Source organism: Mirounga angustirostris, unplaced genomic scaffold (assembly GCF_029215605.1).
Source record: "Mirounga angustirostris isolate CCGP_5_RB_7025 unplaced genomic scaffold, mMirAng1.0.hap1 SCAF_7, whole genome shotgun sequence".
In the NCBI taxonomy this organism is placed as follows: Eukaryota; Metazoa; Chordata; class Mammalia; order Carnivora; family Phocidae; genus Mirounga; species Mirounga angustirostris.
In genome coordinates this window covers 85,918,861-86,041,046 of record NW_026991715.1, presented here as the reverse complement: position 1 = coordinate 86,041,046, position 122,186 = coordinate 85,918,861, and the positions used below count along the sequence as shown (strand labels likewise).

Sequence of the window (122,186 nt, the reverse complement as noted above, 5' to 3'; positions counted from 1 at the left end):
TTGACTGGATAGTGTATTATAATTACCTTTTATAACCTATGAATTGTACAAATAATGAATCAGATCGATATTGGTCTTGAATGCTTCTGAGGAAGCAAATTATCTTAAAATTCATGAAATAGCAACGTGCAAAATTTTTTAACTTTCTCTTTGTCTCTGACAGGTTTGAGGGGGCTTTCAGATTTTGTATACCTAATTAATGTCCTGATGATTATATATTGATATATTGTCTGTAAATAAGTAACATATCCAAAAAGTTTTGGCTGGAATTATGTCTCTAGGTGGGTTGCATTTAAATGCTCTCTTGTTCATACACTATAGCCATATGAAAATTGTAAGCCTCTGAGGTGCTTGGGTGGTTCAATCAGTTAAGCATCTGACTCTTGATTTCAGCTCAAGTCATGATCTCAGGGTCATGAGATCGAGCCCCATATTGGGCTCCATGCTGGGTGAGGAGCCTGCTTAAGATTCTCTCTCCCTTTCCCATTGCCCCTCCCCCTGCCCTGCTCACACGTGCATATGCTCTCCCTCTCTAAAAATAAAATAAAATAAAATTATAGGCCTCTTTTTTCTCTAAAAGTAGGTAAACTTCTAAGTAATTTATCACCATAATCAGTAACTTTAGAGATAAACTATTGCTAGAATAACACGAAACTAAATAGTTGGGTAGAACTACAACTTTCACCCTTGCTTATAGCTCATATTATCAAATAATTTCCAAGAAATACCTTTCATCAACCCATACAGTATGGAAGACTTGCATTCTGTACTCCATCTATTTTGTTAAGGAAGATTATGGCAACTATATTTTTTAAAAGACTTCAGCAAATTGACTGTAAGGTTGAAACTGGAATTATTTCTATTTAATCTTTTCATGTGTCAGAAAATTTTAAGGACATAACTCACAGCATGACTAGTGAACTAAGAGTCAATGTATTTTTACAGCACTTAACTTTACGTGGAATGGCTTTCACCTTTTCCAGAACAGGTCAAAATAAAAAACATATTGGAATCCCTTTCATCTCCTATCTCATCCACTGTAAATATTTTTTATATGCACAGTGCCTGGCACACCTTCAGAAAGGAAGGAGAAATAAAGGGAGGGAGGCTGAGAGGGCTCCCTTAGAAACCTGCTTTGGCATCACATTAAGAATTAACCTGCGACATTTGTGCTAAGTCTCGGCGATTTACAAAATGCAAATATATACTTGAGTCTGTAGAATAATATGTCATAGATTGGGAAGGTATAATTTCAACAGGGGAAACCTGGTTTGAAATACTAAACGTGTCTCTTACCTCATTACCATTAATACTATGTGGGTCTGTCTTATAGAACTCATGGCATGACTTTTATTAGAGCTGTCTCCTCATAGCCATGGCAAAAATTGAGATGCTGAAGATATGACAGAAAAAGGAACACCATTTACCATTCTGCTAGATGACTAACATAGCATTGGGTAGAGTTTGGCTTTAGCTTATAAAGCTTGAAAGTGTTTGGGTTATATGTAACTGAGTCTGTTCTCTGTATTATATAATATCAGAACAGTTATAACAAGGATCATAGTAACTATCACTTAGTGAAGGACCGCAAGGAACAGGCACTTTGCTAAGCTTTTATTTATTTATTTATTTATTTATTTATTTATTTATTTAACCATTGTACTCAATTTGTTACAACAGGCCTACATGCTAGTATTGTTATGCCTATTTGGAAGACAAGGAAGTAAAGGTTAAATAACTTTGCAAGGAGTGGATCCAAGATTTCAACTCTAGATCATTAGCTTCCAAAGTTCCTTCTCTTTCCACTACCCCTACATTTATATTCAAAACCACTATATTCACTGAAAAGTTATTAAGTGGCCATTACCATAAATAGTATCTGGTATCATGTGAGTTCCCACATTTATTTAGAGAGAACTACCATTAAAGTTCTCCTACGAAAGTCCAATCCTGAGAACTCATTTCTTCTTTCTTTATCGAAGTCAATTTGATGTTTTTATAATTTATGTAAGACTATCTAAGATACCCAAATTTGAGGACTCCAAGAGCAAATGTCGGATCTCAGAATTTCAGGACAGGATTGGTTCATTTATTCCACACTTAGTATGTGTCAAGCACAGGCTTTGACATAGAGGACACAGCAACAATAACATACAGATAGCCTTGACCTTAATGAACCCACAGTGATGTCTCTCCTTTAAAATCCAATGAAAGAAGATGCAATGATGTTACTGGACTGGGGAGAATGAAGGGAACAAATGACACTAATCATTGGGAGGCCCTGAATTGCTAGGTCTTAAAATTGTTGAACTACTAAATTCAGCACCAGGTTCTCTTAGGGCAGGTAAAAATATTGATCTCTCCTAGGACCAACATTTCGGCTACCTCTTTCAAAATAAATGTCAAAATATCATTCTGTTATGAATTTCTAGACAGAAACTGAAGCTCATGAAGCACTTTAAACTCCATCAAAGGATTAAAAAAGAGAAGAGATGTAAAAGAAGCTTTAGACGTAGTTGGGGACTCTTAGATATGGCTAATGAATCTTAATTCTGTTTGCAAACACTCTTAATATTGAAGAACAAGGAGAAACTAGCATGTGGTATCGTGCAGCATGCTTTCCCCCAGAAGAAGCAGTTGAGTCTGTGATCTAGGACATAGGATTTCTTATCTAATACTTTTTGGGGGGACTTTCCTCTGCTATACTTCCACATAACTGTAAAGACATCATCCTATTTATTCCTCCTGCTCTGTGCCTCTAATTCACGTGTCTCCTTCAAGTTAGGGAAATCGGCTACCCCTAGAGTAAAAATATTACTGACAACCCCAAAGTGAAGACAGTCCTAATGGGAAATACCTTGGCATGTTGCAGACACGGCTGTTTCTGGCTATCAGTTAGGAGCTGGCAGATGTTCAATTGACATATGTTAGGAAATAGCTTTCGGAGGCTCATGTTTTAAAACGTATAAAAGAAAAACAGATGATACCACTTTTTGTGTGTGTGTGTGGCTTAAACTGGATAACTAGAAAATCACACCAGATGTGTGAAGATGTTTCTCTTTAAAAACATTTTGTTTCCTGAGAAAGAAGGAGCTAAAGCAGAAGTGGGAGACATGCTCCTCAGAGTATACATTAGTCTTCTTTCATAGATTTTGAGTTTCTATTGTGATTAAAATATTTGGCCAAAATCGATGGGGCAAAGAAACAATGAGTTCAATATTTCTATCATTGGTATAGATTTTAGAAATTGACGAATTACTCCGTTTCCTGTAAGAATTGGTTCATGGGAAATCGAAATAGAATCCTGAGGGAAAACACATCATGGAGAGGCCCGAAATATGTGAAACAATTGAATAAGATAGCTTACTCAATAAGAATTGACAAGTTAATCTGACTTGCTTTACATTTTTATCACAAGTGATTCATTGTCACATTGGTGAGGTAGTCCCACAAGAAAACATACTAGGTCATTGGCATTTTCACTGTACAGATTGCAATTTGACAAGGACATTTGCTGTTTTTGTCTATTTTGTCATTCCCCTCTTTCAGGTGACAGCACTTTTAATATACATTTGAGGAACCGTCCCTTTCTATACTCCATGTAGCTATTCTCCACAAGTGGGCTGGCCAGTCTCCAGGGGTGAATATGTGATCTGAGATTGACCAATGAGTGAATTCTAACCTCACGACCACAATGATTGATTCAGTGCTGAACACATAAGCCAAGTTAGGCAGTGGGACCCATTCTTGGAACTTTTGGTAGGGTCCTGAGAAAAACAAGGCTTTTATTCCTGTTGGAATTCAGCTTGTTTGACATAATCATTGAGCTTCCAGAAGACATTTTGCCTCTGTGAAAGAAGTGTCTTTTTAAAAATTAAGCCAACATAGAGGAAAGCAAGGGAATGGGGGGTGAGGAGAAAGAAAGAGAGAGACTGAAACTGATGGTGGCTTTAGCTTGTGGATCCAAACCATTCTTGAACTTTTAATTATTTGAGCTGCTTGAGCCCAGTTTGAACGAAGTTTGATTCAGTTGCCATCAAGAGAGCATGGCAACTACATGAGAAATCACTTTAGGCTGAGGAAATGAGGGAAGGTTCCATGGAGGAAATAGCACTGGACAGGATCTTGAAGGAAACTAGAAGGAAGTAAGCAGAGATGGAGAGAAGGGCATTGCAGATGGTGCAGCTGCATGGTCCAAGGCATCGGGGTCAATCTGAGAAGGGAAGGTGCTACAGGGTCACTGAAGCTCAGGATCCACAAAGGACTGCAAGTTGGATCTTGGTCCCCATCACCCCAACTAGACTCCAAACAGCCCTGTTGACTATTGGGGTGGAATGCACTCTCTTAAAAAATGGATGTGCTGTCATGTGAGGAGACACACAGGCTAGAGACTCTGTACAGTAGTAACAGAGACATAAGCAGAGGGACGAGCCTGCAAAGGTGGGAACCCCATATTCACGGTCTGGAAATCCTGGCCCCACCATGATGGGAACTTCCCTATTATATATTGGTTGCTCAAGAGGAACTGTGGAAGTCTAGATAGGCTGAGAAAGGTCACCACTGTGGATGGTGGCTTTCTAACATTTTTGAGCACAGTAAGAGAGATAGGTTATATCGGGACACATATGTATATAAAAAGATCAAACAAAAGTTCACACAGCAGGATTTACCTTTACTACTGGTTATGTACTCTGAAATTTTCGGTTCTATGCGATTTTCTCTCTTTCTCTCGAATGCTAGTTGGACTCACTAACTTGACTGCACGGCCCACTTTCAAAATAGCAGTTTGAAAATCACGGACCTAAAATAGCTGTCGGGAAGCACCAGCAGATGTCACTGTAGGTGACCACACCAGTGTGACAGCTGCGGCAGGTGACCATGGCAACAGCTGCTCCCTGCCGGGAACCACCGCATCTGCTGTCCTCTGTTTATTTTTATTTAATTTTTGTATAGGCCATATAGTCCTAAGGTTTTACATTTCAAAAATAGAAAGGGCGCACAGTGAAAACTCTGCTTCCCATTCCTGCCTCTCAGCTACCCAGTTCCCCTCCTCAAGGGCAAATCAATGTTACTAGTTTTCTTCTGTTGTCTTCCAGAGGTACCTCCTGCATGTCTAGTAAACACACACACGCTTTCTTTCTTCCCTTCTTTTACACAAAGAATAGCATAATTATAACAAACTATTCTGTACCTTTCCTGTCTTTCCTTAGCATATCGTAGTGATTCTTCCTCCACCAATACAAAAAAGAAAACTGCATCCTGTTTACAACTGCACAGTATTCCACTGTACCAAGTACCATTATTGAACCAGACACGTTTGATATGTTTCTCTCACAAACAATGCTGCACTGAATAACATCCCCAACTCATCATTTCCCACATATGAGAATACTGATCTTAACATCCTTGGAAGTGGAATTCCTGAGTCAAAGAGTAGATACATTTGTAACTCTGATACACATTGTCAGATTGCTTTCCAGAAACTACTATTTTAGTTTGCGCAAGTTTTTCACTTGAATGTTCTTAAAAAATACTATTAAGTTTCCTGATCTTTGTCAATGGATAGGTGAATGATATCTCGATGTGGTTTTAATTTACATTTCTTTGATGGTGAAATAAGTTGAGCATTTTTCTAAGAGCCAACATTGTATTTCCTGTTACTCTTTTTTTTCACATTCTTTACATCTGTTTTTTTTTTAAAGATTTTATTTATTTATTTGAGAGAGCGAGAGAGAGCATGAGCAGGGGGAGAGGCAGATGGAGAGAGAGAGTAGACTCCACGCTGAGCAGGGAGCCCGATGTGGGGCTTGATCCCAGAACCCTGGGATCATGACCTGAGCCAAAGGCAGATTTGTAACCGACTGAGTCACCCAGGCGCCCCTCACATTCTTTATATCTGCTTTAAAGAACAACCATGAGATAATGTCAAGTAAAGCAAGCACTAGCACTTGGCTTAGCTTGTCTAAATAGCAAGTAATTGTGTATTTATTGAGCAAAAACTATATCCTTGCAAAAAACTGAGGAAAGTACTATGAAGTAGATGAAAAATGTACCCTAGTAATCATTAATGTGTGTGGAGCCAACGTAATTATTCCAGCTGCTTTCATAGCCAACACACTCTCAAAGTGCAGATAACCACTAGTCCAATATCAACCACTGTGACCGATAAAGCTATCCATCATCTAAATCCCTATTAGGAACAGATACTACACTAGGGGATGGTAATACAGAGATGAACAAGACAGAATTTTGAGGGAAAACATAAACAAAATTAAGCAACAAAATTAAAGGTAATTGTACTGAAAGCTGTTGGTGGGACAACAGGGGAAAAAGTCAGGAGTGGTCAGTTTTGCTGGGGTGGGAAAGTTCAGTAATCGTGGTAGATAAGCAAAGCTCTTTCTTGAGAGGGCTCTTTGATTTCACAGCCCTTCCCACCTCTCCATCCTTGCTTGAATTCTCAAAACATAGGTGATTTTCTCCAAAATTGAATCTTAACTTTGCTCATTCCTTCAAATTAATTGCACATTTGCCTCACATTGATCATTTATCTTCCTTCTAAGTTGTCACCGTCTGAGAGGCAAGGAGTAAATCTTACTCATGCAAATGACTGCACAATGTAGGCAGTCAGTAGATATTCTTGAATGGGTAATAGGATGGGTAGATGGGTGAATACATTCCTTCCAAAAGGCCTTCTCTAGTGATGGTTACCCACTTATCACATTACTGGTCAGTCAAAACCACTTTTTGCAGGTGCAACACCCTGCAGATGTCAAAGCCAGGCCTGACCTCTACTCAGAAGACACTGAGGAACCTCTCTCTCTGAGCGTGTCAATTATGGAACAATCGCTGACTATGGAAAATTATGAGGACACTAGATTATCAAATGGCTACATCTGTGTCAGGAAGGTATTAAGGTTTTTATAATACCTCAAGGGTTTTTTAATTCATAATTTTGGAAAACAGACAGGCAAACAGTAAAATGTATACTGAACTGTCAATTTAGGTAGAGGTTCTCTCTCTCTATGTATATAAACTATATAGGATGGTTTAATGGTTTATGAAAATAACAAATATGTCTACTGTAGATACAGTCTTATTAACTATTAACTTCACTTTACCTGGAAGTTATGCGACTATAATATACATGCACATACATACATTTTTTTTTAACAATAAATGACTGGTGTGTCTTCTACTGATCTTCAAAAGGGTTACAACCTTGGACCACCAGCTAGAAGATCCATGACTTAATTCTTCAGGCCTTAAGTTTAAGGACACTTCCAGACTTTTCCCAATCTCTCTTATCACTCTCATATCTCTTATCATCTTCTCTTATCCCATCTTGACTCCAATGACTATGTTGACCACTGGAAGACTTCATCCAATTTGGTCACATGGCTGGCTCTCTCTTGGCTCCTCTGATCATTGGGCTTAATGATTTCTGTGGTTCATTTTTTAGAACATTGCAAAGATAGGTGTTTTCTGTTCCTTGTTTTGAGGCTAGGAAGAATAGCTTACAGAAGACAGCTACTTTTTCTGAGTTCTTTTCCTCTTTCATGCAATAATTTCCCTAGCATCCTGGTCCACAGTTATGACTTTGCAACTAAAGGCTGCAGGAATTAAACAACAATCTTTATCTTTTTGTCTCCCTGTTTCTCAGTCAATAGGAGGTAAGAGTTCAAAATGTGCTTTTTCCCATATTTCTCCTTTCTTAGTTAACTTTTGTTATCGATGTTGTTAATAGCAATGTGAGATAAGAAATCTCTTTTGTGGAATTTTCAAAAAGCTTTATTTTCTTGCTTCTTTCTCTGTGTATTTGTTATTTTGGCTAAAGTAAAATGTTGCATTACTTCCAACAATAAAGTTACTTTTTGGGATTTCACCTGTTACTTATTTGAGACTATAAAGAGTCTAGGAGCAAAGCTGGAACTCATAAATATTGTACCAATGCTCAGACCTGCCAGGCCAGCTGCCATATATAACCCTTATGTTGTACCCAGTAGGTCAACCCACAGACCTCAGATGACAGCTATATGGTCTGTTCCAAGTGCCCTGTGTGCCAAGGAAAAGTCTAGGTATGTTAGATATATAGCATTTGATTCTCTTTCGTGCCCAGGATGTCTTCGCATTAATAAAGCAAACCAACAGTAAATATTTCAACCTTCTCAGACTACACTTTAAAGTTTGTAAAGGAAACTTTTGTTTAAAAAAAAATTCATTCTGGTAGAGTTCAAAGTGGCCAGAAACTGTAAAATTTGGGGACAATTTTGATTCTTATTTTACATTTAAAATGCTCCCAGAAGAGAGAGAATTTTAAGTTATGAAAATACCTCATTTATCTCTGTGACATTTATAGAGTATTTTTATTAGATATAATTTCATTTTGTTAATGTAGGCTCTCAACTCCATCAAATGCTTAATGCAGTAAAAGTTTTAAGACCATATTTATTATCAGAGGCATGCACCAGTTTTGATGGTAATATTTTCAAAAGGGAAGCTAAAGTCATGATGAGAGACTCTCTGCTTGGCAATACTATAAACTGCTACATTCTTATATCTCTGGTCCCTCCTTATTTGCAATAGCCAATCAAAATAAAACAAAAGGTGACATTAAATCTTGAAGGCAATAATAAGCCAGGGATGTTCACAAATCCCATGACTGGATGGTCAACTATATGTAAGTACATGGTTATTGTAACCTTTTTTTTTCCATCATGAAGAGAAGGAATCAGAGATGAGTAACAGCTCCAATTTGGTTTCAGTCATGGAGGTTGTTCTGCTTTTCCAAGGATATTTGGTACTAGAAAAAGTACTCTCAAAGGACTTACACTTAAAACCTCAGCAAAGGCAATGCTGTGTGTTCATTTTCTCTTCCTGAGCACCAGAAAAATAGCATTTTACAACTTTCCTGATAGTTAGATGTGGCCATGCGACTGATTCTGGCCAATGATCTGTAAGTGGAGTTGAAGGTGCCTCCTTCACAGCAATCAAGGCCACATGTTGAGATGGCAAAACCACAGGATGGAAGCTGCCTGAATCCCCGAGTCACTACATAGCTGACAGTATCGCTCCTACATTAGAATTTTTATAAACAGGAAATAAACCTTTGTTGTGTTAAGTTACAGCAATTCCAGGATTAGTTCATTAATGCAGGATAGCATAGCCTGTCCTAACTCAATTGGAGAAACAAATCTTCAATATAAACTGTATAAAAAATGATTTGACTGGGACTTCATCTTAAAGAGAAAAACAAAATTTGAAAACCAGTTTATTTTCTCTTATAGTTAATAAAATGTAGATTATGCTGTTATTATAATTTTGTTTGAAATAGGGAATGAATCGAATGTTGGGTTTTTGACATATTTTTTTCTTAAGGGCTCATATATGCCCACTAGGCTTCACAAAACTATTTGAAGATGGATTATCACCATTTGGAATTACTAAATTGAAATCTAATACACATCCATTTATACACCCAAAGGATTTCTCTTAAGTAAAAATATGAAATTTAACCATCTGAAGAAAATCTTACTTTTAAAAAGTTAACTAACTGTTAGGTTCTTAGAAAATCCTTTTGGAAGCCTTAGAAAAGTTAGTATAAAAAAAGAATATTTTATATACTTCTTAAAAAGAAGAGGTACTATGATTTTTACTGAACTTCAGGGAATTTCCTAATTTTGGATTTTTATTAAAAAAAATTTTTTTTAGGGCGCCTGGGTGGCTCAGTTGGTTAAGTGACTGCCTTCGGCTCAGGTCATGATCCTGGAGACCCGGGATCGAGTTCTGCATCGGGCTCCCTGCTGAGCAGGGAGTCTGCTTCTCCCTCTGACCTCCCCCCTCTCATATGCTCTTTCTCTCTCTCAAATAAATAAATAAAATCTTTAAAAAAAAATTTTTTTTTTATTAGAATTTATTTCAGGCTGCTCAACTAAGATCAGTGAAAAACAATCTTCTATTCGGTACAAATAAGCCCAGAAAGGAGGATCTGACGGGTTGGGTGTCATCCTAAGACCCCACAAGGGGGTTTTGATACAGAAAACAATATCAACTACAACAAATTGAAGAGAAACATGGTAAAAGCTTTAATACAGAAATTACCACATGTAACCAGTACATTGAAAGAAGTTTTTCAATAGGCAGTACTAAGAATCCATAATGATAGAATACAGCACATATAAACAAGAAAAAATCCTTAGCCTATCTGATGGGATCTTTTGAATACAAACACTTTGACAAATATTCCTTGGAAAGCAAAAAATTCTATATTTACATTACTTCATGTCCCCAAACAGAAAGTTGTCTTTTTAAAACATTCTTAATTCTTAGACAAACTCCATGAAGAACATAAAGCCTTGATCTCTCACTAGATATATGTAAATCTGGTATTTCTGGTACACTTAAACAATTTTTACAAAGGTTTCATTGCACAAATTTCATATAAGTGTTGATTAGATCATTTGACCCATTAAACCCAATTTTAATTTCATATGAAAATTTTGGAAGTTTGTATATTCTGCTATTTGCTATGAACATTAATAAGAGAGTTACAGTTAGTCATTGATTAACATTAATCAATGTTAACATTGATGTTAACAATGTTAACAGCAGTTAACATTGATTAATGTTAATTTAATTTATTAAATATGTAATACATTCACATAATTCAAAACTCAAAAACCTTAGAAGGTATGCAAAATATCAAAGTCAATCTTCTGGGGCACCTGGGTAGCTCAGTAGGTTAAGTGTCTGACTCTTGGTTTCAGTTCAGGTGGTGGTCTCAGGGTCATGAGATCAAACCCCCGTGTTGGGCTCCATGCTCAGCAGGGAGTCTGTTTGTGATTCTCTCTTTCCCTCTCACTCTGCCTCTTCTCCTGCCTGTGCTGTCTCTCTCTCAAAAATAAGTAGATAAGTCTTAAAAAAAAAAAAAAGGCCAGTCTTCCACCCACATCCCTCATCTGCCCAGGGCCTACTCTCCTCTGCAGATAACTACTGTTCTTAGATTTTTATAAATCATTCCAATGTTACTCTACATGCATACAAGCAGATACACATACAAACCAATGACGTTTTTCACTTCTTAGCTTACTTGTCTTCTCTGCAGCAGTGAACAGGGCTTACTATGCTCTGCACCTGGAAACAGTCCTTCCTTGGCTTTTCTCCTGGTTTCTTTCCTACATCACTAGCCACCCCTGCTCCATCTCTTCTGCAAGCATTGCTTCTTCCATGTATCCCTTACAAACCAGTTCTTCTGTTTTCACATGACATGTTCTTCCCAAATGATCTCATCTATTGCCATTGGAGAGTAAATAAAAGTATTTGCATCAAAGTACTTTTGTGTGCTAAAAATATCTTTTCAGAAGAGAAGAGTATGCAGGATAAGGAGGAGTTAGGTAGGAACGAAGGAGGGTGGGGATACATCTAGATGGAGGGAAGTGTACATAGAAAGACACAAATAGATAAAAGAGGACCACGATTTGCAAACAGTGATCAGCTCAAAGTGTAACTTAATAAGTATTTGTTGTGAATACGGAATGAAAGAATGAATGATATCCAAGGAATTTTTTTTATCAGAATAAAAGTAATTATTTTGCTAAATCAGCCATGGAAATTATAGAAAATGAATGAGATTGAACTAAACCTAAAAGAACTGGATCTATGAGTAATTTGAAGTATAAATAGAAGTGAAACCTATCACATGCTCTAACCAGTACACTTGCATCTAAGTCTGCTGGTTATTACCAACATAGCACTCTGCTTTTCATCGCTTCGATGTGGCAAGGTCATCCAGACAGCTTTGCAGGTTGACAATCTGTGAACCGGTCTCCAGATGCTTTAAAAGATTTTGCAGCAGAACTTGAAAGTACACTTCCCCGCGGGGCAGAAGACCTTCATTTCCAGTTGTACTGCTTTTTACGTCTATCAGCCATAATGAGGGCATGTCAAAACCCAGTTGCCTTCTAATCTAACACCCCAACAACACGTTAAACAGTATGAAAAGCATTTGTTCCCTTTTTGGAAACAGTTTTAAAAAATAAACATTTTCATTTTCTTACACCAGCTGAGAGAATAGACTAGTCTCCCAAAGTTACAAAGTTGTGTCCAAAAGCCAGAATGAAAAGAAGCCACTCAGTAAATTTAGCTGAAGAACATCTCTGGCCCTGTGAGGACAGAGTTTTGACTGTCTAGGTGATGGGATTTTTGCCCTTAACTGAACACTTTCTGTAGCTTAATCTTTATGTTCTTCTGAACTGATCGTTTTTATGTCTGTAAAATCCCTACAGCTGCATCAACAACGGACTAAGGGCCTGAGGAGTGGTTCCTCATGCAGAGCCAGAACTGTGATCAAGCCCTGTCACTTCATTTCTTGGACCTCATTGTCCTCATCTTGTTAACATCACAGAACCAGTATGAGAATCATATGAAATAAAATTGCTTTTTACTTTTTAATTTTTTTTAAAGATGTAGTTATTTATTTAAGAGAGAGAGAGAATCTCAAGCAGACTCCCCACTGAGCACAGAGCCCGACATGGGGCTCGATCCCAGTACCCTGAGATCATGACCTGAGCCGAAATCAAGAGTCGGCCACTCAATCGACTGGGCCGCCCAGGTGCCCCTAAAATTGCTTTTTAAGTCATATAATTTTATCATACAGTTGTTGTGAGGATCTCCTAAACTTGGAGTTACCTCCCATTTGAGTTAAATATCTTTTTATTGCATTGAGAAGGAATCGGCATGATACTGTAGACCATTTCATACTGCCTTCAAACCTTATGAATTCCCAGTCAATAGCCATATTGCCTCCATTCCTCTGCCTGAAGGTGAGAATCTTCATCTTCTGGCTGTCCTGAGCCCTGGATTGAAGTCTCTTAGCTGGTAATCGGGGAGTATATGACAGACAATTTTCTCCTTGGTTTCTAAAACCAGTCTCTGTGGGACCTCCGCATAAAGAAGGGTGTATCCTGACCCTTTGTATTATTTTCCACTAGGCAAAACTGTGACCTCAATGAGATATTCAATTACAGCTTCATTGCCGGAGATGCACAGATATTATTCATGTACCCTCACTGCGGACATACAGCCTTCCTTTCAGACAAGGGCCCAGTGACCCTGGCATACTTTGCCAAAGAACAATGGTCACGAGCTAATAATTCTATGTTCCTATAAGAAAAAAATATCATTACATGGAAATGCCAGAGGTCTCGAGCCCATTTGGAAGTTTTCAGGAAGCTCTCTCATAACAAGTAGTGTGGCATGATTGAACAAAAGAGCCCCAAAGTGAGAAGAGCTGGAGGCTAGGAATCCCATTTTTGCACTGTATAACCCTGACAAGCACAGTCTTTGTAGCACCTGTTTCTTTACCAGCAAAGCAAGTCTATATGATTCCCAACTCCAACGTGCCAGGAGTTTTCTCATTACAGCTTTCTTTAAATATACACATCCTGATGTAACGTGTTGAAGGGGAGAACGGAATGGAGTTTGAACCTCTCCTTCCATGTCGATGAGTTTTAAAAACTACAATTTTTAATCAGAGAGGCAAAATCTTTAGTGGTGCTAATAAAGGCCTGATAACGATTTTCTCTTCTTCATGCAAATATGGAAGGATGCTATCTGCATATAGGCTAATTTTGTCCACCACTGAACCAGAACAGATCCAATGACTATCTGAACGTCTATCTCAGTGAGACTGCGAAGAGCACTGATGAGAGAGATGAGGGGAGATGAGGCCTCTGTATTGAATAAATTAAAAGCCATGGCATCCATTCAAAAGCCGTGTTTCTGAAAGGGGCAACTATTCCTTGGCTAGTTCAAGAACTATGAAGCAAATTTGGGGTTTCTATTCAAGAGAAAAAAAAGGCAAGAACCAAGAATTCTAAGTTTGGATCAGAATTGGAATACCCTTGAGTGTCAGCATGCTGCTAATATTGCTAAATGCATGACTATGTCTCTCAGTTTGCTCATAACTTTGAAAAATTAATTTGCTTTAGCATCAAAGATTTACTTTAAGGTAATGAGATTGGGGTTGAAGTATAGAGAAAGTCATCTCATAGAAAGGTTACATTTCACAACAACAACAAAAAAACCTTGATTTTCTCTACACAAAGGTAATCTTGGTAAATTCAGATAAATAAGAAATAAGAATTTAAAAAAATTAATACCACCTGCAAGCCCACTAGTCCATTAATATTTTTATGAGTCTTCTTAAATTCTTTCTTCATATATAAACGGGGATGCTTGTTTTTTAACAAAGATGGGACCACAGTGCATCTACTGCTTTTTAACTTGCTTTTCTTACCAGCACTATATATTGAACATTTTTACCTATCTCTGGATTTTCATGTATAAAGAGACAGTTTCAGATGAGCACACTAAGGAGACCTAGAGCTTCCTGTGAGATGCAGGAGGGGTTTTTAGGGTTAGGAGTGTGGTTGAGTGGGCCGGGTTCCATCCGTACCTCTCCAATCCAGATCCCACCTTCATCAATGGGAGTTTTTTTGAAAAATGTGCTTTACTTATATAGTAAAGCACATTTTTTTTTAATTCATTTGTTTAAAGGTTTCTGATGCTAAAGAGAAAACTTGAAAAGTACTGCGCTATATGATGTTTAATGTCTGTAATTTTTGGCACACATACACATATTATAGTCTGATTCATAGTTCCCTTTTGGCATAGTAGGTAAGATTCAGACTCCCCGAGTTTGAATCCCAACTCTGTCACCCACCAGCCATGTCACTGTCGTGGTTTTAAAACACCCACAAATGCTTTGACACTCCATAAATATACAGGCATAGATATTAACCAAGAACCTACATTAATCAGAATGCCTTCAATTGCAATGACAGATAATCCAACCCAAAATGATGTGTGTAAAAAAAAGAAAAAAAGATTGTATTTATTGGCTTACATATCTATTCATAGTAGCTTCAGAAAAAGTCTGGATCCAGGCACTCATCAAGCCTCAGCCTGTCTCTAACTCTTGATCTCTTAGCCATTCTTTCTTCTATGCTAACTTCATTTTCAAAAAACCTATCTTCATGTCAGAACTCCTGAAATTCCAGGTCTATATCTACCAGTTGTACATTATAGTCAGAGTTCTTACTTGTAACTACAGACTCTGACTCTGAGGATTAAACAGAAAGGAAGTTTATTAAAAGACTGCTTTGTGGGCTGCAGAATTGTTGTAAAGGCTGGAGAACTAGACTCGCTGCCAAACTTGCAAGAAGAATGGTATAAAGAAACTAACACCAGTTCTCCCACCACCACCGCCAACACTGGTGGGCTTTGTTTTCACTGGTGTCAAAAGTTCACATGCTGCTGGTACCAAGGCCACTCCAGGTCCAGAAACTCAACTATGCAACTACTGCCACCCCAAAAGCCATACATCCTAGTCACTATCCTCACCAGCTGAATCGGGTCCCAGACCTTCCTTCCTTGAGCCATTGACTTCCCCAAGTTTCACATGACCCAGTGATTGGTGAACACATCTAGGTCACATGCCTGTTTCCTCCCTGGACTGAATTTCCATGTAAAAGTTTTAGATATTTTGTTGTATCAATTAAATCAATCCATCTTCCCTACCCAGGACCCCCCAGAGGGACTGTCCAGGAGTTATTGGCTTAAATACAGAGCCAATTATCCTGTGTGGACCCAGAGCATAGTTTTGGCCAGCCTGCAGAGTCAGAATTTTGGTCTGTATGAACCAAGAAGCAAGATAGAAGGATGTCTTCCTTTCCAGAACCCTTCCAGCAGACAACCTATTTTGTACAATTAACATATTGTAAGTTTCTAGAGACATGTTCTAAAATAAAAGCCATGTGAAAATGAAGTTAATGTGGCTAATAGTCAAAATATAAATTGCAAACGAGTTTATGACATTTCATAATTTTACGCTTTTCCTAACTGAAAAGTAATTGAAATTTATCACTATCTCTTACATGAGACTTTAAGAAAAATAACATGCAGACAACAATGTCCAAAATTTTTTAGTTGATAATAAAGTTTCTTTGATATTTTTAATGTGTTTGGGTCTTTCACTCAAATACAGGCTATGGTTTTCACAAAAGGATTTTAAGACATTGCTCACTCATTCTAGAAACAAATTTAACTTTATCTAATACACTTATTAAGATAAAAATGCTTCTAATATTAAAAATCAGTTAAGCCACAGAAAACATTAGGAATGATCCAAAGGGATTGCATGCCATCTAGGCTAAGAATAAATGTCTGCTTTGGTTACTTAACACACTTATCTTTTGTAATTAATTTAACTTGGCAACTCAACATTTTTGCACCTGTCTAATGCATTTCTTGATATAAAGATTAAATTTTAAGGCTATTATCCATCAGTTTCTTACAAGTTTTTCTCCATATGGCAACAAATTGAAAGTGCTGTGCTTGTCAGAAGCTGTATGTGGTGTGTATTGAGAGCTATATATAGAAGTGGCCCTCAAGAACTTAGAAATGAAGGAAATAGATTGCTTCATGAAGAAAACTGTAAAATGAGCATAATTACCCTATCTTTGATCGCAGATCCTCCTGCAAAAGAGATAATTTTCTGAGCCTTCAGAGCTATAATGTAAAGGTGATATTTACATACATACTTGTCAGATCAGCCAAGGAAACCTAGACAAAGAGAATCTGAGAGGGTAGTTTGGGGTCCCTCACAGCACACACAAAGGAGAGTTATAGGGAATAATATTGGCGGTATCCATCCCAACAGGTTCTTGATGAGAGGGAGTTTTAGGCATCATATTTTGAGTACCTTGGTCCCTATGGCAAAACTATGTCCACGGAGACATGGACACATCAGCCCTGATAGTAACAAACATTTGACTGATCTAATGACTCTTGTTTAAATTTCTGTGTTCACCTGGCAACCTTTTAATCCATGTAGCTTGACTACAGAGGGAGAATAAGCTCTTCATTCTGACTGTGGGTCTTCTATTTCCTATGACAATGACTCTCATTTGAAGTTAATAAATTCACATTCTGATATCTCCTTCAGTCTCCTGGGCAGCTTAGGTTTAATCAGTGTCACAGGACTTCTAGAAATTAACTGTTATTAGTGGCCTTTCCTTGAGCCCACTTGCAAATGCTGATCTAGCCAGAGATTTCTATGCTGGAATCTAAAACTAAGCCACCATAGCTACAATATTAGAAATCAAAAAAAAGGTCTATAAGCAAAGTGAGAAACCGTAATTTACTAAGAAGAAAAGAACCAGGGATGGCTGATATTGCGAGCTGGACTTCAGCATCCACCACCGGGTAGATGGCCCAATTATGTGAAACCTGCGAATGAGCATCTTCTCAGAGCCTAGAACAGAGATGAATGTGGCCCAAGCAGCCTTTGAGGTGAAATATTCTTCCCCACATGTCTCTTAAGTTTATGGTGAACAAACTGTGTGTGTGAGAGAGACAGAGAGACAGAGACAGAGGTAGAGAGGAAGGGGGGTGGGAGGAAGTCCCTCAGTAGATTTTCCAGATGGCTGGCCTATAAATCAAACTAATACCAGTCTGAACTTTTCACTGTGGTGGCCAATGTGATAGATATCAATCACGCGAGTAGGAAAAGGAGAGCAGAGTCAGGGTGCCTCCCCATACAGCTACATATCATATATCCTGAGCTTGACCCAATAGCATCCCAACATATGTATAATAGAGTATGTCCTGAGATTTGTCTAACTCCTCTGCCAGCATTGTTGCCTCCATTATGACCGCTATAGTGACTATTAACCTCTTTCCAATCTCCCAGACCTAGGAGGAGGACCGTGTTTCAATTTCAAGCCATCCATGAATAGAAATGCTCTCAAGGGCGCCAGGGTGGCTCAGATGGTTAAGCATCTGCCTTCGGCTCGGGTCATGATCCCAGGATCCTGGGATCGAGCCCCACATTGGGCTCCTGGCTCAGCGGGGAGCCTGCTTCTCCCTCTGCCTCTCTCCCTGCTCATGCTCTCTCTCTCTCTATCTCTGTGTCTCAAATGAATAAATAAAAATCTTTAAAATATAAAAAAAAAAAAAGAAATGCTCTCAAGTGTGGATTCTGCTACAAGTCAGATAACAATTTTTAGCTAACAATGACTGAGTGCTTAGTATGTTTCAGTGGTTATGATAGTTTTAACTAGAACCACAGGGATGCAGCTGGGTAGAAGAGCACTTTTTTTAACAAGAGGGAACATAGTCTCCAGAAGAGAAAAAATGTTCTGGAAAGATAAAATAAGAAATGTTTTAATTTGCATTTCTCTAAATGTGAATGGAATTGAACAGCTTTTTGTGTAATTAAAAGAAATTTTTATATCCTCTTTGTGAGTTGTCTGTTTCTATCTTTCCCACATTTTCTAGTGATTTTGATCTTCTTCCCCTCTATTTTTTATCTTTCTCTTTAAATAGGCTTCATGTTTTAGAACAATTTTAGATTTGCAGAAAACTTGAGAAGATAGCACAGAGTGTTCCATACACCCCATACCAAGTTTTCCCTATTATTAACATCTTATATTAGTATGGTACATTTCTGACAATCAGTGAGCCAATATTGATACATTATTAATAACTGAAGCCCATTGTTTATTCAGATGGTTTTAGTTTTTACCTAATGTCCTTTTTCTGTTCTAGGATCACATCCAGGGTACAACATAACATTTAGTTGTATATTTTCTTAGGCTCCTCTGAGCTGTGCAGTTTGTCAGATTTTACTTGTTTTGGACGACCTTGGCAATTTTGAAGAGTACTGGTCAGATATTTTATAGGTTGCCCCACTATTATAATTTGTCTTCTACTTGTTTGTTTGTTTTTCTTTTCTTTTCTTTTCTTTTTTTTTTGTCTTCTATTTTACTCATAGGACTAGGGTTACAGCCCTTCTGGAGGAAGACCACACAGATAAAGTGTCATTCTCATAACATTGTATCAAGAGTGCATATTATCAGCAAATGATCTATGAATATTGACCTTGATTATCTGGCTGAGTTAGCCTTTGTCAGGTTTCTCCATTGTAAAGTTACACTTTATTGCGCACTTTCTGTGGAGTACTCTTTAAGAGGAAGTCACTGTTCATAGCCTACACCTAAAGAGTGGGGAGTTATGCTACCCATCCTTGAGGGTGGAGTATCTACATAAATTGATGAGAACAAAGGTAAAAAAAAAAAAAGTAGTTTAAATTAAATCTCCTTATGACTTACAGCCCACTGATAGATACCTGAGACATGCAGAACATGACATTCCTCAAGGAGTTCATGGCTGCCTTAATACCTTAATATTTCTATTTCATTAAAGACTAAAAGCCACTTTATCCTGACAATAGCTAAATCTTCAAGGTCCTGTAAGACCCTGCTTTCAGCATACAAAAATTCCTTAGAAAGTTACACTATCTCTACCACTCCTCACCAAACTGAAAATATATAATGAGCCTCCCTTCAGCCTGCAGGGGCAGCTCTTTCTGCCCACGGGTACTATCCCCGTAATATAATAAAAACACCTTTTTTGCACCAAAAACGTCTCAAGAATTCTTTCATAGCCATTCCATTCACAAACCCAAAACTTCCAAATTTCATCATAAATTATTTGGAATTCTTCTGCACAGATTTGTCTATTCTCTCCCATTTATTACTTTATTTAATCATTTGCTTATTTCAGTATGGACTCAGATATTTATTTTATATTCTGAACTATAAACAATACTACTTTATTTTGTTGTTTATATTATTCCAGCTTTGGCCATTAAAACCATCTGGGAATGGAGTGTGTTTTGGGTTTTTTTTGGAAGATTATTTAAACTACTAATTCAATATTTTTAGTAGTTATAGGACTGTTCATTATATATTTCATCTTTTAGTTTAAGGAACTTGTCCATTTTATCAAGTTATTGAATATATGTGTGTAGAGGTTTTTTGTAGTGATCCTCTATTATCTTTTCATTTCAGCAAGGTCTGTAAGTATCTCTTCTCTTGAATTCCTGATATTGGTTATTGGTGTCTTCTATTTTTCTTTGTCAGTCTTAGTACAGATTTATTAATTTTACTAATCTTTTTAAAGAAATAGCTTTTATTTTCATTGATTTTTCTCTATTGTCTTGTGTTTTCAATCTCACTCATTTCTTGTCTTAATGTTATTGTCTTATGTTATTATTTATTTCCTCATACTTGCTTTGAGTTATTTTGTTCTTTTTCTAGTTTCTTGAGAAGGAGACTTTATTTATTTGAAGCTTTTTCCTATATAAATATTTAATACTATAAATTTCCCTCTAAGTACTGCTTTAGTGGTATCCCACAGATTTTGCTACATTGTATTTTCATTCAGTTCAACATTTTTTTATTCCCCTTGAGAATTATTCTTTGATGAATTTAGAAGTGTATTTTAAATTCCAAATGTTTAAAGATCTTCCTGTCATTTTTTCTTTTACAGATTTCTAGTTTAATTCCATTATGGCTAGAGGATGTATTTTGCATGACTTCCACTCTTTTACAGTTGTTCATATTGTTTTATGAGCCAGGATATGATTTTCTTGGCAAATGTTTGTGCACTTCAAAACAATGTGTATTCTGCCGTTGTCGGGTAGAGTGCTTTATCAATGGCAACTGGATTCTGTCAATTGATAGGATTCAGGTTCCCTCTCTCCTTGATGATTTCCTTTCTACTAGGTATATTTTAATGATAAGAGAATGTTGAAATTTCTCCTTTTTTAGAAACAAAACTTCCAAATTATAGTTGGGCATTTTTCCGCCAAGCTTGAGGTCACATTATCTAGCTTCTTTGCAGTTGAGTGTGAACTCGTGATTAAGTTCTGGCAATGGGATATGAGCTGAAGTAATGTATGTCAAATGTATGTCAAAACGATGGAACTACCTTACTCTTATCCTTACCCTCTTAGTTGTCTGGAAAGAGGGGAAGAGCTAGAATAGAGCTATCTTCATCCCATAGAGGGAAACCACATGTTGAAGAGGGGAGAATAGCCTTGTACTACCCACCTCTGGATTATTATGTGAGAAAGAATTATACTTTTATTAGTTTTTTTATTTAGCTTTAAGCCACTTTTTAAAATTTAATTTAATTTTATTATCTTATGTTAGTCCCCATACAGTACATCATTAGTTTTTGATGTAGTGTTCCATGATTCATTGTCTTTCTTTCTTTCTTTCTTTTTTAAGATTTTGTTTATTTGAGAGAGAGATCATGAGAGCATGAGCAGAGGGGAGTGGCAGAGGGAGAAGCAGACTCCCTGCTGAGCAGGGAGCCCCAATGCAGGGCTAATTCCCAGGACCCTGAGATCATGACCTGAGGCAAAGGCAGATGCTTAACCGACTGAGCCACCCAGGTGCCGAAACCACTTTATTTTGAGGGGGTTTGTTACTGCTTATGAACTATCAGATACTAAAAAAAAAATTTTAAAGATGTATTTATTTATTTTACTTGAGAGACAGTGAGAGGGAGAAGCAGACGCCCCGCCAAGCAGGGAGCCCAATGTGGGGCTCAACACCGGACCTGGGATCATGACCTGAGCTGAAGGCAGATGCTTAACTGACTGAGCTACCCAGGCACCCCCAGATACCAAAATTTTAACAAATAAATTAGATTTATATATTTCATCATGAATAAAAGTCAAAAATACAATTTCCAGTGAAAAGAAATAAGTTGCTGAATGGTTGATTAACAGGTTTATAGACGTGAAAATGTGAAAGAGAAAGTTGCATTGTTTATATATAAGTAAAATTAAGAAAAGTATACACAGGAATGTTACATTCAGTTTAAGAGATATATTTAGGGAAGAGGGCACTCAAGGGACTTTCTTATATTTTATTTGTTTCCAAAAATACCAAGCAAATATTACAAATTTTATAATTTGGCAAAACTGAGTGGTAAACATGTATATTCATGATAAATTTCTCTCGATTCATACAAATGTTTGAGACATTTCACAACTAAAAAATAATTTAAAATAAAAGACTTCATGGAGAAAGTATTATTTGCTTTGAAAGATATATAGGATTTATTTACAGTCATATTTTATCAGTCTGTATTAGTTTCCTACTGTTACTGTAATAAATTAACACAAAATTAGTGCCTTAAAACCACGCAAATTTGTTATCTTACAATTTTGAAGGTCAGAAGCCCAATATAGGTCTGGACTAAAGTGGAGATGTCAGCAGGGCTGTGTTTTTCTGAAGGCTCTAGGGGAAAATCCATTTTATTACCTTTTCCAACTTTTTTAGAGGCTGCCTGCATTCATTGGCTCATAGTCCCCTTCCATCATTAAAGCCAGCAATAGTGGGTCATGTTTTTCTCTCTTTTGGACTCTTCGGCTTCTTTCGTCCCTGTTTAAGTACTGTGTTATTACATTAGTCTCACCTGGGATAATCTCTTCATCTTAAAGTCAGCTGAATCTTAATTTCGTCTGCAACCTTAATTCTCCCTTGCCATGTAGAATAACATATTCACAGGTTCTGGAGACTAGGACATGGACACCTTTGAGGAGCCATTATTCTGCCTACCACGGGGTCCATCATGTATTCTTTGTTTACAAGCAATAGAAATTATCTCTAACTTAAGCAGGTAGGGAATTTATTAGGTGGATAAATGTTTAGCTAATAGAATTACAGAGAAGCTGAATAAGTTTGTGTTGGAAACGATGTGAAATAGCAGCTTTAGATATCTAGAAAGTAGGAGATAATAGATAATCTTTAATAGACACTATTATCTTAATGAATCAGCTCCAACTATGTCTTATTCTTATGCTGCTCGAGATTCAAATTCCAAGGAAAGATAGAATCTGACTGGTTTACCTTGAGTAGTGTGTCCATTCCTTAGCCAGGGTTGGGATGAACATCTTGATCGAGGAACCCACCAAGATTGTATACAGTGAGAGGAGGTTCTTCCCCAATAAAAAAAATCTAGATATTATTATCAGAAGAAGGAGAAATAAATATTAGGCAGACAAAACAGGAGATGCTCACTGTAGCAGGGAAAGGTAATAATTGCAGTGTCAGCTATGTTATTATAAAATCATGAAAAATTGTATGTTTTATGAAAAAATTTAGTTTGGAAGCTCCTGGGTCACGTTCGGTCAGTTGGGCGTCCCACTCTTGATTTTGGCTCAGGTGATGATCTCAGGGATTGAGCCCTGAGTCGGGCTCCACACTCATCGGGGAGTCTGCTTGAAATTCTCTCCCCCTATCAAATAAATAAATAGAAAAAGTTTAGTTTATCTAGCATAGAACATGAAATTGCACTCACAAAATAACAACAGGACAGTAGGCTCAGCTGTGTAGCACTGCCCCTGAGTACACAAGTGAAAGATTTTACCTGGTGTCACAGGGAATATATAGCTATGGAATGTTTTAGGATTGAGGAATAATATGATTGAAACTAGTTAAGGAGGCTCAGGTTAATGGCTTTGGGAGCAAATGGAATAGGGAGTCAGACTCAGAGATACAGTTACGCCATTAACACTAAAGAACAAATCCTACCTAGTTATTTTTACTCTCTCTTGCATTAGAGGCCGAATTTCTAGTGAAAGACCACTCTGATTTCCTAGAAATCAATTTTTTTTTTCAGATCTTTGGAGAAGGATGCAAGATTCAAGATTTTCTGTGATGATACATCTAAAAACCCCTACACACAGATTCAGCATAGTCTCCTATAATAGCAACCAAAAAAGCAAGCATACACAACACCTTCTTTATCATTCTCTCCTCATTTTTGTCTATCAGATCCCATAATATTCTACCTATCCAGTAACCATTTTCCCCAGTTATTTCGTAAAAGAATTACACATTCATCCTAACCACATCTTTAACTAGAATATGTTCCACATAAAATTAAAAATTATTTTCAAGGAAAGTAATGAAGTCACACATTTGAAGGTTGACGGTTAGGCTTTAAAAAGAGAAGTTAGGGGCGCCTGGGTGGCTGAGATTGTTAAGCATCTGCCTTCGGCTCAGGTCATGATCCCAGAGTACTGGGATCGAGCCCTGCATCAGGCTCCCTGCTTGGCGGGGGGGCTGCTTCTCCCTCTCCCTCTACTGTTCCCCCTACTTGTGCTCTCGCGCTCTCTCTGTCAAATAAATAAATAAAATCTTAAAAAAAAACTATTAAAAAGAGAAATTAGTAAAGTAAGTTGTTTGAAGGTCAAAAATGTTTGCAACTTACATACATGATGAAGAGAAAAAGAATTCCTGGTCAGAACTACTCAGGAATCCTAGAAGCAATGTGAAACTCATGCTGTGAATTTGAAAAGATATGTAAAGTATTAACAAGTACTATCAATGTACCATCATCATTGCCTAGAAATATTTTCCTCTTGCTTCTGAAACATCATCCATTTTTATCTGGATTATAACAGCTCCTCTTCTATCTCCCTTGTTTTTCTAGCCAGTGGAATCGATGAGTCATTTCACCATCTGGGCTAGAGGAAAGGGAGATGTATGGCTGAATAAAGCTGAATATTATCTGCGTAATGAAGGCCCTGCAGTCCAAAATATCTCTCTTTCTCAGTGTCCTCATCCACACTTAGTCTCTCTCCAAAACAAAATTAGGGGGTATTCTACAAGAGCAATTTCTGGATACTTACTCCCAGCTCTAAGTCAACATTTCCAAACTCTTGGTAATAGAAAGTCTATGCAACATTGACTTTTCAAAGGTTTGGTAATGGCTGAAAAGGTTGGATTAAATTAATTTAGCAAAATATATAGCACCATATTTTTTTGAACTGCCATTCGAAATTCTAAATAACACCACTCCCCCAAAGCAAGGTCAGCACTTGAAGAGGAAAATGCCAGTCTTTGCTTAGACGTAGAGGGTTGCTCAAATGCTGCATGTTTTCAATTCATCCTGTGTGTGTGTGGGTGTGTGTGTGTGTGTGTATACTCTGCTAAATAGCAGGGTATAGTGGTGAACAAAGTAGACATTTATCTTGTCTTCATGGAGCTTATAGATGAGTGGGATCAAACATATAGACTATATAAAATATATATGTATATATATCAAGGAATCCAAGACTTCTATTTAAAACATAATGGGGGCACCTGAGTGGCTCAGTCGGTTAAGCCTCCCACTCTCGGTTTTGGCTTGGGTCATGATCTCACAGTTGTGAGATGGAGTCCCAAGTCAGGGTCTGCACTCAGTGTGTGCAGATTTCTTCTCCCCCACTCTCTCTCCCTCTCCCTCTGCTCCTACCCCCTTGCACTCTCTCCCCCTCTGAAATGAATACATAAAATCTTTCTAAAAATTAAAACATTACATGTCAATTATCAAATTTTGCTTCTGTAAGAATACTTTCTTTCCATAAAGAGTTAATGCAGGCCATATGGTTCATAGCTTTATACTGTTGTATTTTGTATGTATAGCCTTATGCTCTGTTTTCAATTTTTTAAAATATGGATAAGAATTTTGTAGAAGAAACAAACCTGCTAATAAAATAAGAGCCTGAACACTGACAAGCATTGCTGAGGAAATGTGACAGAGGTTATGGTAAATCTGTTGATCAAGATATATGAGGTACGTTGATGAAACTGGTAATGTTCAGTAATAAAAACAGATGATATAAGTGCATATAGAGTTTCAGAAATTTAGAGCTGAAAGGGATCTTATTAAGATAACTTAATCCAAATATTTCATTTTATAAAAAGAATGATATGTTAACCTCTTTTAGGTTAAGGAATTAGTCAGTGGTGGAATCAGAATTACAACTGTTTTTCCTCCAATATCATTCCAAATTTCCTTGGCAGCTGATTTTCAATTTTGGTTTGAAATCAGCTGGTTACTGATTTAAGCACTAAATTATCTTCTTACACTTTACAATAACTCTTTAAGGTAGATGCTGTTATAACCCTCATTTTTCAGATGTAGAAAACAAGAATTAAAGAGGTCACTCAGCTATTAGGAAGCAAGGCCAGAATCAAATATTGGTCTGACCCCAGGAGTTAAAATAAAACTTCTAACTACTCTGCTCTGTTCTGAGTAACTAGAGTCATCAGATCTAGGTCTCATGGGTGGATGCTACAAGAAGGAAATTTTCATCTTATATAAGGAGGAAATTTCTAATATTCCACCTCTAAAAATTTAGAATTGAAATGAAATCCTATTTCAATGAGGTCCCCCCAATACTATAAATGTTGAAATGGATCTTAGGGAAGGACTTCCACGTCAGGTAAGAAGCTGAGCCAATTGGTGTCAACTCTTCCTTCTAAAGCTTCAGATTTTTTATCTTTTCACTAGTTGTGTGATAGTGTTGTAGATCTCAAAACCTATTTGTTCATTTTGCAACAACTAAACTTAGAATATATTTTCTAAAGGTATCTAAACATTCACATTTCTAAAAGTTATACTGAATGTTGGTTCTGTACTCTGAAATATCATTTCTTCTGAAGTACCTGTGTCAGTTCCCTTGGCTGACTCCAATCTCAACCTCTTTCCTGTTTGAGGAATTCCCTACTATACAAATCTTTTTTTTTTTCTTAATTTTATTTATTTGACAGAGAGACAGTGAAAGAGGGAACACAAGCAGGGGGAATGGGAGAGGGAGAAGCAGGCTTCCCGCGGAGCAGGAAGCCCGACGCGGGGCTCGATCCCAGGACCCTGGGATCATGACCTGAGCCGAAGGCAGATGCTTAACGACTGAGCCACCAGGCGCCCCCCTACTATAAAAATCTTAAGGGGAGGCAGAGCTTCCCATTATAGTCACAGAAAATGCCAGATACTTGCTTTCCTACTCTCTACTGACACACATGACTTGGGCTCAGTAGTCAGGTGCCCTCTCCGGCAACTTTGACTGAGAGGCTAGTGGTTGTATAGAAGCAGTCAGGGAAGAATTAGTCTGGCAACAACAGCCAATTCTGAGTGGCAGAAGTGCCACAGGCTCCATTCTGTGCGGCTGTAGACTGTACCATCCAGTGCTCAGGGGGTCATAGCAGTGTCCTCACCAGGCTGGTTATGTAGCAGGCCTCAGGCTATGATTCTGCATGCCCAGCCTCTATTTGTTCCCACCAGTTTCCCAAGCTTGTTTCTCCAGTCTTCTCTACAGGTCTCTAGAGCTACCCAATATTTTTTCCATAATTTTCATTTTTTCTTTAACCAGTTTTGGCCAATTACAATCTTAACTGATATAGACTCCATCATAAGGAAATAGGATTCATCACTTCCCCTTTAACTGTATAGTTTCTTTCTTTTACAAATGTGAGACTCATTGGAAGCTGAATCTCTACTGTTTTTAGTCCTCTGTGCCAGGCAATACTAAGGGCATACCCAGGGTTATGATCCAGAGAACGTCCTCTAGGCTGGAATAATCTATTGTGTCAAAGAGTATGTTCAAACCAGCATGTTATCTCCTCTTCCTCCTGAATCTACATGAAAGTAATATTAAAGAGATTTAAAAGTGTAAACCATAATTTATAAAGATAATGGGAGGAAGGGCATCGGCACATGTGAGATCTCAAAAATTTTTATAAAACAAAGATCAGATGGAGGAATTAACTGGAGCCAGGCAGAAAAAAAAGCTAAATACTCAAGAATACTTGGAAGAAGTTATTATAGCTGACCTGGGAAATGAGCACATTTAAAGAACCTCAGAGATACTTGATATTTCAGAAAGCTAGGAATGAGTACTATGAAGAGCAGAAGATACAGAACTGAAGAAAGATCATTGAAAACTCTATGTAAGTGCTGAGCAATAGAAATATACTTTGAGCCACACTCATAATTTTAATATTATCGAAGCCAAATTAAAAAAATAAAAAGAAACTGTGAAATTAATGTTGATATGTTTTGATTAACCCAACATATCTAAAATATTATTTCAACATGTTATCAATATAAAAAATCTAACAATTTTTGAGATATTTTCCTTTTTATTGAACTATATCTTTACAAGCTGATGTGTATTTTACACTTCTGTGCATCTTAATTCAGAAGAGCTTCAATGCAGGTGCTCAGTAGCCACATGTATAATCCACAATGTAGTTCTATATGAAAGCTACAGAATGAAGAAAAATAAAATTGTCAAGTGTCTCTTCAAGACAAAAATTTAAATATGTTTTCATTCCCCTGAAGAAACTGGATGGGCCTGGATCAAAATTTTGGCATCTTAGTATTTATGATTCTCTCAGCAAAAGAGCTAGTGGCCCTTAAGGTGAGGTCTTCCCCTCAACAAGCCCCACTCCCTTTCACTGAACTTATAATTTACTTATTACTTTCAAATCAGAACACAAATCAAGGGTTATCATATATGTGAAGAAAGCTTGTGTTAAGAAAAGAATACTGATTTTAAAATACTGTAAATAACACTGAAGGAAACAGATACTTCAAAGAAAGGAGGGGAACTTTAAAAACAATAAAATAAACCTCTAATTAGAATCTTTAGGATCAGTAAGATGGCAGAATAGGAGTTTTCTATTATCATTCCCCCACAGAATGCTGATTTTTGACAACCGCACACAGATCAGAGTACCTTGGTGGGAGTCCAGGAGTCCAATGGAGACGCTGGAGCAAAAAATCCAAGAATGTGATGTGTGTGTTCAAGAGGGTAAGAAGAACAGCTTCACTTTACCTGTGACATCCCTCCCCCAAGGTAGCACAGCTCAGGGCTAAGAGAGACCTGTTTAATCCACATTTTCTCCCACTGGGGAAAGTGAGACATAGTGAATGAGTACCTCTGAAAATGGAATATTATTTTGCATCAAAAAATATAGAAATCCTGCCATTTGTACAACATGGATGATCCCGGAGGACATTATTCTAAGTGAAATAAGCTAGATAAAGAAAGACAAATACTGCATGATCTCACTTATATGTGGAAACTCAAAAAGTCAACTCATAGTAATAGAGAACAGGATGGTGGTTATTGGGGTGAAAGAATCAGGGTAAAAGTGTCATAAAGTACAAATTTTTAATTATATAAACAAGTTCTGGAGACCTAATGTACAGCATGGTGACTATAGTTGATAATAATTTATTATATACTTGAAATTTGCTGAGAGGGTATCAAAAAAAAAGGAAGAAAGAAAAGGTAACTATATGATGTGGTGTATATGTTAATAAGCTTAACTGTGGTAATCATTTTACAATGTGTATGTATAGCAAAATATCACATTGTATACCTTAAATATATATAATTTTATTTGTCAGTCATACTTCAATAAAACTGAGGAGGGGGAGAAACTTTGGAAAGATTCAAGAAAAGATGATTATATCCAAAAAAGTAAAAGCAGTATGGGGCCTAAGAAGGGAGAAAACTTAGAAATTAAAAATATGATAGCTGAAAAAATAATTCAATGGAAGGAATTAAGGATAAAGTTTAAGAACTCTAAGAAAGCTAGAGAAAAATAGTATGAAAGGGTCAGAGAAAAGAATTGGAAGATATCTAAAAAGAGAAAAGAGAGGGGAGGAAATTAGTAATCTAATAATATAGAAAAATTTTCCAGGACTCAAAGATTTAGTTCTTTATACAGAAAAAATTTACTTAATGCCTAAACAGATGAATCAGAATAGACCCACTTTTAGAACAAATCGTTACAAAATTTTAGAACAAAAAAGATACAGAAAATGTGCTAAAATCTTTCACAGAGAAAAAAGAGGTCACCTACTGTTATCATTCAAAATCAGTTTCAGAAAACTTAACACACTCTTGCAAGGTTAAGCAGCAAAAAAGATTTATTATATTCTACAAAATGGCTGGTAGAGCTGCTGAAATAGGCTCTAATTTGAGCATCCAAGAACGATCCCCCAAATCACACTGAAAAACTGGACCCCACCAAGAGAACTTCTGCCCTTGCCATCAGCCGAAAAACAGAGCATCAAGAGCTGTTCCGTGATTCAGGGAAACCATCACTGTAGTTCCCACATCTGTAAGCCCAGCAGCAACAGGATCTAAGAAGTGAAGTTCTTAACTTTCCTGTTTCTCCAACGTGCAAAGCTATGTTGGAAGGTTGGAATGAAGGCTGAAGAAGCCAGTCTTTATTGTCCATCATAGTACAGCCCCACACTCTTTTCACGATTAAACTTTCACACAAAAACAGTTACTGTATAACTGTATTTAGTCTCTCTGGGGAAAGATAGAACCAAAATCTGTATCAATCACCACACCCACTTCTCAGTCCTATGTTGATGCCCTGAAACCCAGTGGTTCTTAAATCCTAGCCCACGTGAGAATCACCCAGAGGGTTCACTAAGTACAGTGCTGGGCCCCACTCCCAATATTTCTGACTCAGTAAGATTAGGATATAGCATGAAAATTTCCATTTAGTTCCCAGGGAATGCTGACTGATGCTGCTTGTGAGGGTTCAGTAGTATGAGAACCACAGGTGTAACCCATAGAATAAATTATGTCACAGGCTGTAATTGGTTGAGTATAATTTCTTTTTTCAACTATCTATTTCATGTTCTTTTTTCCCTCTTTTTTTTAAAATTTAAATTCAATTAATTGGGGCACCTGGATGGCTCAGTCATTAAGCGACTGTCTTTGGCTCAGGTCATGATCCTAAGGTCCTGGAATGGAACCCCGCATTGGGCTCCCTACTTCCCCCTCTGCCTGCCACTCCCTCTGCCTATGCTCTCTCTCTCTCTATGTCAAATAAATAAATAAAATCTTTAAAATAAATAAATAAATAAATAGATTCATAATGTATTATTTGTTTCAGGGGTACAGGTCTGTGAGTCATCAGTCTTATATAATACCCAGCGCTCATTACAACATATACCCTCCCCAGTGTCCAACACCCAGTTACCCCGGTCCCTCCACCCCCTTCCCCTCCAGCAACCTTCAGTTTGTTTCCTATGATTGAGGGTCTCTTATGGTTTGTCTCCCTCTCTGGTTTTGACTTGTTTCATTTTCTTCCTCTTTTGTTCTCTTGCCTTCAACCAGGATGCAGCTGGTCAAAGTTCTTTATTTGGTGGGGTTTCTCAGCATAAACTTGGAACACATGATTGAAGACGGCTCCTCCTCTGCCAGCACAGGTCATTGAATCCCACTGTAAAGAAGGACCCCTCCCCCATCACCTCTCTCTATCTCACCACTAGGTGGACCTTATGTCTTCAGGAAATAGACTTCCAGTGAGTGTTTCATAACAGTTTAGACTTTATCTGTTACATTATCTAGGGTTGCTTAATTAATACATGATTTTTTGTAACAAAATATTGTAAATATATGGCACTGACTTAGCAGCTGGTCAGTGAGTGGTGAAGCAACTGATTTCAGATGCTTGAAAGATGGAGATCCATGCTACTCAATGTCGAAGCATTTAGTTAAAAAACAGCTATTCCTGTGGTAATGTGGGAGGCAGATAAAGTGTCTTCAGTCTGTAACTCCAGGGGAAAAGTTTTGAAAACAGAATGTTAGAGGTGTATATTGTTGCTAGTGACTGTTTAGCAAAGTATGAGATCAAAGAGATGAGCTCAGACAAGAAATGGGTGTATGCAAATAGAAATAAAATAGAGAAATTCCAGAAACTTTGGGGCTGCAAATGACTGGAAAAGTGGACTTCCACCAGACCCTAACCTGTAGATAAAAGACTAAGAAAAGTTTTGATCAACACAGGACAATAAAGACTAATCTTTAGGAAAAAAAATCCAGTTTAAGAGTATGGCTTTCTCACCCAAACCTGACAGTAGTCACCATTAAATTAAAAGAGAGGCATGGAGGTTAAGATGCAAAGAATTAACCCAGACTTGAGAATTAAATCTGGCACAGAACTTTGGATATGGATAATAAATCATAAAATTGCATGGAAGAAAAATATCAGAACTTTTATTAAGATTTGGAAGGAATTCTACTGATAAAAAACTGTAAGTCTAGACTAGAAAAGCATTTCCCTATTCAAACTTTAAAACAACCATTTGGTGGACTTCTGGTTGCAACCGCAATGAATTAACTTCCATCCGACTAACCTTCCCACTGAAAGCAATTGTAAAAACTGGGGAAACATGTAAAACAATTGTTTGAAGACATTGAAGAGTTACAAAGCAGGTAGGACTTGATAGCCTATGATTCTTGAGAGAAGTTAAACACAAGGTGAGCTTTACATTATTCTGGCTTTTTCCCTGAGAGTATACACCAAATTGTGGTACCAAGGACTAGAGTTCAAGCAGAATGTGGTATTCTTAGTACACGGAGAAGACAAGAGGTCAGAGTACAAAGTTGCCAAAATGGCTGAAAATCCCTAAGAGGAAGGAACTGCAAATAAGGAACCTCAAAACCTTCATATAAATGCCCTTTAAGTTGTTGGCTGATTCTTAAATGATGCAGGCAAAGAGCAAGAATCCAAAGAGCAAGAATCCAAGAAACCAGCAGAAAAGTGACTGAGATTATAAAGAATGAAGCAGAGGTTTCAGTAGCCATACAATTTGGGAGTCAAAAATAAGAATTTAAGTCCTGCCAAGAGATAGGGATCTTAATAAATATCACAGGTTTCCACTTGAGACCCCAACAAAGGCCACAGCCTAAGAGTCAGAACCACATCCTAGGCATAAGGTCTACATCCTAATAGTAAGGACAAAACCAGAGTAGTCTAACAGAGCCTAAAACCAAGCCTCCATAGGTTCAAGGTGACCTGCTGGTAGACCATGATCACTAATAACTAAACTATGTCCATGCTAGGCTAATAAAAAACCTTGGAAATCATTCACATTCTTTTCCTCCATGCTTCCTTTATTCTATTGGCTAGACGTTGCTACTCAAACTTTGAATGAAAGCTGTGTATTGAAGATGATAGAGCTCAGGTCCCTAAATGTAAAGCAGAGCTTCCCACCCATCCTACTGAATGGGCGTTTAATAATAAGTAATCTTGTGTAGGTGCTATGGAGTCTTAAGGATTTTAGTAGTTTCAGTGGCTAGAGTATCTTAATATACCTAATATATATCTAATATAACCTCTCTATCCCCTCATTTAAATGTATGACATAGTTTTTATTATATCTGTTTTTTAGTTGAAGAAAATAAGGCTCAAGATAATTAAATGACCAACCTAAATAAAGGTCATTCAGTTCATAAATGACAAAGCTAAGATTAGATTTTCTATTTCTTCTTGAGTCAGTTTTTGTGGTTTGTGTCTTTCTAGACATTTGTCCATTTTTGTCAAGGTTTTCTAACTTGTTAGCATACAAATGTTCTTAGTTTTCCCTTATAATTTTTTTTTTAAATTTCTGTAAGGCTGGTTTTAGTAATTTGAGTATTCTCTCTTTTTTTCTTGTTCAATCTAGCTAAAGGTTTGTCAATTTTGTTGATCTTTTTGAAGAAACAACTTTTGATTGATTTTGATTTTGTTGAAAACCAGACATTTAAAAAAACATAATGTAGAAACTCTGGAAATCAGATTCTTCTTCCTCCCTGTGGTTTTTGTTCTTGCTGTTTGTTATAGTTACTTTTTATTTGTTCAGTGACTGAACTACCTGCATGAAGTCTGTATTCTTTGTTGTGTGTGGCCATGAAAGATTCTGCTTGGTTAGCTTAGTGCTCAGCTTATGATTAGACAGATTTCCTTAAATGTCTGGAACCATTATGTCTTCCAGTGTTTATTGAAGGTCTGTGTGTTGGGCCATGGCATCAACACTAAGCCAGGCATTGCCGACTGTCTCTTAGCCTTCATTTCTGGCTTTTACAGAGCCTCAAGGTCAGCCTATGGTGAATGCTTCTGGCCTCCTTGGGTTTTTCCTGATCTTATGTACAGTTTAACATACTGGGTATGTGTGTGTGTGGGGGGGGGTTTCTAATATGTGTGGGTTTCTAGATTCCTGTGAATATGTTGGAGTTTTTCAAAGCTCCTACAGACATTCTCCAACTTTTCAAGCTTTTTGGTTAATCTATTGTTTGTCCCGACTGTTCCCACTGCCTAAAGTGACTGGAAAGTTAATCGATTCCCTCTCATTCATTGTTTTTGACAAATGCTTCTGGGGTAAAGGCTTTTTGCACTGGTTTGGCTCTGAATCAAATCAAGTAAAGACAGTCTTGCAAGTGAGATCTTCTAGGGAACCACCAGTTAGGTGAAATTATTCTCTTAGAGTTAGGTTTTGAAGGCACTCCAATCTCATTCGGCCTCATTAGATGGCTGCCAGGCTGCTGGTTTTCACCATGATTGTGGGCTACTGTTTTTCAAAGCAACAGCCAAGCTGGAGCTGAAGGGATTGGGTTAAAACAAGTCAAAACATCACAAAAGCTTGCTGTTCTTTCTGAGAGATTCAGCTGTTTTCTTGAATAAATGCTTTCTGGATTACTGCAAGCCTTTGGTTAATATCCAGAATTCAGAACAAGTTTATTCTGACAGTTTTGCCAGTTTTCTCACTGCTTTAGTGGAGAAAAGAATATTCAGAGGTCCTTATGCCTCCATTCAGCTGATGTCACTTTAAGACTATATAATTACAACTCAGGCCCTCTCACTCCTTGATCAGTCAATCCTCTTTCTATGATATCTGTGGTCATCAAATTTTACATGCATCAAAATCACCTGGAAGGCTCACTAAGCTACAGATTGCTGGGCTCCACACTTACAGTTTCCAATTCAGGACCTAACTGAGAATATGCATTTTTAAAAAGTTCCCGGGGTAAAACTGATGCTGTTGGTCTGGGGATCACTCTTTAAGAACCACTCTTTTACACCATACCTTCAACCCATTGCCTTAGGGAGTGCTAAGATTCTTAACTCTGGAATCAATAGTAATTATATGTATAAGCCAATAATACATATTATCATCTCTATATACACATGACAAAATAATACATAAGTTAATATGTATTTAGTACTTACAACATGGTAGGTATGATATGCTTTAGCTTTATTAGGTTTTTTAATCTACTCAATGACTCATGAATAGACATTATTACTTTTCCCATATTTAAATTGGAAATTGAGGTCAGAGAGGTAAATAGATTGCCCAGAGGCATACAGCTATAAATGCAGGAATTATTATAAGAATATGGTCTGTTTGATTCTAGAATACAGGCTTTAGGTCTCCACAGTGTTTCCCAAAGAGTAACACGGTCACTTCTGATGCTTTGGATGACTTCAGTTGGGGCATGCATGCATGATTAAAAACAGTGACTCACATAGTGAGAAAGTGATTCCTATTTTAGCTCTATTTTTCTATCCTTTGATTACATCATGATAAAAATGCCATTTGCATGCTTGATCTTTAATGTGTTTGATGCTTGGTAACCTCCCCTTTTAACAGGCTCAGAGTTTAGGCTCAAAGACGTTAGTAGGCAATAGTTTGTAGCTATTATTTTTAAAATTGTATTGTCTACTTTTCTTACCGTTACTTTCAACCTAGGATAGATGATGGAGATTTTCCATCATAGTCTTTTTATAAAGTTTCCGTCTTAAAGAAATTGAAGAAAAAATACATTTATTTAAAGAAAATAATAAATAATACTGTCAGTATTATACACACACGGGTATGGTATGAAAAGATTGAAATTTGAGAAACCCTGCCCTAACAAACATGTTAGTATATCCAATTGGATCAATACGCAACGTCCCAAAGGGAGATTAGGGAAGTCTGATTAAAGTACGAATTATCTTTTAAAGAGGGAGAGACTTGGATGGAAAAGAGCCACATCTTCTAGAGCAACATGTGTAAAGTAGAGAAACATCAAGTGAGAAACGGTTTCTTGGTAAGAAATGTACTACAAGGGTGGGCTGAAACTTAGATTTGATTTCACAAAATGTCTATAGCAAATTCTCGTAACTGAAGTTCCCATAGTAAATTTTGGATAATTTGCTTTAATCAAAAGGAAAAAAAAAAAGGTCTCGGTTCACTAGCAGATTTTGCAGTTGCCAGGGACAGCACAATAAGTGGGGCGCTTAATTCTTGGGGGTGGGACGCGATAAATATATCCTGGGCACTGGGCGTGTACGTGGAAGGAGTTGAGGGGGTTGGGGAATAAGGTGGGAGGAGAGCAGGACTGTAATCAGAGAAGCAGACATGTTCAGGATGGGGGGGGGAAGGACATGTGGGGGACGAAGAAACAATTTAGCATCACTGACATGATTAGTAAACTGTTACCCGTGTTTAAATTAAGCAAGATGTCCAGGGACTACAGCTGTTGTATTTATTTTGGTTGCATGTGATGGGAGCTGTTACTTCTTGGCTTGACAGCCGATTAGCCTCTAGATGCACACTGGAAGGTTCTGGTCAGCCCAGGGCTATAGAGAGGAGAAGCAGGCATCCCCTATCCCCCGCCCCAAGAGAATATGAAACGAGGATGCAAGGGTCTCACTGCAGGGAGGGAGGGGAAAAGGCACTAGATAGTGCACAGAGTCAGGGTGGGCAAACGTGCCCTTCTATTTTTTTCTTGTCCCACCCATATCTGAACTGCAACGGATTGAGCTTTATGACAGGAGACCTTAACCTTAGTCAGGTTTCCAGTCGAGTTAGGATTGATTTTAATGGCTCCATTTTGGTTGTTGCTTTGGGATTTCTGAAAAAGTCTAGCTGCGCCAGCCCTTCTCTTAGTTCTCCACACCCCCTTCCCTTTCCCTGAGACCCCGCCTTTTCTCCCAGCCCAAACCACAAAAGGCCGTGCTGTTCCAGCCCCAGCGCGGTGCCCCGCCCCCTGCCCGAACGTCGCAGTGCTGCAGGGAAAGGAGGTGGGCCCAGACGGGCCGGGGTTGGGGGGAGTGTAGCTTCATCCTTCCGCTCTCCGGCCAATGGGTGAAGTCCTTCGGAGCCAGAAGGGGGTCCGGGGAGTAGACACAGTCCGAGTATATTTCCCTTTTTCTGCCACGTCCCAACCATTGACGTGAGCCCACTCCTCGGGTTCCGATTGGATAGGTGGATTTTTCCCGCAGAGGCCCTTTGAGTCTATTGGTCGGTGTTGCTCGGGGGCGGGGCTTGCGTGTCCTCCTCCTTCGCCTCTACCGCGGCGCTAGGGGCGGGACGCACCGCCGCCGCCGCCTCTGCTTCCGCCGCCGCCGCCGCCGCCGCCGCCGCCTGCCGCTGCGCGTTCCGCGGGGGAGGAGTCGGAGGCGGAGAAGAAGGCGGTGGTGGCGGGTGGAGGATCGAGCGCTGTTCTCGCTCCGGAGCCGCTGCACAGTTCGGTGAGGGGATTTTTTTTTTTTTTTTTTTTTTTTTTTAAATCTAGCTTGTTCTGATGTCAGGAATGTGAGGGTCGGGGCGAGGAGATTGCTGCCTTCACCCCCTCCATTTCTTAATTTCTGTCCTCGAGGAGGAGCAGGGCCTGTCCCTGCCCACTGCGCCGGCCATGGTGGGTGGGGTTGATGGCTGTGAGAGGCCTTCTTCGCCTCTTGGGCCCGGTCCAACCCGGACCTGAGGCCGCGCTCGAGTCCGTGGCCGCCGCGCCCGCTCCCCCCAGCGAATGGCATCGATAGATCTGGGGGTCTCCACCGGCCGCTCTTCCCTGCTGCCTCTTCTGCTGTCCTTGGTGCCTTGGCCAAGGACCCCGCTGTCTTTCTCCCGACACTGGCGGCTGTATGAGTGTGACCCTCCCAAAACCTCACAGCCGCCTTCTCTGCCCATTTCCAGTCATCCCGCATAGAGCTGATCCATCTTACGCCACAGGCCTGCAGCCCCCCTCCCTCTCGAAACCTTCCGTTGCGGTCGCTCTCCCGGCTGTATTTGCATTTTTCCCGATTGTCACCGAGCCTTGGGCACGCAGACACCCTGTACAAACCATAGCAATCGCTCCTCTCCCGGTATTAGCGCCCTTCCATCAATGCTGCTGCCGGTTAGCGATGTCAGGTCAGAGCACTCCTCTGACAGAGCCACCTTCAGTTTGGGCCTCCCTGAGATTACTGCTTGTTAATCATTTTGCGCACATTCAAAATGGTGAGTTTTAAAGTCGCCCCGACCAAGTTGAAGAAAAACGGAGGAGGTAAAATACTCTTTTTGCAAGGAGCAAGAATCTGTTTAGGAGACTCCTCTCTCCAGGCGTAAAAATTTTTTGCGTATGCATGGACGCTGCTTTGAGTCTGCTGGTTCTGTGAAGTTCACGTTTTTTTTTTTTTTTTTAAAAAGGCTTACTGTATTGTTATTTTTATCATGACCTATTTGGTCAGTTAAATTTCCTTAAAATGGCAGCCACCTCTGCTGAAGACTACACATCATTTGAAGAGTATGTAAATAAATATGAAGATAATAAACGTTTTAACTATTTTTTTAGTTTTTTGTCTCCTAGAATTCATGTCATTTTTATATGAAATAAGTTTAAGTTTTGAAAATTAACCACAGACATTGCAAGCTTGATGTAAAACTTAACAATATAGAAAAAGGACTATTAGGTAAAATGTGAACATTTCTCATCCTCCAGTCCTACTCCAGTGTCTAAAGTTAACCATTTACTGTGCATCTTTATAAATGTGTTTTTAAACACACATACATACATGCGAAGTTGGGTTTTGGGGGGGCGGAGAGGAATACCAAACACACTGGTATATCACTTGTTTTTTTCTCTTGTTTATATGTCTTGCACATCTTTGTTACATATAGATCTCTCTGATACTTTATAAAGGTTAAGTGGGATTTCATGAGTTTGAATGAGCTATAATTATTTAACCTAATGAAAGACATTTAGGTTTTTTTTGCTATCACAGATAATGCTTTATTTGAAGCCAACTTTTTAATTTGATTAGTTTTTAATTACAAACCTTAAATCTTAAAAAATTTTTAAAAAATTAAACATTTGGAGGAATGTTAAGGGAGAAAGTGAAGCTCCCACTTCCCCTTCTAATTCTACCTTTATTTTTAAAGTGAATTGTTAGGGAAACTTCCTCTTTTGATTATTTTTGGCGCATGGATTCCTACAAATGGAATTGCTGGGTTAAATGGTATGCATATTTTAAATTTTGATAACCATTTCTTCCTCTTTTCAGAATTATTCTTGACTGTTTCTTATGCATTTCTTCTCCAGATAAACTTTAGACTCAGCTTAAAAGTTAAATAAAAAATCCTTAGGTTTTGGGGCACCTGCGTGGCTCAGTTGGTTAAGGGGCTTCCTTCAGCTCAGGTCATGGTTCCAGGATCCTGGGATCCAGCCCCTCATTGGGCTCCCTGCTCTGTGGGGAGCCTGCTTCTCCCTCTCCCACTCCCCCTGCTTGTGTTCCCTCTCTCACTGTGTCTCTCTCTGTCAAATAAATAAATAAATAGAATCTTAAAAAAAAAAATCCTTAGGTTTTTTTGAATGATGTTATATTGAAATTTTAGATTAATTGGGGCAAACTGACCTTTATGATGCTGAGTCTTTCCCCTCATTTCTGTATGCATATATGGTATGTCTTTCCCTTTTATTCACGTCTTGCTTTATATTCTTAGGCAAAGTTTTATAGTTGTTTTTTTTTCCTCCCCCATATGTATGGCATTCCTTCCTAGTATTTCTAGCTATCTTATGATTGGATTTGCTCTGGTGGATGGAAACTTTCAGTAACATTTTCTCTCTCTCTCTTTCTGGTTATAGGAAAACTTTTGTGTTTTTTCTGTTTATCATGTATCTAATCACTTGAGCTGGTGATTATCTGAAAGTATTCAAGCTTTCTGGCCTTCTTTTCATTTTTTATAACTTCTGCGTTTTTCTCATTGCTTTGGCTAGTATACTAACTATATAATTTGGAATAATAGCAGTGATAGCTAAAAATGTGTTGTTTCTGACTTTGAAGAATGCTTCTGATGTTTTAGCATCAGTTATGATGTTCACTGAAACTTTCTGATAAATGGAGAATATTAAGTTAAAATATTTTCTGTTCTTGGCTTTCTAAGATGAGTATTTGTTCTCTTTTATTTCTGATGACACTTTTAAAAACCATAAGTGGGTATTGAATTTTATTGATGTTTTTGACTTTTTAGTGGTTATAAGGCCATCACCAATATTCCCTGGTTAAAATTTTCCCGAGAGCTCCATTTTAAAGAATCAACTTTATTGAGGATAATTTACATACAATAAAATGTGTGTATTTAAAATACACAAGTATGTTTTGACAAATATGTACATCCCTGTCACCACCACCACATTCAAGAGTAGAATGTTTTCATTATTACAGTCAAGATATAGAATATATCTGTCATTCCCAAAAGTTCCCTTTTGCCCTGTACAGTGACATTTATACCCTTCAGCCCCATGAAACCATTGTCCTCTCCTTCTCACTATAAATTGGTTTCATTTGTTCTAGATATAAATGTGATTACATAATAAGTACTCTTTTACACTTAGCTTTTTTCTCTCAGCATGATGTCTCTGACAATCGTACATGCTTTTGTGTGTTTAACTGATCGTAACTTTTTGTTGTTGAGTAGTAGTCCATGGTATTGATTTACCACTATTTGCTGACCATTTCACCTATTTATAGATATATGGATTGTTTCCAGTTTGGGGCTGTTATTGATAAAGCTGCTATGAACATTCATTCATGAAGTTTTGTAAATACCTAGAAATGGATTTGTTGCATTGTATGGTAAATGAATGTTTAAATATAAAAACCTGCCACACTGTTTCCTGTTTTACAGTTCCAGTTGCTCTATACCCTCATCAACACTTGGTTATTTCAGCCTTTTTAATTTTTAATTTTTAGCCTTTCTAGTGAGTATGTAGTATTATCATACTTTAATTTTAATTTGCATTTATCTGATGATTAAGGACACTGAAAATTTTCTGTTGGTCATTTGTGCGTATTCCTTTGTGAAGTATCTGTTCAAATCTTTTTTTTTTTTTTAAAGATTTTATTTATTTATCTGAAAGAGAGAATGGGAGACAGAGCATGAGAGGGGAAGGGTCAGAGGGAGAAGCAGACCCCCCGCTGAGCAGGGAGCCCGATGTGGGACTTGATCCCGGGACTCCAGAATCATGACCTGAACCGAAGGCAGTTGCTTAACCAACTGAGCCACCCAGGCGCCCCGTATCTCTTCAAATCTTTTGCTCACTTTTAAACACTAGGTTGTTTGTCTCATTGAGCTGTAAGAATACTTTATTTTTGTGTAAGTCCTTTGACCCACACAGACACATACGTACACAGTGCAGTCTGAGGCTTACCTTTTTATTTTTCCAAACTTTTCAAAATAGAGGAGCTTTTCATTTTGATTAAATTCAGGGGCACCTGGGTGGCACAGTCCCTTAAGCGTCTAGCTCTTGGTTTCAGCTCAGGTTGAGATCTCATGGTCAGGCGATCCAGCCCCTCATTGGGCTCTGCGCTCAGCCAGGAGTCTTGCTGGAGATTCTCTCTCTCCCTATTCCTCTCCCGCTCCAATTTGTACTCCTCTTTCTTTCTCTCTCTCAAATAAATAAATAAATCTTTAAAAAAATAAATCCAGGGGCGCCTGGGTGGCTCAGTCGCTGGGTGTCTGCCTTCGGCCCAGGTCATGATGTCAGGGTCCTGGGATCAAGTCCCACATCAGGCTCCCTTCCCAGCGGGGAGCCTGCTTCTTTCTCGCCCACTCCCCCTGCTTGTGTTCCCTCTCTCGCTGTCTCTCTGTCAAACAAATACATTTTAAAAAATAAAATAATATAAAAAATTAAATAAATTCAGTTCATCAGTTTTCCTTTTATGATTTGTGTTTGTGTTCTAAGTTTGCTCAATGCAAAGTTGTGGAGATCCTCTCTTATCTATTCTTTCACAGGTTTTATAGTTTCGGCTTTTATGACAAGGTGTATCATGCATTTTGAGTTAATTTTTGTATGTGGTGTGAGAAGAACTAAGGCTCATTTTCTCAATTCTAGCACCATTTGTTAGGAACATTTTCCTTTCCTTATTGAATTAACTTAGGGTAAAAAATCAGTTGACCATATACATCTGAGTCTATTTCTGGACTAACCCCTTGATCTTTGTACATATCATTTTGCCAATACCACATTGTCATGATTAGTTTGTTGCTTTATAGTAAGTCTTGAAATCAGGTAGTGCAGGTACTCTAGCTTTACTCTTTTTTTTTTTTCTTTAGAGTATTTACTTTTTTGTTGTTGTTTTGAAGTTTTTATTTGAATTCCAGTTAGTTAACATACAGTATAATAATTAGTTCCAGGTATACAATGTAGTGATTCAACAGTTACATACATGACCTGGTGCTCATCACAAGTGTACTCCTTAATCCCCATCACCTGTTTAACCCATCCCCTCCCCCCCCTCCTTTCTGATAACCATCAGTTTGTTGTCTATATTTAATGATCTGTTTCTTGGTTTGCTTCTCTCCTTTTTTTGGTCCCTTTACTTGTTTGTTTTGTTTCTTAAATTCTACATATGAGTGAAATTATGTGGTATTTGTCTTTCTCTGACTATTTTTCAAAGTCACTCTGGCTATTCTAGTTTCTTTGCTTTATATAAGATTTTTTAGAAGTGACTTATTGGTTTCAGTCTTTCAGTATTGTATAATAGGGCCTTTTATCAAGTTATTATATATTAAGTATCATTTTGTATATATTATATATTACCATATTAAGTATACGAGGTCTTTTATCAAGTTAAAGATGTTCCCATTCTGTTCCTTGATGGGAATTTTTATCAAATGGACATTAAGTTTTACTGTATTTATTGAGATGATCGTATGGTTTATCTTCTTTGGTCTGTTAATAAGATGAATTACATTGCTTTATTTTCAGATGTTGCAGCAACTTTGCATTCTCTAGATAAACCTCATTTGGTCACGATGTATTATCATTTTTATAAATTTGTAGATTGGATTTAACTCATAGTTTGTTGAGTACTTTTTTTTATTTATGCTCACGAAGGATGCTTTTTCATGTAATTTTTTGTATTAGGATCATGCTGGTCTCATAGAGTTTGAAAGTGTTTCTTCCTCTTATATTTTCTGAAAAATTTCAGATGAGTGGTATTTGTTTCATAAATTTTTGTTAGAGTTTGCAAGCTAACACATCTTGGCCCAGAGTTTTCTTTTTGAAGGGTTTTAAAGGATAAATTCAGTTACTTTTAGGTATAAGATGATCAGGGTTATCTACTTCTTGAAAGCTTTTGGTTTTTTGACTGCATGAATCACTTAATATGTGAGTGTTAGTGGTTTGTGTTTTTGAAGGAGTTTGTTTCATCTATTCATCATCATAGAGTTGTTTATTATCCTTTTAGTGTCTGTAGCTACTGTAGTGATGTCTTTTCATTTATTCTGCATGTTGGCAATGTGTCCTCTCTTGTCTTTATTAGTTTGTGTCCAGGTTTATCAATTTTATTAATTTTTCCAAAGATCCAGTTTTTTTGTTTTATTGCATTAAAAAAAAACGCCTTTTCAGTTTCATTGATTTTTGGTCTTTACTATTTCTTTTTGTATGCTTTGGGTTTAAATCCATTCTGTTAGGAATTCTTAAGGTATAAGCTTGGGCCATTGCTTTGAGACCCATCTTTTCCTTCTAAACACTACTTTAGATGTCTCCCCAAATTTTGTTATGTTGATATTTTCTAAATTCTTTTTTTTTTTTTAAGATTTTGTTTATTTATTTGACAGAAAGACACAGTGAGAGGGAACACAAGCAGGGGGAGTGGGAGAGGGAGAAGCAGGCTTCCTGCTGAGCAGAGAGCCCAATGTGTGACTCGATCCCAGGACCCTGGGATCATGACCTGAGCTGAAGGCAGATGCTTAACAACTAGCCGAGTCATCCAGGTGCCCCGATATTTTCTAAATTCTTATGTGACTTTCACTTTGACCCATGACTGGAAGTATATTGTTTAATTTCCAAATATTTGGTGATTTTGCCTATGTCTTTTTGTAACTGATTTCTCTGTTTAATTTTTTTTTTGTAGGCAGATAACATACTTTGTATAATTTTCTTTAAGTTCTTTGAAGTTTGTTTTATGGCCCAGAATATGGTCATTCTTGGTAAATGTTCCATATGTACTTCAAAATAATGTGTATTTTGCTGCTTTTGGGTGGAGCATTCTGATGTGTATTTCATAGTAAATTTTATATTTTACATTAAGTATTCTGTAGTTGTCAGGTCAAGTTGCCTGATGGAGCTTATTAGGTTGTCTGTTTCCTTACTAAGGGTTTCTCTACTTGTTTTGTTGATCATTGCAAGAAGAGTTGAACTCTCCAAGTATAATTGTGGATTTGTCTATTTTTTCTTTCCTAACAATTTTTGCTTCATGAATTTTGAACCTCTGTTGTTAGGTGCATATATATTTAGGACTGTTTGGTCTTCTTAGTAAATTGACTCCTTTATCATTATATAATATGCCTCCTTATTTCTGACAGTATTCCTTCTTCTGCAGTCTGCTTTATCTGATGTTCATATCTCCACTCTCTCTTTCTTTTTGGTTATGTTTGCATGATAAATCCTTTTACTTTACATCTGTGCCTTTATATTTAAAGTAGTTTTGGTATAGACAACCCACTTTTGTTTTTTTTAATCCATCCTGACAGCCTGGCTTTTTAATTAGGTTGTTTAGATTGTTTATGTTTAATGTAATTATTAATGTGATTGGATTTAAATTTACCATCTTAGTAGTTGTTTTTTATTTAACCTATCTACTGAATGTTCTATATATTTTTTTTTAAAGATTTTATTTATTTATTCATGAGAGACAGAGAGAGAGAGAGAGAGGCAGAGGGAGAAGCAGGCTCCCAAGGGGCAGAGAGCCCGATGCGGGACTCGATCCCAGGACCCTGGGATCATGACCTGAGCTGAAGGCAGACGCTTAACCATCTGAGCCACCCAGGCGCCCTGAGTGTTCTATATTTTTATTTTCATTATTAGCTCACTACTTATACTTATTTTGCCTCTTTAAAATTCTTAATACTGGTTCCTCTGTGATTTGTATTACACATCTTTAATTCCAGTCTATATTCAGGCAGTGTTGTACAACTTTTTATATAGTGTCAGAGCTCCTCAACAGTATATTACCAATTTCTTCTTAACTATTTTTTGCACTATTTGTGTCACATGTATTATTTTTACATATGCCATAAGCTCGTAATACATTGCTACTATGTTTGCTTTAGACCTGCATTGTCCATCATGTCACTAGCCAGTGTGACTATTTAATTTGAATTTAGAGTAGTTAGTATTAAGTTTAAATTAATTTCCTCTGTACTAGCCATTTTTAAAGCGCCTAGTAGCCACGTGTAGCTTTTAGCTTTCAGATAGAACTGTGTGAGATAGAACGTTTCCATCATCTCAGAAAGTTTGGACAGTGAATGCTACTTCACACACATCTGTTTTGAAGTAATTAAAAATAAGGAAAAATATATTTTACATTTTCTATATATTCTACATTCACTTAAAGTGAAGATAATTTAAAGTTCCACATTTCTTTGTAGAATCAAATGTCTGTTTTGTACTCTTTCTGTAGTTCAGGTCTACTGGTAACATCTCTTGGGTTGGCTATAATGTACTCTTGTTTTTTTGGTTTTTGTTTGCAAAGTACTTTGCAGGTACAGAATTCTTTGTTCACAGTGTTTTTCTTACATTAAAGATGCCATATATATTGTTTTCTTGCATGGTTTCTGATGAGAAGTCAGTTGTAATTCATTCCTCTGTCTGCATTAAAAATGTTTCCTTAATGTTCAGTTTTCATAGCAGGTTGAAAAGGATTTGTCTCGTGGTGTGCATGTATTCTATTTATAGGGCTTTTTGTGATTGGTTGTTGAGCTTTTCTTAGATTTAAGGTTTGATCTCTTAAATCATATTTGGAAATTTCTCTTCTAATAGTTCTTCTGCACCACTTTCTCTTCTTGTGAGAATCCCATTACATAGATGGTAGTTCATTTGATATAGTCCTACAATTCTTGGAGGCTCTTTTTTGTGTCCTCCACACACTTTTTTTTTTTTTTAATTGTATTTCAGTTTGGGTAATTTTTCATGACCTGTCTTGAAGTTCATTTGTACTTTCCCTCCCTCGTCCTTTGATGAGCCCATAAAATGCTTTTTTTTTTTTTTGGTCGCTGTTAATGTGTCTTTTATTTCTTGCATTTGCATTTCCAGCTCTTGAAATCCTTGATCTATTTTCTAATTCTATTCCAGAAGTAAATTCTTTCTTCTTTACTCCTCCCCTAGCCACAGTGGAGGACAGTGATTGGTGTCCTTCTGTCAGTAGTGTAAGGGTTTTTTTCCCCCCATATGGGTGAAGGGCCCAGGTAGGATTTTACTCTTTTCCTTTGTTGGCAGACAGTACCTTCCTTCCACTCTGGAAGATGCCTCTTTAGTCTTCATTCAGCCTGGTTCCCAGTTTTTTCAGCACGCATGGATAAGAGCCTGTGAGTGGATGCCAACTTTCTGTGTTTCTGCAATTCTCAGAGATTTTGTACTCTAATCCAACCCACACTTTGTCTTTACCTGTAATATAATTACCTGAGATGAGAAAACTTAAAACACTCTTTAGGAAAGATAAAGTATCGTGAGCTTCTAGCAAATAACATTCAGAATATAGGAAGGGTGCATTTTGTAATTTCAAGGGGAACCATTGAAAGATTGGTACTAAAAGTTGTATCAAACAAACTAGTAGGTGAAATAAAATGGAATAGTAAAAAAAAAAAAAAATTTTTTTTGACCAGTACTAAAGTCAAGAAAGGAAGGATAAAGGAACAAAGAACAAATGAGAAAGATGATACTTAAACTCATCTATATTAGTAATTATGTTAAATGTAAATGGATTAAGCACTTCAATGGAAATACAAATATTGTTAGGCCTTATAAGTAAGACCCACCTATATTCTGCTTATAAAAAACACTTTAAATGCAAAAATACAAATAAGATGAAAGTAAAAAGAATTGAGTATTGTCTGCAAACACCAAAGGAAAGCTGATGTGGCTATATTAATATATTATAAGATATATATATAAGAAGTAAAGAGGAATATGTTATAATAAGGGGTCAATTCATCAAGAAGACATAATAGTTTTAAATGTGTGTACCTAATAATACAGCTTTTGAATGTAGAAGTTAACTAACAGGAAAGATGTATATGTATTCATAGCTGAGATTTTAAATATACATTTAAAGTAACTGATAGAACAGTTATATAAAAAAATCAGTAAAGGAATGTAATTGAATGACATGATTAATCAACTTGACATAATTGACATTTATACAACATCATATCTAACAATTGAAGACTACACCTTTAAGTGCACTTGGGACAGTTGACAAAATAATTCTTAAAGAAGTATCACATTTGAGATGGACATTATGTAGTGCATGTTTTCTGATCATTATGGAATTAATTACAGTTCAGTAACAGAAAAATAACTAGAAGGGCCCCATATGTTTGGAAGTTAAGCAAGACATTTCTAAATACTGCATTAATCAAAACGAAGTCACAATAGAAATTAGAAAACATTTCAATCTGAAAAACAACAAAAATGTTGTACCAGAACTTACAGAATGGAACTGATGCAGTACTTTGAGAGAACTTTGTAGTTTTTTATGCATATATTGGTAAAGAAAAAAGATGAAAAATTATTAGTCTAAGCTTGTAACTGAAGGGAACAACAAATCAAACCCAAAGAAACTAGAAAGAAGGAATTAGTATATATAAAAGTAGAAATTAAGGAACTACAAATGTTTTACAGTTTGTTGAGAAGACTTTTTAAAAATAATAAATCTGTAATGAACTGATGAAGAAAAAATGGGAAAAGACACAAGTTACCAATACCAGGAATGTAAAAGGAGGCATTAATACAGATCTTATGGATATTAAATTGTTAATAAGGGGAAATTATGAACTTTATATTAATGTTTGATAAGTGAATGAAAGATCATAAGCCTTGAAAAACACAACTTACCAAAACTGACATGGGAAATGGAAAATGAATTGCCTAATGTCTATTAAACAAGTTGACTTTGTAAAAACTTTTCTACAAAACCCCAGGTCCAGATGGCTTCACTGGTAAATTCTAAACAATTAGGTAAGATAAACTGCCACTTTTACACAAATTCTTCTGAAGAAAAAAATAAGCATCACTCCCAACATTTTATGATTTTAGCATAATCTTGATAGGAAAAACTGACAAGAGCATGACAAAAAGGGGGAAATTATAGGCCAGTATTTATCATGAACGTAGATACTGAAAGAATCCAGTGATACATAGAAAGGATAATATAGATCACAAATTTGTTCCAGGAATGAAAGGTTGGTTTAATGTTTTTAAAATTAATCAGTGTAGTTCATCTCTTTAGTAGAACAATATAGAGAAACAATAGGATCATTTCTGTAGATATGGAGAAATCATTTGACAAAGTTCAACATCCATTCATGGTAAAAATCCTTATCAACCTAGCAGTAGAAGGATATATCCTTAACTTCCTAAAGAATATCAGAAATGGGGGTGCCTGGGTGGCTCAGTTAAACATCTGCCTTTGGCTCAAGTCATGATCTCAGGGGCCTGAGATGGAGCTCTGTGTCAGGCTCCTTGCTCAGCAGGGAGTTGGCTTCTCCCTCTGCCCCTCCTCTCCCTGTTTGTGCGTGCTCTCTCTCTCTCAAATAAATAAAATCTTTAAGAAAAAGTATCAGAAAATGTACAGTTAACATCATACTCAATGAAAAGCCTTGTTTCATCTCTAGTATCTTTCCTTCTATTTAGTTATATCATTATACATGTTATACAAGGCCAGTATACACGTTATACAGGCCAGTATACAAAAATTGTAAGTTGTATACTAGCAGCCAAAAATGTGTAGATTAAAATTAGAAAAGTATCTTTAGAATAGCATCAAGGAGCGCCTGGGTGGCTCAGTTGGTTAAGCATCTGCCTTTGGCTCAGGTCATGATCCCAGGACATCGGGCTCCTTGCTCAGCAGGGGTCTGCTTCTCCCTCTTCCTCTGTGCTCGTTCTCTCTCAAGTAAATACATATTTATTTATTTTATTTTTTATTTTAATTGTTTTTAAAGATTTTATTTATTTATTTGACAGAGAGACAGCGAGAGAGGGAACACAAGCAGGGGGAGTAGGAGGGGGAGAAGCAGGTTTCCTGCCGAGCAGGGAGCCCGATGCGGGGCTCAATCCCAGGATCCTGGGATCATGACCTGAGCAGAAGGCAGATGCTCAATGACCGAGCCACCCAGGCGCCCCACGTAAATAGATACTTAAAAAAAAAAAAAAAAAAAAAAGAATAACATCAAAATATAATCTAAGAATAAATATAATAAAAATTAGGGAAAACTTCTATACTAAAAATGATAAAACAGTGCTCAAACATTTTATTTTTAAAGATTTATTTATTTTAGAGAAAGGTAGAGTGTGGGGGTGGAGGGGCAGAGGTAGAGGGAGAAAGAATCTCAAGCAGTCTCCCTATGCTGAGCACAGAGCCTGACTCGGCTCGATTGCTCTCAACCCTTAGGTCTTGACGTGAGCCGTAGTCAAGGGTCAGATGCTTAACTGACTGAGCCACCCAGGTGCTCCCAGAGACATTTTAAAATACTTAAATAGAGAAATATTCCATCTTTATGTAGTAGGAAACTCAATATTGTTACCATGTCAGTTTCCTTCAAGTTGAGCTATGGGTTCAAAACAGTCTGAAAATCCCAGAATTTTTTTTTTCTTTGGTCAAATGGATTCCAGGATTTATACCAAAATGTAAATGTCTCAGAAGTCAAGACTTACTATGAATTTACAGTCATTAAAACAGTGTGTATTAGAACAAGGTAGATCGAAAGATCAATGTAAGAATATGAGTGTCTAGAAATAGCCCTTCATATAAACCATTCTTGGTTTATGACAAAAGCTCCACTGAAATTAAAGAAGAGAATGCGTTTACTTTTAATAAATTGTGTTAGATAAACTGGATATCCACATGGTAATAAAGCTTGATTTATACCTGGTGCTATCTTCAAAAGTTTGAGTTTGATCATAGATCTAAATGTAAAAGCTAAAATTACGAAGCGTGTAGAGGGAAAACCTAGATGAATATCCTTATAACCTTTGCAAAAATTTCTTAAATAGAACATAAAATCGGTAAATTAGACTGCATAAAATTAAGAATTTCTGTTTTTCAATATATCATTAAGAAAGGAAAAGGTAAGCCACAGACTGTAAGAATATTTGCAATAAGTAAATCCAGCAAAGGACTTGTATCCAGAAAATATACGTAAATTACAAATCAAAAAGAAAAAGGCAAAAAACTCAGTTTTTAAAAACATGCAAAAAAGTGATCATATTCTTTATAAAAGATATACGAAAGGCCGGTGTGCACAGGTAAAGTTGCTCCACATTACTATTCATCAAGGAAATGTCACCATCATACTCCTACCAGAATGGCCAGACTTGTTGCTGAAGATACGAAACAACTGATAACTATTACATATTGCTAATGAGAATGAAAATTGTTTCAGCCACTTTGGAAAACTGGTAGCAACTGTTAGAGGTAAACATAGCCCTGTACTGTGACCCAGTAATTCCAGGTCATACTACCCAAGAAAGGTAAAAAATATGTATAAGAATATTTATAACAACATGAATGAATCCCAGAAACATTGTGTTCAGCGAAAGTAGACAGACACAAAAAGTTCGTATGTATGATTCCACTTGTGTAGTTTAAAACAGGAAAAACTAATATGGGGTAGAAGTCCAGAAAGTGGTTGCCTATGGATTGAGAGAAGTTTAATGAGTTGGAAGGGGTAAGAGAGAACCTTCTGAAATGATGGTAATGTTTTATATCTTGATCTAGGTAGTAGTTATGCAGATGGATAACATAAGAAAACATTCATTGAACTATAATGTATGTTCAAGAGTTTTGTACTTTCTTTAAATAGTTCTTCAACAAATGATTGCAGAGAAAAGGAAAATACTTGCAAAGTTTTTATTATGAAAATTTCCAAGTGAGTTTCTATGGAGTACAAGGAAACCACATTTATACTTGCATCAACATTTTGCCATGCTTGTTTCTTTGTTTCTCCAAACCCACTCATATAAGCTCTTTTTTTTATAGTTAACACATATACAAGTGTCTAAATATCACAGGTATATTAATTTGTTCTGAACACATTTTGTGAATTTTTATCATCAAACGAAATTTGCTACACTTGGTATGCATAACATTGAATTTTCTATTTTCCTTTTTTCCTGTACTTTTCTTTTCTTCGCTCATTGACATGGAAATAAACCTATATTGTTTCTTTATTTGTAACTGATTTGACTTGGCATCCCAGAGGAGGGTGGGTTGAGCAGGGCCCTTCTTAGTTGTTCCACATCTGAATCAGATCTTCCTATCTAAATGAGAGGTAAATTTGAGGAATATTCTTCTATTTTTTAATGGATTGGTATTTTATTCTTCCATCTCAATTTGTCTTTGACTTTAATCTTTTAATTCCCCCTTCGCCAGTTATATTTCCAGTAAACCATAGAAAATATTGTTCTAGTGTGTTGGCTATATGCTTATTTAATTCTTTCTTCACAGATTTCTTTCTTTGGGTAGTCTTTTAAAAAATAGCATTTTGTAGCAGTTACTTATTTTAAAGATTTATTTGAGAGCGAGAGAGTGCTCACGCAAGAGAATGAGAGAGGGCGCACACAAGTAGGGGGCTGAGAGGATGGGGGGAGGGGCAGACAGAGAGGGAGAAGCAGACTCCCTGCATAGCTGGGAGCCTGACATGGAGCTCCATTTTGTAACAAATTTTTAAACAACTTTTTAAACCATTTTTGGTGAGATAGAGGCTTTGCCGTAAGTTGGAAATACAGTATTTTATCTACTTAAATACAAAAATTTTGGATTATCTTAAAGGTCTGTTTCTGATTACATATATTTTATATTTTTAGTGAAATTTTCACTATATCAGTGCTGAGTTTGTTAAAGCTCTTAAAATAATTTACAGAAAAGTTGTCCCGAAAGATAGTATTTAAGTAAGTTTAGCCTTTTATCAGATTATCTCTTTGTGTTACTAGGGATAGTAAACCCATTTGATCTCAGAAGTTTAACAGTTATACTTCTAAAATTTCTCCCTGATTTACTTATTATTGTCATTTCTACAATTGTTCATTTACAGAATTTAGTAGTCATACCCTGGAAGTTTTCTTGTGTAGCAGCCTGTAACTTCGAAGTCCGGTGGCTGATAGTTCATTATTTGATTTGCTGCAATTGATTTTATTAATGTGTCTACTTGTTTATAGTAGTATATAGGAATAATACCACCTTAGTCCTTATTTACTGTGTATCTAGTAGTTATGTTTAGTGGAATATTTTGCAGTTGTCTATATGTAAAAGCAGCCTTTTGTGCTTGTGCCTAGGAGATACGAAAAATCTAGAGATAGATTGAAAAGAACCTGTAAGTATAAGAAATAATTTAAGACCAAGCTTAGATTGTTATTCAAAGTGGATACTTTATTAATCTCTTGGAATATTTACTTTGTCTTAGCTAAAAATAGAAAGATGAGATAATGTTAGTAAATTAAGTTAAGGGGCGCCTGAGTGGCTCAGTCGGTTAGGCATCTGCCTTCAGCTCGGGTCGTGATCCTGGGGTCCTGGGATTCAGCCCTGTGTCGGGTTCTCCACTCAGCGGGGAATCTGCTTCTCCCCCTGTGATCTCTCTCGCTCTTGCTCTCTCTCAAATAAATAAAATCTTTAAGTTAAAATGTAATTGTTTCCAACATATACAAAATAGCTTTCTAGCAGTATTTGTCATAGTCTGTCATAAATTCATTTTGTCATAAAGTTTGTATTATTGAATTTATAACTCAAGTTTGATAATAATTACCAAAATTTTGTTAAATAATTATTTTACTGAAAGGAAATGCAGGCTATATAATTTTAGAAGTTTGTTTTATGAGGAATTTTAAGAAACATTTTTAGGACATTTTATAGGCATTTTTATAAAGGCAAATATGAGAGAATATAAAACAAATTTTCCAGTGGGCTTGAAAGAGTAATCAAGACTTTGCCCTTCAAATAGTTGGATTAAGTTGTGTTTGTTTCTCAACTTACTTTTCTATTTCTAGGAAAGATAGTTTAACAATGGTTATTTATAGGCAGCCTACTAAATGGGAAAAAATAGTTGCAAATTATATATCTGATAAAGGCTTGGTATCCAAAATATATTAGGAATTCATACAACTCAACAGCAAAAAACCAATCCAATTAGGGAGTGGGCAGAGGATATGAGCAGACATTTTTCTAAAGACAGCATACAGATGGGCAACAGGTACATGAAAAGATGCTCCACATCATTAATCAGAGAAATGCAAATCAAAACCACAATGAGATATCAACTCACATCTGTTAGAATGGCTTTTATCAAAAAGACAAGACCTAGCAAGTGTTGGGGGGGATATGAAAAGAAAAAAAACCTTTTCCACTCTTGGGGAGAATGTAAACTGGTGCAGCCACTATGGAAGACAGAATGGAGGTTTTTCAAAAAATTAAAAATAGAAATTACCATATGATTCAGGTATTCTACTTCTGGGTGTTTATCTGAAGAAAACAAAGATACTAACCTGAAAAGATATATACACCCCCATATTCTTGGCAGCATTATTTACAATGGCCAAGATATGGAAACAACCTAAGTGTCTATTGGTTGATGAATGGATAAGGAAGATGTGGTATAAAGCCAGGGAATGCAGAGGTTTGCTGGCATTCACCAGAAGCTAGAAGTGCGAAAGGTTTCTCCTCTAGAGCCTTTGGGAGGAGATATGGCCCTATTGACACCTTGATTCTGGACCTTTAATTTCCAGAACTGTGAGAGAATGTTTTATGCAAAGAAAGAAAAGAAGAAAAGGGGAAGGGATTTTCCTGGGGAAGAAAAAAGATGCAGTGTGTGTGTGTACAATGGAGTATTATTCAGCCATAAAAAAAAAAAAAATGAAATCCTGCCATTTGCAACAATATGGATAGACCTTGAGGGCATTATACTTAACTGAAATAAGCCAGATAGAGAAAGACAAATACTGTACGATCTCATATGTAGAATCAGTAAAAAAGCTCATAGATAACAGAGAAAAGATTGGTGGTTGCCAGAGGTGGTAGTGGGAGGCAGGCAAAATGGGTGAAGAGGGGCAAAAGGTACAAACTTTTCAGTTACAAAATAAGTCATGGGAAATGTACAGCATAGTGTCTGTAGTTAATAATACCATATTGTATATTTGAAGGTTGCTACAGTACATCTTAAAAGTTCTCATCATAAGAAAAAGAATTCTGTTACTATTTATGGTGATAGATGTTAACTAGATTTACTTTTATGATCATTTAGCACTATGTACAAATATCGAATCATTATGTTGTATACCCCATACTAATATGTCACTTATACCTCTGTTTTGTTTGTTTGTTTGTTTTTAAGTGAGTCATTTTTGGCTCCCAGCAAATAGGTCACAGGGGTATAGATCCAAGCTTTTAGTTGAAACTCTTCTGGAAGTTCAGCTAATTTCTCCTTCCCTTTGCCTAAAACTTCACTTAAGTCAGCTAGATTTAAATTCTAAAAGTAAGTGTTCCTGATGGCAGTAGCTATGTAGTGAATATTTGTTAGAGGATAGGTAGAATAAAGGAGCTAAGCAGCAGGTCTGACATTGCCCGCAAACAAAACACCACTGTAATTCATTTTGATACTGTCAGCCCTAGCATGGCACTTCCTATGCTGAGAATAAGCAGATCTTTTAAAAGGGAGAAAATATACTTTCATGAGTTGGCATTAGAAAATCTTTGTTCTAGTAATAGGTAGAAGTATAAGAAAATCCAGTATCTAAGTGCACATAATTTAAATTATTTGTGTTTGCTATTTATTGCAGGATAATTTGTTATGCTTTAATAGATGTACTAGCTCAGATCATTTATATCTCATAGTTTCTGAGTCAGAAATTCAGGAGCACCCTGGCTGGGTGGTTTGTCTCAGGTCTCTCATGAGGTTGCAGTCAAGATATAGGTTGGGACCGCAGTCATCTGAAGACTTGATTGGGGCTTAAGGCACTGCCTCCTAGGTGGTTCATTCACATGGCTGTTACCAGAAGACCTCAGTTCCTTCTGGCTGTTGGCAGGAACTGCCAGTTCCTCAACATGTGGACCTTAGGATTACTTGACTGATCTCCTGATATGGCAGCTTGCTTCTCCTAGAGAGAAATGAGCTGAGAGAGAGCAAGGAGGAAGCCACAATGCCTTTTATGCCCTAATCTTGTACCTTATACGTTGTCGCTACTATCACATTGTCTTCAGTAGAAACAAGTCACTAAGTACAACCCACACTGAAGTGGTGCAGATTCGTCTCTGCTTTTTGAAGAAGTATCAAAGAATTTGTAGAACAGAATTGTTTGTTCTTTCATCTATTTGTTCAGCAGCCATTTAAATACATACTATGTTAGACAGTGTATTAGAAGCAGTGCATTAATAGTGCATTCAAGTAAAAATAAAACAAGGCCTTTGTCTTTAAAATCACCACTCTTTAAATTCTGCTGTGGGAGGTGTGTATTCCATACCCATGCTTTCCGTTGTATTCTTTTGAAGGTTGTTTTTATTGTCTCGCTGTAGCTGCTGGCGTATCTATCCTAGTTAAAATGATAAAGTGGGGGCGCCTGGGTGGCTCAGTTGGTTAAGCGACTGCCTTCGGCTCAGGTCATGATCCTGGAGTTCCAGGATCGAGTCCCGCAATCGAGCTCCCTGCTCGGCAGGGAGTCTGCTTCTCCCTCTGACCCTCCCCCCTCTCATGTGCTCTCTCTCTCTCAAATAAATAAATAAAATCTTTAAAAAAAAAATAAAAAAAATAAAAAAAAATGATAAAGTGATGACTGCTAGGTTGATAGGATCTAGAATTAATACTTTGCTGATTCTCTCCTTTAATTCTTAGACAGCAACATATATATATATAGTTTGCTTTATTTCTTACCTTAGTAAGAAATATATAAAAGTCCAAAGCATTTGAATTGAATAATTGTCACAAGTAGAGAGGAATCATATGTTACTTATTACGTGATTAGTACAAGGAGCAAGAGACTAATTCAGCAAAGCAAACATCTCTTCAGAAAGAACTCAGACTGAAGGTTTCTCATTCACTTGAGATACAAATTCATTTCTTGTTATTCATCCTCTCTCCTCCCTGTTCTGCCTTTTTTTTCTTCTTTATACTTTTTTACTTGGAAATGAGATAACACTGTTGTAGATACTTGACTAGAGCTGGCCTTAGGTGAAATAAAAATAATTAGTATCTACAGAGAGATTCTATTCTACATTTTATTCATAAGGTATGAGGCACTTTTGAAAATAATAAAGCAGAGGACAAGAAAGTACAAGAAATTTAAAAGATTATAACAGAATACTGAAAGGCTGGAAGTAAAAGTGGATGAAGTTTGCCATTTCATAGAGTGAAAATAAGAAAGAAAAGTTTGCAGACAAAGGATTAATCTAGGTAGGCCAAATACAGAGAAAATAGGAATTTTGAAAAAGGAATCTTTGAGACAAACTGACACAAGTCTTTAAAACAGCCCAATCAGGGCTGTGTAGGAGAAATTTTAAAATGGCCTGCCCCTTAAAAAGTCCTTGTGGCATTATAGAATATCATTTATTAAGAGGATATCCTAAATATTCCAGGGAGAAAAATTGGTTTACTTACCAAAAAATGAGAAATAAATGGGCAGAATAGGATGCCATATGCAACATGGGATGTTGGAAAACAGTTTCTCTCCGAGTTTGGAAAAAATGGTTTTGTCTTGTGCTATACCTAAAGCGTGAGGGAGAGATGAAAATTCAGGCATGCAAGGACCTGAATATTACCTCCTTACGTAAAATTTCTGAAAACAATTGTTTGATCTAGTAAAGACAGACACGCACGCACACGAGAATATGGGATTCAAATCAGTGGACTTAACTCAGAAGTACAATCAAAAGATATCAGAGCCAGGGTCATAGGCCTTGAAAACAAGTAGACTTAAGTTTAGATGAGGATGTTGGAGGGTTCAGAAGAGAATATCTTTAGGAAGCAATTGGAATCAGATTAAAGACAGATTTTTAAGGGGTGCTTGGGTGGCTTAGTGGGTTAAGTGTCCAGCACGGTTAAGTGTCTGTGATCTCAGCTCAGGTCTTGATCTCAGGGTCGTGAGTTAAAGCCCTGAGTTGGGCTCCATGCTGGGTGTGGAGCTTACTTAAAAAAAAAAAAACAAAAAAACAGGGGCGCCTGGGTGGCTCAGTCGTTAAGCATCTGCCTTCGGCTCAGGTCATGATCTCAGGGTCCTTGGATCGAGCCCCACATCAGGCTCTCTGCTCCACGGAAAGCCTGCTTCTCCCTCTCCCACTCCCCCTGCTTGTGTTCCCTCTCTCCCTGTGTCTGTCTCTGTCAAATAAATAAAATCTTAAAAAAAAAAAATCTTAAAACACAAAACAAAACCAGCCAGTTATTCAGAAACAGTGATTTTCAGTGTTTTGTACGCTTTCCAGTTCCAGTTCCTTTTCTCTCACTATCTCTTTACAACATTCTGATCAGGCTTTACATCCACCATTCTACCAGCGGTACCCTTGTCAGGATCTTCAGTATCCTCCATGTTACTAAGTTCAGCGGCCAGTTATAGATCCTCCTCATACTTTATCTCTTAGCAGCATTTGGCACAGTGGATCAGTTCTTCTGTCTGAGGTACTTTCTTCATTTGGCATCCACACCCCTGGATTTTCCTTTTCTCTCATTGGCCTCTGTCAATTTTTCTGTTATTTCTTTTTTCCTAAAGGCCTCTTCATGTTGGATCATCTCAGGACTCTTTTTTTCCTTCCCCAAGTACACTTAGATGTCCTGTCCAAGTTCATGCCTTTTTGAATATTATTTATATACTGGTAACTCCCAAATTATACTGGCAGCTCAACATTCTTTAGTCAACTCCAGGCTCCTATTTAACATTTCTACTTGAATGTCTGATAGATGCCTCAAATTTAACACATCTAAAACTAAACTGAAGATATTTTCTCCAAACCCGCTTCTTCCACAAATTTTCCTACTTCAGTTAATGGTAACTCTTACGTTTCTAGTTGCTCAGGCTATAAAACTTAGAATCAACCTTGAATCCTTATCTTATTTTATAACCCGTATCAGAAAATTTTGTTGACACTACTTTCACAATTTATTCAGAATCTGGCCATTTCTCACCACCTCTATTTTTACCCTGGTTTAAACTACTGTCATCTCTTGGCAGTATGATTTCGATAGCTCTGCAACCAGGCTCCTTGCCTTTGGCCTTGTTCCCCTTCAGTCTATTGAAAACAGTAGCCAGAGTGTTCCTTCCTCTTAAAACAGAAGTTAGGTAGTATCTATTTTGCGCTCAGAACTCTTCAGTGGTTTTCCAGCTCACTCAGAATAAAACCTACATTTCTTGCATTATCCTATAAGGGCCTATGTGATCTCTTCCACCTCACCCTCCACCCACCCACCCTAATTAATTTTCTCACCTCATCTGTTTTTTTCCTCTCTTGTTCATTCCATCCCAGACTTCGTGCTGTGATCGCTTCTGGAAGTTCTCACCTCAGGAACTTCAGTTTCTTCTGCCTGAGATGTTCTTTCCATAGATTTACACATGGCTCTCTCCCTCACAAGGTGTTTGCTCAGATGATCCCTTCTCAGTGAGGTTTCCCCTAACCACCCTGTTTCTCATTGTACACCCTCAGCAACTCTTCAGTCTCTGTTTTATTTTGCTCCACAGTATGTTTTGTCTAACATACATTTATTTACTTCTTGTTTTGTTTAGTGTCTACCACATACTGTAGTTTTAGGAGGGCAGGAATATTTGTCCACTTTGTTCGTTATCATATCCTCAGCCCTGGAAATAATGCCTGGGACATAGTGAAAAAAGCTTTAGTCTAAAGAAAAGACTTGGGGTAAAATACTCGTGAACTTAAATCCGTGGTCATGCTTTACAGTTGCCGTGTACTGTACTGTGAATATGTGAAGATTCAAGTTATTTCAGATCATTTTTCTTAGTATTAAAACAGTATTAATTAGAGCTTATGTTTTTGCCAGTGTGGGAAGATTTTTTTTTTTTTTTTTTTTTTGCTATTATTTACCCTTTAGTTGTTGCTAACAGTCTGACTTGGTTCAGATATATTAGAGGATCACAATCTGTTGCTGAGTTTATAATTTATGTTGGAGAATGTTTGTGTGTACTCTTATGTATGTTAATATATAGTTATCTATGGCTAGAGAGATAACATACACGGTTAAGCTCATTTGCAGAAGTATCATCTTCTAATAAGCGTTAGGCAATTAGCAGTACCTCCGTTGTTTAAGTAAATAAGATGTTTAAATAGAAATGTAAGCCCTTACCACACTTTTAAAAAAAGCACAGGTTGCAACTTTTGAAATAGTAAATGTCTTAATTTCAAAACAAAAGAAGGTCTTCTTATATTTGTTACATGATAATAAAATATTTAGTTTTTCTAATTTAAAATAGGTTCTTATTTGGGATTAAAATATCTGAATGATAAATTGACTAAAAAATATCATTATTTACACACATTAATTTTTAATTGTTATAAACCATTATACATTTTAAAAATAAAATCTGTACTCTTAGGGTTAATTTCTTTTAACAGTGCCAGGGCTAAAGGAACTCTACTGCTTTGTGGAGAAGCAAAGAGAGCATAGTGTAGTAGACTCCCAGATATTTTGGTTACATACCTCAGTAAACACTTCTTCCAATATACTTATTTACTTTTAAATTATATGTGTGTTGTTATCATTGTCAGTCTTAAGGATGATAAATACTTACAACAAGGTTTTTCAAGAGGAGATGTAAATTTTCAAATAGCCATCTTGATAGTTGTAAGGTTTTTTGATGGACTTGTCAGATCAGATTGTATTTTTCTGATATTACGGGTCTAATGAAGAGCTTCAGTAGGAGGAGTATTAGTTTTGCCATTTTTGTTTTGTGTTTTGCATTATTATTTTGTTTAATCCATGGTTTCTTTGTAGGAATCTTCTGCAGCTTATTCATTGTGTGAGTAAAAACTAAATCACATCCATAATTGCACTGAACTGGGCACACGAAAACTGCCATATATGTCACAGTATACTGAAAAAGAGCCAGCAGGTAAGCAAAGTGTCTTTGTCAGTTCCTCTACATTGAGGACTTTGTATTTTTCTCTCTAGATACCTTGAATACTGTACATGACTTGGGATCATGGTCTTATTTCAGGCCATTTTTGATCAATATACTGAATATTTGTAAAGCTTAATTTCTAATTTTTGATATGAAAATAAGTATAAATAAAAATTCTTATTTTCCTTCTGTACCCCCTTGGCTGCTATTGTGCTTTCCATTTTGGAGACTTTTCCTTTGGAGGAGTTGTTAAGGGTACTGGTTCTGGAGTCATACTATTCAGTTACTGGACAGTTACTAAATACTGAATTTTAACTTTAATTTTTTTGATCTTTAAAATGAAGTACAGTATCTACCACATAAGTTTGTTGAGGGGATTAAAAAACATAATGTAAAACTTGATAACTGCATGTTAGAAATACATATATGTTTTTCATTTGTGCTTGGAAGCAATTTTATTTCTTATTTTAATGCAATAAAACAAAAATATGTAATTGTTCCATTGATTGTTTCATATACTGTGAGAAAATATTTTATTTAGTTCTTGTATAATATATGTAAAATCTAATTGACTAAAGAAATTTAAACTTTTTATATATGGCGTGGTAATGTTCTTAGTTAAAGGTGCTACTGTTTACTACTATATATCCTTTAGCCATCAGAACTTAGTATTAAAGTTGTTCAAATGTTGATGGCTTTTCCTACCATAGTGTATGCCATTGGTAGTTTTGGAAGATGAGGTAGCATGTCTTTGACTTGGCTCATTGCTATTTTCTTTTGGAGAATTTTATCTGACCCTAATATTTGGGATATGTTTTATTATGGTTCAGTTGGTTCTTTATGATAGTACAGATGCCAGTTAAAGAAGTTAGCTATTACTTTGGATAGGAATGCATTCACTTTTAATGTAATTGAAACCATCATTTCATGTGCTGGTAATTCAACAAATAAGTATTAGCAGTTATACATAAGGTACTTTACTTAGATAATTTGGAGGATCATTGTCCAGTCCTTAATGAGCTTTTGCAATATGGCATATGAATTTGGCATATGAAAAATTGTTTTGAGTAGGTTACATCATAAAAATCTAAAATACCTTAAAGGTATCAAACTTTAAAAGCTATTTTTTGGGGTAAAGAGGCACATAACTCTCATAGTATTTCATGTTTACTTTTCAAGTATGTTTTACAGTATCAGTAAGGTGTACTGGATATTCAGTAGCGTATGATCTGGCAAGTAATAGCATATCTGTTGAAATATTACCCTACTAGTCACCAGAATAAAAGTCACTGTATGCCTCTCTTATTTTTAACTGTGTTCTTCAGCAATGGATCAAGAATCCAGCAAGGCTGCCTGGCCGAAACCAGCAGGAGGATATCAGACAATCACAGGCAGGAGATACGGAAGAAGACATGCATATGTCAGTTTTAAACCATGTATGACCAGGCACGAAAGAAGTTTAGGTCGGGCTGGTGATGACTATGAAGTGTTGGAACTAGATGATGTTCCAAAGGAAAATTCCTCAGGTGTGCAACATGGGATTATATAAGAGCTATTAATAAGCATGTAGGAATTGATCTTGTAATATTTGAAATTATGTGTGGGTTTTATGTATCTATGAATACAAATGTACATTTCCTATCAAGAAATTCTATTTTGATATTCTAATTGAATTTAATATGCATACTATATACCTTTAAACATAGAAGAAAATAGAATATGGCCAATTGTTAAAATATAACTACATTGCCATGGCAGTGATTACCTTATCACATCCTTCAGCTAGTGGAGATCTTCATCTTTCAGTCAAAAACTTTTTAATGTGAACTGAATATATTTTTCTTGCATATTATGTTTAATAGCTTTTTTGTTTTAATTGTATCTCCAAATAATTTAGCTTGGCTAATTTGTTTTTTAAAATGATTTTATGAAATACATACGTCAAGTAATAGTTATTTAAGTAAAATTTCTTAATTATTAAAAGTGGTTTGGGAAAGTATTTTGCAGATATCCCTGTACTATAATTACACATCTTTGGACTAGAGTGTGGTCATCTTCTTATCCTGAGCAAATTTGATAATTCTAGATTATTTTTACTGTCATTTATAAACAAGAGTCTAAATTATTAGCTAATAAGTTCATTCTGTTAAAGAAGCCTTTCTGTGATATGACGAGACTGCTCTTTAGTTATTTATAATTTATAAATTTTTGTCCCAACAAAACAAGATATTTTCAAACAGAACTCAAATATCTTCATTTTTTTATTATTACATTAGTGGTAATAAAAGGTAGTCAAGCTTAAAGTGATTCATAGAATAGATATGATTTTATTCTTGTCTCAAGATTATGACAAACTATGGCAAAGAGATTAAACTTGTTGACTTTTTTTGTTGTTTTGTAGTCATAGCTGTAGCATATCTAAAGTTAACTTATTATTACAGATGTATTATAAAAAATCTATTTTGGGGATAGAAATCTAATATTTTATATCTGGAGACTGAGATATAATCTTCTGAATTGACATCAAACACAGTAAAGTTTCATTTCTGTTAGATCTGTAACCTGTTCTTTTATCTATCAAAAGTACTATTGAAGTTTTTTTACCTGCCCATAATAAAAGAAGTTAAGTTTGAATTGTGCACCCTAACAACTGGGAGGGCAGATTGGTTACCCTATGACTTGACTTATGCCTCTCCTGTTAAATGTCTTTTACGGAATGTTTTAGGTATCAGGATTTAGGTGAAAAACCTCCAAGAGACATCTGAGGGAGAGGATATTGAGGGGCTGTACAATGGCTTAAATGAACTCATAGGGTTACCAGTGTGGCCTCTCGGTTAAGGGAGGGAGCATAGAGGTACCTGCCAGAGGAATTCACTCGTATTCAAGTGCATAATAATTGGCATAATTTCTACTTAAGTAGTCATTATTAAATAAAATTATATCTAATGTCTCCAAATGTGTTTTCTTTGTTCTCTATGAAGGTTCCAGTCCATCGGATCAAATTCATTCTTCTTTACCCAACGACACTTTATTTGAAAAAAGTGAAACAGAAATTCCCATTTGTGATACAACATTGAATCAAACCATTGAGAGCAGTCCATCCTTTGCTGCAGTACATCATAGTGAGGAGGGCAGGGAGACTTTAGGAAGCAGTACAGATCTTCATAATCACTCTGAGGGAGAATATACTACAGAAGCTTGCAATGCTTCAAGTGTACAAAATGGAATTTCATTGGTTCAGACGGACTCTTACGATCCAGATGGCACACATGGAGAGGCCAATGACCGTCTTCAGCTTTCTGCAGAAGCTGTGGAAGGTGGTGGATATCAGGAAGCATTGGGCAATACAATATTTGAATTGGCAAATGGAGAGGTAGAGGCATACGCTGGTCTTTCACCACCAGTTCCCTCTTTCAACTGTGAAATAAGGGATGAATTTGAAGAGTTAGATTCAGCACCTTTAGTCAAAAGTTCTACTGGTGATACTGAGTTTGTCAGTCAGAACAATCAGGAATTTCAGAGGTCCTCTTCTGAAGATGAAGTTGTTAGAAAGGAACAACAAAATGATACTAGCCAGGAGAGTCAGGGAGAAAATGCAGCTGAAGATGCAGTGTGTGCTCCCTGGCATATCTGCAGTGAACAAAATACTAGTGATAAGGCCAAGAACCAGGGAAATTTTCCTGAACAGGTAGTGAGGCCCAAAGTTAGAAAACTGATAAGTTCAAGCCAGGTGGACCAAGAAACAGGTTTTAATAGGCATGAGGCTAAACAAAGAAGTGTTCAGAGATGGAGGGAGGCTTTGGAAGTTGAGGAAAATGGCTCAGATGACCTCTTAATAAAATGTGATGACTACGATGGAGAACATGATTGCATGTTCTTGGATCCACCTTACTCAAGAGTTACGCACAGGGAAACAGAACATAACCAAATAACAGCGGAAAATGGAGCCACAGCAGGAAGGCAAGAAGTGGTGGATAACACCTTTTGGAATGGCTGTGGAGATTATTACCAACTGTATGACAAGGATGAAGATAGGTAAGATTTCGTGCCTTGTCAGATTGTGTAACAAGCAAAGTGGTTTATTTCGAGTAACCATGATGTTTGATGGATGGGCTCCATGACGTGGTCAGGGAATTAGGTATTTTGACTGGCCAAATACTCTTATTTTCTGAGTGCTAACCACACTTGCAAACTACTGCTTAGTTATTTACAGAAACTTTCTTTGGGGCATTTCAAGAGTTTATAGAAATTGTAAGTTCAGATAATGGTTATTAGTTATTACAGAAGGATAAAGATACTAATTATTTCAGTTCATAGTATTTCATTTAACAAAATGCAAGGTAAGCATTTATCATATTTTTTTAAAAATTCTATGTTAATCCATCCGGGGCTTAAAAAGTGACTCAGATTACAGAAAATTTTGATAATGTTTTATTAACTTTGCCAATATTTATTAATGTCGCCTGTTTCTCTGTTCTTCTTTTTGCTCTTTTTAGCCTTAGGTTTATTTTTTACCTATTTTTATGTAGCATTTGATTTTTGGTCACAGCTCAATGTGGTATATATTATTATTTCCCCCACTTATAGACCTAGAAACTGAAGTACAGGCGAGTTAACTTCCCAGAGTAACAAAGCTAGTAAATTTTGGAGCTGGAATATGCATTTCTACTTATTGCCCAATCCAAATGGATATTCTCAAAAAAACATACAACTTTTCTTTCTTTCTTTCTTTCTTTCTTTCTTTCTTTCTTTCTTTCTTTCTTTCTTTCTTTCTTTCTTTCTTTCTTTCAAGAGGGAGAGAGAGAGACACAGAGCATGAGTGGGGTGAGGGGGGTGGGGGTGGGGAAGGGCAGAAGGACAGGAGGAAAGAATCTTAAGCAGGCTTCATGCCCAGCACAGAGCCAGACTTGGGGCTTAAACTTACAACCCTGAGATCATGACCTGAACCAAATTCAAGAGTCAGACGTTCAACCGACTGAGCCACCCAGGTGCCTCACAGCTTTTCTTAGAATAGGCATTCTGGTTCTGGTTCCTTTATATAGAATTCCCCCCCACCCCCAAACTGTAAGACCATAGAAAGAAGAGAGAAATGGAAAATTTCTTTTGTCCAGCTTCTGACTTTTCATTACCCCAGAGCCCAGGCTTTCACATACCCTTTTGAGCTAGTTGAAGCCAACCCTGCTCAGTTACAGTACAGTTTCAAGATCTTATTAACTTGTAGAAATAACGGTTACTTTTTTTTTAACTAGAAAGTACTACAAAGGAAGGAATTTTTCCTTTTAAATATGAATACATTTTATATATTTTATTTCAAGTCATAAAATTAATAAAATATATTGGGTTTTTTTAGGACATACGGATAAAGCTTCTATAATACAATGTAAGTGATTTGTAGAAACAGTTGAAATATAATTTCTACTACTATCTTGAAGTTTGTAAACTTCAAGGGTTAGCAGACAATATTTATATGACCTTCTGTTTTTTAAGCTTAAGGGTAAAATTAGTTAACCTTTGCCTAACTTATTTCTGTTTTTTCAGTTTAGTTTCACAATCTTTTATGCAAAATCCACAGAATTCCTAAAATGGAAATTGACAGCAAAACCTGAATTGGTGTTAACTTACTTGATGCAGATCTGGATCTGAACTAACATGAGGCCTTTTTCTGAAGCATTGCTAACACTTTGCTGTAGAAATATGAAAGTGTTTGATTACTGAGTTTTTGGGTTGGGTTGGACCCCACTGGGAATTGTTAAGTAGTATTTCTAAATCTCAGGGGAAAAAATCTGAATTTCAAAACATACTCAGCCCTAAGATTTTTGGATTGGATTGTGAAACTTTACTGTACCTCTAGGTTACTATTAAAAAATAATAATAATAACATCAACTTACTTTCTTAGATAACTTGTCTTTTTGAAAGTATGAGGGTTGCATTTTTACCCCAGTTACATTTTTGCTTTCTTGAAGAAAATAATTTAAGTTGGCCATGCCTTCATCTTTGGAGACACACTAATCAAAAATAAAAACCTCTTTTTTTTTTATTCTCCCTGCTTTTTATAGTCAGGCCTAATGTCATCTAATAAAATTGATGAAACTTTTGCATTGTTTATCAACCTCAAAAGTAGTTTTCTTGGTTTAAATTGATTTTTGTGTGTGTGTCATTAGTATTAGTGTTTTATTTGCCTAGAGTGACTATGGACTTTGAATGGTTATAGGGTGTTGTCTTAGTATGTTTAATTATAATTTGTTTCCTTAAGTGATATGTCCGTATTCTAAATAATGATAGATTTTTTACAAATAGAATATACAGAGAAAGAAAACGCAGTTAATAGAAACTTCTTTTTCTTTCGCTTTTTGATAATATATTGATTTATAGAACCTGAAGTTGGGTTGTGCTTAAAAGATGGAACTAATTGTGGAGCAGTCTTTAAGACACATTGAAATGCCAGAAACACTTGGGGTTGTTTTTTGTTTGTTTGTTTAAGACTACCATCACAGAGTAAGTTCTCGAGGATAATGGTTTTACCTAGGATTCCACTCACTTTTGCCATCTGTAAGCCTTGAGATGGGTTTAGGACCAGATTGCAGTAGTCTGGACAGATTGCGGAGTATTTCTGTTTCTATGCTGTTTCCAGTTCCTCTGCCCTCAACTCCCTGCAAAGGATCACAGTTGCCAGAATGTCTTTTAATATGCTGTCAGATAAAGGTTGAAATTTAATAACCATACATTCCTACTTAGTTTCATTTTGCCACTTGTTCATCTACTTGATGTTTTGCTATAGTCCTGTTGAGTTCTGATAATAGCAGACTGGAGAAATGGGGAAACACAGTGACTGTACAGTAAGTATCTTGATAAAGAAAGTATAAATACCCTTTGCTTTGAATCTTTGAGATTCTTTTTGAGTTTGCTTTATAAAACCTAAAGATGCTGTACTTGAAAATTTTTCTTGTCGTGTTTATATTATAATAGCTACAAATAGAACCCTCTTATCCAGAACTTAACTAAAATCATTTTTAGTTATAGGAATTTTGGCCACTTTTTAAAAATATAGTTCAAAAAAAATACATAGTTCATATATTCTTTAAAAGTGAAAAGTATTTGAATGAATGCATGATCTGTTTCCTCCCTGAAAACTTTTAAGTGATCACTTAATCATATCCAAAACATTACACTCTATGGAATAAGCATCACAGCTGGTAGAATTGCTCTGAGCTGTTTGACAGGAACCGAACACCACCTAAATTAGAGTTGCGAGGGGAATTTTAATAGGCAGTATGTAATTACCAGACTTGGAATTAGACCAAAGAGCTAAGGTTAACATCCTGCTCTTTTGAAATATACCCTGAGAATTTTAATAACTGTTTCATGACAAGATCTTGAGTTTAAAAGAACCTTTTAACCATGCCAGCACATTTTAACCTTGGGTCTAAGTGAAGGAAGAGGCATGCCACCCACTGACCATTTCTTAGAGCACTTGAGGTTTCAGAGTTTTTCTGTCCCTAAGCCTTGACATTGCTTAAAAAGTTAAAACAAAAACAAAAACACCTTACCTAAGATAAAAATGTCGGGACAGCGTTTTTGTTGATGATGTTGGGAAAATAAAAGGAATAGCAGCTATTTAGTTGATTTCAGTTTGTTATATTCAAAAAGGATTTATTGAAATCTTCTTAAGTGTCAGATTTTATGACAGGTACACTGTAAATGTGAATAATGATCCCTGTTCCCTTGGTGTTCAGCAGCCTTATGAGGAAGATAAAACAAAGGTAATTATCATGAGACTAAATTAAGCTCCTTGCAGAAGGACCTCCTCTGATATCCCTGTGTCCCAACAAATAAAGCATCTATGAGCAGCCAGCAAAGATCCTAAAGCATATGCTGTAACATTTTAGCAAACCTTTTAATCTTATTTCCAAGTTCGTAAAAGTTTAGAAGGAGTAAATTAGGGATAAAGAGCTTTGTTCCTCAGGCACATTAGGGAGTTACAGATGACAATATTCTGATATTTAGGGAAAAGACTGGAAAGTTGTAAAAGGCAGGCACAATTCAGAACCATCTGGGCCTTATTTACTAAATTAAGCAGCCTTATAGATTTGGACAACTACCATTTGTATCAGTGTATTACAGCATAGTTCATTGTTACCGGTAAAATGCCCCAGACTGCTTAGATTATGTTCAGTGTACTGTCTGAAGTACAGAGTATTTTCAATAAAAATCGGAAAGTGTTTTTGATCCTCAGCTAGTCAGATGACAAAATTATCCAAAATTTCACTTTTCTTGAGGCTCCTCTATAGTTCAGTTTTTATGGATGTGATAAATGCCAGGGAAGACTAACAAACCAGTTCTTTGGGGTATTTAAGGAGTAAGATTGCTTATGGATGCTTATACTTCTGTATCTTATTTCTATCTAAGATTTGTACTACACAAATGATCTTATTTGTCTAGAAATCACATTAATTTAATTCTATATGTGAAAAATGTTTTTGGTTCACAATTGAATGTGTAGAATGTAACATTCAAGTTAACAGTTGTCTGCTTTTGAATATAGCTCTAAATGCTAACGGGAGACAATACTAATGAAAGACCATATGAAAATCAAAGTGGTACTTAGGTTTCATTTTGAGAATTTAAAATGTTTAACTCAAATATTTGCTTTTATATTCAAGTACACATGGGTCCTCACTATTCCACATTTGTTCTGTTGCTTATTCTACTTGAAAAGTTATTTTTAAATCTTTTCTCTCTCTGCTTTTAGTTCCATACACTCCTGTCACTCTTAGTAAATAACTTTGTTTCTTGCTTTTCTGGAGATAGTAAAATAATTAAATCTGAACTTTCTTGTTTTCCTTTCTCCATATTGCAACATGTTAGTATTCTTTCCTATTTTGAATTGTTTCTTCAATAAAGAGAGGTGAGTAGTCTCATTCTGTGTCTATAGTCATATCTGACACCTGACTTTATTATTCTTAGACCAAAGTTGCTTCCCTCCACCTCATTCTGTAATTTTTCTAAATCCTGAGGGGAAACCTTCACTTGATCTTGCTTTTCCTTTAACCACTTGCCTGTTTGTTTTCTCTTCCACCTGAATTTTCAGAATAAATATTCCATACCCACTGTTTCTATACCGCCACTCTGCACTTTTAAATGCCTTGAAATCTAACTCCCAGTATAATTTCTGTATTCTCTGATGTGAACAGTGACCTCTTCTTTCTCACATCCAGTTGACTTTTCTTGGTACCTTTTTTTTTTTTTTTTTTTTTTTTTAACTTTAGTGCTTCTGTTGAGCAGTTTGTTCACCCTTTCCTGTTCTGTGATTTCTCTTCCATTGACCTATGTTTGGTTTTTCTTTGCTATGTCTTCTCTGAACCTCAGGGGTCTGCAAACTTTTTTCAAAGGGTGATCAGATAGTAAATATTTTAGGCTTTGTGGACCAAAAGGCAAAATCAAGGATATTATATAGGTACTTATATAACCATTTAAAAATGCAAAAAAACCCCAAAACAAACAAACAAAAGACCAAAAACAAACAAAAAGCAAAAGACATTCTTAGCCTCCAGGCCATTAAAAAACAGACAGGTGGCCAGATTTGGCTAATGGGTCAGGGCATAGTTTGCTGACTCCTGGTATAAAGAGAGACTAAGACTAAAGCAGATTGGGTGACCAGGAGGCTGATCTTGACATTCAGTAAGACAAACCAAGAGTTCAGAGTAGATTTTCTTCAGTAGAGAAAAGAGGAAAATGGTGGTGTGCTGGTTGGAAATCCAGTTGAAATATCTAAGCAGACAGCTTATATATTAAAGTAACTATCCCCCTTTACTAAATGTTTAGCATCTTCCAAAAATTGTTCTAAACATTTTATCTACAGTATTCACTTAAACATCTCCATAAACCTGAAAAGGAAATACAGTATTTGAGTAAAAAAAAAAAGAAAGAAAGAAAGAAAGTTGTTAAAAAAAAAAAGATTTGCTAACAGTTACTGATGCCTTATCATTTACCAGGCACTGTTACAATGTTTTGTAGGTATTAATTCATTTACTTATATGAACTCAGTGAGTTATTAGGTACTGTTACTAAATTCACCTGATGTGTGAGGTGATAAAGGCACAGAAAGGTTAACTAACTTTTTCACAACTAGTAAGTGGTGGGTTCAAATCCAAGCAGACGGACTCCAGAACCTGTGTTCTCAACTACTGTACCTTAAGACACAGCATTAATGTATGACTGCAGCAAAAATTGTGAGGGCAGTAGGCAAATGGCTTGATTTTGTGAAATACTGCTTTAGTAAAAAAGTGAAGGATTTGGAGTAATATTATGTATGGACTATTTGATATAAATTGAAGCAATAGTGATATTTAAAATGCATCTTTTAAGTGAGGGGATGGAATGAGGTTAAATTTAGGGACACCAACTAATAATTGACTGTCTAGGTCTAGGTTTGGAGAAAAATACTGGAGGCAGGGTTTTTAGGGGAAATGGAAAAAAAGACATTTTACAGAAAGAATGGAAAGTAAGAAGGACTTAAACATAGGAGTTTGTGAGGGGTCAAATATATGTGATTTTCAGCTTGCGAGCAGGGAAATACTGTTAGCAGATAGAAAATCAAGAAGAGACTTATCTGTCAGATAAGTTTTGTTTTATAAAAAGGAGGGTGAAAATCTAAAACTGTCTGGAGGGCAGATGGTCAGGGCTAGGGATATATATTTAAAAGTTACCTACTTAGGGGTGAGGATTATATATAATGAGTAATAATGATACAGGGCGGGGATCTGCAGATTTTTTTCCTAAAGGGCCAGATAGTATATATTTTAGATTTTGCTGACTAAGAGGCAGAATTAAAAATAAACTTGTAAAGAAAAGAAAAAACACATTTTTAATCCAGAGACCATAAGAAAAACAGGTAGAGGGGCCAAATTTGGCCAAAAGGCTGAATTTACCAATCTGTGACATAGGCTTTATATTGACTATTGATCATAGGCATTCTTTTTATATTAAAATTTGGAAATAGTCCATCAATTATTAAGTTAAAAAAAATTCAGAGGTTTTTAGGTATTGTTTTTCTGGACAGGATCATAAAATGTTTAAAATATGAGGTTTTCTTTTAAATAAGTAAAGTTGCCACAAATTAATAAAGAAAGCTTAGCCTAATTGTGAATGACATACAAAAATTGGAGCTGGTAATAGAGCTTTAAATTTGAGAGGCTTCCTAGTCAAGGAAACTTAGTTCAGAAAATCTTCTAAAACTATCTTCTGTTAGATTTTTACACTGGCACAAATCTAGACATGATTTACTTGATCTTAGATTATTTTGGGGGTTACAGAAAATTTTACAAAATAAAAGCAATCAGGGTCTATCCAACTGAAGGAACACCTTTTACAGAGCTATATAGCATTCCTTCTCTAGAATGTTTGTGCCCTGCTGCCCATCATTTACTAAAGATTGGAAGTTGATTTTATTTTTTTACCTCTAACTTCTCAGAGCTTACATTAGCGCTCCTCTTTCTTAATAGCATCTTGATCTCTTGGGTTCATCTGCCTATAGAAGGAGGAACTCATTAACTAGTCTAGTTAATATATCATTAATAATATAACCATTAGTAATATATCATCATAAAGAAAAGTTATTTCTTACTAATTATCAAACTAAAATTTATTAATTTTTTTTTTTTGTTTTTCAAAAATCAAGGCACAAAGGGAAATCTTTAAGGGTATTCTTGACCAGAATGGTTGGTATCATTGGAAGGGGCATTTAAGATTTATTTTCACCATTAATACATACAAGATAACTGAAATTTAAAGAGTAGTTAAATGCAACCAAATTAACCAAAGTTAAATATAACCAAAAGTCATTTTCTGAGGTTCTTCGTTAACCCCTTTATCATACCTTTGGTTCCTTATCTACATATTCTCTTGCATTGAAATTTATTTTGTGTTCACAGTCCTACCAAAGGACTTCAGTAAGGATTAGTCAGTGCAGCTTTTTATGAATTTGAATCTCCTTTCATTTTAAAGTCTTTTGTAAGAAAAGGAAGGAAAAAAATGGTTAAGCTTTTAAAACATGGTTAATAGTGGAAATTTATTCATAGAGGATATGTCCCCAGTTGTCAGTATGTAATTAGAAAGTTGTTTTGGGGTGGCTCAGTCGTTAAGCATCTGCCTTCAGCTCAGGTCATGATCCTGGTCCTGGGATGGAGTCCTGCATCGGGCTCCCTGCTCCGCGGGAAGCCTGCTTCTCCCTCCCCCACTCCCCCTGCTTGTGTTCCCTCTCTTGCATTGTCTCTCTCTGTCAAATAAATAAATAAAAATCTTTAAAAAAAAAATTGTTTTAGTTGGGTCCGATGAGTAATAAATCTATTATTTATTTCAGAAAACATTTAATCTATGATTACCAAATTATAATTAAAATTTTATTTAGAAATAGGCTTAAAAACTAAAGAACCTATATCTAAACACCATGGAATTACTTACTTTAGTGAAGAAAATAATAAATTGATATTCTATAACTTGCCATATGCTTTATTCATCTGAAAAAGTTACATTCTGCTGAATGTATTTATTTATGTATATACTTTAAAAATATTTTTTTAAATTGACTTGGCACCTGATGAAGCGTGTGTGGCATCAGTCGTCCACTGTATACTCTGATGCCTCCAAGTGACAAATGCACAAACAGTGACAGTTATTGTATTTCCGTTCTGAATTTGCAGTTCAGAATGCAGTGATGGAGAATGGTCTGCCTCTTTGCCTCATCGGTTTTCTGGTACAGAAAAAGATCAGTCATCAAGTGATGAAAGCTGGGAAACTTTGCCAGGAAAAGATGAGAATGAACCTGAACTACAGAGTGATAGCAGTGGTCCTGAAGAAGAAAACCAAGAATTGTCTCTACAGGAAGGGTATGTTTAACAGTGAGATGTATTATTTTTATGTGTATTGTCCAAGAATGGTATCCATCACATTCAGATGTTGGGTATGCTGTTAACTACATGTGCAAGCCCTGTGTAGGACCATTAATCCTACTGATTTTTTTTTCATTATGCTTTTGGTATTTTGCAAAGAACAATTAGATTGAAAATTCTGGTAATTTCATTATCTTCTCTTGAGATATAGTTTATATTTCCACTTCGTGTTAAAGAAAACTTGGGCATGTAAAAGATTGTTTTGGTTGAGTTAGATGTGAGTGAATTAGAGCTGCTTTTGCTCTACATTGGAGGCGATGGCAGGGGAAGGACAGCTGCAAGAGGGAACTCAGCGATTTATTCACAGAAATGGAGAAAGTTACAGAAGTTGAAGTCTTAGTATTTCTGTTTAATTGCATCCAATGAGACCTCTGAAATCAGTGATTGCTGGTAAATGCCTTTGTCTTTTCCTAACTTTCATGGGAATGCTCTAGTTCCAGGGGTTGTGAGACTGAACACTGTGAAGGGCTGGATAGTAAATATTTTAAGCTTTGTGTGCCAGTCTCTATTGCAGCTACTCAACTCCCGTGTTGTGGTGTAAAAGTAGCCATAGACAATATGTAAATGAACGGGTGTGGCTGTCTTCCAGCAAAATTTTATTTATAAAAACAGGTGGCGGGCTGGAAATAACCCATGGGCATGGTTTATAACCCTTGTTCTAATATTTCCCAAGTAAGAATGATTCTGGCTTTTAGTTTGATTTACACACATACACACACACATTTTTTTTTTTTTCTAAATCACACTAAGGAAATATCCCCATTATTATTTTATGGGTTTCTAGCAAAAATGTTTGTCAAATTTTATTACAGTGTTTTTAGCATCAGTGGAAATGATCGTAGTGATTTTTCACCTTTGACCTAATGATCATGAGGAATTATTTTGTTGCTAGATTTCCTAATAGTTACCCTGTCTTCTTGAAATAAACAAACATTATCACATAGTCATAGTTTGTTGTTTCAGTGAGCTGCTGGATTCTGTTTGCTAATATTTGACATAGGATTTTATTTTTTTTATTTTTTTTTACTGACATAGGATTTTTATGTTGAGAGGCATAAGTGCGATTGTCTCTTTTTTTGGTCTGGATAAGTGTGATACTTGCTTTGCTAAAACAATGTGTGTGCTTTTTTTTAGCCCTTTGATGTTTAGCTTATTTATTCCTTTAAAGGTTGTCAGTATTTTCTTGTGAAACCTAGGTTTGTGTTTTATTGTGAGGTAGTACCTGTTAATTTAAATGTTTTTTCTGATAACTGGTTCTGATTTTTAGTCTTTCATGGAATCTATTTTGGTAGATATATTTTCATAACTTTCAGCTTGGACTAACATTAACATTTGTACTTCTCAAAAGGTATAAATTTCCAACTTGAGATGAATTCCATAAGGAATAAAATATATTAGAAAATCTGTAAAGAAAGAAATTTACAAACATAATTGTTTTGACAGTGATTGAAAATGGTGGTCTTTTTCTCTTCTGATTTTATGTTTGAGCTTCTTGAATCACTGTTACTTAGTTTACTAAGTATTATTAAATTTTTCATATGTAATTTGTGATAGTAATTATTCATTCAACAAATATTTATTGAGCATTTAATCAGTACCAAGCATTATGCTGGATCCTGTAATTAAATGAGCAAGACAAACTAAGATTCCAGCTTGAAGCTTACATTGTGGTGGGAGAGGCAGGTATTAAGCAAAATACAAACTTGATGAATTATAAACTGTGATGATTACTGTGAAGGAAGGAAAACATTCATATGATAGAAAGTAACTGGTAGGGACCTACATTAATTAGAGTGGCCAGGGAGTACTCTCAGGAACTGACTTTTGAGCTGGGATCTAAAAGATAGGAATTCTTGGTTGAGGAAGAGCTTTCTGGGCAAAAGGAAAGATAAGAGCAGAGGTATTAAAAAGGAAAGGGTTTTGGGGCGCCTGGGTGGCTCAGTTGGTTAAGCGACTGCCTTCGGCTCAGGTCATGATCCTGGAGTCCCGGGATCGAGTCCTGCATCGGGCTCCCTGCTCGGCGGGGAGTCTGCTTCTCCCTCTGACCCTCCTCTCTCTCATTCTCTCTGTCTCAAATAAATAAATAAAATCTTTAAAAAAAAGAAAAGAAAAAGAAGAAAAAGAAAAGAAAAAGAAAAAGGAAAGGGTTTGATATGTATGGAGGTAGTGGGGCCGAAGTGAATGAGTGAAAAGAAGAGTGGTAGGAGATGAAGTGGGCAGGTACCAAACTATGCAGGATATATAGCATCTGGAATTTATTCACAGAGCAGGGAGATTTTAAGTGGAGAGTTAATTGCTTAATTGATCTGACACAGATTTTTAAAAGATTCACTCTAGTTGCTTTGTCTCTGGAGATTGAATTAGAAAGGTATTGAAGTACAAAAGAGAAGAAAGTTGGGCGAGGCGGTTGGACTAGGGGATGGTAGTGAGGATTAAAAAACGTAAACAGGTTTGAGAATATTTTTGAGTTATAAATAATAGGAGGGACTGAGTGTGAGATGAGGGAGAGTGAGGAATCAGTTATGGCTGGGTTTTTTGGTTTGAACAGTGGGTAGTTACTGTCATTGACTGAGATGGGAATGTCTGGGGAGAGGAATGGGAAGTAAGAACTTTTTTGGAAGTTTTAAGTGCCATTTAGACATGCAGTGTAGATGGTAAGTAGACGCTTGAATATTTAACTTTTAAGTTTAAGGGAAATATCCCAGATTATAGTTAGATATAGAAATATATGAGTATAAACAGAAACATTTGTGGAAATCATCAGTTACTTGCATTGATACCATACAATAATAAAGCCCAGTAATTCGTTTAAAAAAAATAAAAGTGAGGGGTGATGGGGACAGAACTAAAACACAGGACACCAGTAGTATTTTAGTTGAAAGGGGAAGATCGAAGTTGAAGTGTATTGTTTGGGAGAGGGTTCCGAATTAACTTTTGACATAAGTTAAATTTGTATAGTAAAATTTCAAGGATAACCAGCAAAAAAAGAATATCAACTATATGTATTGGAAACCTGTAGACGAGGAAAAAAGGAATTAAGATATGGAAAAAGAATATTAAAAGTCAATCCAAATAAAAGTAAAGAAAGGAAAAAATCATTAAAAAGGGGGTAAAAGTAAGATGGAACAAATCCTGTAACAAATATAAATTGCCTAATCTGCTTGTAAAAGTCAAAACTTCAGATCAGTTGGATTTATCTTTTTAAAGTTGAATGCTTTTTACAAAAGATACACTTAAAGCCTAGGTGTACAGACAGATTGAAAGTAAAAGGATAGACAATGATATTTCAGGCAAATATAAAACAAAAATGGAACAGTTAAATTAACATTAGCAAAGTAGACTTAAAGACAAAAAAGCATTATTGGAGAGAATGAGAAGGTCAGTATGTAGTAAAGTCCAGTTTACCAGTAAAATGGAGCAGCTTTAAGCTTGAATGCACCTAATAAAATAGACTCAAAATATGTAAATCAAAATTTAACCAAACTAGAGAATATTTACAAATTAACTGTCATATTGGGAGATTTTTAAATACCATTCTCAATTACCTATAATTCATGAATATAAGAAATTCATCATCTTTAACAGATTTGAATAACTCATTTAAGCATGGTTTAATGAACATCCCACCCTGTGGAATACACAAACACAAAAAACTGAGCATTATAGGCTACAAAGCACAGATTAACACATTTCAAAGAATCAGTATCCTGAAGACTATATTCTCTCACCGCAATGCAGTTAACTTAGAAATAAATAACAAAAATATGAAAAATTTAAAAATCCATACATTTTAAATTGTTCATCCTTTTAAAAAACCAGTAGGACAAAAAAGAAATTATAATTGAAGTCTAAAATGCTCTCTACTTACCGATAATGAGAATACCACCACAATTAAAATTTGAGGGATGCAGTGAAATTGGTAAAGGGAAATTTATCTTTCTAAGATAGAAAAGAAGTTGGAAAAGAAGAAAACCTGAACATGGAGGGACTACACATTTAACTTAAAATAGAAAAGGAATCTTTAAGAAAATAAGAAAATAAGAATTAGAATTAGGAAAGATAAGAGCAAAACTCAGTAAGTTAGAAAACAGTTATGATAGAAAGGATCAAAGAAATCAGAAGGTGATACCTTGAAAAGATTAAGAAAAATAGACAATCCAGTTGGATAGTGAACAAGAAAATAAAGACAAGGCACAAGTAAATAATACTGAAATACAAAAGTGTAGACAGCCACAAATACAATAAAGATTGAATAGAGTAAGAAGAGTACTGTGAACTTTGTACCAGTAAATTTGAAAACTTAGGAGAAATTGACAAATTCCCAGGAAAAAAAATTTCACCAAAACTATGGAAGCCTGAATAATATTATAAATATTACAGATACGTAATCAGTAGTTTAAAATCTTACTGTGGAGAAAACAACTAATCCAGATGGTTTTAGAGCTAAATTCTCTTAAACTAAACTTTCAGGGATCATGTCACTCCACTCTGCAAGAGAAGAAAAGGAGCTGTTTCTCCAAATCATTCTAAAAGGCCAGTGTAACCCTAATACCAAAAGAGTATGTGAAGGAAAATATAAACCTATGTCTTTCATTGGGCAGGTGGGTGGCTCAGTTGGTTAAGCGTCTGCCTTCAGCTCAGGTCATGATCCCAGGGTCCTGGGTTGGGCTTCTTGCTCAGCAGGAAGCCTGCTTCTTCCTCTCCTGCTCTCCCTGCTTTTATGCTCTCTCTCTCTGTCAAATAGATAAAATCTTCAAATAAAAAAAAGAACTATGTCTTTCATTAAATGCATGTCAGAATCCCAAACAGAATTGGAAATCTGAATTTTTAAGTATATATTTTTTGAAGGTAAAACTCAATTACCAATCTGAGTTAATTCCAGAAGTGTAAAGGTGTTTTAATGTAGAATACCTGTAAATGTCATTCACCACATTAACAGAATACAGGAGAAAATTCATATGATAGATGCTATAGATATAGGAAAAAAATCACTTAGTAATGTTCAATACCTCAACATGATAAAAACTTAGAAACTAGGATCAGAACAGAATTTCTTTGACCTGATAAAAGGTATCTACAAAAAAAAAAAAAATCAGTAGTAATCATTTTCAATAATGAAGAATTAAACCCTCCCCCCTTAAAATCAAGAGCAAGACAAGGGTGCTCATACCACCATTTCAGCAGCCATCATAGTAGAGGTCTTGGTGGGAATGATATGATATGAAAATAATAAAGGACAAAAGACATAAAAAGAAGAGGAACTGAAAATGAAAAGGAAAAACTAGTAGAATATATTTATAGAATATAAATTGTTAATGTGCGGGATATAAAGAACTCCTAGAAATCAGGAAGAAAAACTGACAGTCTGATTGCAAAATACTCAAAATATTGAGCAGATAATTCACCGAAGAGGAAATATTAATGGTGAGTAAAAATATCAAAAGATACTTAGATCATTAGTAATCAAGGGAGTATACATTAAGATCACAAGGAGGTATCATTTTTTACCTACCCATTAGATTAGCAAACACTAGGAAATTTGGTAATATCAGGTGTTTTGGAGGATATAAATGCTTGTTGAGGTGTGAGGTAAGTCACATGCACTGAAATTTGTAATAATTTTAACATTTGCATGGTAGACTAGCAGCTGTATCACTTTTTAAGTGTATACTCTGGAGAAACTTCCCCATGTGGCCCAGGAGTTGTGTACAAGAATTTCGTCACAGTATTTTTCATGAAAGCTATAAAACTGGATATTACCCAAATATTCATAGGAGAAAAGTTAGTGGTATATTCATACATGGAGTATATACAGCAGTGGGAATGCGTCAGCCACACTTATATGCAAAAACATGAATGAATCTTAGAGATATGTTGCTGAATGAAAACAGCTGTTTCTGGAAAAATAATGTGTATGATATCTGTTTCACAGAGCTTAAAAGCAAGCAGAACTTAAATATCTTGTTTAAGTATACAAAACTAGTAAAAATTGTTTCAAAAAACAATGGAATGACAGTGGCATCCAGAGAGTACTTTTCCCTGGAGGGCAAGGCCAAGGGGATAAGATAGGTGTGGTGCATAAGGTGTTTGCTAGTCAGTGATAATATTCTAGTTCCTGGTTTGGGTGGTGGGTTTATGAATGTTAAATAGAATATGCCTTATAACTTAAATAGATGGTATATATTTTACATTTAGGGGGAAAAGGAAATTAAAAAATAAAGGGAATTGAAGGTGAGAGAGTAGAGACAGTCACCATACCTAATTCTTCACAAAGGGAAGGAGCCACAGGTGGATGTTGGGCCTAGGAAAATGTCCTCACCCCCCAAAACTGGAAGCATGATTATTTGCTTATAGAATGTTGCAGAGGAGAATAACTGACTAATAATTAGAGGAAAGATAAAGTGAAGTTCTTGAGAAGATGAGAAGGGTTAGGATCCACATCTAAGGAGAGGGCCTTTAGGAACAGAGACTTCCATTGTAACTAATGGGAAGGTAGTAGGTAGGTACAAGTGTAGGTAAGTCCGTAGGTTCTCCAGTGGGAAGAAAAGATGAGTTGGTGACTTCAGTATTCTTGTTGTTACTAGATATTGAGTGGGGAGGATAGGACGATTGTGAAATTGAAAGAAAGAAGAAAAGGTGGGAAATAGGCTTTCAGAAAGCTAGACAACAAACTTATTAGGTAAACATTGAATAATTGCTGGACAGTATTGAAATTAGTATTTTAAAGTAGTATTTTTGAATTTAAATTAGTATCTCACACTTGTGTATTTTTCTTTTAAGTTTTTCCTGCTGTTTTGGTGACTTTACAAACTTTTTACATAAATATTCTTAAAATGTTTTAATAAAAATTTAATATTTTGCTTTTCCTGTTAACACTGAATTTATTAGAATAAACAGTTCTTCAAATGAGGTGCTGGGTTCCATCTTTTGTGACTGGATGACATGGAACAGGGTACCATTGATTTTATAAACTATAATTCCTTTTGAAGTTTTTTTGACTTTTATCTCAAATTTCACTTACTTTCCTTTGTACTTTAATTCCAAAATAGGGATTTGAAATCTTAAAAAATTTGCTCTACAATTAGAATTATTAAAAATGAGCTTATCCCTCAAGTTTAGCAACTACTTAAACATGTGTCTTGACTTATAAAATGAAAACCAGTTAATTAAATACCAGTTAATTAGGAATGCTTATTATGCTGTCCAGGATTTTATGAAGTTTCTTATAATACAGATTATTTCATGAAAGCCTCAGCCCTTTAAAATTTGGCACTAACCCAAAGGTTGAAATTTTGTGCTGCAAATAATGGATACTCAAATTGCTGATCAGTTAGCTAAAAGAAACCACTCAGAATATAAAATCAGAGTAGTTAGTATTTTAGAGGTTTTATTTGACTTGTCTGACTTTCATTTTCTTCATTTCTCAGAAAATTCTATGACGCATGGTTATATAATAGCATATTCTAAAACTTTTTAATGAAAATTTCTTTAAAATATTCCATATTGGCTTATTAATATATCTTGATAATTTTAATATTGCTATTCACATGTTATTAAATTTAGGTTCTTTTATTGAAGAATGGGGATCTTTAATCATATATCATAAAGGGAACATCAGTCTGTCCATCTGAAGATTTGAGTTAAAGCGTAGCCTGTAGTCAAGAGATTTGATGATGCTGATGGTCTTCTAGGATTTTCACTGGGAGTAGGTTGTGGGGATACATTTTGAAGCATTTTCAGCTTCCTCTCGTGGCAGCAGCATTCATTTCCTCCATGCTGTGCAGGAAGTGCTCAAAAGGAAAGGACAACTTGGCAATTTCCCTTCCCAGTTGAAATACCTGGGACTTCAGTGGTGGATGTGCTAGGCACAGCCTTCCACATCTTCCATCTACTGGAATCCTTTTTTAGAATTGACCATTTGGAGACATGATTAGATAATATGTCTTTTTACATCTCATAAATTACTGTGTAACATGATAATGGCATTTTATTAATTTTTGAATTACCAAAATGAAGAAAGGACATTGAAGGTCTAAATTTTTGTGAATGTGTTACATATGGTATGTCTGGCATGTGTGTAAATGTGTTGTATGTATAAAGAGAGAGAAGACTGAGATATTGCTTTAAATATTTTCAGGGTTTCTGAAGCATTTAAACTTACCTTATATGCTTACATTCCCATGAGGATATTTGTTTTGTTAGCTCACAATATGAAAGATACTTTTGACCCTATTGTTCAGAATCTTTTTTTCTTCTTTTTTTTTGTAAAGAGCAAAATTCCTTTTGTTACAATATCAAGCCAACTTTGGCCCAGCACAGTGCCACTCTTCTAGCCTGGTAAATTATGTGTTAAATGGTATGAAATGATGTGAACTTTAGGTAATTAATTGAAAGTGTATACCATATACTACTTATTTTCTATCTCTATGACTACATTATTATGAGTAATTAAAGACAGAATCAAATGTTAAAGCAAAATATGTAGCCAAGAATTCCTTATATAAAGAGTATTAATGATGTGTTATGAATTATTTATATTCAGAATAATTTATTTTAGTTTTATTCTTTGAATTAAAAAAAATATTTATTTCCTATACTGAATCATTTTCACCAGTATATCTAAGTCTTATGTTCTAAATCTGAGTACAGAGTACTGAGTCATTTTGATGTGTGTATATAATAGGAAAAAGAAAAGCATTTCTTATAGGAGTACATTAGAAATAACAAAAATTTCCAAGGGCTATTCCAGGCTTAATCCCCAAATTATTTGTTTTTTAAGATTGTTTTTCAAGGATTTATTGTTAACATTTGCAACACAAATAGAAAGAGTACCTATTGAGTGCTAAGCACTTATTGCAAAGGGGTGAAGCTACAGTGATGAGAGACAGCACTATATGCCTTTGGAAAGCTCCCAGTGTGGGAGGAGACAGGTGAGTCCCCAGAAAGGTTATAAAACAGTATGGTGAGTGCTTTCATAAAGATATAAGCAAAGAACTGTTGCTTAGGAATTTTTGATCTTGTATTTTAAATCCATTTTGGGTTTTGTTTTTCATTGGACCTAATTATGATGCATGAAAAGAAAATATCCACTATCTTTATATATTAGATATTAAACCTTCAACAAATTAAGCGTGTTTTGTTATGCTAATTTCTCTGATTTTATTAGACGATATTAGATACTGAATCTTATAAACCTGTTATTTCTGAAGTGTTGCTTAGGATCGGAGATTAAAGAAACATTTATGGGTTTAGGTGTATAAAGAGATACTATTTCTGTATCTTTAAAATGTGTTGATTCTTATATGTGGGCATCATCTACATCTCTTTCATAAATGTTTTTATCCCCAAGGTTAAATTTGCACATTAGAATGAATAGAATTCTGATTAGAAGTGCTCTTGAAATATATGTTATTGCATAATATTTTTTCTTCTTAAAATCCAAACTAAAATTCATCTTTGTCAGAGCTATGCTCTAATAATTAACCTCCTTTTGATATACTAAACAGTATTTTCTGTTAAATAAAATAAAAATAAATAAGAAAATTCTACCAGTATAATTTTCTTAGTTATAAATTCATAAAGTACCTTTGGTTCAGTCATTGCAGCCTTGATTTAGTTGCTCATGTATTATAATTAATTCTTCTTAGTTTGATCTTTGTGGCCATACTTCTGGTGTTTTGACTTTTCTTTAATGTATAAGTTGTGTAATTTAACAGTCTTGTCTGTGGCTTCTAGGTTTTACATCATACTTACAATGACACTGAGATTTTTGTAAAAATTTCTCTCATGATTCTCCCAGTACTTTTATTGTTTTAGAAGTGGTGGTGGGGTGCACATGCATTTTTAAAATGTAGACTTGGAATTTGTTAACGGGTAAATAATGACATAGAAATTTAACCTCCTTCCCTCTAGATGAATACTCAGTTGTCCTAATTTCATTTACTGAATAATTCTTTTTTCTGTTGTTTTGAAATGCTGCTTTTTTCTTTTCCTTGTTTGTCTGTCCCTGTTTCTGTGAGCTTATTTTTAGTAGGAGAAAGACTAACATTAAACAAGAAAATGATAAGTAGAAATAAGTAGAAGTAGGTTCTATAATGAAAATAAGCAGAGTTATGTGGTGACTGGACAGCTACTTAAAATGAGTGGTTAAGACAGGCCTTTCTGAGGAGCTAACACTGACTTTGACCTGAATATCAAGGAGAGGGAATAGCTGTGCAAAAATCTGGTGAAAAAACATTTCAAGTAGAGGAAATGGCCCCAAGGTGGAAATGCTCTCCATGTGTTCCAAAGGTAAAAGGAATAATAGGAATAAGGAGAAGAGTGGTGAGAGGTAACAGTTGGAGAAGGCGGCCAAGGAGAAAGCATGTATGGTGTAGGGATTTGTCAGCCAGGCTGAAGAATTGGGACTTTAACTGTGAAGGGAAACTACTCAAGAGCAGTGTTTATTTTATTTTATTTTATTTTATTTTATTTATTTGAAAGCGTACATGACCAGAAGTGAGGATGTGGGGGTGTGGGGAGGGGGAGAGAGAGAGAATCTTAAGCAGGTTCCATGAGGAGCCCATTGTGGGGCTCAGTCTCACAATCCTGAGATCTTGACCTGAGATGAAATCAACAGTCAGACGCTTAACTGACTAAGCCGTGCAGGCACCCTCAAGAGCAGTGTTTAAAAATTAAAATTGTCTGGAAAGAATTTTTCTTATTTTTCTTCTGCACGAAGAGGAAATGTAGAACATAGGTAATTTGTATGTCAAATAAATAGGTCCTTATGGAGGGCACTGGGTGTTATACACAATGAATCATGGAACACTACATCAAAAACTAATGATGTGATGTATGGTGACTAACATAACATAATAAAATAAAATAAAAATAGGTCCTTATGTAATTGGGAGCTATTTCTACATACATATGACCCTATAGCAAATTTGCTTACCTTTTAAATAACTTTATAGTTAAAGACATCAGACTTTTAGAATCCTATAAGTACCAAGAGTTTAGAACTCAATAATCTATTTGCACTAAATAGAACTCTTTTTAGAGAATAATTTTGTGATGTGTTTTAAAATAATATTTTTTTCTTCCCTTAAAATGTTTGTATTAGGGAACAGACATCCTTGGAAGAGGGAGAAATTCCTTGGTTACAGTACAATGAAGTCAATGAAAGCAGCAGTGATGAGGGAAATGAGCCTGCCAATGAATTTGCACAGCCAGAAGCTTTCATGCTGGATGGTAACAATAACCTTGAGGATGACTCCAGTGTGAGTGAAGACTTGGATGTGGACTGGAGGTATGTAACACAGTGTTATGACCATGGTTAATTGTTCATTGAGTAGAATTTGTTCATGATTCTAAATTTTGAAAACTGTCTCTCGGATCTCTCAGAAGTGTTCTCATTTGCCCATCTGTCAGTCTTCCTCTTCAGAGCTCATTCTGGATGCCACTTCCTACATAGATTCCCTCCTACTACTCCAGGCAGTGACCTCTTTTCCTCTTTGACCTTTGGCTCTCGTGAAGCCCACCGTATATCCTAGTTATTTATAAACTCATGGTTTGAGGTTTCCAACTTTTAAATTTAGCTATATATGCTAAGTATAGCCCTTCATATAATCTTTCAAAAAAAAAAAGAGTCCTTAATAAATCTACTTGAAGAATTTCAAAACCTGTGATTAAATCAGAAGAATCTTAAGAATATAGTTATCCTTCTCTGAATGCAAAATACGGAAAATATAATTGTACCTTCCCAGAAATGCTGACAGTATTCAGTTTACTTTATGCTGACAAAGAATAATGAATTTCAAATAAAAGAAGCCTATAAATTAAGTGGATTATAGAGTTGTTATGTCTCGTGATATAATGGTCAGAATTTAATTGTTTTGGTTTATAGTTAGATTTATCTTTCAGATGTATAGCAGACCTCTGGAAGCAGCTAGTTAACTGAGATGTAGAGAGGATATATGGTCCAACTGATCTCTTCTTGTTACTTTTTCTGGAGAAAATATGGCTTGGTACTATTTGTTTCTGTATCTACATAGATGTATTTTTAAGAATTTGTTTTGTTTTTCTAGTTAAAATTCCATTACAGAAAATTTAGAAGAATAAAGATAAGAAAAACTTACTCATATCCCCTGATAACTGCAGATTTCTGGAACTTACGTTTTTGAGTTCTCCTTTGTATCTTTTCTGTCTCTTTCTGTGTGTGTAGCTACTTCTTTGTGCTTCTCCACATTGTTCCAGATATGAAACTCAGCATCTCCTTGAAATCCTCTTTACCGTTCCCTATTCTCACTTCCCAAGAGGAAAAAAGTTGTATGTGCAAAGCAGACTTTAAATTGACCATTTTGTGGAAGTAGGAAGTGGTGTTTCATCACAGCCACACAAACAGTCTGCAATTCCATCTTAAACATTGCTGGCTCCAAAACCCTTGTTCTGGTTTCCCAAACTTTTTGGAAAAGCAGTGGCTCCCCTGGTCCTGGTCTTGCTGATCTTGGTGCTCCTATCTCTTCTCTCCTCTGTCTGCCTGTTACCCTCTTTCTGAACTCCCTGTTATGCTGCTGTCTTCTGTCTCCATTATGCAAAGTCATTCCTCATAATGCTCAGCAAATGACAGAATTGTCAATTTAGTTAGCATCATCTGTGCATGTTGGGAGGCAGTTATAGTTTAATATGAAGAAATATTTTCTTTTGCACATTTTCAAACTTTTATGAAAATAATTTTTTACAGCTCCATTATGTAGATGCTCTAGTCTATAGTTGCACTAAAATTTAATTGATCATTTCCCCATTGAAATAGTGCAGTGAACCTTTCTGCTCATATAACTTGTTCTGTACTTCAGGTTATGTCCTTAGGGCGTTTAATAGAGGTGACATTATTGACATAAGTGGTATTTATTAAGATCTTGATATATATTTCTAAATAACTTTCAAAAAAGGTTGTACCACATAAAAATTTGAAATAATTGTGGTCTTTCTTGAATATAATTTTTAAACTTGAAAACTTTATTTTTGGTTCTAATTCATTGATGATCTCTCTGGACATGGCTGTTGTGTTAAGATTTGAGAGATGTTGCTGATTGTTCCCAAATTTGGGAAGCGTCAAAGTAGTTTTTTTTTTAATACGGAAAGCATTTTAGCGTTGAACTTTAAGACAAAATTTTGAAGGTTACTATTTTGAATTTTCTGTAGATATGGCATCACCTCATTATTTGCTTATGTGGTACTATATTAATTTATGCGGCAGTCGCTACAGGTTGATAAAGTAAAAATATGATTTGATTTTCAGATTAAAATAACGTCATTTTGACAGCTAAAAAGCCATGGCAAACGGCAGCAATTCTTATCTCTAAAACCAAAATTTAACATTTTTTTGTTGTTGTTTCACCACAACTTAAAAAAAGTTGAAGCTTTTTGATTTTTTATTTTAGTTTAAAAGAAAAAAATTCTCTATCAAAGTTTATTTATTTGTTTTTGGGATGATGTCACAGAAGTGTTGTAGAATACCCAGAGAGTATTTTATAAACTAGTGTTGTGGGAGTTGATTTTGGATTTAGACAAATCCCAACTGTACCATTTATTTATTTTTTGGTAAGTACTTGACCTCTCTATTTTCCTGTAAGAAACTGGGGTTATAATTATTAACCTAATATGATTGTGGGAAATTAATTCCCTGTGGATATGACCATGAATTTTTTAAACAAGTTTGAAATTACTTCAAACGTACAGAAAAGTGGCAAAAATAATACAAAGAATTTTCATATATTCTTCACTAATATTTCCTAGATGTTAACATTTACCACATTTGTATTATCATTCTCTCTTTCCTTTGTTTTTCTATATTTATGGTATTTTTTTTCCCCACCATTTATGAGTATGTTGCAAACAAGGTGCCTCGTTACCCATAGTCTAGAATGAAGTCCTGAAGAACAAGAACATTTTCTTATATAAGAAAGTAAAATCTTCAAAATCAGGAAGTTAACACTGATAACAATACTATTCTCTAATCTACAGACATTATTCAAATGTCTATAGTTGTCCTACTAATGAATGCCATTAGAGAATTTTTTTCTAGTCCAACTGAGACCACTCATTGTTCTTGCTTAACATGTTTCTTTAATCACTTTTAATCTGGAACATTTCCTCAGTTTTTGTCTTTCATAACCTTGGCATTTTTGAAAAATAGAGGCCATTTATTTTGTAGAATGTCTCTTAGTTTAGATTTGATGTTATGATTAGATTCGAGTTACAGATTTTCAGCAGGAACACATAGAAATGATATTTTGTTTTTCTTAGTTCATATCAGAAGGCACATAATGCCAAATTGTCCCATTACTGGTGATTTTAATTCTGATCAATTGGTTAAGGTGTTATCTTTCAGATTTCTTCACTATACAGTTGCCATATTTTTAGACAAATAATAAGCATCTAGTGGGAAAATACTTTGAGACTATGTAAATAACCTGTTTCTTCTCAAACTATCAAACTTCCATCTACTAGTTTTAGTATCATTAGTGATTTTTTTTGTCTGAAACACATTACCATGGTGATTGCCAGATGGATGATACTAGAATTTTTAATATTAGCTGGTTATTTTGCAGTGACCAAATTTACAAGCAGATACTCTGCTTTGAATGTCTAGCTTAGTTTAGTCTAGAGAAGAAAAGAATTAGGAGATGGTTGACTCTAACCATTTGAAGTTTTGTGGACATAGTTTGTGTTGCTTCAGCAGGCAGAACTAGAGCACTTACTTCACGTAAGTCAGACTTCTGACAGGGCTCTTCCACACTGGCAGGTACCATCCCAGAAAGCAGTGTCTCTTCCACATGGAGGAACTGGTTCTGTTTCTTGAATGCCTGCTCTGGTGCCATCTCTGTGCCAGGCATGTGTAGGCATCATGCATCGACTCGTTTAATTTTTTTTTTTTTTTAAGATTTTATTTATTCATTTGAGACACAGAGATACGGAGAGAGAGAGAGCATGAGCAGGGGGGAGACAGAGGGAGAGGGAGAAGCAGGCTCCCTGCTGAGCAGAAAGCCTGATGCGGGGCTCGATCCCAGGACCCTGGAATCATGACCTGAGCCGAAGGCAGACGCCTAACCATCTGAGCCACCTAGGCGCCCCTAATTTGTTTTATAGATGAAGAAACAGAGTAACGGTTAAATACATTTTTCACATTGTTTAACTATGACTCAGTTAAATGTGGAGTTAAATCCCTGTTTTATGACTCCGGGGCTCTTCCTCTTTGCACTGTATCTCACTGCTAGGTGAAGGAGTTCTAGTGTTGCAAGGGAGGTTGGATTCACTAATTTGTAGTTTAAATTTTAATTTTAAAATCTGTGGTTAGGGCGCCTGGGTGGCTCAGTTGGTTAAGCGACCGCCTTCGGCTCAGGTCACGATCCTGGAGTTCCGGGATCGAGTCCCGCATCGGGCTCCCTGCTCGGCAGGGAGTCTGCTTCTCCCTCTGACCCTCCTCCCTCTCGTGCTCTCTGTCTCTCATTCTCTCTCTTGCAAATAAATAAAATCTTTAAAAATAAATAAATAAATAAATAAATAAATAAATAAATAAATAAATAAAATCTGTGGTTATATGAGAATGTTCCTTTGTACTATGTGGTGTCTGCTAATTGTTACATACTACTGAGCTTTATCTTCCTAAGAATACTTTTGTATATTTTGGCAATAGATTTGTAATTTTAATGATGGCACAAAAGTTGACATCAAAATTGTTTTGAGCTAGTTTGTATAACCGGATGTTCCTGACTGTACTCGACTTCTCATAGGAACACAGAAGTCAACAGAAATTTGCCTTTAGTTAGACAAAATAAGCTCAGTTTTGGAGATACTGGTTTTGAGGTGGTGAGAGTTAATCGAGGTAAAGTGCCCCACAGAAAACTAAAAATGTAGGTCAAGAGCTGAAGAATGTTTGGAATTAGGTGGAGGTTTAGGAATTAACTTACAGAGAGGATAACTGAGGAAATGGACTTGAATATAATTTCCAAGGAGGCAAGATTAGAAAGAAGAGGACTGAGGACATACTATGGTTTCCGAATTTTGAAGTATGTGGTTATTTCCAAGACTAGAGGAAAATGAGGAATCTATGGCTGTCTAGGGGTGGAGGAAGGAGATTAGGACCAGACTAAAACTTATTTTCTTCCAGAGATTACAGTCCTTTAGTAAAAAATAATAATAATAATAATAAAAATGAATAGTTAAGAGCTAAATATTTTTCAATCTGAATAATGATGGAGGAGGCCTACTTCTCAAGAGAATAGAAAGACTTGAGAAAATAAAATATTTTTAGAGCCTAAGTAATTAAGCAGTACAAAAGGTGAGAGAAGAAAAAGAGGCTTTGACTAATGGTAGAATTGAAATAAATGCAGTAATTGTCTTTACCATGTTCTCATGTAAATTTGGGTTGGCACTCAAACGAACAGAAGGGGAAATATATGGGAAAGAATTAGGAGGGAAAAAGTACTACCTTTATCCCAGCCCTAAGTAATCCCCAGAGTTAGAACTAGAATCATAAGAATTTTCCTATAAATGTGTCGTGAGTATGGCAGCTTACTGGGCGAGGTAGTGGTATCCTAATTCCTTATGGTTAGTATTTCACTTTTCTGTTGTGTTCTTCCTGCCCCTCACCACACAAGATTTATATTAAAATATTTTATCATTAAAATATTTAACATTTTCTGCTTGTACTGTATTTATTGGCTTATTGGTAATTGCTAATATAATTATGTCTTCATAAAGATTTCCCAAATCATGGTTGTTGTGGTTTTTTTTTTTCCTCAGCCTGTTTGACGGCTTTGCAGATGGACTAGGAGTTGCTGAAGCGATTTCTTATGTGGATCCTCAGTTCCTCACCTACATGGCACTGGAAGAACGCTTAGCCCAGGCTATGGAGGTATTTTAGTGACTCTCTCTAATGCCCATATATATAAGTTGGTGGGATGCAAAATTATAAAAATTAAAGGTTTTTTTAACTGCTTTTAAGAAGAGTGAATAATTTTTCATCAATAACATTTACTGAATAGTGATTTGCCACTAGTATATGTATATAAATTATTCTAGACGTTCTGCCAATTTGCCTAGAATTTGCAGTATTTCCTAGTTAGTGCGGAATAGAAAATGTTTTGCTTACATTTAGAAAATGCACTTTTCCTTTATTGAAATATCTGGGTCTGTAAATCTGAGTATTTTTTATATACACACACAGGTGTATTTATGAAATGAAATTGAAGATCTCTAAGGATGTATTACAAATCACTTTTCTTTTTTTTTTGTCCTCATGGCTTCTAAATACTACCTTGCTGCTTAACGAAGTTAGATATTTTACTCCCATTATCTCCATATACATATACTTAAATAAGTGTGGCATGAAGTTTTGTCTTGCCTTCTTTTCCTTATTTGACTAAAACACAAGTGCTTACTTGTATTTGCCTAAGGTCAGAAGTCCAAACTTTTCATGTTTGAGAACTTCCACCGCACTAGTGGATTTCATTATTAGACGTCTTTTCTTGAAGTTATATTTCTTTTTTTTTTTTTTTAAGATTTTATTTATTTATTTGACAGAGAGAGACACAGTGAGAGAGGGAACACAAGCAGGGAGAGTGGGGGAGGGAGAAGCAGGCTTCCCGCGGAGCAGGGAGCCCGATGCGGGGCTCGATCCCAGGACCCTGGGATCATGACCTGAGCCGAAGGCAGACACTTGACGACTGAGCCACCCAGGTGCCCCTCTTGAAGTTATATTTCTGAAATGATTTCCAAAGTAGAAAAATAACTGAATGAGTCAAAAGTAAGAGAACAAAAATGAATTACATGTGTGTAATCTTCCATGGAGAACATTGATCAGTTACATGCTTTGTTTGGTTTATCTTTTTTTTAAAGTAACCACAGCAGGAATTACTGTGTACTAGGAGAAAAGTCAGAAAGAACATCATAAGACAATACACTTATGACTTTTCCCAGATTATTCCTTGCCTTACTAAATTCTGACACATGAAATAGTGGCACAGTGTGATAGCTTGTATCAGACATATAATATATAAAGATGAAGGATCACTAACTTCCTTGAGTTCAATTAAATTTTAAGTGACCACAATGGAATATATACATCCTAGAGTCTGGTTTCACAGTGCTTACACAGTTTTTCCCATTAGTATGCTAGTGGTTTATGATCTCCTACAGTATAGAGAGATCTTTAAAAAGAAATTTTGAGAATTAAAATAGAAGTTTCATTATTTGTTACCAGTAGGAAATGTGACATTTGATTGGCTTCTAGCAGAAAGATTGGTCGGGTGGGTGGGGTATGTCATACCGTGTAAAGGCACTAGCAGAGCGGGCAAAACTTACAGTCCCCACAGTGTTGGCTGCTGCTCTTCGGGAACCCAGTGACAGGTCATTCTGACCCATCTATCCTCCTCCATCTGACTAATGGGCTGCTAAGTGTCTCCCTTCACTACAGCTTAGCAGCTTCCTCAGATTTAGTGCTCTGCTTTATTTTATTTGAATTCAGTTGACAATCGGTACAGTTCCATCTTCTTATCACTCTCTAGAAATCTACTTTTCTGTGTCTAGTATTCAGTTATTCAATCATTTTGAAAAATGAAGCTGAAATAATTTATAATATTTGACAACGTTCTTGAAATGAAACAAAAAACTAATAAGACAAACTGTGTGCTTTTGTTTGTTTTTTTTCTCAAGCAGCTTGATCTCTTCGCAGCACTGGTTGTTTTCATTTCTGTTATTTTCCTAATACCAGACTGATCTGTTTTTCCAGATAGAGGCTTTTGGTGAAAATATTGACAATAAACATTTGCCTCATATCTTGTTTCAAATTTGAATACGAACAGGACAAAATATTTAAGATCTTTAACTGTTTGATACAATGATAATAAAGCTTTTTACTCCAAACCAGTTTTGAAAAAAATACTTCCCTTTGCACATTTATGTTGACATCTAAAATTTTTTAGCATAAACCCTAAACAATATTGTTTACCCTATCATACCTCTTTGCAATAAAAACATGTTCAAGAATTTAAATATAGGGGCGCCTGGGTGGCTCAGATGGTTAAGCGTTTGCCTTCAGCTCAGGTCATGATCCTGGGGTCCTGGGATCGAGCCCCACATCGGGCTCCTGGCTCAGCAAGGAGCCTGCTTCTCCCTCTCCCTCTGCCTCTCTCCCTGCTCATGCTCTCTCTCTCTCTCTCTGTATTTTTGTGTCTCAAATGAATAAATAAAAATCTTAAAAAAAAAAAAAAGCATTTAAATATAAAAAAATTGACTTAGAGTTAAAATTGTTTGTAGCAACCAGTTAATAAAAACAAATTTATTAATGTTGATAAATATTGAAACATAAAGTAAAATTTGACCAGAAATGTATTTCTTAATGAGATAGAGGGAGACTTTTTTCCTTCCTTATTATGTTTATGAGTGAATTCTATTTATTCCTAAAATGAGATATAGCTCAACATCAGTTTTGTTTTTCATCTTTATGAATGTAAGCTTGAGAAACCTTGTTCACATAATAAATTGATGGGGATAGAAGGAGTTTATCATAGCAATGTTACTTAGTTTTTCTGAGATATTTGCCAAAATCACATCAACTTGACAGATTGTCTAGATCCTCCAATTTTTTTTGAAAGCAGATGACTGGAACCTACCTACAAAAATGTTATTCAGTCATTACTTCAGTTTGACCCCAGTATTTCAGATTGTCCATTTGATTGGGTAAGAAGTATGCTTTTATTTATAAAGTGAGGAAAAGGTTAATATAAAAAGGAATATGGTAACTGAGAACCAGCATGGTACTTTGATGCAGGTACATTCTTAGGCAGATCAGTTTGAGGAAAGGTTATAAAAGAAAGTTAACTGGATTGAAATTGAGTCTCTTAAGACTCTCCATGCCCATGGACCTCTGGAAAGTCTTTACACACTTACAGAGCACCTCATATACACTGGGTTATCGGCTTTAGGAAAGTAGTACATGAGGTAAGAGCATGTGCTTTTGAGTTAGATAGATTCATTTAGGCTCTGTGACCTTGCACCGTTCATTTAACCTCCTTAAGTTTCAGGTCCTTATCTACAAATTGGGAATAATAAAATTTACCTTATGGATCATTGTGACATTATGTTAAAGCACTTAGTAACATAGCTGGTGCAGTGTAAGCTCTCAATAAATGGCTGTATTGAAAGGTCAGATCAGTCAAACAGGTGGTAATCATCTAGCAAATCTGGTTCAGTGATATTCAAAATCAGTGTGAAATCACTTGTTATAAATCTTCATTCTTAAACTAAATTGTGTTTTATTCTTTAAAAACTAAATTTTGTACTGACAAAAGATTATGCTACTTTAAACCTAAGTATATTCCAGTTGTGCTATTTAGTCCATCTTGTTGTCTTTCTAACACTTGGACTAACTTATGAAAATATATTATACTGCCTGAGGTATAGATAGATTTTTGTATTTTTATGGATTTTCATAGCAGTGTTTTTAAATCAGTCTCTCTTACTCTTGTTGCTTATAAGTGACTCCACATCACCTTAAGTATTTGTCAGTACCAAGCCAATAAATTATTTTTACATATGTGAAATTCCAGGTATGTATTAGCACTGCAAATGTGCAGATAATCATCAGAAAGGAATAATGAACCTATTGAGACAAACATGTATCAAAGCGTAAGTATCCTACCAAAAATGGAACTTGCTATAAATAGTATCCCCCCCCTTTTTTTAATGTGTGGTATTAGATGAATTCTTACAGTCTGTCTTGAGAAGTACACAGGGAATCGGAGGAGATTCGTGATTATAGTTATATGAGAAAGAAGGGACATTTTCTGTTTCCTGATGGGAAAGTTTAAAGAATTGTTAACTATAATTGGGGGATTAGAGTAACAAGGATTTACTTAGGAATAAAGATATTTCTAAAGAATATAGAAAAAGCACATATAAGGAATGGCCACCACATGTCAGGCTCAGATCGCCTAAGAAAGAATCCCCACTCCACTCCAGGGCTGGGATTCACACTTTGATGGAGATGGCACAGCTGTGGCTTGCTGAGTGGCAGAGAAGTCACTGTAGTGCTACACTGGCAGAACTTGCTGGAAATCAGCCCTGGGGTGCTGCCGGGGAAAGTTATTTATAGGGAGATGTCTAACTGGAAGCACTGTGCTGCAGAATTGTCCAGGGTGGATGCTGGGGAAGCTACTGGCCACTGAGCGCTGCTGGCAGCATGCATTACAAGAGCTCGATGCTGGAGAAGCTGTGGGTATTGCAGAAATCTGCTGCTGGAGAAAACCACGCATGCCATGGAAGCCTATGTCAAGCAGGCACACTGGGATGAGAAGCAAAGCCGTTTTCCTTCTGCAGTGTCTCTGCAGCGTCTTCGATGAACAAAGTTTAATTAATGCTGTGACAGCTATCAGAGGAAAATACTTAAATAGCCCAAATCCATTTTCACAGAGCTGGCAAAAACAGTGAATTTGGATTTGAGGAGCAGTAATTGATAACTGGAGAACCAATTGGAACTGGATCCCATATACACCTTTCTACACACATTTGAACTCCCTTCAACAGCAATGCGACTATTCCACCTAATGAGATATAGATAGCTATTCTTAAAATGAAGTTTTCACCCTTTCTCAAGAATGAGCAGATGAACAGACTCCCAAGGGTCATTATATCCATCACTAAATATTAATTACTCTACAAATTCAGTCAGGCACACTGAATATTCTCTTACATAAAGATTAAATTGTAAAGTTAACTGCTATATGAAATAAAAATGGGAAGGAGAGAGAAAAAGAAAATGGTTAGCAGATACAAGTAAACACATAACAAGCAGATAGAAAATATGCAAAACCTCCCAGTCCTTGTTTTTATATTTGGTCACAGGCTATAATTGATAGCTGTGGTTTCCTTCTTCGGGAACCCATTCCATGTTTTCTGTGCCTTTGGCAAGAATCTCAGCTGGTTAGGATTCTTTACTTGGTGGAGTGACCCGAACCTACATTCCTGAAGAGTATGTGTTCTCAATCATCCTGCCCTTTTTTTTGGATGTTGTCATTTTCTGATAACTTCACTGTTGGGCATAGATGTAATACGAGATGTACACTCCAAGCGAGATTATCACAGGATTCTCAAGTTGAGGAAAGCTGGTCTGTGGAGGGTACATAGAAGCACTACTGAAAAAAGGAGGCTCTGAGTGACTTGGGTATTCAAAATAGTCTGTTTCCTCTGAGTCCAACCAGATGTTCCCATTTTAAGTATCAGAATCCTGATTGAACCAATCAGTGACACAAGTTTTGAGAAACTTGACAAGACAGAATTAAACTCTCCTTTTCATTTAGCAGTTCACACAATTATATTTTGTGTTTGATTTTCAGAGATAAGATGTTCTAGGGCTGTCATGGAAACTGTGGTTCTTACATAGTACCTGGCTCTGAGAGTTGATGGGCCCGGGTTTGTCTTTTTACCTTCGGATGTGAGCCTGGGCACTCTAAAGGATTCCATCCCACATTAGATTTTATAGTCGTCATTATTGCCATAAGGTCAAGTGCAGCAGGCACCTGGGCTCCCAAGACACATGTATTAGTTTGCACTTCATTGCAATGGATCGCAGTGGTAGTTTGATTGTGATTAATGTGATTATTTGTAATCAGGCTTTGGATTGATAACATTCCATTCCTGTTGGCCAGGAGCAGGAATAGCAGCTTTACAGAATAATCTTAGGACTGAGGTAGAGCACACACACCCCACCCCAGCCTCCGCCCCGGGCTGAGATCCAGACTGTTGGGGAGGGCACAGCCATGGCTCTTGGAGAAGTGCTTGTGCGACTCTGCTGGCAGAACTTGCTGGAAATCTGCCCTCTGGAGTGCTAGAGAAACTTTATAGGGAGGTGACTAACTGGAAGCACACCGCTGCAAAGCCACCCAAGATAGGTGCCAGGGGAAGCTGCTGGCCACCTTACACTGCATTGGTCAGGCTCTGGAGAAATGGCATGTGCTTTTGGAGCCAGGCGCTGGAGAAGCCACTCACACTAGAGGAGCCTCGTGCTGGAGAGGTCATCTGTGATGCAGAAGCCCACGATAGGGAACCCTTAACAATGCTACTAGGGCCTGGCCAGCAAGCCCACTAGAACCAAGAAGCAAAGTCCTTCTGTGAGAGCTCTCTAGAGCCCTCTACTGACAAAACCTAAGGTCATGCTGGCCAACAAGAGAAGAATATTCAAAAGGCCCAGATCTGTTTTAACAGAACAGAAATGAAAGGTGAATTTGGAGCTATGAGTCAGTAATTCCTTTTCTGGCACACCGTTTTTCTTTTTGCAGTCTCTGCAAATTCAGAGTCAAATTGGTGTTCAGTATTATTAACTATATTAACTAACTCTTATGATGAACCTTTTTTGCTTTCTCCTTTTTTAGTTCTGACTTTGCTTAGGCCTTGGCCCTGGCCTCTATTGTAAGTCATCTCAAATCCTTTTTGGAAAGACAGAATTCATTGTGCGATTATCTGGGCTAAATCCTGAAGAGTATACCAAAGGTTATGTCTGCCATCCAAGAGAGGGCAATATTAACCGTCAGGCAGAATCCTCCTCCTACATGAGAGGCCCAGTTTGCTTTTTATTGTGGTAACATACACATAATGTAAAATTTATCCCTCTAACCATTATTGAGTGTACAGTTAAGTAGCGTTAAGTACATAGTAAACAGTAACTCCCTACTCCCTCCTCTCCCCAACCCACGGCAGCCACCATTCTACTTTACGTCTCTGTGAGTTTTACTACTTTAGGTTCCTCATTTAAGTGGAATCATACTGTATTTATTCTTCTGTGACTAGTTCATTTCACTTAGCATATGCCTTAGAGGTTCATCTGTATTGTGGCATGTGTCAGAATTTCCTATTGAAAGCTGAATAATATTTCATTGTATGTATATATCACATTTTTCTCAGCTTTATTGAGGTATAAGTGACATATAACATTGTGTAAGTTTAAGGTATACAGAGTGTTGGTTTGATACACTTACATAGACCAAAATGATTATCACTTTAGGGTTAGTTAACACCTCCATCACCTCACATAATTTCCATTTCTTGTGGTAAGAACATTTAAGACTTTTACTCTCAGAAACTTTCAGGTATATAATACAGTATTGTTAATTATATCATCATGTTATACATTAGATCCCCAGAATTTATTCATCCTATAACTGGAAGTGTGTACCCTTTGGCCACCATCTCCCCGCTTTCCCTATTCCTCACCATTCTGCTCTCTGTTTCTGTGAGTTCAGGTTTTTCAGATTCCACATGTAAGTTATATGATACGGTACTTACGTTCTCTGACTTACTTCACTTAGGATTTTTTTTTTCCTTTCTTATGGCTGAATAATATTCCAGTGTGTATATATAGGTACCTCATCTTTATCCATTCATCCGTTGATGGACACTTAGGTTGTTTATCTTGGCTATTGTGAATAATACTGCAGTGAACATAAGAGTGCAGATACCTCTTCAAGATCCTGATTTCATTTTCTTTAGGTATATACTCAGAAGTGAAATTGTTGGATCATATGGTAGTCCTATTAACTTTTGGAGGAACTTTTATACTGTTGTCTGTACCAGTTTACATTCCCACCAACAGTCCCCAAGGGGTTCCCTTATCTCCACATCTCTGCCAACACTTGACTATTTCTTCTCTTTTTGGTGATAGCCATTGTAACAGTTGTGAAGTGATACCTCATTGTGATTTTGATTTGCATTTCTTTGATGATTAGTGATGTTGAGCATCTTTTCGTGTACTTATTCATTTGTATGTCTTTGGGAAAATGTTCATTTCCTCTACCCATTTTTAAATTTCTTTTTTTTTTTTTTTACTGAGTTGTATGAGTTCCTTATATGTTTCAGATATCAACGCCTTATCAGATATATGATTTGCAAATATTTTCCTGCACTCTAGTTTAGCTTTTCATTTTGTTAATGGTTTCTTTTGTCATGCAGAGCTTTTTAATTTAATGTAGTCCACTTATTTTTGTTATTGTTGCTGTGATTTTGTTGTCATACCCAAAAAATCATTGGCAAGCTCGGTGTCAAGCACCAGTGTTTTCTTCTAGAAATTTTATGGTTTCAGATCTTATGTTTAAGTCCTTAATCCATTTGGAGTTAATTTTTGTGAGTGGTGTTAAGGTAGAGGTCCAGTTTCATGCATGCAGTTACCCTTCTGCATGTGATTATCCGGTTTTTCTAGTATCATTTATTGAAGACAGTATCCTTTCCCAGTGAATATTCCTGGCTCCCTTGTCAAAAATGTTAATTGTCCATATATGCCAGGATTTATTTCTGGGTTCTTGATTCTGTTCCACTGGTCTGTGTGTCTGTTTTTATGCCAGTACCATATTGTTTTTTATTACTACAGTTTTGTAGCACAGTTTGAAATCAGAAAGTGATGCTTCCAGCTTTGTTCTTTGCTTTGGCCATTCAGGGTCTTTAGTGGTTCCATACAGATTTTAGGATTTTTTTCTATTTCTGTGAAAAATGCCATTGAAATTTTGATAGGAATTGCATTAAGTCTGTAGATTGCTTTGGGTAGTATGGACATTTTAATTTTTCCAGTTCCTTAATATGGAATATCTTTCCATTATATCTTCAGTCTCCTACATCTTTCAATTTTCAGTAAACAGAATCTTTCACCTTCTTGGTTAAGTTTATTCCTAAGTATTTTATTGCTTTTGATGCATTGTGATTGGAATTGTTTTCTTTATCTCTTTTTCGGATACTTCATTGTTAATGTGTAGAAACACAACTGATTCCTATATCTTGATTTTGTACCATACAGCTTCCCTGAATTTGTTGATTAGTCCTAACAGCTTTTTGGTGGAGTCCTTAGGATTTTCTGTATAAAAGATGACATCTGCAGACAAATACACCTTTCCAATTTGGATGCTTTTTATTCCTTTTCTTGCCTGATTGCTCTGGCTAGGACTTTCAGTACTGTGTTGAATAGGAGTGGTGAGAGTGGGCGTTCTTGATCTTAAAAGCTTTCAGCCTCTCACTGTTGCTTATGATATTAGCTCTGGTCTTGTCATATATGGGTACTTAATTATGTTGAGGTACATTTCTTCTATACCTAATTTGTTGAGAGCTTTTATCATGAAAGAAGGATGTTTTGTCAAATGTTTTTTTCTGTATATATTAAGATGATCATATTTTTATCTCTTATTCTATAAATGTGGTATATCACATTTATTGATTTGCATATGTTGCAGCCATTCTTGCATCCAGGGATAAATCCCACTTAATTGTGGTGTATGATCCTTTTCATGTGCTGTTGAGTTCAGCTTGCTAGTATTTAGTTGAGGATTTTTTTTTTTTTTTAAGATTTTATTTATTTATTTGAGACAGAATGAGAGAGAGAGAGAGCACATGAGAGGGGGGAGGGTCAGAGGGAGAAGCAGACTCCCTGCAGAGCAGGGAGCCCGATGCGGGACTCGATCCAGGGACTCCAGGATCATGACCTGAGCCGAAAGCAGTCGCTTAACCAACTGAGCCACCCAGGCGCCCTAGTTGAGGACTTTTACATCTATGTTCATCAGGGTTATTGGGCTGTAATTTTCTTTCTTATGTCCTAATCTGACTTTGGCATCAAGATAATGCTGGCTTCAAAAAATGAGTTTGAGACCTTGGAAAGGATTGGCTTTAATTCTTTAAATGTTCGATAGGATTTTCCAGGGAAACCATCTGATCCTGGGCTTTTCTTTGTTGGGAAATTTTTGAGTACTGATTGAATAGTCTTACTTATGTTAGTCTGTTCAGATTTTCTATTTCTTCTTGATGTCAGCATGTTGTGTATGTTTCTAGGAGTCTATCCATTTCTTGTGGGTTATCCAATCTGTTGGTGTATAATTATTCATGGTAGTCTCCTATGATCCTTTATTTTTGTAGTGTCAGTTGTAAGTCCTCTTCTTTCATTTCTCATTTTATTTGAGTCTTTTCTTCTTTTTTAGTCTAACTAAAAGATTTATCATTTTGGTGTTGTTTTTTTTCCAAAAAACCAGCTCTTAGTTTTGATATTTTATATTATTTTTCTGATGTCTATTTCATTTATTTCTGCTCTAGTATTTGTTATTTCTTTCTGCCAACTTTGACTTTGTTTTTCTTCTTTTTCTATTTCCTTAAAGTGTAAAGTTAGGTTGTTTATTTGAGATCTTTTTTTTTTTTTTTAATGTAGGCATTTATTACTATAAACTTCCCTCTCAGAACTGCTTTTGCTTCATCCTATACGTTTTGACATGTTTCCATTTGCTTTTGTTTCAAGATATTTTTTTATTTCTTCTTTTACCCATTGGTTGTTCGGGAGTGTGTTGTTTAATTTTCACATATTTATAAATTTTCCCATTTTCTTTCTATTGTTGATTTTTTTGTTTCTTGCCATTTTGGTCAGAAAGAGAGTTGGTATGATTTCAGTCTTCTTAAATTTGCTAAGACTTGTTTTGTAACCTGTCATATGATCTATCCTAGAGAATATTTTGTGTGCGCTGGAGTAGAATGTGTAGTCTGTTGCTATTATATGGAATTTTCTGTATATTCTTAGATCTGTTTTATCTAAAGTATACTTCAGGTCTGATGTTTTCTTTTTCATTTTCTATCTGGGTGATCCATTCTTTAAAGTGAGGTATTAAAGTCCCCTACTATTATTTATTGTTGTATAATCTCACTTCAGATCTGCTTTTATTTGCTTAATATACTTAGGTTCTCTAATGTTGGGTGCATGTTTATTTGTCATTACTATATCCTCTTGATGAATTGACCCTTTATCATTAAAAAATAACCTTCTTTGTCACTTGTTACCACTTTTGGCCTGAAGTCTATTTTTTCTGATACAAGTGTAGCTACCCCTGCTCTCTTTGGTTTCCATTTGCATGGAATTTCTTTTTCCATCCCTTTACTTTGAGCCTGTGTGTCCTTAAAGCTGAAGTGGGTCTCTTGTAGGCAGCATATAGTTGGGTCTTGCTTTTTCAGTCCAGCCAGCCACTCTGTGCCTTTTGCCTAGAGAATTTGGTACATTTACATTTACAATAATTATTAATAAGTAAGGACTTAACTAATACCATCTTATTAATTGTTGTCTAGCTCTTTTGTAGTTCTCTTTTTCCTTTCTCCCTCTCTTGCTGCCTTCTTTTGTGACTCGATTTTCCATAGTGGTATTGTTTGATTTCCTTCTCTTTATCGTTTGTGAATCTAACATAGATTTGTGCTTTGTGGTTACAGTGAGGCTTGCATAAAATATCTTAACACTGTATTTTATACTGATAACAACTAATATTACATACAAAAACTCTGTTCTTATTCCTCCCTTTTATATTTTTGTTGTTATAGTTTACCTCTTTTTATATTGTATACCATTAACAAGTTATTGTAGCTATAGTGATAACTCTTGTCCTTTAACCTTTATACTAGTATAAAGCAGTTGACACATTACCACATTATAGTGTCATAATACTCTGAATTTGACTATATACTTTACCAACCTCATTTTGTTTATCCATTCATCTGTTGATGGGTATTTGGGTTTCTCCCTTTCAGGTCCCATGAATACAGGTCCCACCTATAGTTCTAATTTAATTGTAGCCGGAAGGGCTAATCAAGCCACAAAAGGATTATACTAGGCGGTCATATGATCTGTTGTTCCTTTCATCCTTGTTAGAGTAGTAGCTTTATATAGACATTGAACCCCTAATAAAGTTCACATCCCAGATAATCTAGTAATATTAGTGAACTAGTCATGTGGGTTTGCTGATTCTATGCCAGTGATAGATATAGCCATTCAGGAATACATTATTTGCTTCTATGCCTTTAACATCATCTGGTAACCTTATCTTTCAAAGGTTGAGCCTGTCCAAAAGTGTTTACTTTCTTTCATGTTATTGATTGCACACAGGAACTCCTAAGTTGGAAGAGGTAACCACTCTTCTGAAGATACAAAAATGGTGGGCAAGTAGACGATTATTGAGACAAGATAGATTTTTGTTGTTCTTGTGAAAAGTTTGGTGCTTTTTTTGGTGTGTTTTTTGATGTTTTGGTGTGATGGTGGTTCCTTTTGGGAGGAGACAAAAAGGACAGGGGACTGAAGCAGAAGAGAATAGTGATGCATATAATTTTGAAAGATACCTCAAAAAATAGGTTTTTTTTAGTTTTAAAGTGTTTTCTAACAAGGAACTGTGACTTCTTTTTCAGACTGCACTGGCACATTTAGAGTCTCTTGCAGTGGATGTTGAGGTGGCCAATCCACCAGCCAGTAAGGAAAGCATTGATGGTCTTCCAGAGACCCTTGTTCTTGAAGACCACACTGGTAAGGGCAAAGTTGATCTCTAATGTCAAATGACGCATTGCATGTGTAAGTATATTATCAGTGCACCTGAAAGATAAAATACTGACTGTTAGAAACTTTCATTAGTTTTTCTATGAAACCAAATTCTGACAAACTTTCACCTAGTAGAAGAATATTTTTAACTTATTAAGTCATGGGCTGGAACAAATGTGCCCCAGCCAACTTTTCTACAAAAGCAATATTTATTAAATTCTGAACTGTCATATATTACAGAAACATGTTTGGCAATTACTTTTTCAAAGATTAGTTCTTCTATCATAAGTATCATCTATGAGTTAATATGTTGATTTTCAGTTTTATTAAGATTGAACTCTGTGGGATTGATCACATTATTTTTTGTTTTCAGCAATTGGTCAGGAGCAGTGCTGTCCAATCTGTTGCAGTGAGTATATTAAGGATGATATAGCAACAGAGCTTCCCTGTCACCATTTCTTTCACAAACCTTGTGTCTCAATTTGGCTACAGAAGGTGAGTTTTATTTTTACTTTTTGAAGTTAATATTTTAATAGTTCTCCTGAAAGTTAATGATGATAGTATCTTTTAAGCCTATTTTATTCAGCTACATACTTGCAGTACTTTTTAATTAAGTGTTAAAAATTGATTACGTCTTAGTGATTACAGATTAATGATAATATGAAACTATTTTACTAACATTTCTAAAAAATAAGATAGACAACACTAATTGCTTGACATATTTAATTAGTTTTGGAAATGATTCAGTATCAAAAAATCATTTTAGGATAAAGCTAATTAGATCTTTAATCATATCCCTGAAATGTGTTTTCAAAAATATCATAAGCAAAAAAAAAAAGCCTTTGGCACTACTCAAAGTACTATAATAATATACAGATATTCTGCTAATACAAATCATTGTCTTTGAAAATGTATATGAGAAGTATGTAATAATCTACCAGGTACCTCCTATTCCAGCTGTATATATTCTCCCTAAATATTTCCCCAGTAATTTTTAACTACATTTGAATCACTTGAGAACAAAAGAGTCTTACTTAAATCCTCTCTGTGAACTCTATTTTTACATAAAGTATGTTTACAGGCAGTAAGGTAGAAATTCCCAAATCACTTTCACAGCTTATTTACTTAGGGATATAACGCCCTCTCTTCCCTACAGCCACTCTCTTCCTTTTCCCCTTCTTTCTCCCTCCCCTCCGTCCTCCTTTCCTTTCTTTCCTTTCTCTTTCTTTGCTGTTTGCTACCCTTCTACTGCCACTTCATGGTTGTCAAAGTTCTACTTAAGATTTGTAAAATCCAATGCAGAAATGTTCACCATTCCATTATAAAATCTGAAGTTTCTCTCGGCTTTCAAGGCCTTCTGCAATCTAGCCCCCAGCCTGTCTGTTTACATTTACTCCTCTGTACATTTGTTTATGTTTGCTTAGCTGGTGTAGTTTTTCCCCTGTACCATCTGTAAGATTAGATGATCTAGATAGGGCCAGCTTAAATTCCACCTTTTTTGTCCTTCATATCCCCTTTATTTAAATTCTCATGGTAGTATCTAAGCCTGAAGAAGGATCTAAATGTTCCTGCTATGTGTCAGGCACTGGTAGATGACCTGTGTATTTTCTCATTTAATTCTCACAATAACTCTGGGACATACTGGGACATATCCTTATTCCCATTTTCCAATGACTTTTACTCATCCAAGGCTACACAGCTGGTATGGGGTTGATGGAGACCACACTCATCTGACTCTAAAATGTTGTTCAGGCCCAGTCCGTATGACAGGTGCACAATAAATGCTTGCTAAATTAAATTCTTGAATTATAAACATTATATATGTTGTACAGCTTTGAATTGTCATTGACTTGGCTATAACCCCAAGTAATAATCTCCTCGTCTCTTTCCTGTCAAGAAAAAGCCTTTCCTCTGGGGAAAAAATCCCCAAGGTACAAATCTTTGTTTAACAGCATGATTTCTATCAGGGCTGTCTCTTTGGGGGAGAAAACATATTCTCGAGGGGATAATCTATCACCGGATGACACATCTCTATCATCTTTGGTCCAAAGATATACTCAAGAGTATGACTGCTTTCCTTGTCCCATCTTCCCTCCTAGCTCTACAGTTGATTTCTTTCATCATTTAGAAGGCACTTAACTCTCCATATCTTTTTGAAAAGGATGGCTAATAAAAAAGGTCTGAGGCCCATCTGTTTTGACGTACACTGGAGGCTTCGGTATATGTAAGGGAAGTCCGTCCTAGGGGATGATTTGGTGTTACAAATATGTGAATTAATCAGGTCTGTGGTTTCTCTAATGTAGGCATCATGGAGTAAATAATAAAGCTAATTCAGTTCAGGTGAGGGCATGCACTGTGACTCCTTGCTCACATTCCACCATAGCACCGGTGCTGAGCAAGGAGTGTAGTAGACTCTCTGTTAATCCTGAATGAAAGATGACTGACCTGAAAGGTACAAACACGATTAGGAGACGCTATTCACCCTCAAAGAAATTAGAATCTGATTGGGATAAAGAGGAAATAGCATCACAATTTTGTCTCTCTGGATTGGGTGGGTTTGAAGTTGATTGATTTGTTTTGTTTTTTTAAGTTTTTTGATTTGTTTTTAGGATACCGATACTGGTTTTTTTTCTTTGCTAAGATATTATGTGGCAGTTAGGACCCTTCCTTTGGCTCTGACCTTGTTTTCCTCCCCCTCCAGTCGGGAACATGCCCCGTGTGCCGCCGCCACTTCCCACCTGCCGTCATCGAGGCATCGGCAGCTGCGTCCTCCGAGCCTGACCAGGAGGTCCCCCCTTCTGGCGACAGCTCTGCGGAAGCCCCCTAAACCTTAACCCTTGAATGAGATCACTCTGTCAAAGTCAATCTGCAAATTCCTTCTCAATCTGATGTGCAAATAATTATATATAAATAAATTTAAAATGCTATATATAGTCTATGCCATAGTTTAGAAAGAAGAATATTAACCTTTCTAAACTAAATTTAGGTTCGCAAAAAGTACTAAACATTTTCAAGCTGAATGTTGAAGCAGTGCATCCATTTTCTTTTGTTGAATATGTTGGTATTGTAAAGTCAAGCTTACCAAATTAACTCTCTCCAGAAGAAATAATCATATATGTGGCACATATTATTGGTTTTGTCCGAAGTACTGCCACTAAGTGATTATAATTAAGCTCTCCTATTTGCATCAAATGTGAAGACTGTGATCACAACAGTAGTAAAATTTGGTTTCATTGGAAATAAAAAGAATTCTAAAACATGCTTTTTTCATTGGTTGCTTTGCTTTTGCTATATCAGAACCTCTTGGTTCATAATACTGAGTGGTTTCTTTAGGAAGGTGTCTACTCTTCCATCTTTGTTTAAAATTAGGACTTTTTAGAATGCCAAACCAAGGCCAAAATTTTGGCTTAAACGTCGCAAAATTTTAAAATCTTGAACGTAATCCCCTTGGAATGGTTAGACAGTAAAATTTTTTTTTTTCCTTTTTCTAAATGGTGGATGTGCTTAAAGTAAGGTTAGCAAAGCATGAGTGTTTTACTATGGTTGGTCCTTCTGGTAAGGTTAGTAAAGCTTCTGAACAATCTAGTGTGCTCAGTGTTTGATATGATGAGATGAATTAGATGGCCTTATGAAATCCTTTCTCTCTTTCTGCCTGGTTACAGTTATACTTGAGAATATTCATGGCACATTTGTTAAATAAATACTGGTTTTTTAATTTATAAATTTATAAATAAGTATGTTTATAAATTTATAAATATTAGATACAGTTTGTTTAAAGTAATTTTGGTTCCGAAATATTTTGGAAAGTCTGAAAACATGCATCAAAGTGTTTAAACATTCATTCTGTTGCATCCCAAGAGGAAATCTGATCCTTAAAAAAACTGGAGGGTTAATTGTACCAACCTGTATAAAGCATAAAATTGATGGGGTATAGGACAGATTTGGCCATGTCTTTTTACAACATATCTAAACCTTACTGTGTTGTAATTTATTCCTTTAAAGTATTCCTGAACAACGATTATTCACAATACATTTTCAGCATTTGTTTCTTTACACTAATTTATTTTGATAAAATTATTCACCTGGAAATAAATAATAAAAAGGGGTTGTTTCGAATTAAACTAAACTAAACCCTGGGTGAAAAGGGAGTAGATTATATGATCACCTAGTGACTATGAGCAGGACTGAACATGTAACATGGTTCCTTTCTCTAAAAGGGAAAAGAAGACCCTGACCCCAGATTTACCCTCTAATAAAACAGTTCTGTTCAGACTCTCCTATGAAAGTGAAGAAATGAGCTTTCCTTAGTTGTTTTTATGGGAAATTTGGCCTTTAGGGTCATCCATAATTATATAACCCCAAAATAAGATTGCACAGCTTTCCATTTAGGTGATTACACCCAGTAGGCAAATATGTACAAAGATGGACATAATATTTAACTTCCAGATGTGATTTGCTATCAGTACCGAGAATGATAGCTGTTAGAATACCACATTTGAGCAAGTAAAATTGTAAAGCACGTAGTGAGTGTACATCCATCTGAGTAGTACATTGATTATTTAGTTTGGACACGTAAAAGGAAAATTTATATGGCTTCCCAAATGCAAAATTACATTTTATTTGTGTAATTTCTCTGAGTATTTATATTCCATCTCTTGTCTCCATTCTTAAATGAATTTTCACTGTTGGCACATTTGAGGCTTAAATATAAGGAACATAACACTTGCATTCTAATTTTTGCATATATTGTAAATGTGTGTCTGGTATTTACAGCAAAATACTGTGTATCCTTTTATGGGTAAAACAAAACTGAACATTGCATGCATGTAATGTGGTGACTTTGTAATTTAGGGGTTCTTTGGGGCTTCTGTGACTTTGGAAATGCTTACATTCAGGCCTTAATGTTGCATTAGCTAGCATGTTTTCCTTCTGATGTATATAGTCACTGTTGTATAAACTAATCTTTGCTTGTTTTCTACTCTGTGATCTTTCCATACCATATTTCATTGATGATCAGTTAGTGTCAAGGAGTCAAATCAGATTAAAATTAATTCTCATGTGTATATTGTGGAACTTTGTGACTAGTGTGATTTTTTATTTTTTCTTTTCTTTTTCTTGTTTCTTTTTTGTTGTTTGTTTCCTTTAAGTAATACTGATCAGTTGTGATGCGTACTGGTTAAACTGACATTGCTACAGATTGCTCTGTAGTAAGCCACAAATTATATTTAGGCAGTATTAAGGGCCATCAGTTTTCTTCTCCTAGTAGCAGCTGTCCCAAAGAAAATATTTCTTCTTTGCCTGTTAAGAGTTAGCTATTATCTGCCAGTTGTTAAGAGGTTTTGGTTCCAAACTCAGCCAGTAGTGTTGAGAGCTGAACTTAAGATAGCGGTTGTACTTTTTGCTTTCCATCTGTTTCTATCCTTCATTCTTGGCTCCCTACTATCTATAAACAGCTGCTATGAAGGAGAAAAGTTGAGTAAGAGTTGGCTTAAAAAAAATTTTTTTTAAGAAAATTCAGATTTTAGGATTTTCATGGTAACAAGTTGATACAAGCAAAGGTAGAAAAGTTCAGATACCAAAATATTGTTTGATCCTCTGAAATACTGTTTGATCCTTTTGAAAAAGTTAAGAATATATGAAGGTAAATTAGGAATAAGTATAAATATTGGTAAAAATAATTGTTTCTCTTATTTCTCTATGTTAAGTGACTTGACTTAATTTTATTTTTTTTAAACATTTTCTTTTCCTTGTAATATGAATGCTGATATTTAAAGGTAGATCCATGTGGTTTTCTGTTGTGTTTCTTAATTGTTTATCTCTGAGCTAACTAACTCTTAAGATTATTTGTGATTTGGATTTATATATAAGCTGTTAAATATATATGAACTGTTAAAATGGAATGCAAGTTTTCAAAAGCCCAGGTCTAAGTGTATTGATTGGTTTATTGTTCAACAACCCCAGTCCATCATTTTCCGTGTAAATCATAAACAATAAACAGGATGTACTCAGTGGTCATTTCTAATATTTAATTGTGCAGTCACATCACTTCTATAATTTAAACCCCTAGAGGATTTAGCATTAATGGCAAAGAACACAGCTATTAAAAAAGCCTGGAATAGGTGCCTGGGCACATGATTTCATAGTCCTTGAACTGTGACCCAGGAAGGCCCTAACAGCCCAGCTATACAGAAGTTGTTGATGGACTTCTAGAAGGGCTCTGAAGGAGTAGTCCCTGCCCTCTCCTGCCTAAATGTTCTCAGCAATCCTGTGGGTTCAGCAGAGCCTGATTTCCACACTGACTCAGGGCTGCATAGTTCTGTTCTGACTCAAAGTTCTGGGACAGAGGCCCACCTCGCCTCAGTGGCTTCCTCCAGATCAGGCATAGAACTGTTACCAAATCTACCTGTTGAGGAAGATTCCTCATGACTTCCAGAGGGTTCAAAGACCTCACCCATTTCAGAAGGGTAAATTGAGTGCTGATAGATTATGCACATATTAAATTAGAAAATGAACCATTTTGTTTAGAAGCTTTAGAATGTTTAGAATTGTGATTTCCCCCTTAATAGAATAGATACGTGCTAGAAAATAGCCTTGGAGCTAGAGACAGGGTTGGCACACCTCTTCTGTAGTGCCAAATCCTTGTATAATTGTCATACGATTTTTATCCAGCCACTGCTTCCAGAGTTAGAGCCACTCAGCACTCCCGCAAGGGATGGATTTCATTGTTAGAAGTGTGTCACCCACGTGTGTTTATAAATAGCACATGTGACACTAGACAGAAAGGTCCTGTTTCTTTTTTTTTTTTTTTAAGATTTTATTTATTATTTGACAGAGAAAGACACAGCGAGAGAGGGAACACAAACGGGGAGTGGGAGAGGGAGAAGCAGACTCCCCGCCGAGCAGGGAGCCCGATGCGGGACTCGATCCAGGGACTCCAGGATCATGACCTGAGCCAAAGGCAGTCGCCTAACCAACTGAGCCACCCAGGCGCCCGGTCCTGTCTCTTCTGTGTGGTCACCTCTTCATACCTTCCCTCAGACTTCACATTTTTCTCAGTTCTCACATGATGTCCATTCCAGACCAACCTGGCATTGGCCCTTTGATTCCCTCTCTTAAAATACATTGTTCAGCACTAAACAGAGTTCTTCGGTGGTCTGACAAGAGCAGGGTCCAGAGGCTTTATTGCCAGCTTCAGAGTGATTCTCATGACTGTTACGATTGGAATATGTTGATGTTATCTGTTACCATCACCATTAGGGAAGCATATCATACTGTTGTCTCTTGCTGAACTTTACAGGCATTGCTGGCAAGCCAAATCCATTCCTAAAATTACTTAGACAATTTCTCCGTAACCTCATTGAAGCACTGCATTCATCCTTATTCGATTTTACTTTTAAAGGTCCTCACGAGTTCTGATTCTTTCTCTTGGCCTTGTGTCCATTTCAGTTTTGATGAAGCATGCTTGTAGTAGTTAGTGGCTTTGTGCAAGTTTATGATAAATATTGAACAGAACAAGATGAAAGGCAGACCCTCGTGGGAATGCCACTGGAGGCTGTGCTCCCGGTGACTTTGATCCATTAATCAGTACTTCAGGGACAGCCGTAGAAGCAACTGCCAATCACTTATGTGCTCATGGTTTTTCATCTCTCCTAAAAGGACACTGTAAGAAATTTTGTCATGTTTGACAGACAAGCAGATTGCACTGTCTATGGAAGTAGCCTAATCTGCTAATATATTAAATTTATTTAATTTCCAAGAAAGGAAATGAAGTTAGCTGGAAATGCCTTATTCTTAGTGAAACCACACTTAACCTCCTTTTCCAACTGCTCGCATGCCATCTGTTTATTAATCGGCCCTAGATTTTGGTAAGTGATAAATGTCAAGCTCATTTTTATAATTTTTAGAATCTACTATTTTTCCTCTCAAAAATTGCGGTCAATAACATGACCTTGACAAGTCACTTAATTGTTCTGCTTGTTTTCTCTATAAAGTAATGAATCAGAATTACAGGTTCAGTACTACTGTTTGTGCATGGGAAAAGGTTTGAAAAAAATGTTCTTTGTTGATATGCAAAGTTATGGGGAAATATGGTTGCTTTCCATCATTGTTTGGATTTTGGTACTACCTTTGAGGATTGATGAACATTTCAGATGAAAATCATAAAAGCATCTTATTCACCTCTCAGAAGTTGAAAGATTTTGACGGGAACTTTATTAAAATAAATAAAATTTAACCAATAATAATTTTACTAAAAGGCTGCATGCCTGAATATAGCAATTTAGTCCATTTTGTATTTTTAGTTTATAATCAATATACAGTTTTTACAGGGAAAATTGGAAGGTCTTTCTTTTTAGAAAGATACCACCTCTTAGCCAATTACTGCAGTAAGAGAAATTCTGCAAGCCACTATGATTTCTTTTGATTATAACACAGCATCTCTTCTTACTAAGATTCATTGAAAAAAATGCATTTTTATTTATTTATACTTTTTATTTATTTGACAGAGCACGAGCGAGGTGCAGGGGCGAGGGGAAAGGGGAGAGGGAGAAGCAGACTCCCCGCTGAGTAGAGAGCCCCAGGTGGGGGCTCTATCCCAGGACCCCAGGATCATGACCTGAGCCAAAGGCAGGCGCTTAACCAACTGAGCCACCCAGGGTCCAGAAAAAAAAAATGCATTTTTATATTATAAGAATAGTTTGTTTATGAAATGCTAGACATTGTGTTAGGCTTTCTGTTTTAATCTTCCTAATGAATTTGCAGGGTAGGTTGTTTTTTTCCAACCTTACAAATTAAAAAATTGAGTCCTGGTTCTTAAGAGCTCAAGGGTTCTTATTCATGCCACCTTCCTGGATAGGAGCAGCCTATTTGATCATTGTTAATATTTAAATAACTTGTTTGGGATGCAGTCTGCATTTTAAAAATGAGGAAAAGAAACGGGGCCGGGGGTGGGGGGCTGTTCAAAATTCTGAAAAAATATTTTGTTTTTCCTTGCCATATTATTTTGCTAAATTGTTACAGAGACATTATTGCCTTAAGTTATGTACTGCTGACCAAAGTTCTAATGGTTCGTAAAGTTTCTTAGTCACCATTAAAATCTGATGAAGGGCACCTGGGTGGCTCAGTCTGTTAATTGCCTTCAACTCAGATCATGATCTCAGGGTCCTGGGATCAAGCCCTGCATCAGGCTTCCTGCTCAGCGGGGAGCCTGCTTCTCCCTCTCCCTTTGCTGCTTGTGCCCTCTCTCTCTCTCTTAAATAAATAAAATCTTTAAAAAAAAAAAAAAAGAATAAAAAAGATCTGATGAGAACCTCCTCTAACTGCCTTGGGATAATTTGGGATCCTTAAATTACTCTGCCGAGAGTGGCCTAAGATGTATGTCATGCTCTTGTCTCTTCAGCCAGTAAGTCCTCACTAATGTAGACACCTGTCTGTAAGTGACTCAGCCCCACCTTTTCCAAAAGTCTCTGGATTTCTTAAGAAGTAGTGGGCGTTTGCCCTCAACAATTGTAATCACACCATAGAGAACCTTACCCCCAAATTGTTTTCATCAGTAGGAATAGACATTTGACAGAGGGTTTCCTTTTGATTTCAATCCTTAAATGCTATTTTAAATTCTTCCCAGGGTTTTAAGCTATGCCCTCATTCCATTTGTCTTCCTGGGGTTTTGTTTGTTTGTTTTGTTGTTAAAAGAACCCAAGTGCTACAGCTTTACTAAGGGGCTTCATTACATACCATCATACTGACCAACCTTTGGCCTCAACAAGTAATTTTTCCTCTTGACCTGGACTAAGGATCCTTCAGCCGAGGTATTGCAGTACCCTAGGTTTGATGCCATTACAGAATGTCGGTTTTTATTTTACTTTAAATTCACATTTAAGGCAGATGAGGATAGGGATGGGAGGTGCTTACATAATCAATCTTGCCTGGATAGCAAGCTTTAGTCTAAGATCATGGGGAATCACAGGTGAGTCCCTTGGCTACAGCCCACATCCAAATAAGTAAGTAGCACCTGAAGATGTTTAAAGTTTGTTTTTAGTAGAAATTAGTCTGCTTTTGGAAATAGTATATTAGGACATATTAGCCTGGCATCCTCCCTGAATCCGCTGATAAAATGCCTTCCACAAACCCAACAAATGAACTTTGCATATGCCAAGCTGCTGTTTAACAAACGTTTATCCCGTGCTGCTCTGGCACAACTATAAACAAGATACTCAAATTCTCTGACCTCCTGAAGTCTCCATTGTAGTGAGGAGACTCTATTAATGCCTTCCCACCTCTCCCAAGCAGCTGGAGTCACTAAAGGGAAAGGGTTTCGTCTTGGCCTGGGGAAATGCCTGGCTCACAGAGCTTTAAGAGCTCTTCTATGGTTATCAAAGCTAGAAGCAACCCAAACGGAGAAAGAATAACAAATGCTGAGCTCCCCAAGGTGGCTAGCTAGCCCAAGTCCCCGAAAGACTCTGTAGTATGTTGCTATGTTTGTAGGTTGAAGATCTCTTCAGAGGGATTGGCTTTGTGGCTCCCAGGACATTAGAACTTTGATCAGCAGTACATAACTTAAGGCAATAATGTCTCTAACAATTTAGCAAAATAATATGGCAAGGAAAAACAAAATATTTTTTCAGAATTTTGAATAGCAACACTCCCCTCCGGCTGTTTCTTTTCCTCATTTTTAAAATTCATGATATCTCCCAACCAGAGAAGTTAGAAAATTGATTTTCCAGAGATGGGGCTGAGCAGAATGGAGGGAAGAAGCAACACTTAAAAGTGTCTTACCTTCTTTCCTGTGATACATTTTTTTTTAAAGATTTTATTTATTGATTTGACAGAGAAAGACAGCGAGAGAGGGAACACAAACGGGGAGTGGGAGAGGGAGAAGCAGACTCCCCGCCGAGCAGGGAGCCCGATGCGGGACTCGATCCCGGGACTCCAGGATCATGACCTGAGCCAAAGGCAGTCGCTTAACCAACTGAGCCACCCAGGCACCCGTGATACATTTTTATTACCTTTCCCTTCAAATCCTTGTGTTCTATGGCATATACACATAAGCATCCAGTGTGTTTTTACCTGAAATTGGAACATAAAGCAGGCAGTTCTGAAGCCTTGCTTTCCTGCTAGCTGTGCTGCCCCCGGGGCACGGTATCTTACACGTTGTGGTAACTGTGCTGGTGGACCAGAACTAACATACCCGGAAACTGTCTTACTTGGGGCTTGACCAGGAGTAAGCACCACTGTCAAGTTGTCAAGTTCGCTACATTGTAACAACAACTGCATGCTGTTTAGGTTCTAAAGAACAGAAGAGGTACAGAAAGATGGAGGATAGTGAGTAAATCTAGCATTTGTTGAGTGCATACTATATGCCAGGAACTTTCATAGGTAGTTTTATATGCATCATTTTAGTTAATCCTAGCAAAAATTCTTAGAGGTAGACTATTCTAATCTCCAAAAGGCAAAACTCAAAAGGTTCAGTAACTGCCAAGGGCCACATACATAGCTAGGAAGGAAGGGAGTCAGGATTTGACTCCAGTGCTCTGTTATATTGCCCCCTGCATAGGTAAGTGAGTTAACACTCAAGGTAAGTATAAAAAAGGTAAATTTCAGCTGCAGTACTGATAGTTCTTGCAGACTCACCTGGAAGTTCAGTAGCCCTTTTTTATAACATTGTTTCAGTGGAGATGAAAACACTACATTTGTATCAAAAAGGATTCGGAAGTTGGGAATTACCAGTATTACACAGAGAATAAGCCCAGAGAGGCTAAGGAGAGGAGCCTAAACATATTAAATCGATTTATTCTCCTACCTGCAAAACATGATCTCAGCAGATGCAGACATTTATGTTACCTTCAAATCCACTATGGAGAGGATTCCGCCTCCACCATTTTTCTCTTGTCAGTCCCTGTGACCCCCACAGAGCCAGTGACCACTATCCACATCTCCAAGCAAGATCAATGATGTGGTCAAAGGAAGGCTGTTATATTTCTACAGACTGGTGAGGCCTAAGTAGAAAGCAAGTTGTAACTGAATCCGGGTAAATATCGAGTCCCTTCTGTTACTTACGCTAAATCCATTCTACATGGTCTTGTTCTACCCTAGTCTGTCCCTGACAGCTAATCCTTTTGGTTAATGAAAACCCATGGCCTCATCATCTCTAGTAACAGATAACCACAGGAGGCCAGGAGAGCATTGCCAAAGCAACTTGGCAGAAGGAGCTTGTCTATAAAATGCTTTGTACTTAGGATCAATGAACAGTCAACAATTAAATCACTGATACAGGACCTCCCTTAAGAAGGAGGCAGTGGCTGGCCCATGATCACACAGCCAGAAAGTGTTAGAGCTAGGACTTGAATTCAGGTCTTCTGACCACTAACAGTTGTCCTACTTGGCCAAAAGCTATGCTCCTGCTTTCTTGCCCAGTGTAATCCTTTGGAAAGTCAGAGCAGCTGCTAAGGTTAGATCAGAAATAGGTTGCATTTGCCTGCTTTGTGCATAGGTCCTCAGCTGCAAGCAGACCAAGGGGGAAGATAGTGATAAATAAGCAGATCAAGACATTGACTTGTGAGTTCCTTTCTTTCTGCTTCCATTTTTGGGTCAATTTTAAGTTAGGAAAGTCTTGACGTGGGGAGGGAGAGTGTGTGCGCAGAGCAGGAGAGCAGGAGAACTACAATGAGACAGAAAATAAACACAAATGTCAGTGGTTCTCCAGCTTCTAGCAGCTGAGAATTTCTCCACAGGTATTTGCCACATTTTCAGGGTGCAAATGTTAACCTTCTAAGGGATTTTTAAAAAGATATGTCAATATTTTAAAAAAATTTTAATATTTAAAAAAATTGAGCAATTAGAATACATAACAAACCCCTATGTAACCATCACCTATCTTTATGGCTTTAAAAATTTAAGAATTATTACTATTTTACCATATTGGCAAAAAATGCACATATGTATATTTATGTACATATAATTGTTCCTTTTCCTCAAAAAAGTGCAGCATCCTCTAGGAAAGTTGATTTCAACCTCCACACCCTGACTTGTTCTCAGAGGCCCTCCAAAACCCTATGGGTCTCCCACAGTCAAAGGCGATAAGTAGGCTTTGCCTAGCTCCTCACCTCTGATCAGTTGGCTGCAGGGGGTACTGTTGAATATGGCTCAGAAAAAGAGTGCCAGAACTGGGAATGTATATCCACCTGAGTTGCAGGAAGTGCGGGGTAGGGGCCTGAGAGCTGTCCCTGCTCACAGCTCTACGTCACTACTCCCCACCACCGTTCTGTTCACAGTTGGATGTGCCACAGTCCTTCACCCTGGAAGCAAAAGAAGCTTCCTTACCTGCATACTTTAAGGGACTGCACTGTTGTAATGCTCTGCTCCCAAATCACTGAGAAAGTTGAGTCGCACTGTATTCGGGAAGACATCCATAATTCATGTCTTTAAAAAATTAGCTTGTCCTTCTCTGGTTGGACTCTTTCTGCAGAAAATTCTACCATCTAACCTCTGGCCTTGGTTGCTGGCCGCCACAGTTCACCACTGCAAAGTCAGCACAAGGCCTCATTGCAAACAGCATTTCTTCAGCTCTGGACTTGAAGGTTAAATGCATTTCATCTATTCTAGACTGCAGTCCAGCCTGCTTTGGCACTCCTGACAGCTTGCTCTGCAGCAGGCCCTCTATTAAAATGAAAGTACAGGGTGAAATTTGGGGCTTTTTAAGTATGACAATACTGATTAATAATCCCTAGGAGTCTGGTGATTGCTTCATGGTCCTGAAGTAGGAAACCTGCTGGGAGAAAAAAAAAAAAATCACAATGAAGGGAACATTTTGTCTTGTAAATTGAGTAACAGCATTCCCTAGTGAGCTGTTAATGTCAGAGATGATGTCTACAAAAGTGAGGATAAGCTTCTTTGCACCTGGGGAGAATATTTTTTCTTTTCACGTTTAAGGTTGTTCTGGGTGGACTTTCTTGAAAAGAGGGAAGCTGAGGCAATACTGACTTGCTCCAAGTTATAAGTGAAGAAGAAAACCCTCAATCCTGCCTGTTACTCCAGAGGCGACAGGTACTAGTCCTTTCTTACTCTCCTGTGTCCCTTCTTTCCTCCCTCCTCTTCCTCCTTTGTTTGCTCCTTCTTTCCTCCCTCTGCCAGGTTGCCGGAATTTAAATCCCAAGTCTGACCACGTACTAGCTGTGCGCTCGCGGGCCGCTTCCTTGACCTCCATGTGTCTGTTGCCTGCATCTATAAAACAGGGACAGGTGGTATTTCTCTTGCAGGACTGAGTGAGTTCAGACCTGCCAAGTGCTTAGAATCCCGGGAGGTACGCGGTGCGGGTGAGGTGGGAACACAGTCTGCACCCGCCATGTTTCCTTCCATGTGGAGGGAAACAGGCTGAGACACGCCTGGGCGCTCTCCACCCCTCACTTGCTTAATCTGGTTAGGATTAGGGTGCGTGGAGCGGAGGGCCCTTCCTCCTTTGGAAGTGAGCGCTCGCCTCTGCTCTTCCAAGGGTAGCGCTGCCTCCTTTGAGACTGGTAATGCTGCAAGGACCGCTCGGTCAGGCTAACTCCGGGCTTCACCGCTGAGAAGAGCCGCACGGCCCTCACACCTCCCGCCCCGCGCCCCGCGCCGCGAGCAGGGGCCCCCGCTTCGGAGTCCCTTTCTCGAAACGTTCCAGGTCCCCATCCAGGGCCTGGAACTGGCCTGACAGGCAGTGACATCTGGGAGGGGTGCGTGTGGGTCCCACCCCTGTGCCTGTCTCCGGCTGCCCTCCCCCCCCCCCCCTGCACGTGAGCTCAAAGAGATGTTCCCAGGGCTGCCGGGACTCACACGCATGGGGTCGTTCTGGGCCCCGTAGCCAGGCTCTGGTTCCAGGAAGGCGTCCTCACCAGCGACCCCCCTGCTGACTGGCAGGATGTTTCTTTTTGCAAGAGTGGGCAAGATTAGGCCCAAGAATCAAGCTGATTTGGAGTACCCTCACTCACATCAGAAGCAAAGCAAGTTCAGGTCTTGGCTTGAGCTGCATGTGTGGGCCTACGTCACCAAGGTGCCACCTGGTCTACATGACTCAAGGTGGGGGGCGCAGGTGTCCTTTGCCCTGTTCCCCCCCCCCCCCCCCACTGCTAGCAGTGTGCCAACCCCCATCAAGTGGACTCTGGTGACGGTGCCCATTCCCTCCGAGGACACTTGAGACCATTCCTCCACAACACCAGCAGGCCCTTTCCATTCATGCCCTCTCCTGCCTCCAACTGGGGCGATGTCATGCTCTCACAAGTTGGGTTTTTTTTTTGTTTTATTAACATAATGTATTATTTGTTTCAGGGGTACAGGTCTGTGACTCATCAGTCGTACACAATTCACAGCGTTCACCATAGCACATACCCTCCCCAATGTCCATCACCCAGCCACCCCATCCCTCCCACCCCCCTTCTCACAAGTTGGTTTTAAACCGTGCTGGATGAGGGATTGGCATTTCTTGTGCAAAGGGAACTGCTCATCACCCCTCCTCCCTGCTCATGGTGTGTGGAAGGCAGAGGTGCCATCCCCATGGAAAGAGATGACATTCTAGAAATGCAGAGACTATAGCCTAAGGAATTCAAGAGAGGATGTAGTTGGAAGACATGCTGCTCTGTTTATGCTGTTAAGAGTCAGAACACTACATTTAGTGTATTTGGAAAATGCAGTTATTCATATTTTCCTGCATATTCTCAATGAGACTTACTTGTCATCATCAATGAAGCACAGTAATGACCTTTGATATAGTCAGTCATTGGATGCTGCTATTCTCAGGTGACACTTTGGGTGATGTAGTGTCCGAAGTAACGATGTAACCAGCATTAAGTAAATGGAATTAGGGAGCTGCAGATGCAAGAAGACCTGTATTGTTTCAATACAAACAGATTCTGAAAGGCCATGACATCATGAGTAATAATGCTATTATCATTTCCTCAGTGTGGGAGAGATGAAATTAGCTAGGAACATTGCATATGACAATAAAGAACATGAACGAATGGCTCCTGGACCTGGACAGGAAGAAGTGATACCTGAAAAGTATGAAAAACCTTCACGTGCACTGACAAGACCACAAACAAGTATGTATGTCTTATCTACTCATTATTTGTTCTAAATCTTGATTGCTAAATCACAATACCTCACTTGGACCCATGAGTTTTATAATATTTTTTATTCAAATTGTTTATATAAACAAAAGCCCAACAAAAATATTTTCCAGGGTCTTGCCCATCTTAGGGGTGGCCCTGGAGAGAAGTATTTGCCCATAGAAACAAGCCATTTCCTACACCCTAGCCTATATCTATAACAAGGTGCTACTTTGGCCACTATCAGCCACTATTTTGTCTTGTTTCTCAGTTTGTTTAGAATTTGATCAGGGAAAAGGAGTGCTATTTATTCAGATCCTCTCAAAGTCCCCAATTGTAAACACTCAATAAAAGTTGCCTATTATCCTTTTTTAAGCATTTGGGTTGCATTTTTTTTAATTGAGGTATAATTGACATATAACATTACTTTCAGGTGTATGGCATCATGATTCAGACAACATATATTTGCATATATTATGAAATGATCACCACAGTAAGCCTAGTTATTAATGTTTGTGTCCTACACAGTTACAAATTTATTTTTACTTGGGATGAGCCTCTAAAGATCTATTAGGAACTTTCAAATATGCAGTACAGTATTATTCACTATCGGTACCATGCTGTACAGTATATCTCCAGTACTTATTTATTTTTTAATTGTGAGTTTGTACTCTTTAACCTCATGTACCCGTTTTACCTATACCTCCCAAGTCCCCCCACCCCTGCCAACCACCAATCATTTCTCTATATCTCTGAGCTGGGGGTTCTTGGGTTTTGGTTTTGATTTGAGCTGTTTTAGATTTCACATGTAAGTGAGATCATACAGTTTATGTCCTTCTCTGTCTGACAAATTTCACTTGACATAATGCCCTCAAGGGTCCCTCCATGTTGTTGCAAATAGCAAGATTTCCTTCTTCTTTATGGCTGAAGAGTATCCCAGTTTGTGTGTGTGTGTGTCTTTATACATCTTCTTTATCCATTCATCCATCGATGGACACTTAGGTTGCCTCCATATCTTGGCTATTATAAATAATGCTGCAGTAAACATGGGGGTGCATATATCGTTTAGAATTAGTTTTTTCATATTCTTTAGATAAATACCCAGAAGTGGAATTGCTGGGTCATATGATAGTTCTGTTTTTAAACTTTTGAGAAAACTCCATACTCTTTTCCATAGTGGCTGCACCAATTTACATTTCCACCACCAGTAAGGGTTTCCTTTTCTCTGAATCCTTGCCAGCACTTATTATTTCTTACCTTTTCGATGATAGCATTTCTTTTTTTTTTTTTATTTTTTATGTTTTTTTCTTTTTTTTTTTTTAATTTAAATTCAAGTTAGTTAACATATAGTATATTATTAGTTTCAGGGGTAGAATTTAGTGATTCATCAGGTGCATATAACACCCAGTGCTCATTACATCAAGTGCCCTCCTTAATGCCCATCACCCTATTACCACATCCCCCCAATTACCTCCCCTCCAGCAACCCTCAGTTTATTCCCTATAGTCAACAGTCTCTTACAGTTTGCCTCTCTCTCTGTTTTTATCTTATTTTATTTTTCCTTCCCTTGCCCTATGTTAATCAGTTTTGTTTCTTAAATTCCATGAGTGAAATCACATGGTATTTCTCTGACTGACTTATTTCACGCAGCATAATACACTCTAGTTCCATCCATGTCATTGCTAATGGCAAGATTTCATTCTTTTTGATGGCTGAGTAATATACCATATATATATATATATCACATCTTCTTTAATCATTCATCTGTCCATGGACATCTGGGCTCTCTCTATATTTTGGCAATTGTGGACATTGCTTCTATAAACATTGGGGTCGCATGTGCCCCTTTGAATCACTATTTTTGTGTCCTTTGGATAAATACCTAGTAGTGTAATTGCTGGGTTGTAGGGTAGTTCTATTTTTAACTTTCTGAGGAACCTCCATACTGTTTTCCAGAGTGGCTGCACCAGTTTGCATTCTCACTAACAGTGTAAGAGAGTTCCCCTTTCTCTGCATCATCACCAACATCTGTTGTTTCCTGAGTTGTTAATTTTAGCCATTCTAGAGGCACCTGGGTGGCTCAGTTGGTTAAGCATCTGCCTTAGCTCAGGTCATGATCCCGGGGTCCTGGGATTGAGCCCCGTGTCCCTCTCCCTCTGCTGCTCCCCCTGCTTGTGCTTGCTTGCTTGCTCTCTCTCTCTCTCCGTGTCAAATAAATAAATAAAATCTTTAAAAAAATTTTTTAGCCATTCTGACCCGTGTGGGTCATCCCATCTTACTGCGGTTTTGATTTGTATTTCCCTGATGCTGAGCATTTTTTCATGTGTCTGTTAGCCATTTGTATGTCTTCTTTGGAGAAATGGCTGTTCATGTCTTCTGCCCATTTCTTGACTGGATTATTTGTTTTTTGGGTGTTGAGTTTGAGAAGTTCTTTATAGATCTTGGATACCAGCCCCTTATCTGTAATATCATTTGCAAATATCTTCTCCCATTTCATAGTTTTGTTGATTGTTTCCTTCACTGTGCAGAAACTTTTTATGTTGATGAGGTCAATAGTTCATTTTTGCTTTTGTTTCCCTTGCCTTTGGAGATGTGTCTAGCAAGAAGTTGCTGCAGCTGAGGTCAAAGAGGTTGCTGCCTATATTCCCCTAGGATTTTGATGGATTCCTGTCTTACATCTAGGTCTTAAATCCATTTTGAATTTGTTTTTGTGTATGGTGTAAGAAAGTGGCCCAGTTTCATTCTTCTGCTTGTTACCATCCAGTGTTCTCAATATCATTTGTTGAAGAGACTGTCTTTTTTCCATGGGATATTCCTTCCTGCTTTGTTGAAGACTAGTTGGCCATAGTGTTGAGGGTCCCGCTATTCCATTCCATTGATCTATGTGTCTGTTTTTGTGCCAGTACCATATAGTCTGTTGATTACAGCTTTGTAATACAGCTTGAAGTCCAGAATTATGATGCCTCCAGCTTCGGTTTTCTTTTTCAACATTACTGTGGCTATTCGGGGTCTTTTCTGGTTCCATACAAGTTCCAGAATTATTTGTTCCAGCTCTGTGAAAAATGCTGGTGTTACTGCATTTCTAACAGGAGGCGTGAGGTGATATCTCATGATTTTGATTTGCATTCCCCGATGATTGGTGATGTTGAGCGTCTTTTCATATACTTTTTGGCCACCTGTATATCTTTTTAGGAAAAATGTCTATTCAGGTCCATTCCCCTTTTTAAAACCAGATTATTTGTTTGTTTGTTTTCTGAGTTGTATCAGTTCTTTATATACTTTGCATATTAACTCCTTATCAGAAATAGAATTTGAAAATTTTTCTCCCTTTCAATAGTTTGCCTTTTCTGTTTGTTGATGGTTTCCTTTGCTGTGTAGAAGATTTTTAATTTGATGTAATCCCATTTGTTTATTTTTGCTTTTGTTGTCTTTGTGTTTAGAGTCAGATCCAAAAATTCATCTCCAAGACAAGTCAAGGAGCTTACCATCTATGTTTTCTTCTAGGAGTTTTGTGGTTTCAGGTCTTATGTTCAAGTCTTTGATCCATTTTGAGTTAATTTTTGTGTATGGTATAAGATGGGGGTCCCCTTTATTCTTTTGCATGTGATTGTGCAGTTTTCCCAGCACCAGTTATTGAAGAGACTGTCCCTTCCCTATTGTATATTGTTGGCTCCTGTGTTGTAAATTGATTGACCATATATGCATGAGTATTTCTGGGCTCTCCTGTTTCATTGATCTATGTATCTATTTTTATGACAATACATAAAATATCATTTCAATTACTATAGATTTTTAGTACAATTTGACATCAGGGAGCACAATACCTCCAACTTTGTTCTTTTTTTAAAGATTTATTTATTTATTTTAGAAAGAGAGAGAGAGAATGGGAGCAGGGGGAGGGACATAGGGAGAGAGAAAGGAGAGAGAGAATCTCAAGCAGACTTCTGGCTGAGCACAGAGCCCTATGCAGGCCTCCATCCCA

General features: G+C 36.7%; 1 protein-coding gene across 1 annotated transcript; it reads left to right on the top strand.

Annotated features, from left to right (window-relative positions):
* The first annotated feature begins 36,848 nt into the window (after positions 1-36,848).
* PJA2 (praja ring finger ubiquitin ligase 2) lies at positions 36,849-108,155 on the top strand. Its single transcript, XM_045899777.3, has 10 exons — positions 36,849-37,004; positions 59,710-59,827; positions 61,162-61,362; positions 62,818-63,871; positions 72,536-72,721; positions 83,889-84,074; positions 89,573-89,684; positions 102,005-102,119; positions 102,505-102,626; positions 104,833-108,155. The coding sequence occupies exons 2-10, from the start codon at positions 59,797-59,799 to the stop codon at positions 104,956-104,958; spliced, it is 2,133 nt and encodes a 710-aa protein (XP_045755733.2). The 5' UTR covers positions 36,849-37,004; positions 59,710-59,796; the 3' UTR covers positions 104,959-108,155.
* Positions 108,156-122,186: the final 14,031 nt, after the last annotated feature.

Bases quoted from the DNA above. Each gene is read 5' to 3' on its own strand.
- PJA2 (XM_045899777.3), top strand. From the start codon at position 59,797: ATGTCACAGTATACTGAAAAAGAGCCAGCAG. The intron at 59,828-61,161 runs GTAAGCAAAGTG...TGTGTTCTTCAG, and splicing joins TACTGAAAAAGAGCCAGCAG to CAATGGATCAAGAATCCAGC. The intron at 89,685-102,004 runs GTATTTTAGTGA...CTTCTTTTTCAG, and splicing joins GCTTAGCCCAGGCTATGGAG to ACTGCACTGGCACATTTAGA.